The sequence below is a fragment of the Coturnix japonica genome, chromosome 4 (assembly GCF_001577835.2).
Source record: "Coturnix japonica isolate 7356 chromosome 4, Coturnix japonica 2.1, whole genome shotgun sequence".
NCBI classification, from domain to species: domain Eukaryota; kingdom Metazoa; phylum Chordata; class Aves; order Galliformes; family Phasianidae; genus Coturnix; species Coturnix japonica.
Window position 1 is genome coordinate 3,246,869 of NC_029519.1, and position 137,615 is coordinate 3,384,483.

A 137,615-nucleotide genomic window follows, 5' to 3' on the forward strand; every position below is an offset into this window, starting at 1 on the left:
GATGGGCTGTTGTTTTGCTCGTGCCGTTGTCCAAGAGCAGCTCATGACCCAGCCAGGCCCTGCTCACCACCCATCCCTCATGCAGGCCCGTGCTTTGGCAGAGCAGCCCCAGAGCAGGCCTGCTTTGGCAGCACTGCACGTTGGGTTTGTTGCTAGACTGTTAGCATTTCTTTGCACTTGAATATTGGCTTTCCCTGTAGAGGAATTTGTGGTTTCTCAGACTCTAATTGCTTTAGTGTAATAGTTTTTCCTCTGCTTTCATAATGGCTTTGGTGGGTGCCATCTGCTCTTGTGACAGCACTGGGCGGCAGGGCCGGGTCTGCTCCATGCGGTGTGCTTGAACCTCGCTCATCAGAACTAAGACTTCAAAATCTGCTTTTCAGGGCTTAGTGTTTTATCTACTGCCCTGCTGGGACCAGCGGGGGAGCAGGGGCTCCCTCCTGCTCTGCAGCTCTGTTTGCAGAGCCCCGACAGACTGACGGAGATGTCCGTGTTTCCGTGGCAGCAGGCAGAGGCCACACCACATCCTTTCCTCAGCAGTTGCTCTGCTTGCATATGGCTTGACCTACATCCTTTGAGACATTGCTGTGGTTCCCCTCGTGGCCTGTGACAACTGACTCCGTTATGTCACGCAGGGTGCACTGCATGCAGTGTTGTCTTGCACTCGTGCTGCAAAGGGCCATTACACAGCTGAATTCAGAGTGCCCAAAGCCACTGCTTAACACCACGGCAATGCACAGGGCTCTTGGAAAGAATCTAATTCACCCTTAACCTACGGCAGGGTGAGCTGGTGTGAGTTTAAGCAGCTCATGCAGGGTGTGCTGGTGGAATTGCTGTGGGGATGGCAGCAGAGCTGTTGAGATTTAAGGACACCAGACCTTACACCCACAAATGGGAGAGCAGGTTGTGAGCATCCCGATGTCTTAATTCACATTAATGTGCCAGGCTTGGCAAATCCACAGCAGCACGTAGCGTTGTAATGCAATAAGACTGGTGCTTCAGATGATTAACCAAATTCAATTAAGCATTTAAGAAGTGTGAGGCTAACTGAAGAAAAGCTGGATCCCTTCTCCCTATCTTCCTGCTGGGTTTTAGGGACTCCTATTTTTCTGGCAGTCCTTTTCTTCTACGTGAGATCCCTGTGCAACTCAGATCTTGGAGCAGAAGCAGTGTTGGGACTGGCAGCTCTCACATCACAGCATGGGCTCTCTTTGGGGCCACATTGCCCTTCCCCAGCTGTAACCCAGTGGGCTGCTCCCTGTGATGCTGCAGTACTGCTCAGTAGTTTTCTTTTAGGGCTGCATTAGGAGCGAGGCAAAGATTTCCAAAGAGCGATTAAGAGGGAACCGTTTCAACTGAGCAAATCCCTTCTGGATTCCTGCAAGCATGGAAAATAGACATTTGGAATGCAAGAATGCCTGAGGCAGGAGGTGTACTTTCCCCAGTCAAAAGTAAGACATTCTCTGCAGACGGTCAGAAGCGGGGTAAAACAGGTGACGCTGGGACACTGCTCATGTTGGTAACACAGGTTAGATTGCACACAGGCTCCGTGCTGCCCTCCCTCAGCAAGCAGCTGGGATGTCATCTTGCTGCTGGGATGCAGCCCTGAGAAACACGGTATGAGAGGTACCCTCCTTGCATTTCTGAAGTGTTTTGGGGAAAATATTTCACCTCATATTTCACTGGGCATATTATGAGCTTGCCAGGTATGTGCCTGGAATGGAGGAACAGCCAGGGAGCTATGGGAACAGTTCGTCCAAGTGAAAATATTCAGTTAAGTTTGCTGATGATTAAGGAGATTCTGACATTCCTTTTCTAAGAGTGGGCAGCTCCACCTGCAGGGGCATGCTCTGCCATGGGTACCTGCCAGCCTGGCATCACATGTTAGAACCATCCATAGCATGGCCAGGCATCAGCGGACTTTTAGCTGGAATTCAAACAGAGACAAAACTGACGTATTGGAATTTCCTTCCTCTTTTATTGTAACTATACATGTGCATATGGTGTCATGCATTTGATTTTGGTGTACAGAGTAACTTTCACAACTGCAGTGCCTGATTTGTGCTTACAAATGCTGGAGTCTAGGGCTGGAAAGCTGAGATGATGCTTTGGAAGTTGCCACACACCTTTGTGGTGTGTGTGGTTGTTGTTTTTTTTAAAGCTCTGTTTTCTGCTCATGCATCATGAACAGAAGTAATGCAAGAGAAAACGTGCTGGCATTTTCCTAATAGTTTTTATGATAACTCCAGGGATTTTGGAGAAGTTCCTCTTGCTGCCCAGCAATGTAAATAAGAGCAAAGCCAGGCTCTAGAGTTTTCCAGCCATGGGTGTGGTTTATGCAGAGGGCTCTCCTGCATTTCCAGAGGGATCTTCCTTCCACAGAGAGAGATCCCTGTGCTGGAATTGCAGGCGGCTTGCTCCCATCCTGCCAGCAGCACCTTTCCAAAGACTCTCATCAGCTCATCTGTTGAAACCAGCTTTGTGCTGGTGCAGGAGCCCGTGTTGCTGCTGAGCTGTGCTCATACTGGAAGAAGCTGAAGCTTGCAGCTGTTAAAGCTGCGGCCTGTCCAGGAGGATTTCTTGCTCTATTAAGAAATTAGAGATTGTGCGTAGGCAAGAGCAGCGCAGTACTTGCTTTCTTCCTATAGTTTATAACCAGGCCTGAATAACTTAACCCCTTGTTTCCATCACTGCAAAGCATGTGTGCCAGTGTTTCCTTGCATCGTGCGTGCATCCAATTGTTGAGTTAATGGGCAATCCATTGGTAACGTGGTTTGAAGACATCTGACTAAATTATGTACAAGGTGTTGGCTACTAGTTATTTTATATATATTCACTTGTTACTCTCTTCTATTTTTCCTACAGGAAAAAACCAAAGTGGTTGAACCCTTGGACTATGAGAACGTGATCCTCCAACGCAAAGTTCAGATCTACAGTGATCCCCTCCGGGACCTGCTGATATTTCCGATCGAAGATGTGTCTGTGAGTTTGTGCTGGCTGCTTTTCCTCTTTGAGGCTCATTCATCTCCAGTCCTGCTTACCTTGGAAAATTTCCACTCTTGGCCACACGTTGATTTTGGCTGCATTACTGACACATACAAGTGAAATGACCCCCTGGTGATTGAAATGACCCTCTGGGCCCACTGCGTTTATTCAAAACAAGCATCAAACCCTGGTGACCCAGTTTGCACTGAAACCATTTTCCTCTTTTCCCTGCAGCTCTCAGTCATCAGTCGGCAGAGAAGGACTGTCCAGTCTACAGTGCCAGAAGATGCTCTCAAGAAAGCGCAGAGCCTCTTTGTCAAAGAGGTAGGGGCAAAAGTCCACTCAGCTTCTGGCCACAGCACCTTTTCCCTTAGGCAAGATGCTGTAGATGCTGGTCTGTAAGGTTGCAGATTGTTTTTTCCTGCATGGGAAGAGCTGATTGCTGGCAGGGTGTTTGCACTAGCTAGTTCCCACATGCACCACTTGTGCTTTGCTTCTTCACAGCAGGTTTGTACTGAGACAGTGTGTGTAGCTTGAGTTGTGAGGTGCAAGCATGCAGCAGGGCTGGGCTGCACAACATCCTGAGGGCTACAGGTTTGTTCTGCACAATGCTGCTCTCTAGGACCTTTTCCCTCCAGGGGCAGTGGAAATAAGTGCAAAGTGACAGTCAGCCCTGACTGAAAGGCCCTGCAGTTCTGAGGGCAGGAAATCAGCTCTTTCTTGGGAAGCAATCCCCAACCAAATCACTGCTCCTTTTTTAAAGTCTCAGAGCTCTGTAGATTCAAAATCAATAGCTGTGTCCAGCCAAGATGCTGTGTGATTTTTGTCTCCGTGCTGAAAAGTTCTGTAAGTTCTGTGTGGCAGCACAAAATAAGTGAAGCAACCCTGCTTACTTCACCCAGCAGCCCATAACCTTCTGGACTTGTGCATGGTTTTGCTGTGGTTGCTGTAGCTCTCAAAGAGCTCTATTGTTTTCCTTCCAGTGCATTAAAACCTACAGCTCCGACTGGCACGTGGTAAACTACAAATATGAGGAATACTCTGGAGACTTTCGGATGTTGCCATGGTAAGTGTCACGCTCCCTTGGAATACTAATGTGTGGTCACAGGGCCGTGGTTTGATCAGGCTTAGGAGAAACAGTCAAAATAGGTCTGTTCTGAAGAGCCTGCAGGGAAGTGAGGCAGAAAGGGAGCAAAAGTGTTGATCAGATCATATTAAAATTTGCGAACATTCTTGCAGCCTGATCTGGCTTCACTTTTAGTGAGATGGAAGACAGATGAGCCTGCAAATGCAGGTCAGCAAAAACCTCTGCAGAGACAAACAGCTAGAACAGGGAAAGCTAGTTGTGTGGTTTTTGCACCTAGCTTCCACAGGGTGCGCTCAGAAGTTGGCTCTCTCCAGCTGTAAGGAGTGGAGGCCTTCTAGCATCTTCTGCAGAACTTGCTAGTGTAAGTGGCATGGGATAGCTGGTGTAGAGGATCTGTGTTTCCCAGTCATTAACAATTCAAACGTGTTGTGATTTCAGCAAATCCTTCAGGCCAGACAAGATTCCAAGCCATGTGTTTGAAATCGATGAAGACTTTGAAAAAGATGAGGTAAGTCGAAAATGTTTTACATATTCCGCCCTAAGATCTGCTAAAAAGCTGATTTCAGAAGGCAAAGTCAGAACTCACTTCCCAGCAGTGGTGCTTCATACTACAGGTACGGGGCCAGAACTGAGTCACTTATGTAATTGAAAGTGGCACGAGATAATCTGCTGGAGCCAAGAGTCTCCTAAATTAGGTGGAAGATGAGCCATCAAGTTTTTCAAGGCTTTTCCATTTGATTCAGTGCAGTAATGAAAGAGAAGGGAAAAAAAAGAAGCCAAGTGACAAACTAAGTGAAATTCTTCATGGCCATAATTTAAAGCAGACAGTTTGGTTTCCAGCCACATGATGCACATAGATATAACTATATCAGGGTCCTCTTCTTCAAAAGGTTTGTGCTCTGCCTCATCATCTGCAGTTCTTACTTACTGCATATATCACATTTTCTGCAGAAGGAGGGTATCACTTTCCTATGTGAAGTTTAATTCACACACTTGGCATTAAGAATTCTTAGGTTACAGCGTAAGGAGTTTAGTCTGGCTGTTTTAAGATCTGCATGGCACTGAGATGCTGCTAAGGAGCAGATTTAGGAACAGAGAAGTTTCTTTCTTATAGCGCTGTAGTTCTGGAGCATTATTTCAGCGTGCTTTTAGTAAATGTTATGTATGTCCCAGCACATTTCTTGTTAGGGCTGAGATGGCTTTTTCCTAGATGGAAATGTATTGTCAGATCTGGCTTTAATTCTTTAATCTGGCTGTGTTGGTAGTATACTGTTCACTTGAGCTGTTACCTCCTTAATAGTATCCACTTTTGGCTGAAGACAGAGCTGTGTGATATCTTATCAGCATGCCCCTGAGAAAGTAAAGAGACCAAGATATGCTATCCAAATGTGGTGGAGATCTTGGTTTCTTCTGATCAGTGTCCCAAATACACAAACAAATGCAGTTACCGATGTTGGTAATGGAAGAGTTTTCCGAGTACCTTGGCAGATACTTTGGCATTTATGTCTTTTGGCTTGGCTGTATCTAAAGGATTCTGTTACAGTTTCCTGACAGAACATTTATGTGAGGATATGCAATGGAAATTCATGTAAAAGAATTCTCTTAATTCTCTGGATGAAAAAAAAAAAGTTGAAGCATTATGAAAGAGAAACTGTGGGTTGTTTTACCCAGGGAAATAAAGCATTAGAAACTTTTCGTTGGAAGTATGGCAAGAAAAGAGTTGAAAAGCTGCTGTTTTGGATGCAGGAGATGATAATCAAGCAGTGCTTTGATAGCTCATTGGCAGATAGTCCAGGTCCACCTTTGCTGCTGAGTCACTGGAATGGACAGGGCAAGTTTCTTTCATCTCGTTTCCCTCTGTCCCTAGTGGAGGTCATTGCCAGGTGTGGGTGGAGGGCTGCTCTCCCTTTCTGGGAGCACAAGGCAGGACAAAGGTAGAAATCCCAGCCGATGTGCCAAGAACAGTGCAGCTGGGTCACTTGAAACTTTCTGGTTTGACAGACACGAAACAAGTCAGTCACATTTCAGCTAATTGGGTTTCGCGTTCTTTTGCCTCAGTTGGAAATGGAAAGTTGATTTATGCAAAAGGAAATGATGAAATAAATCCAAGGTGCTGCATTTTGCAACTGGCCAAACAGACCATCTAGAAAATGTCCTACTTCCCCAGCTTTTTGAAATACAACATGCATTTCCTCATTGCAAAACCCCTGTGCAGCTCTGTCAGCGTAGATGTATTTTCCCCTTTGAAAGGTGACCCAAACTAGTTTGTTTCTTTGTTGGAAAGAGATGACTCTGAATTTTTTTTGTGATAACACTGTGCTAAGTGTGCATTCTACACTATGGGGTTAACTACGTCGTTGTGGTTAACAATATTGCTTTCCAGTGCAGACATACCCTTGTGTCCCAGGGGGATTTTACATGGGAGGCAATTAAGCTGACCTGCTCTTTTTCTGGTCTTTTGCTCTCTTTCAGGACTCCTCATCACTGTGCTCCCAGAAGGGCGGTGTGATAAAGCAAGGCTGGCTGCACAAAGCAAATGTCAACAGCACAATCACTGTTACCATGAGGGTGAGGCTTATCCTGTTTTAGGTTAATTGTGAACAAGACGCAACCTCTTTTAAGTTCGGATCCCATCTCTAAAGGCAATGGGAGTGCAGGGGTGGTTTCAGGTTTGGGTGTGTCCACCCCTCTTGTAGGGCATCCCAAGATGGGCTGGAAAACACAGTCTGGAAACAGCTTTTGATCCTTCCCTTCTCAGAAATTAAGCCCAATGCACTTCAAATCACAACAGGCAAGCTGAGCAAGAAGAGAAAGTGTGCTCAAGTAAGCCAAGATTGTTTTCACAGTAAGCAGCAGAGGCTAGGAAGAGGAAGGCAATTTAAATAACAAACAGCTGCTCTGCAAAGAAGACTCTGCAAATTGATAGTTTCCTTACTGGTAGGAAATATGTACAGACAGCAGCTTTAAACTGAAATGACAAGTCTTTGCTCTGAAAGCAGGGATGATGTCACTGAGGAGACAGAGCACTACTGACCTCAAAGCAACAGCTGCCTTGTCTCTTGTTCTCCCTTACACATAATCTGGCCTGACATTGCTTTGGTTTTGCAGTGGAAATTTTTAATAGTTCCACCACAGGCTTTTGCCGTGGCGAGAAGCCTGTCTGATGTTCCACCATGCAGCTGCCTTCTTACAGCACAGAGAGAATTCTGTGTAGTTATCCTCAGCTGTGCAGCTGAGGGATGGCTGCAGTGAGGTTCTTTGTTGGTAATTGCAGTCTCTGCAGCAAGCTACTCATCTAAATGATCCCAGAGGATACCATTCAGAGGGGTTGGGCACAGTGCTCCCTTCCAGTTCCATGCAGGTGGTTTTATTGAACATGTGATTGTGTCAGCAGTGATGGGGGAATAGAATTACTGGTAGTCTCCCATCTGGGGTGAAAAATGTTGTGTTCTTTTGTAGCTATTCCATGTATTTAGAACAATGGGAACACTTAGAGCTTTGTGATGCTGCTCACCCTGGGGTGCTTCGTGGTTCTGCTAAGAGTGATATCCAGCCACTGTGAGATGCACCCTGTGCCTCACACTCCTGCCAGCATATGGTGCTGCCTTAACTGCTGCCAAAATGCTCTCCTGAATTATAGTCCATTGCCTATGAGCAGACAAGTGCAAAGGAAGGTGTTCTGAGAGAAAGCTGGAGAGTATGTTGGCTAATGAATTAATTCAGTCTTCATTACAATAACTCAAACATACAAATACCCCTCTCGAACCTACTGAATTTGAGGTGAGAACTGAACACTCTAAGCCAAAGCCAGCTCACGAAAATAGATGTGTTAGAAAAAAATGGCAGCACAAAACCACAATAAATGAAACCACGAGCACTTGCGTGGATTGCAGTGTTCTTTGGCTTGCATTTGAGTGCTAGGAATTTCCTCATATCTCTTCCAAAGTCTTCTGGAGACTTACTTTGTAATTCTGAGGTCTTTATCAAAAAAAAGAAAAAAAAAAAAAAAAAGCTCTAGAAATATCTGCTGGAGGGTGGGATGAAACTGTTGCACTGGTCTGGATTTGCCATGTGCAGGTAACCGAGGCCAGAGCCAGCTGAAAGAGGAGCTGGAAGCCCTGGGGCTTTGCTTTAGCTGGACAAAGTCATAATAACAACAAAGGCATTAAAATTGAAGCATATGACAAAATCTCTCATTACAAAACCAAGTAATTCTCAGAGGGGTGCATCTACAACACTCAAGGGTCATCAGTGCTTCTTGTTAATGATATTTCTTCAATAGCAGGAGGGCAGAAACTGAGGCTGTTGCTTGTGATATCCGTCAGAGTGAGTACTTCCACAAGTGAGACATTGTACTTTTGCAGGTATTCAAGAGGAGATACTTTTACCTGTCACAACTCACAGATGGCTCCTACATTCTTAATTCCTACAAAGATGAGAAAATTTCCAAAGAATCCAAAGGCTGTATTTTCCTGGATGCTTGTAATGACGTTGTCCAGGTAGGTGTGCCTGGAGTTGGGCTATTGCTTTGCGAGCTCAGAGATGGAAACGTTCACTCTGTGACACTGAGAGGTGAAAGAAAGGACTTACCAACTAACCCAAATGTGCAGTCCTTTGGGTGTACCACCCCTATAGTGACTGTAAGGTTTTAGAAGAAGGTATTTGTACTGAGCTTGAACTTGGGTTGAGAGCCAACTGCTGTGTCTTCTGCTGTTCCTGTCAGTGCTGAAGCTCCAAGCACCAAGTGTGGCAGAGCTGGTACACGGCAGCTTGAATTACTTTGGCTGTTTGCTTCAGCACAGATGAGTCAGAGCTGTGCATTTCCATTTATCTTTCTGAATACAGCAAACACAGTAGAGAAGATATCTTGGTGGTGCACAGGATGTACTGCCCAAGCTGCATCAGATTTGCCTGGGTTTCTCATTGGGAAGTGCTGTTTAAAGACAGAGATCAGAAAATTACATTGAACCACTTTCCTCTAAGATAGATTGCTCTAAATGTGCCACATTACTTAATGTGTAGGACAAATCCAGCTCCTGGCTTCTCTGAGTAAATATTAAAGGTCTAATGACGTAGGAGGGAGCTTGCTGCTGTTCCTCAGTGCATTGTCTGTGTTTCATTCTGGCTTAATTCTACTCTCAGAGTAACTCACAGCTGTGGAGCTGTATTGCATGTGATTGCAACCATACAGCCCTGTGTGATTACTGCAGCAGAGGTGTGTGGCGAGGTGATTCTTCTTCCTGTCGTAGTATTTCAGTTCAGGTTGTTTTTTTCAGAGAGGAGCTTTGCAGAAAGTGCTGTGCAGATTTATTGAGGGAGGTGTAACACAAAACTTGCCCTTTCTTCTTTGTTCAGTGTCCCAAAATGCGCCGCTATGCATTTGAACTCAAGACGATAGATAAGTACAGCCACTACCTTGCAGCTGAAACTGAGCAGGAGATGGAAGAGTGGCTGGTGACTCTGAGAAAGATCATTCAGAGCAATACGGAGAGTTTGGTGCAAGAGAAGAAAGATACTGTGGAAGCTGCACAAGGTCAGTTTATAAGTCAATACCTACCTTCAGCCCTCTCTAACATGAAGCAAGCAGGGTGCCTGCAGAAGCATCCATTTTTCTTTCTGGATTAATAGCAAGAATTGTGGCTGACAAAGGATGTTATGCCAAATGGCTTAGTGTAATGCAGACAATATTCTGAAGGATAAAAGTGGAGAGAAACATGACTCTTCCTCTGGATGGGGAATCCAAAGCAATGTTTCCAGGCTCCTGGAAAGTTGGATCTGAGCTGAAGTTCTGCTTTGGAAAAACCTAGCAGGCTGTTAATAGTACATTCTGCTATTAGTAACGTATGGAAAAATCTTACATCCAAGTGGAAAAGTCTCCATAAATTATCTGTAAGCTATTTTTGTGCTATTGTAAGCAAATATTGTGGGATGCTTTCTGGCAGAGGAAAATAGAACGGTGCTCCTGCAGCCGTTTTGAACATCTGCTTTTCGTGTCCTTGCAGATGATGAATCAAGCACGCAGGGAAAATCAGAAAACATCCTGGAAAGCCTGGAGAGAAGCATGCATCCAGAGCTGATGAAGGTATTTTGTTTGCAGGGATCGCTCTCCCAGCCTCATCTCTAGCTCTCTAACCACATCTATCTCCTGCGTGAGCCAGAGTGTAGCTGCCTACTTCCCTCTGCTTTCTCAGTTAGAGCCACATTGCTTTACTTTGAGTGGTGCTGGTGGATACAGCTGGGAAGCCTTGCACCGTCACAAAGGATACCTGAAAAATATTTGTATTATTCCGTTTCCATTCTTTCATTTAATGGATGTGAGCCCGAGCAGTAATATCAATGCTTTTCTTTGTCCTAGTATGGACGGGAAACAGATCAGCTGAACAAACTGAGCAGAAATGATGGAAGACAAAACCTCTTTTCTTTTGACCCAGAAGTCCAGGTAAACATTCTCCTGTTGGCAAATGTGAGGGTTTGCTCCTTTGGCGTCGTGCCTCCCCTATTTCCTTAAGCAACCGCAGCATTTGCCTGCAAATACAGCATGTTTTTTTGGCAGGTTGGAGAATAGGAGTTCAGCCCACATCCCTGTCAATGAGGTCTGAACAAATCAATGCTCACCCGATAGCTCAAATAAAAGGAGCACTCGCAGCGGCCCCACACGTGGCCTCCCCCCAGCTTTTCTGGATTCTGCAATGCCTCTTGTTTCTGCATCTCAAACCCATCACTGGGGCCTCTGGGAGGGTCCCACAGTAGGACAGAAGCAGCAGAAGTGGGATTGCAAGGAGAGCTGCTGTGCTCAGCACATCTGAAGGAGCGAACAGTGACGCTAGAGGCAGACTGCAGAGTTTTCATATGTAGGAAGGTACAAGCAGAAGAAACTCCACACACTGTTCTAATGCCCAAAGCAGGGGATTGTGCACTATTTGGTTTGTTTTCTGCTCAGCTTTGACCTCTGTGCTGAGCTCTCAGCCAAGACCCAGCTGTGGGATTTCAGTGGAATGAGCTGCAATTGTTAACACGGTTGCAGAGAATCATTCCAAGACCTTTCTTAGTTTCTGGTTCCCTTTCTGGCACGTTTTTGCTTGTTCACACCTGTGAAGAAAAACATCCCGGTTTAACAAGGAAACGTAATTAGGCTTTAAAAAGTTTAATTGTACCAAATTAGCTTGTTTCTTGGCACTCCTTTAAGGTATTTGACAGACAGTCCTGAGGCATCCAGGAGAGATATGGATGTTTGTTTGTTTTTTTAAGAGAAGCTGTAAGAAGTTTCCTATCATTTAATCAAATAATAAAAATATCATCATTCAGTGTAGAGCACTAAACTCTATTTTTTTCATTCTGCCTAGATTTTCTGCCCATAGAGCTCTACATCGTGGTGTGGGTCAGTCAGATCTGCTCTAAGACAGGACATCCAAAATCACCTCCCCAGTCAGTGTAGTGTGTGCCTGCTGCTAAGGAAACTGGGAGCAGGAATATATACCCCTGCAATGTACTTTCTTCATAGAAGGGAAATGGAGAAAACAATAGGAAATGTTTCTCAGAATCAGGTTAATGATTGCAGACCGTTTTGCACAAATTACTTGACTGTGAGATCCGTGTCCCACACTGGTAAGCAGGTTCTGCAGAAGTTGAGGGAGAAAAAGCAAATAGAACTGTGCCAGATTGCCACTGAGAGATGTGCTGGTGTTTAAGGGGGTTGGCAGCTGTGTCCCTGGTGCCCAAGTCATTGGGAGTGGTGAAGGTTATGAGTCTTACTCTGGCTGATGGTATTTTGGTCACATATGCACCTGCTTTCTGAGAAGGATGGGCACTGAGGAACTAACTAGCCATGGATGTGCTGGGTTTGGAAGGGTGTGATTATAACCAAAGCTGTTGGGATTTCCCAGACAGCTCTGCAGGCAGCCCTCGTTGCTAAACATGCCTCTTATTGCCGTGCATCTAGATATGCCTTCAGTTCAAGATGTTCATGATCCCAAAAGCATGTGCCTTCTCTCTATTTCAGGCACAGGGACCATCTCTTAAACTAGGCAAATCTTCAAAGTGGAAGATACTTTTCTGAGGGTAACGACGCCTTATATTCCGCTTTCTTCCCCAAGCTCTAAATGGTGTTTTGGGAAGATCCCCAGGGTTACAGCAAAGCAGGAAGGAACTGAAATCATTCTGAGGTTTAGTTTTCTGTGCTTTACAAACCGGATTGCTAAAAACTGATACATCCCCATGAATTCATGCCTTGAACACATTCATGTAACATTACAAAGTGGCACTCATTTGTGAACATCTTGTACTTTTTGCACCGCTTAAGCAAAAATGGTCAAGGTTGTACTGGCTGCAGTGTTACCCCTTAACATTATTTGGGGGTATATTTTCTTTTTTAATGAGATTGGATGTGTTTGTTTGCTGTCTAGAGGCTGGACTTCTCAGGGATGGAGCCGGATGTGAAGCCATTTGAGGAGAAGAGCAGCAGGCGCTTTGTGGTCTGCTGCCAAGATTTGTCCCTCAACCTCCTTGCTCAGCTCAGTGACCAGTCAGAGGAAGGACCCACCAATGTAAGGAGAGCTCTGGCATTTCCTGCTTTGTCTTCTGGCAACAAAAACATATGGTTGATCTGGATGGATAAAGGAGTCCCATCTTGCCATGAGCTATGGTGGGGCCTGGGCAGGTGGTGTCTGTTGGTCCAGGGTCTTTGTGGGGTTTGCCTGCCTTGGTATTCTGGTATATGTCTTGGGATGGAGTTGCCCTAACATACCTTGACCTGCCAGGAACAGGGACTACTAGGAAGCCAGAGGTTCAGATGCACAGGGAACAGGGAATGTGTTCGCAATATTCTGGATCCCCATGAAAGTCCTGTTGGTAAAAAATTAAGCTCCATCTTCAAGCCACCCACTGCTGTGTTTTATCTCATTTCCTCTAATGGCAAGGGATTTCCCTGTTCTGAAATCTCCTGTCTCCCAGACCAAAAGTATTCACAGCCACTTTATTATATGCATTTGTTATTGTGCCATAGCTGTGCCTTAGCCTAAAAAGCTTTCCCTTGTATCTTCCGAGCCTGCAGCTCAGAAAATTGTAGCTAGCAATTATATCTCTCCCCTGCCTTTGGTCTGCCAGACTTGAACAGACCAGTCTCCTCCAGTCTCTTCTCCCAAAACATTCTCCCTGTTACCATGTCCTGCATCGGAGTCAGCCCTTGACACAAGGGTGCCCAGAGCAGCACATAGTATTGCAGGGCTGGGAGGCAGCAGCACCAGCTGACCAGTCTTCACTGATGATATCACTGTCCTGGTGGGGTCAGCCAGCACACCAAATGTGCTCTTCAGTCCCTCCCAGAAGATGAATGCATTACTGATAACAGAGTGATATTATTTGATTGATATTATCAGTCCAGTGATAGACCTAATCAGCATGTTTTTAGTATTGAGGTAATGCCTCCAATTTATGCTGCAACATCTCAGATGTGCTACAGCCTCTCTTCAAGCCTTCACTTTTATCCTTATGTGAACAACACCTACTGGGATCAGTGAACTAAAAACACATGGAATTGTTGCCACTTGCATTGTGCTGTCAAGGTCAATAGCTACAGAGCAAGCTGAGCTTGGTGCAAGACAGTTTTCAGCTGTAAAGCAGCTCCAGAGATGCAGGTTTTGCACATAGAATTCCCAGCCTTGTGCAAGCTCTCCTGGCTGGGAGGTGGTTTGCACCTACTTTGCTTCTGTGCCCCTGTGTGTATCAGCAAGGGAACGTTCTCAGTGTCTGCAGGTGGGTCATCCAGAGCTGATGGACTTTAGGCAATAAGTGGTGTTTTCTAGCATGTAAACATAAACACTCTTCCTGTCTCATTACCAGGGTTAAACGACTCTAACTGATCGATTTGGGTATTTTTTTCTCCAGACTTGTAGTTTATCATTTATAGAAAACCCACCACAGTTTTTCATGAAAGCCTTTTTAAAAATTCATTAGATCAAAATATAAGATATTGAAAGGGGAAAGCGAATTTCTGTATTTAATAAAATAAGCATAAATTGGAAGAATCCTGAAAAATTCTGATAGATAAAACTAATGGAACAAGTAGATACAAGAGGCATGTCTGGCAGGAAGAGCAATGCATGTAAATGACCTTTGGTTGGTACCATGCGCTTTTTGACACACAGATTTCATTTGCAGGTTGAGCCCTTCTTCCTCAGCTTGGCATTGTTTGACCTGAAAAACAACTGCAAGATTTCTGCAGACTTCCACGTGGACCTGAACCCTCCATCTGTCCGTGACATGCTGCTGGATACATCAGCTTCCAAGGTGGAGGACGTGAAGGGGCGTTCGCCAGGCGAGAGCCTGGTGCATGGCATCCCTGAGTCCTGCCTGCGCTACATAAAACGGGTGAAGAACTGACTTTGTCCTCTTGTTCTGTGTCTCTGTGAGGCCATGGCTGTATGTAGCTTCATGTAGCTTCATGTAGCTTCATGTAGCTTCATGTAGCTTCATGTAGCTTCATGTAGCTTCATGTAGCTTCATGTAGCTTCATGTANCATGTAGCTTCATGTAGCTTCATGTAGCTTCATGTAGCTTCATGTAGCTTCATGTAGCTTCATGTAGCTTCATGTAGCTTCATGTAGCTTCATGTTTTAGTCAGTCTCGGGCTGATTGCTACTGTGGGCTCACAGGCACCAGCTAGAGTTCTTCAGGAGCTGACCATTCTCAAGCCTTGAGATTTCCCATGGCCCATCCATGGCAGCTGCCAGAGCAGGGTCTGTGTCCCCTCTGGGAGGGGACAATCATGGCCAAACCCAATGCTACAAGTAGGGTATCCCACTTGCTGACAGCCTCCCTTCTTGTCTGTTGTAGGGTGTTTTCTCTGTGACCGACCCACATGCGGAGATCTTCCTGGTGGCCCGAGTAGAAAAGGTGCTGCAGGGCAGCATTACACACTGTGCAGAGCCATACATGAAAAACTCGGACCCAGGGAAGGTGAGATGGGGCTTTGGGGGGCTCTGCTTAGTGATACTGCATGCTGCTGTGGGCAGTAGCATGGTCTATAACGTGGAATGTTTCTGCTGCTCTTTAGCTGCTTTCTAGCTAAGTCTGCTCTCCATACATTCTGCTGCCTGTGCTGTAATAAATGTGCATGGTGTGAAGTGATAGGTATTTTCTATCAGCTCCTCAGGCCATGCTATGCTGTGTGTATGCAGCGCTGTGAAACGCAGAGCATCTCCTCCCTGGAGAATGCAGTCCTCTCTTTTCCAAGTGCAGCGTGGAAGTAGTGGCACATGCTCACCTTCTCTCTTGTGTTTTGCAGACAGCCCAGAAGGTCCATAAGGTGGCCAAGCAGGTGTGCAGCCGTCTGGGCCAGTACCGGATGCCCTTTGGCTGGGCTGCCAGGTTAGTGGCCTTGGACCGCAGTTTTATTGGGTTGGGAGCTGCTGCTGTCAGTGATCTGGGACAGCATCAGGCTGTGTGGGCTAAGGGCCAAGCTGCTGAAGTCACTGAGGCTGCATGGAAGCAACAGAGGGCAGAATCTGGCCCTGACTTCTCAGGCAGAATGTGGATTGGCCTGAAATACTCTATCTAGAATTAGAAACAAAATATTATGTAGTAAACAGTGCTGGGAAGACTGTAACCTTCCTGCTGACCTGCAGCTACTGACTTAAAGGCAGAACATCCCTGTGGCTGGGTTACCCTGTCCTGTGCTACTGTGAGAACTGGTGCAGAAATTACCCTCTGGCACCACACATTGCCAGGGAGGGGACAAAAGTAGAGACAATCAGCAGAGTTACATCTCTGTCTCTGACTCTGCTTTAATTAATGTTCTTGGGAGCAACTGGACATAGTGACTGTATTCCATTGCTGTTATTTCAGTGTTAACTCCCTTAAAACTTACGTTGAAAGAAGGCCCTGCAGGCAAGTTCAGTTCTCTGCCAGTGCCTCCTGTTGCTAAATTGCCATTTGGTGCTGACACGAGGGGCAGTAATGGCATGGGAACACCAGATGACTGTCTTAGTGGACTGGGATTTGGTGGTGTGCAGCTCACCATGTGTGTTCTGAAGCTTGATCTTCCTGTGCCTGCATCTTTACCATCATTTAGAGAATGTGTCTTTTCTTTTCTGCAGACCCGTGTTCAAAGACTCCCAGGGCACTCTTGATGCGGAAGGAAAATTCTCGCCTTTGTACAAACAAGACAGTAGCAAACTCTCAAATGAAGATATGCTGAAGCTATTAGCAGAGTATAAGAAGTAAGACTGGTGCAGAGGCCTTTTAACATACATTTTTAAGCAGTAGGTGTAAGCATGAGATAACAATTTCTAAAACACTCAGGAGGTAACTAAAAGCCCTGGTGATGGGTTCAGCCCTTGAACTTTCAAGATTCACCCTCTTGTTCCTTTCTTCCTAATGCAGACCAGAGAAGACAAAACTTCAGATCATACCAGCCCAGTTAAATATTGTCATCAAAGACATCCCCCTGGACTTCACAAGTAAGGATCTTGGATCTGAAAACAAATGCTGGTGGTGCTAGCCTCAGGAGTTAGTGCTTGTATGGGGAGCTTTTGTTTCATTAGCAAGAACATATTGGGATTGAAATAAGAAATCAGTAATTCCACACAACCACTGACTTGGTTTTTGGATGGATTCTGTGGAGAGATGGGATCCAAGTGCAGAGGTTTACTTGAGGGTATCACATTCTGCTAGGATGTCACATCCTAAATCTAAAGGAAGCCACCTGTCTGCTTTTGCCATTATTATTACACTGAGCTCAGATAACATTTTTGATCCATAACGTTACATGTTCCGTTTGATTCTCCACACTTGTGGTGTGCTCAGTGTCACATCACAAGCTCTTCCCATATCCTGTCATGGATTCTGTCATCTGCTTCCCTCTTTAAAGGACTTTTTAGCAGGCTGCCTTTCTTCTCCCTTTCTTCCAACATCATCACTTGAGTTAAAAACTGTCTTGATGGAAGCAGAGGGTGGAAAAGTTCTGACACTGTGGGACTTGTGCACTTTGAGAAGTCAGTCTCAAGCTGTCATTTCAGAAGTCCATCTTCTTTGGACATGCGGTATCAGCATGTTTTATAAAGCAGTTACCTTGCTGCCTGGTCACACATGTGGCCTTTGGGCATGGAGAGAACTGAGTTCTTGGGAGCAATGGCAGTTTCAGACCTGCAAATTTCAGGACACGTGAGCTGTGCTTCCCATGGAGCATGTGCTCATCCTTTCCTTCTCTTTCAGACTGTGTGACAGCTTCTTATATTCCTATAAAGCCTTTTGAGAAGAGCTGTGAGAACATTGCTGTTGAAGTGGAGGAGCTCGTCCCAGAAGTTGCAAAATACTGTTATCCCTTCACTGTCTACAAAAACCACCTGTATGTGTACCCTTTGCATTTGAAGTATGAGAACCAGAAGGTGTTTGCAAAGGTGAGTGACTCGGTGGGCTCTGGAGTGATGCTGCTGACCTGTGGATGTGGCTCATCCTCCTCTTTTCTCCTAATTCAGGCGAGGAACATTGCTGTCTGCATTGAGTTCAGGGATTCAGATGAAGCTGATGCCAGGCCATTAAAGGTGGGTACCTTTTATTTCTAGTGACCTGGGGCTGACATTTGTTTGCAGTTCTGTACCATATGCCAACCAGGCTGAGCAGAACAATAAGAAAACAGAGTTTCCATGCTCACTGTTTCCATTCAGTCTTCTAATTCAGGGTGGCAGCAACACTGAATAAAGCTTCTTGTTTGTATTTCCAGTGTATCTATGGCAAGCCTGGAGGCCAGCTCCTGACATCCAATGCATATGCAGCTGTGCTGCATCACAACCAGAGCCCGGAGTTCTATGACGAGGTAAAGCAAAATGGTGGGAAATAAAACCTTCCTGGGTGCTACAGAGCCAAGTAGCTTTTCAGGATTATATCTGTTTCCAGGGATGGGGGAAATACAGGTTAAAAAACAAACATCATCTCTTTGCCCTTCAGTAGAAGAACCCAGCAGAGCCAGAGATTTTATCAATGTTTAATGCCAGTCTGTTTTCTGCTGTCTTTACTGTCACGCTTTGTGCACTCCAATCACACACCACCATTAATAAGTAATGTGCAAATGTGCTGAAAATGTTAGTTGGGAGTTATCTAAGATGGCAGGAGTCTTTCTTGTGTAACTGCATAAAATGTAACATTTGTGAAATAAAATAGTACTTAAAGTATTATTCCATGATTAAAAATACAGCCTTACCCTATCATGATATCATTTTAGATTAAAATTGAGCTTCCAATTCACCTCCATCAAAAGCATCATTTGCTTTTCACCTTCTATCATGTCAGCTGTGAAATTAATACAAAGGCAACATCGAAAAAACAGGACACCGTTGAAACTCAAGGTATGTTCACTGCTTACATTACTTCAGCTGGAGCGTAATATTTGACTACAATACTTATCTATCTATGTTTTCTTTTATGGGAGCATCCTAAGACAAACTGTGGGTTTCAGCTGTGTACAGTGAAGCACAAGTTTTGCTGCTGGTACCAAACATTCATGCATGAATAGGGCAATTGTCAGTCAAGTCAGTAGCAAGCACTTGGCACAAGATCAGGGCCTCAGGGGCCGCTCCTGCCAACCCTGAGCATGCATAGAAGACTGAAGTCCTCCTTGTTAGGACTCCTTCCAGCTGGTTGTAGGGCAACTAAAGGACCTTTGCCACTTTGCTCAAGGCTTACACATCATTTCTTCTCCTCAAACCCATTCCTGATCTCCGTTGTGCTGAATTTTATTCACTGAGTCAGCAGGTAAAATATGTTTTAGCAAGGCTGATGTGATCAGTCCTGGCCTGGTAGGAGCCACTTGCACAACTGTGAGTTGGATTTTTGTCGGGTGAGACACTGCTCTTTTTGAACTTGAGCTAACCATATATCACCGTGTCTCTGCTAACTCAGTCCATTGGTTGTGTCTGCAGTGGGATACGCTTGGGTCCCGTTGCTGAAGGATGGACGGATTGTCACCCTGGAACGTCATTTGCCTGTTTCATCCAACCTTCCACCTGGCTACCTGAGTCTCGGGGACACAGAGTCACGAAGGGTAGGGAAGACATTTAAAATGGGCTTAAACATAAAGGGAAGAGGAAAGCTGAGCTTTTGCTGCCCCTGTATGTTCTGGGCTTGTGCATGGCTGGAAAGATCATCACATCAGTGTAGCCCTCAAAACTGGTGGGTTTTGTGATAGGTTGGACTGGGCTGTTGCACATGGTGCACAGCAGGAGAGTGGACGGGTGTTCTGTGAGTGTGTTCTCATGTGGACAACTCTGCCCAGCTGTGGCTGCACACCAGGGGTCCCCATCCCTCCACCCAAGCTTACCTTTAGAACCACTGTCTGCCTGCACACAGCTACCTTCTTCCCACAATCTGAAGCCAAGTGCCTGAATGTTGTCTGTTCACAGCAGTCCAGCACAGATGCAAAGTGGGTGGATGGAGCAAAGCCACTCTTTAAAATCAGAATCCATTTGGACTCGACCATTTACACCCAGGTAGGCTGAGCATGTCATCCTTGTTGATTACTAACACAAATGCAGAGGAAGCATTTGCTGTATCTCTGCTGCTTCTCTGCTGTTTGCAGAGCAGTGCTGTGATTATTCTCTAAAAGCAAGTCTGGGATTCATTGCTAGAGTTTGCTGCTTTGTCTGGGTTTGATGAGACAGCTGTGTGAGTGAATGAGCACTGGGAGGTGCTGGTGTTATCTTGGCCAGTGGCTCTGTAACTAGCAGGACAAGTGAAATATTTGAGTAAATGAGCTGCTTCAATGTCATGGAAAGGAAAAGAACTGGTGGAAATGAAAGACTTCCTCCAAACATCAGACTCTTCATTGGTATACAAAAAAAGTAGTGTTCTGACTACAGCAGGCACTTTTCACAAGAAAACCAGATTCCTCATTTCCCTCTGAAACCACTTTAGGCTGTTTAACCTAGTCCTAAAGTGTTCTGCTGACTTACAGTGGTGATGGACTTCCCTAAGCTTCACATGACGTGCAGCAAAGATTCCCAGCAGAAGCTCCAGGGCACCGCCTGTCTGCACTGCTCATAGGGAAATGCCCTTGACAGAGCTTGTTGTCCTGTGCTGGATGTGATCAGCTGTATTTATGTTCAACTTGTTTTCAGTATAATCTAAACCTGATTTAAGATCTTACTGATGTTGTACAGCGTGTTATCTCCCCTTCAAAATAAATCAAAATAAATTAATTTTAGCCTGGGAGGAGGAGGAAAAAGAATGGAGAAGCAATGGCAATCGTGAAGAGTTGCAGCAGTGCTGTAGTCCTGGGGGGAGTGTCAGCTGAGGACCAAGAGTGTCAGTGATAATGACAGGGAGCTTGCTATACATAGTCCTAGCTTGCTGCTGTGGGTCTATCAGTGGAGTTTCAGGTGTAAGCTAGAAAGCAGGGACTGACAAAGACTGAGGCTGCTGCACTGAACTTGCTTTTCATCTCTTCCAGGACATGCACTTGCACAAATTCTTCCAGTACTGCCAGCTGGTTCAGGCAGGTGTGAAGGAAGTCCCTGGAGAGCTTGTTAAATACCTGAAGGTGAACAATGCCTGTCTGTGGGCTTTGATTATGTTTTTCTGCATCATCAGTGAATACCCAGAGCCCTGTACTGTAGGAACATGCTAGGATCGGTTGTGCAATATCCTTACCTTTGCTTACTGACATGACCTTCTGCTGTCTGTGTGCTTCCTGCTGTCTTTCCCAGGAGATGAAACAAGTCAGCATCACCCTGCTGACAGCACAGCCTCATCCCAACAAACCTGTATGTCCGTGTCCTCCCCCCCCCCCCCCGCTACATCTGATTGAAACTTCTCGAGCTATAGCACAACTCCTCTCTTTTAGGAATAAATCCATTCAAATCAGGACTTTTTTCAGGCTGAAAAAGATCAATGAGATTGTAGCTTGGTGAAGTTTGACCATAGATGATGGGCTGTAACCCCAGACCCAGCTTTTCAGCACTCACTGCAGCGTGAGTAAGGTCACCCAGCAAGGCTTTTGAAGGGGTTGTGTTCCTTAGTTCTTCAGCATCCTTGCTTCATTCCATAGCTGCCTGTGTTTGAGATTGTTCCACTGGTGGAGATTTATCATCACAGAGTTACTGGGTGTGTTTCACATAGTGTACAAATAACCTAAGCAAAAATAGGCAGGTTTGGAAGCCAAGCACTAAAAGAGCAGTTGCTTTGCCCTCACTGCAGTCTGCAGACAGGGAGACATTTCCATACTGACCACAAGTGGGAGCTTCTTCCTTCTGTGACATCAGTAATTTCAGTAATTTAAATATTTACATACAGATTTAAGATTTAGATTTGCAGTTTAAAAACTGAAAATTAAAGGACATAATCTTTCCTGGACTCATGTTGTAATACTCAGGCAAAAGAGGTCTATGTGATGGGTGAATGGTGCATGCGCCAGATGATCCTGACCTTCACCAGATCACTTAACTTCTCATAGCAAGCTGTGCCCTCTAGAGAAAGGTCTCACTGCAAGCTATAAGGCATCAGATCTTTGCGAAGGTATTTGGGAAAATGGGACTTCATCCATTTGGATGAATGGCAAGAAGAGTCAGCAGCAAAACTTCAGCCTTAAGTTCCGGGTTACTGGGGTCAGCTTATAGCATGTGACCTCCAATTAAGTCACAGCTGCCTTGGCACATCTGAGAGGAAGATTAATACCTGCCAGGAGTGATTCATGCTGCTCCCTGAGGGGAAGCAGCTGGGATCCATCAGTTGGAAGCAGGCAGTGAGCACTGCTCAGGGTCCAAGTCCCCCCGTCCTCTGGCAGGCTGACACCCACACCCAAAAGCATTTTCTAATGCCTGTTGTACTGCCCCAGAAATGTCTGTGGACTATAAATATTTGACATCTGCAAATTGTTGAACTAAAAGTGTCTGTGTTTTGAACATTTGTTTTAGTGTTTGCACGCCATGGAGATCCAAGTAATGATTCAGTTTCTACCTGTAATTCTTATGCAACTATTTAGAGTCCTTACAAATGTGACCCAGGAAGATGAAGTAGCTGTCAACTGCACCATGTGAGTGTCTGGTAAACCATCTGTCTTTGGTTACAAATGCAAAGCCACAAATTACAGTGCAGTGCGGGGTGGTTTCCCAGTACAAGGTGTTAAGTGGCAGTGCTGGCTGTCCACTGCTGCTTGTTGGTGTGGTTGTGCACCAAAGCACTCGCATGGCACATCCAGGTGGCACAGGGCAGAGTAGGGTCTGGGAGCTGCCTGGGGGAAACGTGTGATCTTAAATAAACTGCTGAGAAGGAGTGGTGGGGACAACGAGGAGGTGAGGGCACACACCTGGGAGCAGGGGTTGGATTAATGGATTTATTTATTTGTGGCTCAGAGCCTACATTGCAGAGGTTTCAGGCCTTCCTCCAGCAGGGTTTGCTGTTGGTGTTGTGCAGTGTTGCTCAGCAGTGCCTGCAGCCCCCAGAGGGCAGTGCTGCCTTGTGCCCTGCTGATCCTCCAAGTGGAACTTGAACTGCCAGAGCACCTTTCTGTTCTACTCGTGGTCCCTGTGCCTGTAAACTGGTGGTGCATTAAACACATACAATTTCCTCCTCTGGCACTTCCTCCATACTGCAGTGCAGAGGGGGATGCTGGATGCCGCACTGTGGAGGTTTTGCTCCAACTCCAGGTCATGTGCAGCTAAAAGCATTTCCCTCCAGTGAATCCAAAGGTCAGAGGCTGAGCCCTGGGTCCCCGGGGATGTAGGACACTTTGTAGTCGCAGTCCTGTAGCATGGGCAGTGGTGGCTCCTCCTGCGAGGAACACACTCCCACTCTGCTAAGGACAGAGGACACCTCCTGGCTGATCAGTTCCCGTGTGTCCCAATTTTTTCTGGCTTGATCCTTTCCCATTTGTCATTAGCTCTCTATTAATGACAACTGTTTTCCTATCTGGGATTTCAGAGTGGAATTTCAAATGCCGCCGTATCTGATAAACGGCTTGTAAACTCGCTGTGGTTTGGCCCGCGGGGTCTGTGACAGTGTGCAACAGTTTGTTGTTCTCTCTGACTTGGACTGGAATGTAAATCTCTGATATTGGCTTGGGAAACCAGGCTCTTGCTGCCTTCGTCAGCTACCTGGAGTGCTTCCAGAGGGCTGGCATGTTCTCCAGGGGCTGTGTGTCCCCAGTGAACTGTCAGACAACAGCTTGAAAATAATCCAGAGTGTGTAACTAGGGGCAAGAGAAGATATATATGCTAGTTCAGTAAAAAAAGAGCTTTCAGAAATAGTAAATTTGGGAGTTTAGCAACAGTGTAGAGTTTGGGGATTCAGTATATAACAACCATAGAGATTTTTTCCCCCTTCTCTGCAAAGATTTTGTGGTTGTTTTGTTTTGTTTTGTTTTGTTTATTTGCATCGTGTTTATTATTATTTATTTGATGTAATGCTGCAGCTGTAATAGTCATTCATACCATTATTAGGACGGGGCTCACGATGAGGAGAAACTCAGTGTGCCATGAAGCACAGAGTGTGGATGAATCTGCAGCATGTGCATTAGGCAAAATTGAGTTTGTTCTCCTTGTAGCTACTCTGGAGATGCAGCCACTGTTGGGCAACACCAGCCAAAGAGAACTGGCTGAGAGCAGATGAACTGCATTGTTTTTGTTTTTGACTTACCTAACCCCTCAGTGTTGTTCAGGCGCCCAATGCTCACTGCAATATGGGTGTAAGTAGCTGCAGGCTTTCATGCTGGCATGCATGAAGAATAGGATGTGTCCCCCGCAGGGAATCCTCCACTTCACCTCCTTGTGCAGGGAGCACTGAGCACTGAAGGCAGCAGGGCTGGGTGACACCAAGAGAAGAGGCTTTGAGTGCTCAGTGAGGAGGCTGAGCTATGGCAAGGATGGTGCAGCCACAGGAGCTGTGAGGGACCCTGGCCTGCAAATACTGGCTGAAAGAAAACAAACAGTGTTGAGGCTTTTGGGTGGAGCAGAATAGGTCACACGTGGTTTCTGCTTTTGTGTGTGGGAGGAACTTGCCCTCACGTTGCATGCTGAACACGTTTCTCCCCAGGGTTCTTCTGCACATTGTGTCCAAGTGCCACGAGGAAGGCCTAGACCACTACTTGCGCTCCTTCATTAAGGTCAGTCACGGCTCGCTGCTCCATGCAGCTCCGTGCTGGAGCAGACACACTGCTGACACTGTCCTTCTTGCCTCCCAGTATGTCTTCCGAGCTGAGAAACCCAGTGTGACGCAGGCAAAGATGACCCATGAAATCCTGGTCCTTTCCATGGCCACGATCTTGAAGCAATCAGCAGATTTTCTCGCCATCAATAAACTGCTCAAGGTGAAGTACGGGTAGTGTTTGGTTGCCTGAGGTGGAAGGGAGGAAAAAAGAATCTGTTACAAAGCCAAACATTTCCATCCATCCAATCCCACCACAGGAGCAAAGCTACCAGAACAGCTCCTTGTATCTGTGTCCATGAGGTTCTCCCCTTACAACAAAAAGACAAATTCTGGCAAGGAGCTCGCTGTGTTAAGTCTCATGGCCAGCCATAACCAAGGGCTTTGCCTATTTTACCACTTTTCTTCAAGCCAGACAGGGGAGTAAAACTGAGCTGCTGCCCCTCTGGGCATGGCTGGACCCCAAATAATGCTGGCTCCTTGCAGGGGTGCTGGGGGGTGCTGAGGGGATGGAGCCGTTCCTACCCCAGGTAGCAAAGTGTGCTTCCAGGTGCCTTCCCACGCTGAGCTGGCTGCTGAGCACAGCCACGCTTGCAAAATGCCATCTGAATGCAAACTCTCCCTCCCACACTGCTTTTTCCCCACGTAGCGTGTTTGATCCTGTTGAGAAAAGTAATAGTATTTTTTGTTTGTTCCAGTACTCGTGGTTTTTCTTTGAAGCACTGGCAAAGTCCATGGCAATATATCTACTGGAGGAAAACAAAATCAAGGTAAAAAATGAATCTGTTCAATGCTGCAGTACAGAACCACCATAAACAAACCCTCCTTTTTTACCCAACACTTTTGCTTTCAGCTGCCCAGGGCCCAGCGGTTCCCAGACTCCTACCAGCACGCCCTTCACTCTCTGCTGCTTGCCATCATCCCACATGTGACCATACGCTATAATGAAATCCCCGAAGAATCCCGAAATGCCAATTTTAGCTTGGCCAACTTCCTGAAGGTCGGCAGTTTCTTTCATTCTCCCAGGCTTTAATCGGCATTATACACATATATAGAAATAAGTAGCACACAAGCACATGTGTCCTTACTGTCTCATCCCTTACGTTTCTTTGGTGATAAAAACTTCAGGGAGTTTCTTTCTTCCCTAGAAAAGACACTACCTTTCTGATAGACTCTGGCTCTCTATATGCTATGTAGGGCATTCAGTCCTGCCTAGCAGCTGTTCAAAACCTGAGATGAAATACACATGTTCTCATTTTACATATTTCTGTTGTTTGCTGGAAATTTAAGTGAGGTCATCTAAATAATCTCAGAAAAAAATGGGAGCAAATGGATTTTGGGAAGTCAGCAGCAACCCAGAAGATCAAATCTGGCTGCTGGCGGGGTGGTGGCATGGAGATGATTTAGGGTGATTGCTTTCTCTTTTAATGACTGGTGACTTTCCGCTTTGTCTTCTGCAGCGCTGTTTGACCTTTATGGACAGAGGGTTTGTTTTTAACCTGATCAATGATTACATTTCTGGATTCAGCCCTAAAGACCCCAAGGTGAGCAATACATTTCTTGGAAGTTTGTATGTGTCTGCACCAATCAAAGCTCTGCAGTGATTATTTCATACCATGAAATTCTTGCCATTAATCACAGAGTTGCACTGAATCTGTGCAAGAAACACAACTAGAAGCAAATAAGCAAAGCTGAAAACATATTTTGTGTTTGCTCAGTTTTGTTTCTTTTTCTCAGCTGCTGGTTGAATACAAGTTTGAATTTCTTCAAACCATTTGCAATCATGAGCACTACATTCCTCTGAACTTACCGATGACCTTTTCCAAACCCAAGCTGCAGAGAGCTCAAGGTATGTCTTTTCTCAAGGGACTGGCTAGAAAGCTATGGTGTGTCTTTCTCGATGGCTTCAGAGCAAGCATAACTTGGTTTAGTGTCAAGGCAATGTATGCCCAGGTTAGCCTGACTGACATTAATTTCAGGAGAAGATGCTGTTCTGGCAGTGCTGCCTTAGTCAGCTCCAGAATGGTCTGCAATTGGTCTGTACAGTATTTCCTACATTTAAGTTTGCAAAGGATTAACAACATCCAAAAGAAACTGCCCCTATTTCAGTCTGTACAGATTGTGCAAGTCTAATCCTTTGTACCCACAACTGCCAGCGTCCGAAGGGTGTCCCATCAGCTAGAGTCACAGCAAACAGAGGTACAGGAGAACAGACTGCATTCACTGCTCCGCTCTCAGCTCTTTTTGTGGCTTTCTGCTTTCAGTTTGAGCAGGAGTAGGGCTGTGCTCAAGCCTGGGCTAAACGCAGCCAGCAGAAGTCTTGAGCCTGTGCCAATCCTCAGTGCATACCATGCTTATACAGTGGCACAGTGCACACCCAGCCCGTTCCCACTGTCACACCACACCTCCTCCGCTCCTGGTGTTGTTCTCTGCAGGGCAAATGAGGTTTGCAAAGTGCTTAAACTGAAGTGTCGTGCAAATGTGGATAGCTGCAGCCATGCAACCACCGTGCTGAGTGCAGGACACACCTTAACAGCCTCCTTTGGTTTATATAGACAGACCTTTATGCTCTCTGGGTCCTGGTTTCTCACCTGTGCTAGATAATTAGAATGCAGATTGCCAGCTCTGGGTGCAAGTAGCCTGGCCAAGTACCAGAGAGGAAAGTGAAGTTTGGAATTCCCCATGTGAAAGCCCAGTGGATTTATTTTGGTGGAGGTGAGGAAATGTCTGGGTGTGCCTCCATGTGCAGCCATGCAGACCATGGAGTGGTTCCCTTTGCACCCAGGTAACAGAAGCAGCAATAGCTCTTGAGTTTCCTTAATTCTGGTGTGTCTGATTGCTCTGAGCTTCCTCTGGGCCGGCTGCTGATCTCTTACATCAGTCTGGCTACTTGACTGGCGTAGTTTAACAAAGTGCACTGCTAGAAATGGCTGAGATAGAGAAAAGCACACAGCCATGGTGCCTCCCCTCTGCTTGTTAGCAGCATGTTAACACAAGGGTGCTCTTCTTTGGTTAACATTCACCTTTGTGTTTGCAGTGGTGAAACTGAAAACTGTAGGAGCAGCTCAGCTTTCCTCCTCAGTATTACTGTGACCAGGACCTGCCAGTCAAGGTTTTGTTTTTCAAATATCCTCAGGTATTTGTGCCCTTGTGGTGGTAGCAAAGAACCCATGAGATTGCCAGGAGTTGGAAGTTAAGCAAGTGCCTTGGGAAAAAAAGCATTAAAACATGACACACTGTCCAATTTCTCCATGCCTGGAGAAACTTTACTTACTCCTGCTTACTTTTGCTGTCTTTATATTTGTTCCTTTTCTTTTTACTTGCAAATTAGATATTTTTTCATGTGCTGTGGAGCAGATCACTCCAGTAGGTCGGTCCGATTTGGATCACTGAGTCCTCTAATGTCCAATTAAATTAAATATTCAGTCTCCAGTCAGTCAGCTTGTATCCAGCTAATGAAGTAACCATGATGTGTGACACTTGGGCATTTGCTAACATGACTAACAATGAAAGCTAGATAATACTCCAAATTGCTTTCTCTTTCCTCTGAATCAGATTTTCACAAGCCAGTAAGGGCAATTTATGAATCAGCCAACAATCTGAAAGTATTTTTTGTGTGGAACAGTGCTGTTGGAGCCTTTGGGCCGGGACTTCCAAAGCTGTGTGTGCACCACAGGAAAGCTTTCACACCTGTGGGCTTTTCAAAAACACATCAGAGCTGAGCACACGGGGTTTGTGCCGTCTGGGGGAGGAACACACAGCTTTGAGGTTATCCCTCTGGGAGGCTCAGTGCTGTAATGCAACAGTCAAACAGTGCCTGCTGCGGCTCTGATTAGGCAGATGGGCTGCCTGAAAGAGATAATGGTGTCAGGGCAAGGTCATCCGTAGCAGCCTGAGTGCACATGCAACCCACACTGAAATCTGTGTCTCTGTCGCTTTTCCGCTGCATTATCCGAGCAAGTCAGTGACACTGATGCCTTAACGTGTTGCAGCCACCCCTTTGATCACAGCATAGATACAGCCTGAATCCATGTGAGATGCAGAGTGCGAGTCAGATCATCAGGATGGTTTGGTACTGAGCTGCCTTTCTCCGTGGAGCTGTGCTCAGAGTTTGCTGGCAGGGAGCTAACGGAGCCTCACAGCTCCTGGCACACAGCTCTCTGGAACCCTGCCCTGCTTCCCGAGTCCTACAGTGGGGCTGTGTAAACTACTGGAGGTCACTTGGCACCTCGTCCTTGTTTGCATCCCTCACTTAAGCAGTGTTTGCCTCTGCTCTGCACTCTGACCCTGGTGCTAGCACGGGGTTCTTGTAGCTGTGCTGCCTTTCCCTGTTTCATCCATCTCTGACTTTACAACTGGTCCTCAGAGCACTGAGCTTTGCAAAGCATTGCGCTGCACAAATCCTTCCTTTAGCTGCTGCTGAGATGGTGAGGGCTGGAATTAATGCCTCGCCTGAACTGGGAGATAACACATTCTTTCATATTACTTAGTGGTTGAGAAAGCTGTCATCAGTTCAGGCTTCATTGAAAGATCACTGCACTGTAGAATAGAGTGAGATGGACTGTACCCATGAACTGTTGTGACTTACTTGACCGTTCTGTCTCAGCCTAAACAGATCTTTGGAACAGTTCCCTTAACCATTGCTTTGCTGTTTCTTTCAGATGTAAATCTTGAATACAGTTTAACTGATGAGTATTGCAGGCATCATTTCCTGGTGGGGATGCTTCTCAGAGAAACCTCTGTTGCCTTGCAGGACAACTATGATATCAGATATATGGCCATCACGGTCTTAAAAAATCTCTTGATAAAGCATGCCTTCGACAACAGATACCAGCACAAGGTCAGGCATATTTTCTTGGCTTTTAAATGTAAAAGGTCTCAAATGTTATGGAAAAATTGTCAGTTTTAGATTTTGTATGGTGCACTGAGGGTGCTCTCATTACTGTTCAGGGAGCTGTTTTAAGTTACAGTTAAGGCATTACAGGAATAGCTCTGAGAAATGGTCAGGAATACAAATAATGTGGTGTGATAACTGCAGAGCTCTTATCCATGCTGAGTATTTACATAATAAAGCCCTGAGCCATTAAAGGACCAGAAAGTGCCCTTAGCCAAGAGGCTGTTCAAAGTTAAGCAACGTCAATGGTCTTCTGGACTTGGACTTAAATTAATATCCTGCATTAAAGTACTATAATTAGGAAGCAGGGCTGATCTCTGTTACAAGTCAGCCGCATGTTTTGCCAATTAGTGAGCCAGAAGAGAGGATCTGTGGATTCTCACGAGATGCTGGATTTCCGCTGGGGAGTTTTCAGCTTCCTTTGGTCAGAGGCTCAGCCTGTGGTATTGCTGAGAGCTTGGAGATGGGCTTGTTTTCTTTCTTGATACTGATCCCTGCTGAAACATATGTCCTTGAAAGTGCTGAGCTACCAGCACAGACACTTATGTGTCCTTGCTGTAGGTTGTAAACATGCCTCTGTTTAGAGTTTAGCTCTTAAAATTGCTCCTCATTTACTGCATTCAGTGTTTTACCTTGGAATATGGATAGCATCCAGGACACAAAAGGTGGGAGGCACGACTCAAATGCACGAGGGATTCCTGCCCCTCTGCATGGACTGGAGCCAGCTCCTCTCTTCTTCCTTCTCTGCACCTTCAGCAGCATAACTGGAAGGGCTGAGTGGAAGGTGGTCTTGTTTCTCTCTGCAGCAAGGAGCCTTGCATATAGAAAAGGCCAAACAGACTGCTTTTGATCATTTCAAAGCTTTATAAGCAATCTGCATCAGTTAATTCAAGTTAATCCCTTCCTCCAAACTGTTTTAACTAGAAGTGTTTGCTGTGGAGAATTCCCAACTGGAAGCAATATTCAGCACCTCTCAAGAAGCAAATGTTTTTATTTCATTACTGCTGGGTGTTGCACTTCAAAATGGAGCTGTGAAGTGCCAGTTAAAGAGTTAGGAAATCCGGGATTGTGTGGAATCCTGTATGTTTGGTGGCCCTCCTAGGCAGGGAGGTTGGAACTACATGATCCTTGAGGTCCCTTCCAACCCGGGTCATTCTGTATTTCTGTATTTCTGTGTGTCCAGGCCTGGGGCCCTCAGCACAAGGATGGCATGGAGCTGTTGGAGCGGGTCCAGAGGGAGTCATGATGATGCTCAGAGGGCTGCAGCATCTCTCCTCTGGAGAAAGGCTGAAGGGGCTGGGCTTGCTTAGCCTGGGAGAGAATCCACAGAGACCTCACTGCGGTCTTCCAGCACTGAAAGGGGCTTATGAGCAGAGGGGAACTGACTCTTTACATGGTCTGATAGTGACAGGACAAGGGGGAATGGTTTTAAACTAAAAGAGGGAACATTTAGGTTAGATGTTAGGAGGAAATTTTTCACTCAGAGGGTGGTGAGGCCCTGGCAGTGCCCAGAGCTGTAGGTGCCCCATCCCTAGAGGTGCCCAAGGCCATGGATAGGGCTCTGAGCATCCTGAGCTGGTGCCTGTTTTGGTGAGTGGCAACCAACCCATGCCAGGAGGGTTGAAACTAGATGGTATTTAAGGTCCCAACCAACCTAAGCCATTCTATGATTCATTCTATGATTCTATGATTTGTTTGTCATGCTTCCTGTACAACTGGGAATGTCATTCAGCCCCCAGAAGCCCTCATTTCCCAGAGCTCATTGCCAGAAGGGTAATACCCACTGGTGGCACATGCACACTTTGGCTGAAGAGTTTCCTTTTTTCACTTTGTGGAATCCCTGAGCTCTTACCTCTGTTCCTCCCCCCTTTTGTAGAACCAGCAAGCCAAAATAGTCCAGCTTTACCTGCCACTGCTGGGGCTGCTGCTGGAAAACATCCAGCGTGTGGCCGGCCGTGACGTGCTCATCTCCTGCACAGCTGCCTCCAGCCCTGTGAGTACAGCCCAGCAACCCAAGTGGGCTTCTTTTTTTCCCCCCCATCCAGTAATGTGCTTGTTTATTTCATTTGACCTTTTTCCTGTGTCAGTTCTCTATCTGCTGCATCACTGTTTTCTTTGCTATTGTGTATATATTGCTATGGCACACAACTTGCTGTGCAGAGAGGTAAGTCCCTCCAAGTGTGATGAGCTGGAACAGAACTCAGCTCCCATCTGCCTCCTAGATGGGCTCAGGCTTGCAGATGAGGCTTCCCTGTTTGTTTGGGGCAAAGCAGCAACAGGAGTAAAACAAACAAAAAAAAAAAGTCTGAATAAAAATAACATCAATTCAAGTGATGACAACTGAAAGGGAACAAGCTGCCATCACTTCCTTTAATATGCCTTGATGTGCTACTCCCAAGGGTGTTCGTTTCCTTATTAAGGATGTGAGGAATTATCACCTGCGTTTTAAAAACTGTTCCAATTTTCCTTCTTATTCCATTATTCTCTTCTATAAAAGAACAGGTGTTATCTTCTGTTGGTCACAAAAACCTCGTATTACTTTGCAGGCATCCAGGGATGAATTCATCTGCAATTTCGCATCCCCCTCAAACAGATCCAGCCTGATTGCGGACAAGGATTCAGGTAAATTAAGTCTTCTAAAATTCTACTTTTGCTTTTATTTTCAATGCAACTACCACCAGTCCTTGGCAATGTGATGTGTTGAGTGTGGGTGCAAACTGCATCACTTGGGGTCTGTGCTTTTTTTTTTCAGCAGCACTTCCAAATGGCCATGGGATGAAACGAGAGGACTCAAAAGGATCCCTGAACTCAGAGGGCACAACTGGTTCCCCGGATCAGAGTGAAAATGTAACGTATCCGGGGTTAGAAAGGACAGCGCTCACTGCACCTGCCTGTGGGCTGTGCACAGGCTGTGTTAGATAAGGGGGACAGAAAACGATTGGCAACAATAAAAGAAAGAGCTTGTAAATACCAGGGAGACCTCGCTGTGGCCTTCCAGTATTTGAAAGGAGCATATAAACAGGAGTGGAAACATCTGTTTACAAGGGTGGACAGTGATAGGACAAGGGGGAATGGTTTTAAACTGAGACAGGGGAGGTTTAGGTTGGATCTTAGGAGGAAGTTTTCCACCCAGAGGGTGGTGACGCACTGGAACAGGTTGCCCAAGAAGGCTGTGGATGCCCCATCCCTGCAGGCATTCAAGGCCAGGCCAGGCTGGATGTGGTTGTTCATGGCCCTGCACATAACAGGGAGTTGGAACCAGATGATCATTGTGTTACTTTTTAACTGATGCCATTCTATGATTCATTGTATGATTCTATGAAATACCTCTGTTTGGAAACAAACAGATTAATAGTAGCAGAAGTTAGACTTACTGATCTGGTATGCTTTCCCTCTTCAAAAGCCTCTGAGACAAAAATGTAAGCGTTGGCAAATTATTTATGAATTACAAAATCCACGAGGAAATTCTCTGCTTCCACAGTGCACGTAACCTCACACAGATGTGTTCCTTGTGCTGGGATAGAGCTGAGCCCGGTCAGCACACACTGAGCGGTGCTAGGAACTGGTTTCAACACAGCTGGGAGGCAAAGCACCATGATATGAGACCTGGTGGCTGCTGATGTGAGAGATGAGATACTGGTAGGAAAATCAGCACAGGGTAATACTCACAGTCATAAACTTGCAGAAGGTGACACCACACAGAGGTCTGCCCGCAGTATCCAGATGGTGTGTGCTCTCCTTGTTGGCAGATTGCACGCATGGAAATCAGTATTTGTGCAGACCAGCTCCTGGTTTGCCTTCAGGTGCTCTCCAGATGTGTTGGGTTGGCACAGATCCTTGATGCAGCTTTACAAATATTGGCCCTTCCAACGAGCAAGGCAAAGCAATGCTTATCTGGGCTCCTGCTGGCTGTGTCCTGACACGCTCAGGAGAGGTGGGGCTCCCCCGGCAAGAATCACAAGGCTGCAGAACCAAGCAAAGCCAATCGCCTGAGCATCACACTGCTCACATTCAGCAGAGCTCAGAGCATGTGCTTCCACCCTGCTGGCAGCAACACCTGGCTGGGTTTGCAGGAAGCGTTTGGCTTTCAGCTCACCTTATCCCCACAGCCAGGCACGCTCATCCGTGTCCTTGAAGGTATATTTTTCAGAGTAGTAGAAAATAACTTCTCTGTCAATGCATATCACTTCCTCGAAGCCCTGTAAGAGCAATGCAGCGTGAAGGAGCACAGCTTTAAGGCTCTGTGTGGGAGCAGACATTGTTTATTGCGGTTCTGTTGGAGTGTACGCTGTCTGGACAGTTTGGCATGGTCAGCAGCACAGTTCTCGCCATAGCACTGTATCTCCAGCCCTAATCTGAATGTTTAACTCTGTGTTCTTATGAATCACGTCCATAGCCTGCCCCAGAATAAACAACACATACAATCTGTGGGTCCGTTTCCAAACATGTGAGGCACAGCTTTAAGAGAAGCGTCCTCCTTAGAGCTTAATTGTATCCGTTTGCCAGAGGATATGACTAGGGCAAGCACAGAGAATGCCAAATGACGTGGTACAACTTTCAAAGTCCCCTCTTTCCCATCGCAGAGTGCCCAAGCCTTCCTTTCCCTCAAACACTGACAACAGAAGGCTTTCACTTGTGTTTGCCTAACTCATGAAAGAGGAGGGGGAAAAAGCAAAAGACACTCCCAAAACTCAGGAGGAAAAAACAAAATGGTTCTGAAGAGGGAAGTTCCTGTTTCTTTAGTTACTGACATTTTGGTTTGATGTGTACATATTTAACAAAAAGATTCTTGCTTTAAACCATGAAAACAAATGACTTTTGTTTGGCAAAAGCTGACTTCGGAAATCTCACAGAGCTCAGATGCTGTAGTGAGCTGGAGCAATAGCAAGGCTGTCATGCACTTTGCTGGATAAGGCATCCTTCTCTACCCAGATGTTTGTTTTCTGGGCAAAGAAAGCTTTGGCTGGATTTCCAGACTGCCCATCTTTAGATGGGATGTGTCCAAGGCATCTCCTATGACATGCTGTTGAGGACAGGAGGAGCGCTGGTGCATCTGGCACATGCCAGATTGGTTGTGTCTGTGCTCAGGCACAGCCCAGATGCCCGTGGCCACGGGGCCTCCACGTGACCTTCCTGTCCCATTAGATCCGCAGAAGCTCCACGAGGAGCAGCGTGTCCCACTGCAGCCGCCTGGACCAGTTTGAGATCCGCACACTCCTGATGTGCTACCTCTACATTGTGAAGATGATCTCTGAAGGTTAGTGCCTTTTGCTCCTTATGGGGTGTACCAGAGGGCAGCCAGAAAGACAAGAAGCAGTCATGGGCTGCTTGGGTCTATGAGGTCCCTTTTCTGTTAAAAGAAAAGAATCTCGATGTGTTTCTTTCTCTCTCTCAGATACACTTTTAGCCTACTGGAACAAATTCTCACCCCAAGAACTGATCAACGTCCTTGTGCTTCTGGAGTGAGTATCACAAGGCTGCAGTTCAAACCCTACGCCTCTGTGCTGGCAGCGAGGAAGAAGTGAGTGCAGCTGCTTCTCAGGATGCACAGAGCCCTGCAGAGCACTAGAAGGTCTGGCCAGGGTGCGAGGAGGTGGCACAGCAGCAGATAGCTGGGGAGTCAGCGGTGCACCAGGGAGTTCAGAAGCAAGGGTCTGAGGTCTCGCAGTACATGAATATAGACCCCAAACTCTCACGTGTGGAAGAGTGCGTCCACTGACAAGGATCAGGAAGACTTTAAATGTTCTGATTGTTCCTGAATCTGTAACATTTTTCTTTCTTTCTTTCTTTCTAGAGTGTGTTTATTTCACTTCAGATACGTGGGGAAGAGAAATATCGCCAGGTACAGTGCACTTCAATCTGGGGTTGGGGGCCCTCCCCATGCTCCCTGCTGCAGCTCAGGCAGGAAGGGAGTATTCACACCCACACTGGGCAAACCCTAGCAGGCAGGAAGTCTGTGGGGCCATGCTGGGACTCAGCTCAGTGACATGCAATGAGCAGAGTCCTCTCCTTGTAGCACCCTTTCTCCTTCCCTCCCCTCTAGCTCTTGCACTAGACTCCCAGCCCCAGGCACTCTCAGCTGCCTGCACAGGTTTGCAATGTACCCCACAGCTGGCTGCAGGTGAGACGTGAGGCATGGCTCCATCCTAGCCCTGTGAGCAGCAGCTCTGGTGTTCTTAGCTCTAAGGCAGGTGAGAGTAGCTCAGTCAGTACTGGGATGAGTCACATTAATGCATCAGAAAGAGGACAGGTCTCCAGGCAGGTGCCTCAAGTGTCATAGAATCACAGAATGGCTGAGGTTGGAAGGGGCCTTGAAGATCATTGAGCTACAAACCCTTGCTGTGGGCTGGGTGCCCCCCAGCAGGTCAGGCTGCCCATAGTCCATGGCCTTGTGCACCTCCAAGGATGGGGCACCTACAGCCTTTCTAGGCAACAGTGTCAGTTCTGGTGAGTGTCAGTGCCCTCTGCATAAAAAATTTCTTCCTAACATCTATCCTACGTTTCCCCTCTTTTAGTTTAAAGCCATTTCCCCTTATCACTGTTAGACCATGTAAAAAGTGCTTACAAGCTCTCCTCAAGTACTGAAAGGCCACAGTGAGGTCTCCCTGGAGCCTCCTCTCCTCCAAGCTAGTTCCCTCAACTGTTCTTCATGGGAGAGGTGCTCCAGCCTGCTGAGCACTTTTGTAGCCCTCCTCCAGACCTGCTCCAGCAGCTCCACGTCCTTCCTGTGCTGGGGCCCCCAGGTCTGGAGCAACCCTTGTCCCATCTGACAGCCTTCCTTCCCCTTGCAGGGTGCACGACGCCTGGGTGTCCAAGCATGTGGCAGCCGATAGGAAATCACAGACTATGCCAGCCCTTCGCAGCAGAGCTGGGGGGATGCAGGCACGGCTTCAGCACCTGGGCAGCTTGGACACATCCTTCACACTCAACCACAGTATGTACAGCAGAGCAAGGTGTGCCTGTGTCATATTAGTCTGTTCAAAAGTGCATGTGTCCACTGGTCACTTGCTCCTTGTTGCCCAGGGATGTGGGAAGGGAGAACCTTCTCTGAAACAGCATTTTGATTTTGTGGGAGCAGGAGTGCTGAGCACCACTTCCTCCTGATTCGCTTTCTATTCACAGATGCAGGCACCTCTGAAGCAGATATTGTGCACCAGGCATTGCTGGAGGGCAACATAGCCACCGAAGTGTGCCTGACAGTCCTGGACACCATCTCTTTTTTCACTCAGAGTTTCAAGGTCAGCTTTGAAATCAAAAGTGCCATAGAACAGTGTGCTGTGTGCCTGTTGCTTTCAGTGATCCGTTCCTTTAGACTGACAGATTGTGGAGTTGTTTACAGAAGTAAATCATTTGCAGCTTGTTGCATGGAATGTTTCATGAGCTTGCCAGGCAATTACGCAATATCTCCTAATTCCTTCAAAAAAGCAAGACTGGAGAAAACTATGTAGATGTTATGTCGTGATTGTACACATTAGCAAAATAGGCAAAAAGGAAACCACCATATAGAAAGGAGGGACCAGTGGAAAGGGAAATGAAGGTCTGGTATGCTTTCAACAGTCACTGTTTTCTACCATTAATTGCTTAGATTTAGATTTCTGTATATTGCTGCATGTGGATGTTTCCGGGGCTGAGGCATTCCAGCTGTACTTGACAGTCCAGATAGAACCAGTGCCTCTGGTAGAGGTCTTCCCCTCTATGTAGTGATTCACATTTGTGGCAGTCACTGACATCTGCAAGAATCAGAGCCTCTGTGATGGAGAGAAGCCCAGGCAGGCAATCAAGTACTGGCATACTGGTCTAGAAAAGCTCTTCCTTGAAGGTGGAGGAACTTGTGAGCAGAGATCCTCCAAAGAGCAGTGTGCTTTGCATGGTGTTGCAAGAATAGCTCTGTATTTCAGAATATGCACCACCAAGATTTCATTTTCAGATGTACTTAACAGCACAAAACAAATCATATCCTCTGCTTCTGTTACAGAGCGAAAAGGCCATCCTGGTGCTTCCAACTGCTGCACTGCAGTTTGGTAGCAGCAGAAGGATTTAGATGCAAGAGCTGAAGCGTGTTTTGTTTTCGCAGTTGCCTCTTTTTTAATATAGCTGAACCACAAAACAAAGTGATTTTCAAACCACAGGATAGGCTGCATTCCCTTCTGCTTTAATGGGCTTCTGCTTTGCTTTTACGGACATCCAGTGTCACCACACAGAAGTGTGCTGCAGTAAAAGTGCCGATGCTGTTCTATTGGCAGCATAAATAATTTCAATTAAAACATGTGGATCGTAAATAAAACACTTATTGAGACTCATAAAGCAAAATGGAGAAAACTGTGTGCAGTGTTGGTAACTGCCTGCTTCATTTAAAGCGTATCTGGGCCATTGGTGAACATTGGACAGAACACTGTCCAAACCCTAACTTGCTTTTGGAATAAGTGATGCGGTATTGACAGTGTCGTTTTATTCTCTTCTCTTAAAATCACCTCTGGCCAAATACTGTAAGTTTGTACTGATTGTGACAGCTTCTGGTTAGATTTTTACTGAAGGCTCTGCTCCACATCTGGGTTAAGAATTGATATGATTAATGGTGCAATATTATCTCCATCATTTTCACCTTCGGGCACAATGTTGTTGCAAAGTAAATTCTCTCATTGCTTTCCAGGTCCAGCTCTTAAGCAACGATGGCCACAATCCCCTCATGAAGAAGGTTTTTGATATTCATCTTGCTTTTCTGAAAAATGGGCAGTCGGAAGCAGCTCTTAAGCACGTGTTTGCCTCCCTGAGAGCCTTCATCAGCAAGGTACGTAACACACACCTGTGGGATTTCTGTAGGCATGGCCAAGGAGACCAGTATCTCCCGGCCTTGGCTTCAGGTAGGAGAGGGTAGCATGGCTGAACCAGTCCCTGCACTTTGCTGAGCTCAGAGCCATGGAGCACAGTGAGGCTGTCCAACTCTCTGAGCTCAAAGCCACAGCTAACCACACCAGAGCAGTGTTTGATGCTATTGCTGGCATTTCCTTCCATGTTTGTCACAAGATACCACTTCTCGTAAGTCTGTTTTCGATACCGGAGGTACACGCAAGTTCCATTGCTTCCAAGCTGCATGGTTATAATAAAATGAATGAAAAGCTGTGGAGTCACTGAACGCAACACTTTGTTAATGAGGTAAATTTGTGTGGCTTGAGATTGCAGCCAGGCAGCCCAGCATGTGATGGATATGCAGCAATTATTTCCGAAGGAGGTCTTGCACAACTCAATGAACAAAGTTTGTTATAAGACAGAGACATCTAAAGCTGTTTTTCAAAAATGGAAACAGCCTGTGCTATGAATGTTTTCCTGTAACCATGCAGCAAAGCTAAGAGCTAATATGAATATGTCTAGGACTGATGTTTGGTTTGTCCTGAGCAGATAGACCAAAAGCAGAAAATGCAGAAGTCTCACTAGCTGGCTGGCTCCAGACATTACAGTTTCCTACTTGAGGTTTTCCACAAGGCTCCTTACATCCTCCCACATTGGCAGCTGGCACCAGCAGGAATCACTGCATTTTTCTGCAGGGTCTAATTTGTGATTATTGCCCTGTGTCTGTCAAGTTTTCTGTTTGACCATGGTCTACATAGCCTTAAAATACAGCCTGCTGCAGATCTACACACAGCCCACATGGACACAGTCTACCTGCTCCTCTCTCTCCTTAATTGGCTCAAACTTTGTTTAGCCATTAAAAAAAAAAAAGAAAGAAAGAAAGAAAAAGAAAAAAGAAAAAGAAATTCTGCCTGTAGCAAATAATAGATCTTCCTTGCCTTCTTGGCAAATTCTCTATTTCAGTTTGCAGCCAAATCTACACACCTGTTCCATCTGATATCACCATCAGCCTTCACAGCCTGGAGCTCTGTGAGGGTTACATGATCTCTTTCCAAAAGCAATGGCAGCAGTGCAGGCTGCACTCTGGGCTGCTGCAAGGATGGAGGTCCGGGTGTTTCCTTGGGTTTCTGCCAGCTCAAACCCACAATGAATATGGTATTTAGGGTGGTGACTCACTGGCCTGGGCTGCCCAGAGCTGGGGGTGCCCCATTGCTGGAGGTGCTCAAGGCCAGTTAGGGTGGGGGGCACCCAGCCCACAGCAGGTGTTGGGGTTGGGGTTGGATGGCCTTTATGGAACCTTCCAACACAAACCAGTCTATGATTCTGCCATTCTATGATTTACTGGTCCTGAGATCTGAAAGATTTCTTTCAGTTAATTTCTCACATTTCCCCAATGACAGGACATGGTGTTGCTTCTGTAAAAGCAAGATATGAGCCCAGCAGATGGTATCTATAAGGAAGTGATTTCTTTGCCAACTCCATAACCACATGGGTCCCAAACTTCCTTTTAAGTCCTCTGAAGGGCTTTTCTAAGACACAAAGTGACGATTAAATAACTGGGGGTGAGGGCTGCATTTCACAGCAAGTGCAAGGGTGGTTTGTTTTCCTGCCAGCTTGTTTTGAAACACAAAAATCATGCTGTTTTGTTCGGAGTTGCATATCATGGCTAGCTATAAATTAGTGTTAACTTTGAGAAAGCCAAAATTGTATTATACCTTAGACGCATCTGGAATAGACAATTTCCCTTTTTTTTTTTTTTTTTTTTTTTGGTGGCCTTCTTCAGCCAATAATTACGATGAAAAGAATCCCCCTTTTATCTCGTGTCACGGCAAATGAATGCTGGAGGGAAAAACTGAGAGCTATTTCACTTCCTAATATCTGTCTTAAAAATACCCTTCTTCCTTCACTAAACCTGGTCATTTGCTGAGCAGGAGGCTTTAAAAAAGATATGTCGCAAGAAAGCAAAGAACAAACAAGGTCTATAATTGTTTGCATGTTTGGTTTTGGGTCTAGAATGAATGCTGCTTGCGTGCATGTGTGCTGGGAATTTGGGAAGGGTGCGCTCTCTTTGCTGGCTGTGATAACATGTTGGAGGCATCACCAATTCCAGGCCCTGAAGGAACAGAGCAGCACAGCCTTGCTCTTTTTCTGCAACAGGTGATTGTACCCAACCACATCAAGTCTTGCTTTCTCTCCCTGCTAGTGCAATCTCACAGCAGCAGGCTGGGAATTTCACTGTCTTCTAGGCTGGAAAAGGCAGGAGGGAGCATAAAGCTGTCTGCCCTGCTTTACTGGGGTTTATTATGGCCCCTGGCAGCTGTAACTCAGCAGCTGGCCATAGCTACGGCAAGCGCAAACCCTTCAGGTGCTGCCTGGGTGCCAGGAGTGATAGAATGTGCTCAGGATCAGTCTCCAGCAGGGAGCTGCCTAGGGGTGCAAGCTCACTGTGAACAGGGCACGGGTTCTCCTCTTGGAGAAATGCACAGAGAGAAGACTGGGGCTTGTTCTCCAGCAGGTTCCCAGGCAAAGTTTTTCCCTTTAGCATTGGGTTGGAAGTGTCTGATAAGTCTCTGCAGGCAATCAGTGATTCATGCTGAGAGTCAATGCCTGCCATATTCCCTTGGGTATCCCTGTGCTGCCCATGCACTCCCAATTTCACATCACCTCAGCCAACTCTGGGCTAATCCAAATTCTGAATGTGACCCCATCTCACAATGGGGGAAGGACTGAATTACGACAGGCAGCAGTTACTTAATAGCTCCTTGCTCAAGTGCACACTTGATCCTCTTGGCCCCATTTTATTCACTTCTTTCCTCCCTTTTCTTTTTTCTTTTCTTTTTTTTTTTTTTTTTTCCCTGTAACTATATTCAGCAAGAGGCAGAGATCACCAAGTACTGGAGCAGCGTCTTCACGCTCTTTTAACCTGTGAGGCCCTGTCTAATGGTGGACTGCACCCAATGGAGTACTCTTCCTAGACACAACTCCTTGTTTCCTGCTTTAAAACCTGTTTACCAGCGTGCCATTGTGGTGGCCCCAGAAGTTCAGCTTAGTTTGGAGGGGATCTTTTCTTAATCACATATAGTTAGCATAAAAGATAGAGGGCCAAGGTGACAGCTCCAGACTCTGTCTTGGAGGATGTGAGTGAATACTTTGTCAGTATTTACTGTCATCTCCTATGAGGAGAAGGTGGTAGAACAGAGAATAGTCTTGTAGACCATGCCCAGGATGATATGAACTAAGCAAACCTCTCCCCTGCATGGATAAGACCCGTGGTTATGGCTGTGCTAGGAAATCAGAGTGCCATCCTGCAGTACCCCAGCAGGCTCTGGTGTCACCCCCTGCAGAGGTGCGGAGGCGGCTGCATGTCAGCACCAAACCCTTCCTTCTTCTGCTTCCCTGTGCCCAGCCCAATGAAGTGGGGGTGGAAGGAAGCAGTGTGCAGTGTCCCCTCCCCACCAACCACCACTCCGACCGCAGGTGGATTGGAGCTCCAGCAAGCCCTGCACAAAGGTCTGCAGCTCTAAAATTGGTGTTTGCTTAGGCAACAGTTGTGCTACAAGAGTGTGGGCCATTGGTCTTCCCCTTCCATTGCAAATCCCCAAGCCCTGCTCCCAGCTGAGATGACTCGCACTGCAGTTGGGCTTTGTTCTGCTGCTTCCTGGGGCCAGCTCAGTATGGGGGACCAGGGCATGAGTCACCATGTGTGTTGGGGGCTCTGGGACAAGTGTGTGCCTTGTTTGCATGCTGGAATTCCTGAGAGAAGTCATACTTTTGGGTATTTCTTTCTGGGCTGTGTGGAAGTAGTGCTGCAGGCATCCAAGGATGTGTTTGCCAGCTGGCCCTGTTGGAGGGCTCTGGCAGATATCTCCCACAGCAGTCATTGGTGGGACCTCTCCTCTCTCTCTGACTGCCTATGTTTAAAGCTTTTGTAAGGGCATAAGACAGAATTCTGTCTGTCTGATGTGCTGAGAATCTGCCACTGAACCCAAATGTTGTTTGGGACAGGGATAGATAGACATGCACAAGCACGTCCCCAAAAAGCCTGACAGCTAAGGACGGCAAGGAAATGTGGTTAAAAATGGGCCCTGAATGTATTCCCACAAATCAGTATTGAGCACAGCACTCTGGCAGGAGGTTTTCCAGTGTACCATCCTATGCTCTTGCCCATCTGAGCCCTGTAGTTATAACTTTGTGGTGTATATTTTAATGTTTGCTTGTCTCTTGTGAAGTTTCCCTCAGCGTTTTTCAAGGGAAGGGTGAACATGTGTGCTGCCCTCTGCTACGAGATCCTCAGGTGCTGCACTTCGAAGGTGACCTCCACAAGGAACGAGGCCTCCGCTCTTCTGTATCTGCTGATGAGAAATAACTTTGAGTTCACCAAAAGGAGAACGTTTCTGAGAACGCACCTTCAGGTGAGCAACTGGGGAGAGGAGGGCGGTGGGATGCCTCAGCTGTAGCGTCTATCAATGTAGCTACATCTCAGCTCCTGTCTACAGAGGAGCTTGTCCTTTATTTCTAAAAGGAGAGATCTAATATATGGACAAAAAGCTTCTGGATTTCCTGGCTTTGCCTAATCCCTGTTTTCAGTGATTGGCCCTGAGCCCTTTGAGTGCAATATGGCGCCATTAAGCACTCCATGTTGTTGTTTTTTTGGAATTCCAGCTACAAGACACACCTCTGCTTTGGGTGCTGGCTGGGGTGGGGTGTGAGGGTGGCATAAGAGACACCTTCAGGGCAGGAGGAGGGATTTTGCTGGAGCTGCTTTTGCAGTGTTACTTTTTTGAAGCAAATTTAGGTACCTAGAGGTGCAGATGGACGCTGTCTGGATTGCAGTAAAACAGGGAAGGTGATGATAACTGCAGTACTTACTTCTGCATCAGCATTTGTATTAAGACTGTTAACTCATCAGTTCTGTCAACTTGCTGTTCAGCAAAACATTCTGGCCCTCTGATGAGTGTTTGTGCACAGAAGATCAGACAGTGAAGCCACAACAATGGCCCTTGCTTACACTGTGGGAAAGATACAGTGTTTTATATGAGCTTTTTATGTAACTGTGACAATAAAGCTCTTCTATTGGGCTTGTTTAAATAATGCCCCTTTGCTGTCCCAACAGATAATAATTGCAGTGAGCCAGCTGATAGCAGATGTGGCACTCAGCGGTGGGACGAGGTTTCAGGACTCCTTGCTCATCATTAACAACTTCGCAAACAGTGACAGGCCTATGAAGGTAGGTTGGAGAAGAGAAATCACATCATGTGCTATAGGCCATTAATGCGAGATGGGGGATGCACTCGAGAAAGTCATGTTTAGCGTGAGCTTCATTAGTTCTAACTGTAAAATTTATAAGCCTGCACTGGTAAGTAATATTAATAAAGTCCTCTTTTGTAGACACTGATGGTTGTATTTCTTTGGAAAATAATTGTCTGCCTTTGTGCTGGAATAAACAGCTTCTATCCAATCCGTTGAATAATAAATGATCATTACCATTTGCTCTATTGCACCCAGTATAGCTGCCAATGCTGGATTGAGAAAAGCAGGAGAGGTTTTATCATTCAATGAGCTAAAGGAGTTGGAGCCTCAATTAGGTGCTGAATTGTGATATAACGAAATTCTATTATATATACCTGACAGAACCTCTGTTCCCTTCTGCACACATATGTTGATAGGGGTTTCACTAATCCCCATTTTGCTGATCTTATATTACATCATGCAACCGTTGTTATATCCAGATTATGTTCTTACATAGGGGCAAGAGTACAGGACAGATCTCCCAGTACAGGAGAGATTCCAGGACACTGAAGATGGTGCTGTGCACAGACACAGACATCACTGAGGAGCTGGCATGTGGGCGACGTGAGCCAAGCTCAGCACAGGGAAGAGAAAGATGAGGGGGCATCCAACTGGAGGTTTTAGAGAAGAGGAAGTCAGACTTGTCCCAGAGGTGTAGAGCGACAGGACAAGAGGCAATAGGCACGAGATGCTACAAGGGAAATTCCAACTTTACATAAAGAAAAATGACTTCCCAGAAACATTCCCTTTTTGGAACAGGGACCAAAAAGGATGTTAGATATTTTTCCTTGGAGATTATCAAAACTTGGCTGGACAAGCCTTGATCTAACTCGGTGCTGATCCTGCTCACAGCAGAGGATCAGCTGGAGCCTGTGTTTCTTTAATGCATTCCTGTGGTGAGGATGCCCGTGGGACTTTAGGAATTAAAGAGTGACCACATCAGACACTAACAATCCAGATGGTGAACTCGGTGGAAAATGCTTCAGGAACGGTTTATGGTTCCGTTCTGTGGTGTTTGCATGCAAGGAGCACTTCTGTCCCACCCTCACCCGGATTCTCAGCTTGCAGAAGTACCTGCTGCAGTTCAGCATAGGAATAGCCAATGTCCTGTGCATGCCCAGGTGTAAACACTTCTGATTGCATATTAAATACTGTATGCTGTGTGCGCCCTGAGTTCAACAGGTGAAACTGCAGTCAGTGTTATCTCCTATGCTTTGCTTTTTAGATTGGCAGTAAGTGGAGTTTTGGCTCATGGGTAACAACAGTCACTGAAAAAGCCTGCCACACCTTTTGCCTCTGTGTTTGCTTCTAATTAGATTTGTTTTGTATCAGGCAACTGCTTTTCCTTCGGAAGTCAAAGATTTGACAAAAAGGATCCGTACAGTCCTTATGGCCACTGCCCAAATGAAAGAACATGAAAAGGATCCAGAAATGCTGATAGATCTACAGTACAGCTTAGCTAAATCCTACGCAAGTACCCCAGAGCTACGGAAAACGTGGCTGGACAGTATGGCAAAAATACATGTGAAAAATGGAGACTTCTCGGAGGTAACTCACATAATTAAAAACATGGTGCTTAGCAAGACAGATGTGGAGATGACACTTTAATTTTCCCTTTGTGCTTTGCAGGCAGCCATGTGTTATGTTCACGTAGCAGCCCTTGTTGCAGAGTTTCTGCACAGGAAAAGTAAGTACTTGCTGTTTGAGGCAATGAGGAGATGAATGACAGTTTGATGAATGGTTATTTGTAGGTATCTTCTGAACAAGCTAAAAAGGAAGAAAAAAAACCCTAATGTATTATGGTGTGATGAAGGTATAATATGATGAATATTTTCAAAGAAAGTAATCCGGGTGGTACTGAGATGGTCAGGTCTTCTTAGGTAGTCATGATGGCACTTCACTGAGTAAAATAAGAACCAACACATCACATCTTGGTTTAAATGTTTGGATGTATTTCACACTGGGAAATGTGCTCGTGGGGGAAGCCCATGTTAAAAACCGTCTGCCAGTATGTTCATCAGAAGTGTCACTAGAGTCAATATGGGAAACTATAGGAGAAAGTAGTCAAAATTTAGTCAGAAAATGAGGCGATAGCCTAACTATACAAATGTGTAACCTAACTATACAAATATGTAAAGAGCAACCAGGAAAAAAAAGGGTGTGTTGTGGTTTAATGCAAAACAGGAAGCAGGGACAGACTCACGTGTTCTCAAGTGGCAACACAACAGTTTTGCAGGTTCTATCGTAAATATCAATTCTCCAGTTGATACATTGACCACGTTTCTCATCTCTGTGAGAGGATGTAGTGCTGAAAGGGACTTAGCCTCCCACTGCTTTTAATGTTAGGATGCACAGAAGACAACTGCAGGCATTGCCTTAGCAGGAAGAGTCACTAAGGGCCTTGCTCAGGGGGCTGGAAGTCCCTCCACGTTCTGTACTTTGTGTTGGCTATGTGGGAAGAATCAGAACATGCTTATTTGATACGTATACAAACTTCACATGGCTGCAGAGGGGAAAGTGGTCATTCTTTATGTGTGCACCAGAGGCTGCTGACCACAACCCCCATGTGACACAAACACAAAGGAGAACTTGTTTAAAATAAAAGGAACAAGTCAAAGGGAACATCAAGTGAATACCTTGAATTATTTCTGTCACTGACGCTCTTTACGTATATGTATGTGTAAGGCTGGAATTGGTTCAGTACAGGCTGAACTACTCAAAGCTTTGGGGTGCATCAAGAAGTGTGCATTTTCTGCTAGGGATGCACAACCCAGTCACTTCCTACCCAGCTTTCCAGCATATCATGATCTTCTGTGCAAAAATACACCCTTGTTATTCTCTACTGACTTTCAGTCATTTACAGCCCATTAGGTTGGTCAAAGCTGACTTTGGGTAGCACACTGGAAGATCTGTTGTGCTTGGTGTTAATCACGTATCAGAAAAGACTCCTGTGGCAAATGGCTGGGGAGATTCTGATGTGTTCAGTCCTATTATAGCAAATGAGCAGCAAAAATAGTAGTCAAGTCCTCTGCTCCTTGTAGGACTTCATTATCAATAGACTGCTTCCTTAGCCATTGAAGGAAGATATATTTGAAATAAATTAGTCCATGAATCCGTTTGCCTTTGTCGACTATAGAACTCTTCCCCAGTGGATGCACTGCCTTCAGGAAAATCACTCCTAACATTGACGAAGAAGGTGCAATGAAAGAAGATGGCGGGATGATGGATGTACATTACAGTGAGGTGAGGTCACATAGCACAGAATGCAAGAGTTTTGATAACCAATTAAGATTTAGTTTTAGACTCACATGAGCTGTAACAAATTATAACTGCACACTGAAGTCTGCATAAAAGACTGTTCCGTGGCAGTTTCCCAAGAGAAATCTGCACTGATGGATTTTTTTTGTGTGCAATTCAGATACGTAAATCTGGTATCGCTTTTTGGTTCCTTTGAAAGGCTTTTCTGGCCCTGTGACTGAAAAATCTACACCGCAAACTTTGCTTACCATGTTATGCAAATGCTAACTCTCTCCAGCACAGGACAACACAGCATAGTATTTTCAAGGAGGTACAGAAGGTTAGAAGTCAAGCTCTGCTGAGCAGGAAGTCAACTCAGGTTCCCCTTGAGTTAGGGCTGTGCAGCCATGGCAGCAGAACAGTGAGAAACCAAAGCAGGGCACGGGGGAAGTGAGAAGATCCTCCTGTAAGTAATAAAGACTCACAATTACTTCTGCACCACCCCTGTGCATTGGGTGAGCCATGTGGCTGAGCAAGGTGGCTCTTGAGTGTGCATTCTGCTTGTATGTCCGCTCATCAGTGCTGGGCCTGGGGATCCCCAGCAGCACATCTCACTGCTCTTGTATGTTCCTCAAGTGTGTTTCTTAGACGTGTACCCCCCTGTTCCAACACTGTCACCTCCATATCCTCCCAAAACTTTGACATGTTCTTAGGAGGTACCTAAATAACCAAGGGATACTTGCTTACTATTGTGCAAATGAGTTATTAAGAATTAAGCTTTTTAAAAATAGGGTGGTTTTCTTTTTTTTCCATTCGAAACTTACAGAATACCTTTGAAAAGGCCAGGAACACACAGTGCTCAAACTTCTGTAGCTCTGGCCACAACAGTGGAACTTAGTAAATTATCTGAAGCTCAAACTGATTGATCTTCTTTTCAAATTGATTGATCTTCTTTTTGACATCACCCGTTTGGTTGCTCTTGTAGGAAGTCCTAGTGGAGCTGCTGGAGCAATGTGTGGATGGTCTGTGGAAAGCAGAGCGTTACGAAAGTATTTCTGAAGTTTCCAAACTGATCATTCCTATTTATGAAAAGCGGCGTGAATTTGAGGTATGTGTTTTGAACTCATTGGTGTGTGTCGGGTCATTTCACAGGTTGCTAGGAGCAAAGTGAGGTGCTTGTATTTCTGATGTTGGATTAATGGGATGGTGTCAATGTAGCACACGCTGTGCTTCAGTGCTGGTCATTAAACAAGTTAGTGAAAGATAATGCAGTGAAAGGAGTTAAAGCTTTGCTCCTTCCCAGCACCTGGTGTGATCTGTGCTCTGGTAAGGTTCTGCTGCTGAACAGTGCTTCCCTTTCCCTCCCTCTCCCATGACCTATCCACATCAGGACCGCATCCAAATCTGCAGCTGAAGTTTGGAGAAGTCTTGATCTATTTTTTTTTCATCATAAAACTGGTTTTAATTAGGAAAAAAAAAAAAGAGAAGAAGAGCACTGATGAAAATACTGCAAGCTTCTCTACCCTTAAAGGCTTAGTCAGGGAACGTGCTGAGACTGTATCTCCAGTCTTCTCTCTGGGGACAGCAGTTTTATTACAGCTTGTAGTATTTTTCAGGCCTGAAGCCTGAAATTCTGGTTTGAATCCTCCAGAGGATTGTGTTCAGATATTTCAGTAGCTTCCAACATTAGTTAGAATTTCCTACTTGAAGTTCTGCTTTAAAAACATCAAATTTTGCTTTCCAGAAACTTACTCAACTGTACAGAACACTTCATGGGGCATATGCTAAGATACTGGAGGTGATGCACACAAGGAAGAGGCTTCTTGGAACCTTTTTCAGAGTGGCATTTTATGGACAAGTGAGTATAGGCACAGGCTCACCAGCTACTGCTCACCTGGCGTGCTGCCCCATTCAGCTGCTTCTCAGGCAGGTCTTAAGCTGAAAAGCCTTATAGCACCACAGCATGGGCTGCTGCCTTTAGGGTACCTTCCAACCCAAGCCATTCTGTGATTCTAAGTAGCTGGAAAAACTAAGATCTAATGCTCAGAGTCTCAAGGAGTGTGATCTTGTCACATCTTCTGAGCCTGAAGGCAGTTTTTCCAAAGACTCTAGTGCAGTGTGTTACATCTCATCTCCCACATGTGTTTGGATGTTCTTCTTCAATTTGTGGACCCATAACTCTGGGGGAAATGCTGATCACCTCTCTAAAAAATGCTATGTAAATGGCACTAGCCCTGACTTTCCCCATTCCTTCTTTTAGAGCAATTGATGAGTACCCCTGAAACCATCCTGGGTTTGTACCTTTGAACACCACTGTCACTTGAAACACAATATAGCTGATCACTGAATTCTGCTGCAGCAAACATTTGGCTCCAGACTTTGTACTCTTGATATGTGAAACAGATTAAACTGCTAATTTGGTTTTCTAAAATCTACAGAAATATCTGGGTTAAATTACACAAGCTGGCATCATTCTGACAACCAATACTTGATCAAGTTTTGTGCTTTACACCTTTGCCAGCTTTATTTTATCAGCTGCATGGAGATCCTTTTAGCAGCCTGTCACGACTCCTGACCGAAGCAGCTTGACGAAGCATGAGGCTTTCCCACTGTTTCCGTTACAGGAAGGACTGGTGATGCAAGCACAATCTTTGCTGCAAGTTTTTCTCTACTTACCACAAATATTCAGAGTTCCACTTCCCTGAATACAAGAGAAATCAAAGCAGCGGAAGCACGTTTCTTCATTTATTGCTTGGAGTCCCCATTGGCTTACACAAAACCCTCTTGTTTCCACATTTCACATGGCTCTGCTTTCAGGCCTTAGAAAACTTTGTTTTTCTACTTGTTCTGTATGTTTTGTTTTTGTGCTTTTTGTCCTAGTTGCCTCTTTCCAACCTTTCTCAAAGACAACCTCTGGCCAAACCCCTCTGCCACACTGTTTGGATTTCTTGTTAGTCATACTCAGGCCTTTGTGCTTAATGATGATGTGTTTGTGTTGGTCGAGGATAAAATTTCTTTACACAGTATTTGAAAGAATCTGTTAGACAGACCACACAGAGTCTTTGTGCCAACCGTAGCCTTGTAAGCCTCACTGACATTCTGAACTGTTAGTAGGAGGTTGCTTTCGAACCTGAAATCAAATCTGAAAGAATGTTTTCCAAGCAAAGAAACTCATCTATTCCTCACGACTTGTTTGTGGTTAATGCTAGACGTTCTTTGAAGAAGAAGATGGGAAGGAATATATCTACAAAGAGCCGAAGCTGACAGGCCTTTCCGAGATCTCCTTCAGACTTCTTAAACTTTATGGAGAAAAATTTGGGTCGGAAACTGTAAAAATTATCCAGGATTCTAATAAGGTAAAATTAAACTGCGTAAACAAGCGAGTGAAATGCAGTGAACATCATGGCTGCATAGCAGATGAGTGTGACATAAATATTATTCTCTAGGGTCTGTGATTACGTTGGGCATAGAATATCTACCTGTTCATGCTCACTGCAAAGGGCTGTACACTCCCTTGGGTTGCAACTATGGATTCATCTGTGTTACTAAAGGCGATACTGGAGACCTCAAAGGTTTTGTGCAAGCCTGCAGATTTGCATGCTATAGCACAGTGCTGCACGAGAGGTAGCTCGTGGCCTGGAACCAACATGGTTGTATTAGATAGCCTGAGTAACGTGAATGTTGCTGCATTGATGGATAGCATGACATGGCTGCTCCTTCCAGGTACACCTTTTTCAACACCAGATGAGGTATTTTTCGTGCTGCAGCCTCACAGCCTCTTGTGTCTGCTAGCTCACAGTCTAGCCAACCCTGCTGAGGTCAAAGGGGGTGCTTGATGTGTCATTCACATACATGCAATGGGGCTGGGACAGGAGGGAATCAGTGTGTTCATCAGGTCCCAGGAGATAAATTAAGCAATTGTAATTACTAACCTTTGTTTTCCTAGTGTCTAACTCTCTTGTTTCACAGGTCAACATTAAGGACCTTGACCCCAAGTACGCTCATATTCAAGTGACTTACGTGAAGCCCTATTTTGAAGACAAAGAAATTTCTGAAAGGAAGACTGAATTTGAAAGGAATCATAATATCAACAGATTTGTATTTGAGACTCCTTACACTTTATCTGGAAAAAAGCACGGCAGTGTGGAAGAACAGTGCAAAAAAAGGACCATTCTAACCAGTAAGTTAAAGCATCTGAACATGAGGCAATAGGTACCAGAAACTAATTATAGACTTATTTTAGCTCATAAAAATGTCCTAAGAGAGTCAGAAATTCTCTCCAATGCTTAATCAGAATTGTAGTATAATTATGTGGTTGGGAGGGGGAATTTATCTTACACTTCTATGGGCAAATTTTTATAAATGCATAAATGATGCTGTTAATTTAGAGCTTTGTTTGGGATTTCACTCACACCGAGTAAAACAAGGATCTGTCTGTATGTACTTCTGTTTACTGAACAGCCTTTCAATCCATAAACTTCCTTTGCTGTTTCTGTCAGCTTCGAACTCCTTTCCATACGTAAAGAAGAGAATTCCAGTCAATTACGAGCATCAGGTTAACTTAAAACCAATTGATGTTGCAACTGATGAAATAAAAGACAAGACAGCAGAGCTGCAAAAGCTCTGCTCTGCCGCTGAGGTTGACATGATCCAGCTGCAGCTCAAATTGCAAGGCTGTGTTTCTGTGCAGGTAAGACTTGACAGCTCTCGGGAATTACACTGACAGACACATTTCAGAGAGTCATCTTTTCACAGCGTGACTCATTTGCTTTCCATAAATGATTAACTGCCTAGTTTGCAGCCATCAGCCATCAGCCTGCCACTTACACCAATGAGTAGCTCGAGACAATAAGCATTTTGTCCAGTGGTGTTTGCAGTGCTAAGTTAACTTTACATTACAACATTAACTGGCCTTGGAAGTGTGTTGAAATATACTTGATTCTTTAAGATTGCACTGGTAAATATCAGGCAGAAATAACCTCTCTGTGAACCTGACTTTTTTCCAGCCGGATACATGGCTTTAAGACTCAGACCATACTGCTTGCCAAGCAGAAGTGTGAGGAAAGTATGAGGAAACAGACTCCCTTCCTTCTCTCTATCTCCATTTATCTTTTGGGCTTTCAAAACCTAGATAGAAAAACTAATAGTCAAATTTAGAGACTTCTGCTTGCGCTGGTGATACTAGTAGTGCAGAGCTGGTGGCATTCAAATAACATGATAATGGTTTTCAAGTCTTAAAAAATGGTTCTAACCTTCTGAAATGCCCTTAGTGACTCAAAGCTGTGGCATAAATGACTTTTTACTTCTTTGGTTCCAGGTTAACGCTGGTCCCTTGGCCTATGCCAGGGCTTTCCTAAGTGACAGCCAGTCCAGCAAATATCCTGCTAAGAAGGTGAATGAGTTGAAAGAAATGTTCAGGTAGGATTTCTAATGTATTAAAAAATGCTATTATTTTTCAGGTGTGCTTTTGCATGTCCCCAAAATCAGCAGATGCTGCATGCTCAGGAGTTTCTTACAAAGATCTGTGCGTCACAAGCTGCTCAGACACAGGGAAAAAAGCCAATATAACAATATATGTCAGGTCTTAGGGTTGCGATTTCCATGCTTGAATGCCTTATCCAATTATTTGCATCGGTATCTGAGGTGGTAGTGTGAAGAAAGAGTGTTTGAAAACCAGAGGCCTGGTAGTCGTGTTCAGGGCCCTTTCATATTGTGCATTGTTTTCCCATCTTTCCAAAGGGATTTTTAACTACATAATGATGGAGTGTTTTGAAACAAATCCCTTTCTAGTTTGTGGGGAACCATCATTCTTGATTCTGTCTCTAATTTTGGACAATACACGACTTGCACATGCATTTTTCTATCTCTCTCCAGCCCTTCACAGTAGGTGCTTTGAACATGGCCTTTTACCATTTAATTTACTGCTTGGGGCTGGTGATTCCCATTTTACCCACTGGTAACTTATGAACAGAGCAGCATTTCGGTCAATCCTGTTTACCTTCATCAAGTGACCAAGCAAACCGTGGAATGAATCAGTAAATAATCTCTGCAAATCTGCCATGCATGGCTGCAGAGCAGAGGTAATGTTTTTCTTTACTTTCCAACCCTGCTCTGCAGCCAGAAAGAGAAACCAAACAAAATCTGTTTCTCACACACATACACACACACACACAAAACATCCTGGAAAATCCCAGAAATGCTTGTGTTTTTGTTATAGCCTCAGTTAAAACAATTAATTAATTGATTAAAAGGAGAATTATGCATGTGAAATGAAGAAAATGAGTAACCATGAAATGAGTAGCTGTGAAAACAGTATTAGAGCTCCACGTGATCTGAATTTCTTCCTGGAGGGTGTGCCTGCTGTTAGCAATTTGACCTCAGATGGACCAAACCATGCGCACCTGACCATGGCCTTCCTCTGTTTGTGACCCCACTGGCAGCTGGTTGGGCTCCCCTGGGATCTGCTTGCTGTGTGTGATGCACAGGCTCTGGAGAAGGTCAGAGACCAATGTGTTGGACTGCAGGTGTGTGCCCCATTTAGTGCCTATGTAGATTCCAAGGAGCTCCTTCAGAAAGCACAGTCCTGCGTTGCAGTCCTTCCCCATTCCCTGATCCACTGTGCTCAGGATGGTCCTTGAAAGTGACTTGGAGAAACAGGAAGATGTGGTTGTCTGCTTCAGTAGAGGACTGGAAAATGGTCATGCCTAAAGTTCATTCTTTTCCTCCCCAGGAAGTTTATACAAGCCTGTGGAATTGCTCTGGAGCTCAATGAGAGACTCATTAAGGAGGATCAGGTTGAGTACCACGAGGGACTAAAATCAAACTTTCGGGATATGGTGAAAGAGCTTTCGGACATCATCCATGAACAGGCATGTACTGCATGTCAGGAGCCCACAGAAGTGGTTCTCTGTGCTTGAAAACTAGCTAATGCTGAAAACTCACTGAAAACTAATAGGAAACAGCTCATGTTATCAATGACATGATTGGTTTTCCATTCCATCTTAGCTGCGTGAACAGCAATAAGCAAGGGTAACAGAGCTCTGGAACAGAGGTTATAGAGACTTCTTCTCTGGAGATATTCAAGACCCACCTGGATACTTTCCCATACAACCTGCTCTGGGGAACCTGCTATAGCAGGGGCTTGGACTCAATAATGCCCATTCCAACCCCCACAATCCTCTCATTCTGTGCCAGAAAGTCTCATCCTGGTGCTGGTATGAAGTCTGGAGTCTTCAGTGACTCGTGTCATTGGTTTCCTGGTCGTCAGAATTCTTGTGCCATGTTTGGCTTCATGTTTTCTACGTTGCAGGAAAGCTGTGATAAGTCACAGATTGAAATTCTCTGCCCAAATTTCCATTACCTCAATTCTCTCCTGCTTTCCCTTTGTTATTTTTATTCCCTTTAAAGGATACTTTCTTTGAACACTGACTGAATACCATCCATCTGCACACACTGTGGAGATATTTGTGCTGCCTTCCATCATCTGTTTCAATGTTCTTTTGGGTCTTTCTAGGAAAACACAAATGGAAAGTAGCATCAGAGAGGTGCACACCTTCCTACTATTGTGCTGTGAAATACAATGAGAACTCTCTGAAGTAGCATCTGCTTTCCTATTTTGCCTTCTTTATGACCAAAAGAAAGCTTACGGTAGTCAAATGGCAGCAAGCATGTGAGACGAGCAGTGCTGACTGTGTTGTGATTCATAGGTCTTGAAAGTTAGGAGAGAGTTTCCAAAATCTCCTGCTGATGTAATGTCTTTTGTCTTCTTATGGCTTCGATAATATACAGCTAAACTTCATTTATTTGCCTTTAATGCAACAATCCCGTGTGTGACAGTTAATTAAAACTACAGCAGTCCCTGAAAACAGGTAAATCCCACAGTAATTGGAGCAGTTGTTCAAAGGAACACAAAGAGTAACCAAAGTGCACTGGGCTGCTTTTTCTAAGTGAGACTTATGCACAGTAAAACTATGCTCAAAGGCTTAAAAGTTAAAAAGGACCATACCATTTCAGGGGAACAGAATGTAGAGTGTCATGATGGGGCTGAATTTTATTGTAGAGATATAAAACAGGATGTGTTTGTGAACAGGTGACTGCTGTGTCCCCTCTGTGTTGGATTTCCCTGCTATTCCACTCAGGACCACCTTTCTCTTAGTGGTCACTTCCTTTAGCCCGCTCATTTTTTTTCACATGCATGGCCTCCCTTGTTGACTTCGCTGCTGAATTTTGTTGAGAGCTGTTTGTTATAGGAGTCGCCACCTGCTTACTCGGTGCTGTTTGCAAATGCATTCCTCCAGGACATCTGATTTGCATGCAGCTGCTGGAACTTCTGTGGTTTCTGAATTCTGCAATAGTCAAATGGGAAACAAATCACTCAGTTCTGCGCTGTGGCAGCACTACAGTTAAAATTACCCTGGAACAAAGAAGTACCATTATAGCATGCCCAATGTTTTTTACATATTTACAAATGCAGTCCTGTTCTCTGATTAATGTGCAGAATAGTGCAGCAACTGAAATGTCAAGGTGATTTGCTCATTTGGAAGGGTATATTTTTACTTTCTTCTGTGGGTCTGTAGTATTTTGTGTTAAAATATGGTGATTACAAGCACTGTTCTTAATAGCAGCTCTTACAAGACGTAGATAACCGCTGACCTGAACTTTGTACTGCCATCAAACGAGCTCAATGTCTGACAGTCTAAAACAGCAAAACATGCGTTCCTCTCCTGCAAAGTTAGTCAGTTAAACATGAAGGTACATCATATTCATTGAGGGTTCTCATTACAAACAACAGGTCCTTCCCTAATTGTGTTCAGTGCCACAAAGCACAGGCAGCGCACTTAGTGAAGGTGATGGGGCGGAAGGGTCAGTCTGTGACCATCCTACTGATATTTTAATTAATGGAAACATGAAAACAACTGATAAGCTGCAACCAGATGGGCACAAGAAGCCTCCGAGTGGCTGAACACTGGGTGTCCAGAAGCTGTCGCTGATGGCCCATCATCTTGGTTTGCTGAATGTAAATTCAGACAAACTGTGATGAATCACGGGGTAAAAACACACTCAGCTCTAGGACATCTCTACTGTTGCGCTAAGATTCAATGCTGTAAGGCGTCCTTCAGGTTAGAGAGTGCAGAGTCTTGCCACGTGGCACAGATGTAGTGGTGTTTGCTGCACTTAGCTGCATATATCCCCCATGCTAAGTATTTAGATCTGATTTTTATTGACACTAGACATAATTTAAAAGTTTTGTAGGAGAAAATTGTTTCTTTCCTAGACTGGATAGTCATAACCAAAGGCTATCTGGTAATGTATAGAAGGGTGTATAAATCTGAATGCCACAGAAATCGCTAAATCACTGTTCTTTCTCATTTTTGTTATGCTGCCTTTGTGAAACAGCTCTGAAGACAAGGTTGGATATCTCTTTTCCCATACCTTTTTAAACAACATTCTTACAGTAACAAACTGAAACCTATAGTGAGCTTGTTGCTGTTCTGTTCTGTCTAGATGTACCACGAAGACCCGATGCATTCGCCGTGGATGCACGACTCCTTGCACGTCTTCTGCGCCATCAGCGGCACATCCAGCAATGGAAGCTACTGCTCACTCAGACCCACTGCTGAAATATAAACGTGTTGGTGACATTGTACAGAGCTTTCTCAGGAATATTTGGAACTGTCTAAAGGATTTTTTTAAATCCACCATGAGCAGTGGTTTGGTTTTTTCCTCCCCCTTGAGTTTACCGTGCTTTCAGACAGGGTTCTTGCTGCTTCTGCTGAGCGACATGGAAAGTGCCTGGACATTGCACCACTGTGCTTCTTTTTTACCTCTTCTTTTTTCTTTTAAAGCTAAGTCTATAACCGGACATGGAAAGGCAGTTACCCAAGTATGCATTGAACTGCAGAACAAGGAATTGAAACGATAATGGTACTGTGTAAAGTTGTACAATGGGATATAATAAAATGTAAAACTACTCTGTAAATAGAAGGAGCATAGAGTATATAGACATTAGCACTGTATAATATTTGCTGCTAAAAGCTTTTGGGGGTGGTGGGGAGGGAAGTGGGAAGGAGAAACTGTAGTCACTGTAAGAAATCTTCCCCTTCTAGAAAGGGACCTGGGGCCCAGATGTCCCCAGTTGCACTCTCACAATAAGAGTAAAGTCAACCCTGGTCTGGAATAGCTAAAACTTCATTAAGAAATGATAATTGTTGTGCATCCTCTGGGCAGGTGGTTGTAAAGTAGCCTCCACAATGGCTGGATTTTGTCTATCTGGTTTAAATTCTGGCTAACCTTTTCACATCTACAAAAGGATGGATTGTAGCCACTAAGGACAACCCAAGAGCTTTGTCATTTGATAGTAGTTTATCCTCTTTATCATTCATGGTCTCACACAAATATAAACTCTGAGGACACCTGAAAGTGGGTTGGGAATTACAACATTCCAATAAAATTATTGTTATCTGTGAGATGTGTAGTTTAACAGAGTTCATTGAAATGAAATAGCTCAGACCTGACTGGTGTTAACATCACATGACGTGCATGATCCCTCCCATGGAGCAAACTTCGTTTCTGAAAACATGTTATTTTTGTCCAACAGGTGTTGGACAAAATATATTCACCATCATTCTGTTACTGCTTTTTACCCACCCCACAGCTTTGATACATTGGCTCTGTCTCCGTAGGGAAGGAGAAAACATATTAAGAATTCTTTTATCCAATAACATTTTTGAAGTCTGTGTTTTTCAAAATCCCTTCATCTGTAAATACAGTTGCAGTTGTTCATATGGGAAAATTTTGAATTCTTAATGATATATAACAAAATGCCATAATAAAAGGACTCCAGCCTAGCTATTTTGCTTGGCTACAGTGCTGATAGAATGCTAAGCTTCTCATTTCTGTCACAAAAATTATCTTCAAGTAGTAAAAGGGTCACATTCCAAATGTTTATTGAGTGTGATTCTAAGTATCTGAAATTGTCTTTTGAGAAACAAATGTGATCCATGAATCCACCAGTGAGCTGTTGCAAGCAACACACAGACCTGGCAATGTGACCAACAGACCACATTTCTGCTTGTGTGTGCTCTCATGCCAAGCAGGCTCTGCATTTAGCTTGCAAGAAAGAGGAAGAGATTAGGACATGTGAGTATGGTTTCCTACCTTATTGATATGAATCTTTCAGCAAAGGACATCAAAGGGCAGGGAATTTTCCAGCTTTCTAAAAGGTGATGAAGCTGTTTTAGTAGTGGATGCATTAGAAGGTTTTTTTGTAGCTAGTAATACTCCACATACTGGAACTGAAGACCTGTTTAGAAAATACCAAGAAATAATGAGATTTGGACAGACTAAAACACCTGAGCTGTAGCTCTTAAATAGCGCAGAGAATCTAATTGTTCTCCTGGAGTTGCAGTGAGATCCTTGTTCATGTCTCTGTATGTCTCGGATGTTCCACATTATCATACATGGATGAATTTTCAATTGTTATTCCTTATTTTTGCTGAAATTCCAGCAAAATTCTTGTTCATGTCTCTGGATGTCTCTAAAGTTCCAAGCTGAACTTTTGTCTTCTAATTATGTTGTTGGTCTTGGAGTTGTCATTTCAATGTAATGTTAATGTAGAAAGTTGTAAATCTGCCAAAAAAAAGAGAAGTATTTAATTCAAGTCCAATTAGCACACATAGAACTAATGAATAACAAAAAACACTCATTCCTTAGGGATTTGTCCCCTGTTCTTACAGCTAAATAATCCAACTGGATGGAAAGCAGAAAAATCTCAAAGGAAAAGGTGCATTTTTGACATGGGATATAATGACGCTGTTGACAAACCAGCTTGGCCTTGCTTTGTGTTTGTGCCAATCTGAAAACAATAGGGAGTGATCAGTAGACTGCAGGATGCTGCGTCCGTCATTACTCCTATCTTTGAGCAACCCTGCCCGGAAGGTTCTCCCATTTTCCCTTCCTATCCTTTTCGTAGGTAATCGTTACCATTGAAATAAGCCCTCCGTTGTTTTTTTCTTATTTCTGCTTGCAGTAATTCACAGACAGCCTTTCTAACATCCCTATAGCTGCACGTACATATTCTACAAGTAGAACTAACAACTAATGCTGCACAATTGCTGTTCGACCTGTCAAGTTTCCAGAACAGACGCGTTGGTCATTTTGCAATCACTCTGCTGTTTGCACAAAGGGAGGAGTGAGTAAGGTGCCTGGCAGCGAGGACTGGGAGCACCATTCTCAGCACTGGGACTTTTTTGGATCGTTGTGTGTTAGAGCCAAACAGCTTAAGGCATGTAGAGCTGCCCAGGGTCTGCCAGCACTCTGTACACAAGAACATACCTTAGAGATTTGTTCACCTGCATGAGATGGAGCTGGCAAAGCATCAGTATTTACTGTTGCCTCCGGCACGCGGCTTTTCTCCCTGCGCACAGGTTAGAAAGTGGTATCTTAAGACATCTTTTCAACGTTTCTTTCAAAATATAAAAGCCTGGGACATGGAATTTCTTGCAGCTGAGGATATTTCTGCACCCTTCTTAATGTTCTGAATTTCTTCCAAAAACAGAACTTTCCATGAGATGGGGTAACAGATGGGAAATGGTGGCTCTGAGGATGTCTGTAGTGTGTGATGTGTCCACCTTGCTCGTGTGGAGCCAGTGATGTCAGACGCATAACGTTTCAGTTCTTCTGGATGTAATTTACTCTCTTTGTATGTGATTAACACCTGCTGCTGGCAAGTCGTAGCAGAAGTGCTTTTATGGTATGTGTTGGGTGTCCGTGTGTTATACAGCACCTCCCATTCACCTCTGTTGTGACCCAGAGTAACTTTGGCACTGAGTAATACACAAAGCAACTCCATAGATTCCTGAGATGTTCCTACCTCGCTCTTTTTATCCTTGTCTTGTTCTTGGAGAATCAATAATTTGAGCAAGAAGGGTAAATTCATGTTCAATTCAACCCAAGCTTATTGGACACTTTATTCCAGTGCATTCTCAAAAACTACAAAATGGAAAAATAAGTGTTGCAAACAATATGCCTTGCTTTCTTTTTTTCCCCTTCTCTGATCAACAGAATGGGAGAACTGATGCTGACATAGTTAAGAAGCTGGGGACCAAAACCCTTCAGACGTGCCATTGCATGCACTGTCTCCAAGGTTAAAAAAAGCACCTTCAGATGCGTAAGCGCACAAAGTCTTAGGATTAGACTGAATTATTTATTGGGAAATTGAAGATGTTGACTCAGAAATACCACAGGAGCACAAATGTCACGTGTCCTTCTCCAAGGATCCTAGAAATGTGATTCTTCAGGAAACCAATGACTGAGACATAGGAACATATACAGATTTAGAACAAAGCCTGATTCACCAGTGAGGAAATAAAGTGGCAAATCTGCCTGTTTTCCTACAAAAGTGTTCAGTAAGTTCATGATCAGGGTTTTACTGTGCTGTATAATTCCAATTCTCAGATCAGGACTTGTGCTCTTTGGGAACACATCTCCAGTCGCTCTGCTCCCACTAACTCAGCTGATGGGTAGGTTTAATTGCCAGGATAAAAGAAATATTCCAACCCAGGCAGTTGCAGCAGCTATAATGGGATGTAATGGGAGTCAGTAACAGCACTGCTACCACCCTACTTCTATTATTGCTTCTGCTGCTCTCCCGTGCAGGATTCTTACAAGTCTTGGCAAAACAGCTGCAGAATCAGATTCATTCCCACCTGTTTGGGAACAATGGGAGCTGAAGAAGCCACTCCCTTGCCAAATACATAGGTGAATCAAACAGAGCTTGAGCTGAGCAGAGAAGTTGATCCATGCATTTATAGTACCAATGTTTTGGAGAGGGATACGATTTTTTTTGCACAAGCATGCTTGGTTCCACACCTACCCAAAAGGGCTCTTTGAGGGATTTAGATTTTATTCCACATTATTTCTGGATTCTATAGATGCTAGTAGCAGCTTGCAGACAGCTCACAGAGTTATGAAGCTGTTAGGAGCACATATACTTCGAAACTCTTGGCCTGGCCCAAAGAATACTGAGGTCAAAAAGGGAGAGGCATGCTGAGTCAGAGAGGGTTTTTTTCAGCAGTGTTTTTTTGGATGCCTCTGATCCAACTGCATTCTAATCAACCCGGCTCTTCTTTGAATTGACCCCATCCATCTTTTGAAGAGCCTTTAACAACATCAACTGAGATCTGAAGTATCCACAGAGGCTGCTGCAAGGTCAGACAAGATGAGGGAAGAACTTTGTGATCGACGTGGGGCAACTGAAGATCTCTGCTCTCAGAAAGGACAGTCCCACCCTGCCCAACGCTGCTCATCACTTCTGCTTCTTCTTGCACCCAGTCACCAGGCAGCCACACTATGCCATGCATCTCATTCATCTTTGAACCTGATTTAGAGAATGAGTACAGGGGGGGAAGAGAAAGGAAAAGAAAAAAGCAGCACTGTTGCTCTTTGGAACTTGTCAGCAAAGTCACTGCACAGCCCCACGACTGCATGGCTGGACGTGGCAGGAGCACGCGGCCAAGGGCAGCTCGCCTGTGTGATCGTACACTGATGTAACCAGATGTGATGCCATGTGCCAGGTATTTAATAGAGCCTTTCAGAAATACATCAGGTGTGTCTGCATGAGGTCCAGGCACCATAATGCAGATTCATTAGCTCAGAACATCAGGAAACATGGGGCTTGCAACAGCAAGATGCAGGACGGGACTCACTGAGATTGGGAAACAGGGAGTCTCAGGGAGGTGGTGAGGATCAAAGTGTTCAGCAGGAGCTCCAATTGCACCGAGACATGGACGGGAAAACTCATAGCAGAAAGAGCTGGGGCAGGGAGAAACATTGCTTCTGCCTCCGACTGCAGGCAGGCAGCCAACAGGCTGAGCTGAGCCCCGGCTGAGTGCCTGGTGCCGTGTCCTGGGAGATAGAGTGGACAAAACAGAAAGAGGGAAGGAAAGAAAACATTGAGAAGGAAACTGAAAGCAAGAGAGAGGTCACTGGGTCTGACCGGCCGTGCTGTGCAAAGATCATCCGCAGCAGCCATAGTCCACATCAGCTACAGGCAGCTCTACAGCCTGACAGTATCGTCATGTCCTGCAATGTGAAGTGGTGATTTCCATTTGTTTATAACTGTAGGTCCGTGGATGCTTTCTAGCAGCAGTGAGGAAACTTGCTAAACCAGGACTATTTCCAGGACTATCCAAACAAACAGGCAGAAAAGAAAAATCACAGCAGTGGCACAGGACATTCCGCTCCCGACCGTAAAAAGATCTGCTTCCCTTTTTCTAAATGGAGCTCTGCAAAGCAGATGAACTCTTGCAAAACTCGAATTGCTGAGGGAACACCGAACAGTTGGGATGAGTGGGAACAAACGAGCCTCGCTAATCGGTTTCGGTTTGCCTTGAAATTTAGCCAATGTCTGCTCGCTGTTCCATGCAATTTTCTATCTGTGTCCTGGTGATAACCAGGAGCAGTAATGCTGATCACAGCAACACAGGGTCAGAGGCAAATGCCTTGTCCTGAATGTTTTCTTATCCTGGGATGTAACAAAAGGTCACTACGGGGTATTTCCACCTCTGTGGAAAACTGGGAAAACTACAGCCACGTCACACCAATAAAAGAGAGCAAAAAGCGACCTTAATCTTGATTGCAAAACTTCTGGAGCAAAGGAAGTTTGGGAAAGTTTGCATAAGGAAGAGCTGGCGTAGCGGGTGGGAAAAGGGAGCAACGCACGTTGTTAGTACAGACGGCAGCTACAGCAATGGCACAAAATTGCAGGAGGGATTTGGAAGCGAGGGGTTCTGCTGTGCGGGGAACTGAAGAACTGCGTGTAACATCACGAGAGCTACCAGGGGACTCACTAACATGCTTTATTTCGACGTTAGCATCTTGGGCACGTTTCAATAGAGGTCAGAGCCAAGTTGTGGACAAGCACTTTTACTCCCCCAGCTGCAATCTTTCCGAGCTTACGGCAGCGTTGATGCCTGGAGAGGATCCCTGGGAGGCACAACAGAGGTGCGGGGCTGCCGCAAGGCTCCACACTGCGGGCGCAGGGGGATGAGGTACCAGCGGACAGCAGGCACGACCAGGGGCCGCCCAGGTGGGACCGTGTTGGCCACCACCGCCCTCCGAGGCCGCTCCCCTCGGCTCGGGTTACCTGGGCGGGCCGCGGAGCTGCTCTTCCCGTCTGGCCCGGCCCCCGCGACGGGAAGTGGGAGCGTGCGGCACGGCTCGGACGGACGGGGAGGAGGAGAAATGGAGAGCGGCGGCGGCTCCTTCGGGGCTCCGATGCGGTGTCGGCTGCTGTTCTTCGCCGCGTGTTGGGCGCTGGCAGCGGCGGCTGCAGGTGAGCGGGGCCGGGCCGGGGGGCGGCGGGCAGAGAACCGGGATCGATGCCGGCGGGGAGCGGCTCCCAACCAAGGGCTGCGGGTGGACGGACCGACGGACGGCTGGTTAGCACAGCCCGCTTCGTGTACCGAAATCAAATGCTTTCGTTTCGTGGCTGGATAAGCTTCAGCGGGATCGGCACTTACTCTTACAGAAGCGGAGAAAGGAGATGCTCGGAGTTCTACATCTCTTTCCCTCCAGGGCAGCATCGGATACTGTTGGCAGTTGTCTTTTAAGCCCGGCGGTTCCTGGGGCTGTCGCTGCCGTAACAAACCCGAGCCGAAGTGGTGCGGGCATTGCGGCGGATCCCCGCAAATAGAGCGCGATGTTCGCTGCGCTCCGGGCGGCAGCGGTGCCCCGAGCTGCCCCTCGGCATCTCGGCTTCCTTCACTGTTGGAAGGGCGAGCAGAAAAGCGGTGAGGGTGCGTTTTAAGAAGCGGGGGGTGTTAAGAAGCAGGGGGTGAAGCCCTTTGCTCGCCTTGATGGGCCCGTACGGCTGCAAGCGTTTGGGAATTGCTGCTTTATAACCGGCTGCGATTCGCTTTATAACCGTGAAATGCTTCTTAAGATAATAAAGGAGGACAAGGAGAAGTTGTTGTTCTTTCTGCGATATTTTTACAGTAATTTATACAAAACGTTCGTTGATGTTTCCACCTTCTGGCTCTTCAAACGTGTCGTGAGGTTTTGGTGCTGTTGGTGTAGGATTGTTGCAGCTCTGCCGTTTGCATTACTGTTGTGCTCTACTAGGAGCTGTCACTGCTCTGTTTGGGGTTTTTTTTCTCTTCTCTTTTAAAGATTGAATCTAAATTTATAGAATGGTTTGTGTTGGAAGGGACCTTAAAGATCACCCTCATCCAACCAACCCTCCAAACAGTCACAGTCTTTAATATGTTTTGTGTTTGGCCATTGAGGTGTCCTGCCAAATTGCTTCGCTGATGAGATTTGGATAACAAAGTGTTAGATTGCCTCTATATTATATATAGATGTACATATGTTGGATTGGATGCTCAAATAAAAGCAAATTTTTAGCTGAATGAACCCACACGATTCTTAAGCTTTGGCTTCAATTTAAGGCTTTTTGGATTTAAGTTTCTTACGCAGATGCATTTTGTGTATTTATAAACCCTGAGTGTTCCCAGTTCTCATAGCGGGCAGTCACAGATTCTTGCCAGACCTTTTAAATGGTGGTCACTGAGAAAACTCACGTTTTTTTTTAATGCCTCGTGGCTTTTGTGGGTGATTTTAAAGAAAGCTCGTGAAAGGACATTGCTCAGAGCATGTAGTTGCGTTGAATAAATATTTGGAGGCAGGTTTTGTTTTCTTTGCGTTATCTAAAGGGCCTCCATGAAGCAGCACTTGGCGCTGACAGGCTCAGGCCCTGCTGCTGTTTGCAAGGGTTTTGCTGCGGAAGAGGCAGTAGGGAAATATATTCTGGTGTGGGGCAGGTGATGGGGATGGTGTTCTGGCTCACTGCCTTGGTTTGCTGGTCCAGAACGAGACAGTTGTTTTGTAAGTTTGGTGATTCAGAATTGCTGCGTATTCTGCTTGAAATAATAACAATCCCACAAGCTTTGTCTGCTCGGAAAAGCCAGGAGTGTTTGGGCTAAGGCAGCAAATCCCGGTGATTCTTCTCATTTTTGTTCTGAATGTGAAATGTCACACATATGGATGCACAAATGGTAATGTCTGAGCTCTGCTGCTGCCTTTCCCTTGGCTGTGCAAATTCGAAAAGCCCTGTGGCTGCTGGATGCGTTTTCCTCGAGCTGCAGCAGAAATGGCTCTCAGGACATTTAAGATAATGGTATGGCAGACACTTGCTGCAGAATTCTTCCTGGAGGACCTGTTTTGCTTTTCCATTCACCCCCTTCCTTCTGCTAGCAGAAGCAGATGTGGTTGTGCATTCAACTAGATGGGAGATCTCATACCTATGTCGTTGTTTTCCCCTTCCACGCGCATTGTCCCATATATTGGAGAGGGTTTTGGGACACGTAGCACCAGTTGGTATCAGTTTCAGGTGTTTGTGGAGCTGCTGCGTAGCAGGGACACTCCTTCCACAGCCAGCAGGTAGCAATGAGACCTAAATGCAATCAAGAACCTGTCTCATTTAGCCTCTTATTAACTATCTTTTAGTAACTTGCAGAGGGTTTCTTAGGGAGTTACCAGCTGCTGACTTTCTCTAGAATGCACCACACTTTAGTTTTCCTTGGCAGTTTTCTACTTTCTGTCTTGTTTCCTTCTCCATCTGACCTTCGAGCTCTGACAGGCTGTTAGCAGGCAGTGACTCAGTGCAAGGGTCTGGAAGGTTGGAGGCCCAAATGGGCTCATCCCAGCACCTCTGAGTCACTTTCCTCTACTTTCCTCTGCTTTCCCGTGCTTTGGAGGAGGCAAAAAGCATTTACCACTGAAGCGCAGCCGCGGTAAATTACTACTTCTCCATGCTTAGTTGGCTCACTGTGTGAGAGCTGGGTGTTAACTGTGGGTGATTGAAGAAGTACTGTGGGTTTTTTTCTGTTTGACTAACAGATTAGATTGATTAGATTGGGCTGAACTGTGGCTCTAGCCTATAGTTGTTGCTTACGAGTGGTGACAACTTGTCTCTTTGTCAGGTGCTCTTTCTGAACCTGTACTGATGGCTGCACTGGGGGTAGGATAAAGTATTAATGGCTTCACAGACTCAACATATATTTGTAAAAGGTTTGGTGTTTGTGGTGTGAACTCACTACAGGAAAGAACTGGGAAACACAGGCACTGAGATTCATCTTTCCCTGTAAACATTGGTTTCTTTGCTCCAGGCACCGAATGCTGTGATTTCCTTGGAATTACTTCATAATATTTTGTGTGTTTCTTATAGTAATTTAAGCAATCAGTGGACCTGGTTAATGGGAACGGTTGGAAGTGTTTTGGTGGACAGTAGCTTATCCGGTAGCAATTAGGAAAGAAGGCTCTCTGTCTTCTTTTCAAGAGCTACAATTGTGTCATTGCTAATGGTGAAATGTGGAGCGGTGGGGTTGTTATACCGATAACTTCTCTTTTCTTTTTAGAAGAAAAAGCTCTTTCCCCTCCATCCAACCTCAACTATTCCTTTATCCAAATCTGCACCTTGAACTGGACGTGGAATCCCCCGGAGAACATCAGCAGTAGCTGTGACCTGGAATATTCCAGTGACATCCTGATCGATGAGGTCTCTCAGCACAAAAATGTGAGTTCCTCTGGTCCTGCTGCTCTGCTGTGCTCTGGTGAATGTGTTACTGTGATAAAGCTTTGTCTGTATATGTTGTATTCTCGTGTATGTGTAGACATGTTAAGAAGGGCAGTTGTGATATAACTTCTAATTCTTGTCATGGGGTCAAAACCTCAAAAATGGGTCATGCCAGCATGTGGAATATGCAGACAGAAGAATCTGTCACTCTCTGGTAATGGAAATGCTCCTGATAACACAGAAGTACTGCAGTAATAATGTGAGTGTGTGTGTGTGTGTGTGTGTGTGTGTGTGTGCGCCTGCCCTGCCCCAGTGCCATGCTTGCATTTGCTCGTGGGCACTGTGTTATGAAGACGGCATGAAAGAGATCTTTTTCTCTTGAAAATAATGTTTGTTTGGGTCTTCTGCTTTTCTTTCTGTGCTGGGTGTTTTGCGTCCTCCCAGCTGTGATTCTCGGTGTGTAGATTAGCAACTCTTTGATCACAGTGACAAGAAGTATTTCTGTGACACCGAAGGAGCTGTAGGAGAGCTATCAAGATAATTTTCCATCCATCAGTAGTTCCATACAGTCAGAATTTGAAGTGTGGAGTGCACACCGACCATGGGACCAGCAGGACTGCTGAGCTGGGCATGGTTCAAATGAATGCAACACCCCTGAGGATGAAGTAGTCCGTTGTTGTTGATCCCCGGATGTTGTTCATATTCCTAATGGCCTTTGCACTGTGACTGCTATGTTCTGTCTGAGAGCCCCAGCATGTGCTGGGATTGGAGCAAGGCTGTGGTTTCACAAACAGATGAGCTGATGAGGATGGCTGGATGCTGTTAAAAGGGTTATATGTCATTTCTGACACCCTCTCCTCTAATGATCGCCATCAGACCTTTCTGCGAGTCAGTTGAACTTGCTAACTCAGCAGGAAGATATTTACTTCCTTAATGGTTTTAGTAACTGGAAGCCTGCTTGGATTACAAGTGGAATGGTTTGTGGGAGGGCTTAACAAACATTAAGGACAGCAGCAGTGAAATTGCTGTTAGGTCCATGCAGACGTATTACCGGATTATTTTCCTCTTGTGTTAACTCTTCAATCCCTTACTCCCGCTGTGGTAGTGTTCCTTACTCCTGTTACAACACACGTGAGCAAGCACACAGAATTCTCTTGTGCTGAGTTGTGAGCGTGTCTGATAAGGAAAACAAACATCTGAGTGACATCAGTCCTCCCATGTGCGGTCAGATGTTGGTGTCACTGGGCTTTGAGCTGCTTTTTTTTCCTAATGGACTGAAATGTGTGTTAGTATTACTATTAATATCTGTGTGTTTGAAGCCATATTCCAAATGTTCTGGTTTTCTTTTCCCCCCACCTAAACCTAGGAGTGGAGAAAGAGTCTCTTTCGCGTGACTGATACGGTCTTGAATAAGGAGATGCGTTTCAAAGTGAGAAGTGAATGCAAGAACAGTAATGCCACCAATCACAGCCAGTGGGTGGAGACCTCTGTTCCACCAAAAGGTAACGCAGAACAGCTAGGCCTGAGGCTGGCATGCGTCTCTGGGGTGAGGAGATGGAGCATTATCTGCGCTGTTGGAACAAAGTATCTTAGAGATCAGAGCAAAATATGTCTGAGAGAGATAGCGGGGTAAAGGGGAGGTCAGTTGGCAGAGCTTAACAGAATGGCACACAATGGCATCTTTTGATGCTTAAAGTCTCACGGACAAGTTCTTCACGTTTAAATGTGCTTTCAAGGTATGATCGCCATCATTAATCTTCTACCTGCCATCTTGTGGCTGTGAGATAAGAGGGAACTTAACATTGACTTAAATCTGCTTGTTAGTCACTCACATCTAAGTTTATTTCTATGATTGGATGTTTAGAGGAATCAATGGAAATTGCAACTTATCCCAGCATTGCATTTGTCTGTATTTAGGAACTAAAGGTATTTCTATAATCACAGAATAATTAAGGTTGGAAGAGATCACTAAGATTATCAATTCCAACCATTCAGAATAATGAGAAAGTAATAAAGGTAAATATAATTGACTGTTTTTAAGGTAAGTGTCCATAGTAACGATGATAAAGCTGAGTACTGTGCCTACAACTGTTGTGTAATTTAATTCCTTTTTAAAGTATCTGTAGCACAATAGAAACAAAATATTTTCCTGACTCATCACCTCAGGTAACTGAGTAGTAATTCACATGGGGTGGAAACTTTGAGTATCGCTGTTATAATCAATGACATTCAGGATCTGTCCTGGCAAGATGTCAGTGAACGACTGGAACTGATGATGTGTTGTGCTGGAGCAACACGAGTTGGGATGTTACTTTCCTTTTGCATGTTTTCAGTTACGTAAAAGGGGATGTTTGATTTTTGGAAAGCGGTGAGAAGACTTTGCTGGTAAAATGAAACTTTCAAACTCTCCTTGCAGGTGTTCCAGGTACCGCTGCTGTTGGCTTGAGCTGTGTCTGGCACAACCTGCAGTACATGCTTTGTATGTGGCATCCTGGAGAGAATGCAAGTAGTGATACCAATTACACTTTATTCTACTGGTTCGTATTAACTTTTTATTACCAACCCAAAGCTGCTTTAGCGCTAACCTGTAGCTCTACACTGCTTAATGCATTTTATTTCCTGTTACTCTGAAACATCCTGAAACCACTGTGTACAAGGGTGTCCTGTCCAACAGAAAGCTGCTGCTGGAGGCTGCAGAAGTTGCTACGCAGAGTCCAGGGAATTGACATGTTTATTATGTGAAGGATTTGCTGTTTCTGAAGCCCTTTTACTGCCATTTCTTTGTTTTTCTAATAATGGATTCAAATGAGGAAAAAGAAGAACTGCACTGAAGCTGTGTGTTAGTTCCTCTCCTTGCAGCCCCATAAGCGTGGGCGATTTAAGTCAGAATCTCTCACTGATGCACGTCAGCTCTTAAATCACTGGAAAATGGTATGGAAGCATTAACATTGAGTAGTTCTGTTTGTATCTTATATGTCATAAATAACTGATTCATGCTGCAAGCAATGACGAGCATCTTTTTATCATCATCCATGCTTGCCAGCTGACTGCCATAAACAGACTCTTGTTCCAAAGGGGGGGGGTTGGAGTGTGGTCAGAAACTTGGCTGAAGGGGCTGGTGGGATGCCATGGATATAATGTTAGCTGAGAATAAACAAATTGGGTCAGTGCGCCGCAGTCATTGCTGAAATGGAGGCTTACCAGAGCAGGTTGATGCACCTATATAGCGCTGTCTGCTCTGAATGCTTATCTTCTTTCTAGACCCAAATTAGTGGTAAGAAGAACAGATACAAGAGGGAACCAGAAAATAGGATGGGCAGTACTGCCTTTGGCAGCCCTTCGGTAGGGCAGTGTGAGACAGGGAAGCATCATTCCTAATGTGCTTCTAAACAAAGCCCAGGTTGCTGGTTTGACAACATTCCCTTCATTTACTGTAGAGGGAAAGTTGTTGGAATGTTTTCAGTGGAACTTGGGGACACAAGGAAGAAGGCAGTCATCTCCTCGCTGCTTCTGGAAGGGAATATGTGTTGGAAAGCAGATGCATGCAGTAGGTGAAATGTGTCCATCTCTACCAAGAACGACCCTACTGTGGAAGGAGATTAGTCCTTCCTGCACTGCGGAAGGAGATTAGTCACCTCATCACAAGTGAAACCATTGTCAGGAAATGATCTTGATTTGTTTGCTTTCTAAACAATCTTCTGTTTTTTTTCCCTTGAAATTGTTTTCCTATGGAGAAAACAAGGTCTTGATCTGAAAGCATTCATCAATCTGATGCCTGGCAATAAAAACACTGTGACTTGTCTCTCTTTCAGCTGCTGGACACTCCTTATGAAAATAATACGCTTCCTGAAGCTTGATATGAGGGGAAGGTTCTTACATACAATTAATGCTAAACAAAAATACACTATATCACAACTTAACATCTGCCCTTAGGATTTGCAACAGATGTATAAATAAGCTTGCCCCTTGCTCCCTTCTCTTTAGAACCTATTTTTTTTATTATTATTCCTATAGGTTTGATGGTTTGGAAAGGCATAAGGAGTGCAAAAATTATTCTGTGAGCCAAGGAAGCTTTGAATGTGCCTTCAATTTTACCTTCCCTCGGGCTGCCAATAGGTACCCATCGATCAGTATACTGATTAGAGATGACTCTGAAAATATTATGCCTGTGTGTGTGACTGAAAATCCTACCACCCTTGGTGAGTTGAATGCCACGTAGAGGGGGGTGGGGAAAAAATGGTGGAGGAAAAGAAATTTGCCTGTATGTCAATGTGGTTTGAGAAACAGCATGATTAGATGTTCCCTTCTTCTACTGATCTTTGGTTTAGAAATCATATAGATACGGTTTGGTTCTCAGGAAGAGTTTTCACTCCTTTCTATTCTTACTCTTTCTTTGTTTTGATTCTTTCTTTATTTTTTGTTGGTGCTTTTTCCCCTTTCTGTTGCTAAACTGATATATGTGTAACATTATGCAATGTAGGACTTCTGTTCATGTTTGTAACCATTGCAATACTGTTTGTTTTTAATGAATTCCATTTATCTCTATTTTGTATGTCAGTAAAACCTGCCACACCAACAATAGTTAATCTATCATATGTTAACAATGGAATACATCTGCAGTGGAGTGAATCGGGTACAATTCCAGCAAATTGCCTCAGTTATGAAGTGAGGTATCACAATGGTGATTCGACCACTGCTCAGACAATTCAAGTAAGTTTTCATTGCTTACATCTAACAGTTGTTTGGTATTTTTCCTTGTGCATAGAATCGTAGAATAGTTTAGGTTGGAAAGGACCTTAAAGATTATCCAGCTCCAACCCACTGCCATAGGCAGGAGTGTGCCTTCTATAACTGGTGGTGATGATCATAGTAACTCATCCTTTGTTGTTTAGAAAAGAGTAATGATATGTACTGCACGTGAATGGGTTGGTTGCACTAGCTGAAAGAATTGTGTGGATTTGATAGATTTTTGCCCCATACGGTAGTTTTCCAGTAGCAATATCTATACAACATGATCCATTGTAGTCTTCCAAATCCATGCCATTGTCTATTACTAAGCAATAAATTGTAATAACTCTCTGATAAAGAGCAGTGTATTCAACTAAGTGACAACGCTCACCAGGAAATATACTGCAGTGCATAAACTTTCTTCTCTTTGATCTGGAACTTTGGTCTGGTGACGTTGAGCTTGCCTGCTATTGGCCTTCTCTCTGCCAAGTGACTTGTTTGTCCTTGGATGACATGGCTGAAGTACCGTGAAGCAAAATTAATTGCAGCCAAGAAGACACAACTTTGTACAGAAAGTCATAGGGGATTAAAAGTGACAGCAGAGGGTGGGAGTAGAAAAAGAGTTGTGCAGTCTTAGATATACTGATTTAGACATACATATAAAAACCGTTGACTTCAGTGTCTGGATGTACTCATGCATGAATCTGTGTAGTCAGACTGACTGTGCTGTCTGATCATAATGGTAAACAACAAGATAAATTCATAAGCAAGGTGCCAGTCTCGTCCAGCAGAGCATCTCGTTGTTTGTCCTACAAAAAATTCAGCAAGCTCAAATTATGTTAACAATTCTCAGGGAACTGGCCTCTTCTATCAAAAATATGTGAAGTTCGAGCCCAGCTCTTTACAGAGGCATGGCAGAAGAGTTTTTCATGGTCAAAGTTAAATCAACACTGTTGCCCTGTGGGTCAGGCAGTGCAAATTGTGGATGTTTTGCCAAAAATAAATAAATAAAATGCACCATGCCAGACACTAAGTCTTAGTTGAATCATTTTTTGCCAAATGCTTTATGATAGATACAGCAGTGAGTCAGCTTAAATCTTAGCTTTGGAATCTCTGTTCAGGCACTCTTTGCTGGTTAGATGCTATTGTGTCCTTTTCTATGAAGTTCAATATTCATATGGAAAGATCTTCCATCAAAACATTTGTATTATAATACTGCAAGAAGGAAATTGAGTGGTAGTTGTTGTTGTTTTTCTTAAGAAACAAAACTATATTGGTAATCATACAAAGCAAATTACCTTTCCCTTTTATGCTAGGTTAAGTTTAATTCTACGTCAATTCCTAGTGTTGATCCTAATAGCAAGTACACCTTCCAAGTGAGAGCACAGCCAAGGGTCGAATGCTACAGCAGCAAGTTCTACAGTGAATGGAGCGAAGAAAAGAGCATTGGTGAGAACAGTTCTTCCTTGAATTTGAGTTTATCTGTTAGGAATCTCATACCTTGCCTGATGAGTTAATGGCTGGGTCATCCTCCTACGTAGGTATTTAACTTTGCATGAAGAAAGATCAAGGGAATTCTGTTATTGCTCATGCTTCTGCGTTATGGGTTGCCATCCATCTAGGTGACTGTACGGCTCTTTCAAGTGCTGTCATTTCTTCAGCTCTGAGTCTCTGTTTCTCATTTTCTTGCCAGCTGTATCTACATTACAGTATCACATTTTGAAAAAATGGGTCCTTGCATGTCTAAGTATTATTGTGTTTGAAAAACTCTGTGAGTTAATTAGACTTAATTTATTCATTGTCGTGTTTTTCCAGAAAAGCCTCCCAAAACATCCCTAACCTTCAACTATTTTTGTCTTCCAGGTGAGAATCCAAACTCTGCATTCAATTTTATTTTAATAATCACCATTCCATTAATAGTGACAGTGTCCACAATAATCCTACTTGTTTACCTTAAAAGGTAAATAATTCTGTTTCTTTATTTACGGTCCATTACTTCTGACTGTCTTTGATTTACACTGAAATGCATCCGTCTTACAGTTAATTGCTCATGATGTGACACATTTCAAAAGTAGCATGCATCAAATAGCACAAATAGCAGCACCACTGTGCCTCCTCCATTGGAATTAGATTAGTAGGCCAAATAGGTGCTCTGTTTTCCCTTTGGTTACATTGCTTATGGTTAGATTCTTGTTGTAGGGTTGTCACATCTTCTCTTCTTAAGCTGTGAAGTCCAAATTCAAAAGTAGTACATATGAAGTGTACATACAATGGAATTAAAGAATGGGGCTGCAGTTGTGCAGAAGCTAAATGTGAGCTGGTGGTATCAAAGCTGACCTCACACATTTTCTTCTCTGTACCCAATCATGACTTTGAAATGGTGATTTTTTCTTTTATAAAGAATTCATCTGAAGTTTTTCTTCTTCATTTTTTGAAGGCTTAAGATATTAATTCTTCCACCAATCCCAGACCCTCGGGAAATCCTGAAGCGCATGTTTGGGGAGCAGAATGAGGATCCCCAGGTTGGTACAAAGCTATTTGGTGAGCTTATCTATGGAGCTGGAATCTGTAAGCTTCCACTTTTCTTTTTTGATACCATCTATCTCAAAACCAACTTCATAGAATCAAAGAATCACTAAGGTTGGAAAAGACCTAAAAAATCATCCAGTCCAACCGTTCACCTATTACCAATAGCTCCCACTAAACCATGTCACTCAACGCAACATCCAGTTGTTACTTGATATATGTAAGGCCAAGTAATTGCAATGGAAAGCTGTATGGAAGCAGTTACCCAAAGCTTTATGTTGTGAAACTGGTCTGTTTTCTGGGGGGCTGAAAAAAACAATTCTCACAATGAATGAAAAAAACACTGCTTAAAACATTACTCTTCTCTTCCAGAGCTGTGTGAAGGAGGACAGTATGAATGGTTATGACAAGTTAATCAAGGAAGAAGAAATTCATTCTTTAATTTTAATAGAAGCTCCTGAATCCTCTAATTCTGAAAAAGAACCCCGATAAACTGTTTTCACAGTAGAGGAGAAGGGAAGACTTCCAGAGTTGCTCCTTTAACTCAGGTGACAGTGTGGATGTGAAAAGGCCTGCGGACCATTCACCAACTCCTACATTATGGAGCCCTTCCTGAGCCTTATCTCTTTGATGCTCAAAAGATGCATCACCGATGTTGGCCGTTCTTCCATCTCTGCTAACAAAATTCATCTTGGATCCTTGGAGATGGACGTGTACATAAATTTCTCCTGACTGCATTGCAGCATTTCTTGTTCAGTCTCTAACCTGCTCTGCCCCATTACTTGTCATCTGCACCTGTGTTTGTGCCACGCAGTAGTTTGTAAATGCTGGCTTCTTTTTATCAGGTTCTGTTTGGTTTTGGAACCTCACATGCTGTGAGTTCTCTGAAGTGTTTGGCTTTGTTCCTCAGCAGGTGAGGCAGGGCATGTTTACAGCAGGTGAGTCACTGTTGTGCTGCACACGGAGCTGCCAACAGATGGGATGCAGAGCAGTGACTGTTTGGGTGCCCTGGGCACAGGGTCTCCAGGGGACATCTGTGGACTGATCATCCCTAGCTGTTCTTCAGCCGTGGGTTGAATAAACCCAGCATGATAGTTGCTTTTTTCTTCAGATACATGCGAAACACCTCCTTACCTTCCAGCTGGTATCCAGACTGTTAGCACAGAAGAATCGCTTTGACTTTTTTGTCCATACAAGTGCCTTAGATACAAGGCCTTCATGAACTTTGAGTGTTAAGTAAACTTTTTAAGTGATAATCATTATCTTTACCTCTGTTGTGCAGTGGCTGGTGACTGTCACCAAGCGGTCATCCTGCTCTGGCCATATTGGCCAAATGACTATAGAAGCTGAATCACGGGGAGTTTTTCCAGCAGAATTTCCAAGGTGGATGCATGAGTCCTAAACCACAGAGACTGAAGACAGAGACTTCAAGATTTGCCTGTACTGCTGTGCTGTCGGATTTGGGGAAGGAGATGATGACAGCCTTGGCCTGCTTTCTTGGGGGCCAAACTTTGTTGTTTCAGTAGCGATCATAGGATTGTTAAGGTTAGAAATGACCACTAAGATCATCTGCTTCGACCATACGATGACATTTGGATTCCAGTTGAGACTTTGCAGCTTTTTAAAAGGTGCTTATTTGACTTCAAAGCGAAAATTCATGAATGAAATTTGGAATGAAAAATCATGAATTAATTTGTTCATTTTTTTTTTTCTTCACGTGGTTTTATTTTGAGGTTACTTTACCCCATAAGAGCCCAGCAGAAGTTTTCTGGCACAACTGTGATGTTTCTCTGCACTGAGTTTTTGAGCATTTAGATTGTGAGCTGTGCTTTAAGGCAGCTGATAGCAGTGCATGGTTTGTGCTGGAGGCAGAGAGATGTGGGGAGAAAGGGGCTGTGGAGGGAGCAGGTGGGGGGGGCTGAGGGGCTTCTTGCTCTTCCCTCAGCATCACAGTGTGGGTGTGTGGGTTGTTGAGACCCTTGTAGCTGACTGGGAGGAGATCTCCAGAGGTTTACTAGGAGCTTTTTCAGAAACCACTGATGTTTTAAAATCCAGCCCTATCCTCAAGCTCAATTCTATCAAAATCTTGAAATGAAATACTTTTTTTTTTTTTTTTTTGGATACTATTCTACAAGAAGTAGCACTAACAGGGCTATAAAAGTACATCCTTTACCCTCCCATGTATTTTCTCCCCCTTGGTAGCTCCCAGTCCCCACTGAATCACTCAGATATGCAGTTCCTTTCAACATCTCCTGCCTACCTCCAGCTGCTGGTGGTGGAAAGGGAAGAAGTGCAGCAGAACTTACAGATCTCATACTACCTTAAGTCTTCTACTTACAAGCATGCTAAATATATATATATATATATGTAATTGGTTGATGAGACAATACAAGATGTCTCAGGGATTTCAGTGCGATAGAATGACACTCAGGTTATACGGAGTCAGCTAGCAGCACTGTTTGGTATTCCAGAGGCAAAAGAATAGCATGGGTTGAAAGTTATTAATGTCATTCATCAACTTAATTCCTGCTGCCATGCAATGTTCATGAGATAATGATTTCTCACATCTACCTCATCTCAAATGTTGCTCATTTTAGATCGCTAGACAAACAAATGTATGATTTCAGTATCAGTAATCATAACATAACGTCAAGGTTTGTGGCTTTCGGTATATCAGTCTAGGAAGATAATCCTTGGTACTTTACCCTGAGTTCTTTTGGCTTTGTTCTGATGTTTATAGTAAAATCAAAGTGTGTTTGTTTGGAAAACAAACAGAAATCCCTTAAGGAAAAGGAGGGGGTAAAAACAGACTTGGAAGTTCTAGGCTGAATGAAGAGCTTAAATACAGAGCATGGTTTATATCGACAGAGAAATATTTGGGGTAATCCTTTGTTTTCTGTATGATAGCAACTTTACACACTTCCCAATGGATGGGTGCACTTCCTGAGCTTGTGTTTCAGCATGCAAAGTGTCTGTGTGTGTTGTGGTCTCCAACGCATCTTGTTTACGGTGAAGGTTTTCTCCCCAGTTTTGCTATTGTTTGTGTGCTGTTTGTTGCAGTTACTTGAGCTGTACATTTGTTTAAAAACTGAATAAATACAGTGGAATATTTTTCGATACAGGTGTGTGGCACTTCCTTCTTGGCTTCAGAAAAGCTGGCAGTGGTTTGGTAAGGAAGCATGCTTGAGGCATGCAAAACAGAAGCAAAGCAAAGTGTTGCTTTGCCACCTCTCCTCTCAGTGATCCCAGCCTGTGTCATCAATGGGCAGTGCTAGGACTGCTGGTTTGGGACTAAGATAGTGAGGTGGTGATGGAGCTGTGCGCACAATACACGCTCTTGCCGTGTGCATTCTCATTCCAACGCCATTTTCTTCCATTGGTGTGTTGTTCCATAACAGTGAAGTAATAAAGAACACCTTCTCAAGCAGCAATTTGTCTTGCTTTGCTGTAACCTTAGGAGTAGTCTGAGTATTTTATGTGCCTGTTAGCTGCTGAGGTAATTAACAAATGTCAAGTTGCTAACCTGATGATAGCCATTGCTTGGCTGCTTAGACCCGTGTGTGCACAAGTGCCAAATAAGCACATCAGCAATGGCTTGTTTGAAAGATTCCCTGTAAGTACACGTTGTTCCCTTCAGTTCAGTGGGCAAATCATTCAAATGTAAAGAACAAACTGGGAGGATAAATAGCAGGGCTATTTGGATTTTTGTTTTCCAGTTCTGCAGTTCTCATGGCAGCAATGAGGAATAACAATTTTAAATGCTCCTCAACAGTTGCTCTCTGTTTTTAATACATTGTGCTCAATACAAAATGATTGAAGCTTTCTCTATCTGACATGTCCAGAAAAATCCAACACCTGATTTACTTGTAAATTTTCACTGCTCTCAGTTAAGGTATGATATGACATAGTTGGGTAACTTAAAAGGAATCAGTAGGTGGATACCTCAGTTGTAAGTTAAAGTATTTCAGTGCTTAACAGGTACAACCATTCACAGATGGAAGACTTTCCAGTGAATGGAAATACCCAATAAATTTAGTTTTGAATGAGCACTTGCTATATTCAGAATTTCCACTGGAAGGAAAAGGTTTGATTTTTCTTTTCTTTTGTTAAAAGTCTTTCAGTTTTGGAGGGATTTTCCCCTCACCCCAAGAAAGAGGTGGGTGATTGGGAGCCCAGGTATGGCCACGGTACTGCAGAAACCCCCCAGCACTGTGCTCAGGCAGCTGCTGTATGCCCCAGCTCTGGAGTGGGTGCAGTGGAGGTGGGGAGAGCAGGAGGTCAGCCAGAACTATGGAGAGCTCGTTGAAATGGTGACCAACTACTTTGGTTTTGCTCACTTGGTTTTTGCTGCAAGCATCCAGTCAGAACAACCCCTAGTGAACATGTTGCCAGCTGTAGAAATGTGGCTTCTAGATAAAAGCTAGAATCCAAACGCAAAATCAGATTAAGGTCTTTCAATTTGGACGAGTTTCCTACGAGCTCTGTTGAATCATGGTGAAAGTAGATGACTGAAGATCAAGGTGATGTAACTGAATCCACGCTATCACCACAGCAAAGCGATATGGGTTTGGGTGGGAGGCACAGGGGAGAGAAAAACTTTCTTTCAGGTCCGGAAACGTTGCACTCAGGTTTGCAGCATGAAGATCTTGAAAGCTTATTGATGGCTTCTGGGTCTTCTGTTGTGTTGCTTTTTCTTTTTTACCAGTTAGATTGGTTTAGGTTAATGAAATAATTTCTCTTTGCTGCAAACCTAGCATGCTTATCATTAAGGTATCCTCTCTACAGCTGTGCTATAGTTATTTCCAAGTGGTGCTCTTACAGTAATAACTCAGCAGGGAAAGCTAATGACTGCTGTCACTGCAGAGATGTAACCCAGCCAGTGTATTCTAGTAATTTCTGCTCCTTGCTTTGCTTTTGCCAAGGCACTAAAGTTATTTTGACTCTTGCACAAAGCATCTACAAAGAGATGATGGTTTTCCAGCTAACCAGCCTTTCGAGTAATTATCCTCTTAGCCTCTTGCACTGAAGTTTTGTTGTACTCAGCTTGCCCTAAATGGCTAAAATAGTCTCAACTAAAAGCAAGAGATTAAAAGCAGAGACAGAGGCTTGTTATGCTCAGGCAGTGTCACTTCTTGGAACTCAGACAGATCAAGATGTTAGCAGCATACTGAACCAAAGTTAAATTATTGCCGTGCTTTTAAGAAGATAATAAAGTTGAATGTGTGCTTCATCCTGGAAAACATACTGATTTTTAAAAATTTTTTTTTATCTTTTAGGTTGTGCACTGGGTATCCTTTCCTACCAATCTAATCAAAGATGAGTTAGATTACAGAATGGCACCAGTGAGAAAAAGCTGATAATATGCAAAGTCCACAACATGGAAGTCCAGTGCTTTCCTACTGCACTCAGCATGGTACTGCCCTTTCTCCTCTGTCAACTCTAGCAAGTTGAAGGGAAGGTTTTCTGACGATGACAGTGGGAGCACTGAAATTGGCTCCTAGTCATCATGTTTTGCCTCTTGGAACCTTTCTCCCTCCCACATATCAAAGCCTCTGAGCATCACCTATTTCCTTCCTTTACACAAAACGTCACTGTAGAAACTTAGAAAATACCAACGCGGTACTTCAAAAAGCTATGAAACTGCTCAGCCCTTCAAATGTCAATGTGTCTGCTACAAGGAACATAACTCACAGCGTGGCTACTTAATTTTTAATTTACATTTTATCATAGAATTACCAAGGTTGGAAGAGACCTACAAGATCATCCAGTCCGATCATCCACCAATCACCAATAGTTTTCACTAAGCCATGTCTGTCAACACAACGTCTGAATGTTGTTTGAATACCTCCAAGGTTGGTGACTCCACCATCTCCCTGGGCAGCCCATTCCAGCACCTGACACTCTTCTGGAGAAGCAGTATTTCCTAATGTCCAGCCTGAATCTCCTTAGTGCAACGTGAGGCCATTCCCTGTAGAACTATCACCAGTTACACGAGAGAAGAAGCTGACCCCCAGCTCACTACAACCTCCCTTCAGGTAATTATATCATCTTTCAAGAGACCATTCAAATGTAGGTAAGCTTGCCTAGATTGGCAAATACCAGAGCAGTATCAATAGCTGGTGTTTTTCCAGAGCTGATTGTCATATCCCTTTTAATGCATGAGCAGGGCTTTGTGGCTTGTGTTCCATCACCCATTGGCTGAGGCTTTTTGGAGCTGGAGGGGCTCTCAGGGCACCACTGTGGCTGTTTGCTTGCAAAAGAAATCTCCAGTGAAGGAGGCTCTCCCAGGCTCCTATTCTGCCGTATTTGCCTTAATAAGAAAGCTCCCCTAGTAACTGACCTAAATTGAATTGCTGCAAATTGAGTTGATTACTTGTCCTTCCTGCCATTGCCGGAGTCTGTGGCTGTTCAAGCAGCTGTTCTGCACTCCTGGATGTCGCCCTGACTTCAGTCTGCTTTCTGTCTTCTGCTTTGAAAAGAGCATGGATCCTTCAAACTCACTGCCTCAATCATATTTTCTAAGCAATCTGTCATTCTTCTGATCTGTTATAGTGCCTGTGCTGTGTTCTAAACAAAACTGCATCATCCTTGAAACAGAACACTGTCCTTGTTGGTCCATCAGTCCAACAGCATTTCAGGTGCCCGCAGTACTGAGGTAGTTCTGTGCTTAGGGATTAGCATGGCCCTGCCCACCCAAAGGCATGCACTTTGCTCTCCAGCCTGTTCATCTGGATGTGTCTTTATTTGCCTGCTGAAGCGCTCTTAATACAGATAATATTTTATTTTGCAAGGACTGAAACAAAAGGAAAATGGAATGCGCCAAGCTTCACTGGCTGTTCCAATCCTCCCCATTGGGTCATGCACCTCTATTTCATCTTCTTTTATCTTGCAGGGTACGCACAGGCTCTTTCCCTACCTGCTTCACCCTCTATTACAGGATGCCCTTAGCCTTAGTGCAGAGCAGAGGCAGGGCATGCTCAGAGGGAACGAAAAACATCAGGTCTTCCTGAGATAGCAACCACAAATGACAGCATACACAAAGCAGGCTTCGTTACCACTGCCCTGCCAAGCCAGACTGCTGCTTCTTGCCTTGCAACCTCGTTGCTCTACCAAATATGGCAGGAGGATGAGATCTGGTGCCACCTATTGCTGCACGTATATTAGTCTTCGTTCTGAAAACACATGGAAGTGGATGCAGTGTGGATTTTTGCTCTGTTGCTGTGTTCTCAAAGTAGAATAAGAATGGGAAGTGCACTATAAAAGCAGAATGCTGAGGTTCTGGTCCTCTCTTATAAAATAAGCTGTAATTAACAGGAGGTTTTCTTTGCCAGTACCCACCTTTGTGCTGCTGGTCTTTATATCTTCGTATTTATAGCTGCAACCTTTTATTTTATCTGTATGTTGGGAAGCTGTATAGCATCTTCTTAATGCACGTGGACTTTGCAGTGTTTTTCGTCTCTTTACTTAAGCAAAGCCTTCCAGAGTAGCTAATTCACAGCATGAGTGTGTCCCCTGTGGATTTGTAGATGCCTGTAACAGTGGGATTAGAGTTCATGTCTCTCCTGGGGTGACTGAGGTGTATCTTTCACAATCTGGAATTGACTCAGCACTTGCACAGCTTTTCTTCCTCATGAGGAAATGTAACATCTTGCCTGGGTTGGGAAACGTGACTTTTTTTTAAGCAACTGGGAAGAGGAAGCAGCTGAGAGCTCAGTCCCCAAAGCAGAGCAGACCTTTCAGCTAGTGTCCATCCCACAGCCCCGGGTGGGATGTGATACTGGCAGCTCCCCGAGTGTATGTACACAACCACATACAGTCCTATTCCAGATGGTCTCCAGATGTAAGACTTATTCCATTTTCTTCATCGCAGACATGAGTAAAGGAGATTCTGGATGATTTTGTGAATGTGCTGCAGCTTATCTTGTCCTCCTGTTATCTACCTCCTGATTTGCCAGTGGGTTATCCACTTTTCTTCCCCTCAAGCCCAACACTATGGTTTGGCCTCACAGAAGCTCAGCAGTGCTCACTCTCTTCTCCCACATTGGGATGGGGTGAGATTCAGACATAAAGGCATGGAAAATCCATGGTGAGAGCAAAGCAAGCAGTTTGTTCACTGCTTCCCACTAGCAGCTCAGTCCCTTCCAAGAAAGCAGTGCTCATTGTGCCTAAGCTTCTTGGAAAGATGAACCCTGTCACAATACGTGTCCCCTCCCTTCCTCCTTCCTCCCCCCCAGCCCTGAGTGCTGAGCTTGCTGTCACACAGGATGGGGCAGCCCTTTGGCCAGCCAGCTTCTGGCTGTGCCCCACGTGCTGGCAGAGCAGCATGTGAAGCAGAGAAGTCCTTCACTCAGTGTGAGCGCTGCTCAGCACCAACAAACACTGCTGTGTTATCACTGCTGTTTTTATCAGAAATCCAGAGCACAACTTCTACGGAGGGAATTAACCCCATACGAGCCAACACAACAACATCAGACAAGCAGAATAAGTGATGCAAAGCAGCACTGCCTTCAGCACATGCAGCTCATGGTAGTGAGCAGTGCTGGGAGCAGATTCTCATCTGAAGGCACCTTCCTGGGATAAGTGAGTTACGTGCGGCCTCTACAGGAACAGACACACACTCAGCGCTTTCATTGTATACAGCTGAAGTGCCCTAAAGTGCTTCTGAGTGCTAACAAAGTTAAGGTGGAAAGTTGTTGCTGTGTTTAAGCTAAAGCCGTGTACTTTCTTCAGTATGATTCCTGAATAGTTGGAGTAAAACTTCTCATTTTGCTTTGGGGGGGGGGGGGAAGAAAAGCCTCTATTTTTAAGGCTAAATCCAAATAAAATGGAGAAGTTCAGCGTGTTGTGTCTCCAAGAGCACAGAACCCAAGCTGGCTTACTCGGGTTGATACAACACAGATACAGATGGGTCACATCACACCCATTTTTTTTTTCCCCCTCCCTTGGATTCTTTGCCTTTTTGGTATAATTGAGTCAGCCCCTGGTTCTCCCTTGATTATGAGGGAGGTAAAAGCTTTCTAATGGAAGCTGATGCCATTTGTCTCTGGGACTCCGAGCTGAGAGGAAAATGTCAAACACTGTGAGATCCACGGCAGGCCTTGGTGTTACTTGCTTTGTTGTTACTCATTTACAAACAGTCAGAGGCACTGCTCCTGCCAGCTGCAGCTTGAACATGCCTGGAGTTATTAATGCTGGAGGACAACTCGTTCCTAGGGAGAGCCCGAGCTCCTGCTCCAAATGCTTTTCTTAGCTTGGAGGCACATGGAGGAAGGTACCATACTTCCCATGCCAAGAGAAAGGCTGTGAGCTCTGTGCTGAATGAGGTGTTGATATTTGCAGATTTGTGCCTTGTGCTCCCCCACAGACACATTTTTTTCCCCCCCACACACTTTGCAGACAGGGGATGTGCTGTTTTCTCTCACCTTGGTATTCATTCACAGGTCTCATCCATCTCTTGTCTTACAAGCTGGAAGGCTGAGAGCTGGGGCTGTGCAGCCTGGGGAAGAGAAGGCTCCAGGGGGACCTGATAGCAGCTTGTCAGTATCTAAAAGGGGGTATAGGAAGGGAAGGACTGACTCTATAGCAAGGTCTGTTGTAATAGAATAAAAGGAAGTTGTTTCACACTAAAAGAGGAGTGATATAAAGGATATAAAGGAAAAGTTTTTTACCACAGGGGTACTGAGGCACAGGTTGCCCAGAGAGGTGGTGGTGACGGTCCATCCCTGAAGACACCAAGGTCAGGCTGGATGGGCTCTGAGCAGCTGATGGAGCTGTGGGTGTCCCTGTTCAGTGCAGGGAGTCGAACCAGATGGCCTTTAAGGGTCCCTTCCAACTCCACTGGGAAAGCTGAAAGTGCTCGGAAGTCCAATAGTGACAATGGAGGGGGTGGGAAATGATGATCCCCCCTCTGCACCTCAGAGAAGTCACGCTTGCAAGAGAAATGGAAGTGTAAAATCGGAGTGTAATCCAACATATCGCTACAAGGCGATCAATGAGCAGGAGGGAGCCACAACGGTTGTGTGTGTTCGTTTATTCGTTGATTCGATGTCAAACCCACTTTGTGCACAGCAGCGCAGTCGGAGCGGCGGGGCTGCCCGTACAGCTGGCACTGCCCAGGGCCGACACTGGGGGGCAGGAGTCTCCCACGAACGGGACCGTACTGTGCTGCTCCGTTCTTTCCCAGCGTGGCATCTCCGGGCACTGCATTCCCACCCCCAGGAATGCATGCCGTGCCCCCACCCCGAGCACCCCGAGCACGCCCTGGCACCCTGCACGCCTCGCAGCTGCTAAGGCTGGGTGTGCAGGTGTGCCCCTGGGTATACAGGTGTGCTACCAGACGTGCTGCAGGGCACGGACTGCAGAGGGGCTGGCTCTGATCACAGTGCATTGGAGGTGAATGGAGGCTGTGCATCCCTCCTGCTGTTGGGATAAAACATTAGGGCGTGCATCCTTCCTGTCTGAGAGCAGCTAACAGCTCCTAGGAGACATTCTATATGGGAATGTAGTCGTTCCATGGCATATTTGTGAGTTCCTCATGCTCTTTCCCCTTCTGGGCTTCACAGCCCTCATCCCAACCACTTGGTGGGGAGTGAAAGGTCTTTGTCAAGGTGCAGAACTCAGCCCAGTGGTGAGATGGAGCAGGACAGGTCCTTCGCAGTGTGCAGCTGCTGGGCACTGCCTGCAGTTCCATTCAGCTTCCATTTTCAAGTGAGCAAAGTGGTCGTATTAGCCCAGAGTTACTGTGTGGACAGGGTGTCTCAAGTTCCCTTCAGCAGAGAGGGCTCCTGCAGTTGTCTTTCCTGATACTTTAACAGCCTGAAAGCCTGAATTAGTAAAGTACACCTGGGAAACACCCTAGGGGCACAGCATGGTGCCCAGACCCTGTTCAAAAGCCTGAGATGACAGGGAACGATTACATTTTATTAATAAGCCACTAATGACAGTCTCTCTGGCGTTTCCTGAAAGTGTAATGTGTTGCCTTTGCTTTGCCTTCTGCTCATAGAGCGCTCTGATGTCAGCAGCCAGAAATCCTGCTAAACCGGCCTAACCTGCATATGAATGAAAGTCGGTGTAATCTGCTCTTATCTCTCCTCCGCCCCCAAATCCATCCACTTCAGGCATCAGAGGAGGGTTAATTGACTGCTGAGCTTCCTTTCGGTGCAGACACCTTGGGTGACTTGGCTATTTTCTCTCAATTTTGTTTCCTAAACAAGTCAGTTGAAAGGCAGCGCTGGTGCAGGTGGTAGTGCTTTGTGATAAGTATCTCTGAAATAACTGGGGGAGAAGTCTTGCTTTGCCAAGTACTCGCTGTCGGTAGTTGTGCTGCCTCTCTCAGGTAACAGCAGTGAGAATTAGCACTGGGAGGGATAATGATTGCTGCTTGTCTTCTCTCTCTCCCCTTATCCTTAAAGCAGAGACAAGTGGGGACTTTTGGGTGGAAGGGACTGGTGTGGAGTGGCTTGTCAGGACACATTAATCAAAGTGGGTTGAACTTATTTACTTATACAGGCAGCTCTGGATCACACCTGAGGTGTATGGGTAGAAAGCCACCAGGAGCAGGGATGAGGACTCCCAGCACACAGGTGGGTGCATATCTCCTTGGTGCCATTTGCTGCTGCTGGCCAAGTCCCAGCTTCCTCTGCAGCCCTCCATCACAGAGATTTCCACTCCCTTTGCCCATCACCACAAGGAGAAGTGAAAGAAAAGCACTGCGGATTAAGATGCGGCCCTAGAGCTCTTCCTTCCCGTGCTGTCATGCCAACAGCATGCTGTTCATTAGGTTGGTGCTTTCCAAGGGACAAGTCGGTCAGCAGCCACAATGCATCCATTGGGGCTGCCATAAACCACCACACCACAGCAGAGGGAAATGTGCTGGAGAAGGCATATGGGTAGGCTGGACCTATGTCACCCATGTGTGTCCTTGCAGGGCATGTTTCAGGCCTTGATTCTGTCACTGAACAGTTCACAGTTACAGTAGGGCTATGGCCAGCAACTGAAGTGCAAACATCCAGGCGCTGGGTAAGGCTGGATGAGGGACTTGTCCTTTCTGACCTTATTCCTGCAGATTGGTGACCTGCCTCCTCCTGGAGCTGGTAGGGGAGGAGATCACCCTGCAGGGTTTCCCCTTGGTGGCAGCAGGATGTGGGGCAGGCAGGACATGTGAGGGTGCCTGCTTACCCTGCCTGCCAGCACCAACACCCATCCCTTGTTCCCAGGCATCCCAAGCCAGAGGCACAGAAGCACAAAACATGGGCAGCCAGCAGTGACAGAGATGACAATATTTCTGAAGGCTGGCACTGTGTTTCTTCTTCCTGGCTTGTGCAAACCCTTTCAGGAGGCTGCCTTGTTCCTCTTATCTGTAAGTTGATGTTTAACCAAGTTAAGCATATTTAGCTTTAATATTTCTTCATTGGCACTATTGTCTTTGAGCCTTCCATCTTCTCCCCTGAATTTCTCAGTCTGTAAGCATCGTGCTTGATTTGCCTTGCTATGAACACAGGCTTGCCAAGGTAATGCTGTATTTCATGTTCATTTTGTTTGGTTTGCACAAACTCCCGGATTATTCCTGGTCTTCTGTCCACACTATTGTGATGATGGTTGGACTAGATGACCTTGGCCATTTTCCAACCCTAGTGAACCTGTGATTCTGTAAATAAACAGAAAGAGGAAAGCTCAATAGATAAGTCTCCTAAGTAACTCTATTCTTCGTGTGATTCAGCAACTGCCATCAAAACTGAAGAATGGCATAGGTCAGCTATCCTTTGAGTTCAGAGAGTAGAGGAGAGATGCAGGAAAGGCAGAATGAAAGTAGAAGATGCCATATTGCGCTGTCTGGGAACAATCAGACTGGCATAATGCAAAACTACGGTGTTTCAAATTTTCTTATTTGAAATTGCAAAAACAGAAGGGTTCTGCAAGACACAACTCTACTGTGTTTCCTCCCCAGGGTTACAAAACCTGCTTGTAGGTCCCCATGCAGCTGCAAAGGCAGAGCTGTGCCCTGGTGGGCACTCTCCTAGCAGAAGAGCTTCCAGGGAGCTGGCGATAACCTTGTCAAGGGAAGGTGAGTCCATGTTTTCACTGCATTGTTGTGCACTTTTTCCTATGTGCAATAAATACAGTTTTGATACATAAAATTGGTGAGTGAAATAGAGTTAGTCACAGGACTTCCTGACAAAGCTCAAAAACAAGCTTTCCTCACTTCCTTCTTATGAAAGTTCATCTCTCTTCTGCTGCACTGACTTCTTTGTTCCTCTCTTCTCCCACTTATCCCCTAATTCTGTTTGGTATCTGAGTCAGTCTAGTAACTACTTTGCCTTGCAGCAGCCTTTCCAAACACAGCAGGAGGATGAGGCTTTAGAGTGTGCTCTCAACACATCTCCTGGGGGTCCTTTTGCATTCTCTGTCAGGTGATTCTGCTGTCTTCCTCATTCACACACTGAGAGAGAACCAATGGCCCATGTATTCAGCAGCTCATTAGCAGTGAATGGTAATGGGGTCTGCAATGCTTCCTCTTCCCTATCTCACTCACATCCTCTGTGTACTTGAACCTTTGTAGTGGCAGTTTCCTGAGCTGAATGCACTGCTTGTAGGAGAGGGTACTTACCTAAGTCTCCCTGTTATTTACATCTCATTTAGAAGCATGGCTACCTTCTTGGATGCTGTACTAGCACGCATTGAGGATGCACCAACTGCTGTGAGCTCTATAGATGCAGCTGTCTGTCACCCTCATGCCATTTAGTCTCTCCAGTTAGCCTTGCTGACCTTGATCCACATACTTAAGCCTGACTTCCTCATCAGCACGACAGGTAAACGTATGTAGCACTTGGATAAGATAAAACAGCTCCTAAAGCAGCTGGAGAAGTAACTTCTGAGTCATCTGCTCTTGGTCAGTCGTAGCTGGAAGAAAAACAACTCCCTAAGCACAGGGCTGTACTTGAAATTTCCCTTCCCTCCTTCAGTCTCTACCATTGACCCCACTTAGGCCAGCTCCCAGTGTTGGTGTCTAGGCTTTATCCTTTCACACAGAGAGGCCCTTGCATGGAGTTCTTTATGTTTTACCTATGAGGCTCTGCCCATACAAGAGTGATTGCAGAACAGAGACAGAACTGCCAGCTCTATTGTCACCTTGTTTGCTCTTCAGCCCAGTTCTGGGCTGATTTGCAGCATTGCTTGAGTCAATAATGTAATAGTTAATAGTATAAATGTTAATAGTAAAGGTATACAAGGCAAATATACCACTGGGGTCCACTTGCTGCTGCAGTATTACTGTTCCAACTGTTCAAGCTCACTGTTCCTTTTGGACTCAGCTTGCTGGTGGGTAGCACTTTTCACTGCTAGGAAATAGGAATGCAAAGGCAGACATGGAGAGCAGAGGGCTCTGCATTCAGTGCCCTGTTCTGGCCTTGCAGAGGCTGTAGGCAGAGACAAGGGCAGTGGATCTCTCCCATTTCTAACAGCTCCCTGAGGAGCTGCATGATTCTTTTAACTGAAAGCCACCAAAGCCTCCCTGCTCCTCACACAGGTGCCAGGGACAAGTGCACTTCTACAGCCACATCCCAATGCCTTCTCACTCTTCCTGCTTTGAGGCAATAAGGAAGAAATTGGCTGTGGGTTGGGGTGATACCAGCCCCATGCAAGAACTCATGGTGCTGCAGTCTCTCCCTGTCTGCCAACATCACTGCAGGGGCAGTGAATTTCTAAGCTGTATTCCTCCAAGGAAACCATGAAGTTATTTCCAGTTTTGACCGAAGTTTTCTCTTCTGAGCATCCCCATCTGTGCTCCCCACCAGGCTGTGGCCACTCCGCCAGCCCGTTTTCAGCAGGTACCAATAGCTGTGATGTGCCAGGAGCCATTGGAGGGCTGCCCGTGCATTTTGCAAGCCCCGTTGCCACGATACTGAACACAGAGCAGATGTTTATTTCAACAGAGATGGCTTTGATTCCTCTTCAACTTTTCTCTTGAGCTGCCACCATGTGTGAATGCTTCTTCCCAGGAGCCAAGCGTTGTCAGGCCCAACAGGCAGCCCTTGTCTCTGCAACCAGCATGAAGGGAAGTGGGCTTGCGAGGCATGTGGCAGGGCAGCACCAAGCAAACTGATGGCCCTGGCAGGCTTTAAGCCTCCCAGGAGGGATGAGATGGGCTGAAAATGGGTGTGCTTATGTATGCATGTGTCTGTATGTGTGCACAGCTGTGTGTGTACATACAAGTGCTCACTTGGCTCTGGCAGGATAATGACAGCTTGGCAAGGCAAGGGAAAAGCGGCCTCCTGCTCTCAGCTGGTGCTCCTAGGACTTCATTGTTCTAGCTTCCCATTTTCCTTCATCATATCACTGTTGCCTTGCTGCAGGCCTGGACCAATGTGCATGGGGTGATGAGACCACTCTCTTCTGGATAGCAAGAGAAGCCAGACATCAAAAAGATCAAGGATGCAATAAAAAGGTGAACAGATCCATTTTCTTTTCTTTGACAACAGCAACAAATAAAAACCAAAACAGTAACTGCAAGTGAGAATTGCTGAGACAAGCTACCATTTCTTTCTGAAGCTGTCTTTCCCACTCCTCTTCCCACTCTTCTTCCCACTCCTCTTCCTATTCCTCTTCCTACTCTTCTCCTGTTCCTTCTTAAAAAGTTCCTCTCTCTCTTTTGTCTCACTCCCATAACCATCCCATCCCTCTGTCTCTCCCCACCTCTCAGCTGGATGCTGGCAGAAGGCTGTTTGGGGCTATCAACCTCTGTGGAGCAATTGCTTTTTCGTAAAGAAGTTCTTTCACATCCAGTTTCCTGTTGCTATTTCCTTACATAGAAATGTTTTTATTTCTATAAATACCGTATGTATTTTACTTATATATATATGTCTGAGACAGCTACACAAAGAAGCTCTGCTGATAGTTGGGTTGGCATTTTGTTTGCCCACTGGCAGGGCCTCTCACTCACTTCCTTTACCCCCTCCACTGCTGTGGCCAAAGTATTTTTGGTATTCCAAGTGCGCGAGCTTTGCTGAAATTTTGGTTTCCTGCTATGGGGGGAAATTAGAGCAGAGAAGAGTTATTTAAAAGTATAAAATGTATTTGCAAGCAGGGAGGAGAGCATGTGAGAACATTCCTTCGAGAAGATCTCTGTTCTGTGATGTTAAACTACCGAATTGGATGTAATTACATATGTGTGTGTATAAACACACTGTTTATTTTACAAATGAAAGCATAAGTAAAGTGTATTTGTAATGACAACGTCAGAAACACAACATTTAACACTATCTCACTTCTGCACAGGGCTACCTTACAGAGGACCGGCTTCTTTAAGCCAAACACTACACTGAAACGTGAAGGTCACCAGGACAAGGATCTTTTTATGACAGAGGTGGAAAATTTGCCCTTGAACCTATGGACAGCCCATTTGACTTGTCGTAATCTTTAGCCACACAGTGACTCAGCGTTCACCACACGGGTACAACAAGCATTCACTGTTAGCTCAGCACCTGCGTAAAGACAACTTACTGATATTTTGATTATGTCAAGGAATAACTCCCAGGAAAAAGATGGTGAAACTGAGGTGCAGGATTATTTAGGGCTGTGGGCACCGTGTCTCCCTGTTCTGGCAGGGCAAGCTCTGCCTACAATGGCGGGAGGGTTCTTTCATTCCAGCTGTGTATCATCTGGCCAAAAGTTAACCCTCCAGTTTGAGACTTGAATGCAGGAACAGGCAGATTGTGCCAGACTGAGTACCTGTCTGCCATGGCAGCCTGACTGACTGGAGCCAGTGGCAGCAACTTTGGGAATAGTGTGAGAATGGAGTTAAGCCTGGGCAGTGCTTGCACACACCTCCAGGGTTTTGCAGCTCACATTCTTCCTCAACCAGAGGTGCTGGTTTGATAAATAGTGTTTCCCAATGTTTTGGTTTTTTTTTTTCCTTCTTCCATTACAGTGTCCAGTCACTTCTGGCCTGTAGCAAAGAGTTCCCCAGTGTAACTATACCCTCTGTGAAGAAGTACCTACTTGTTTTGTTTTGAATTTGGCACCTGCTTGTTTGATTTAATGATTGTTAGTCTTCGCATGGAAGGAGATGGTGAACAAGCATCCCTCACCCACCCTTTCCATTCTAGGTGTTTATCTCAGCCTGATTATTTTCCTTAAAACTCCAGGAAGTGGCAATTAAAAAATAGTTCAGCTATTTCTAAGAAGACAGCAGGAAGACGTGCCATTTTGCCCCTCTAAGAAGAAATGCATCCCCTTGCTTTTGTTGGAGGATGCAGAATGTGGTAAAGCAATCATCGCTGTGTCAAGGATGTGCTATTGTGGTCTCAGGGATGAAGTTTGGACACATCATGTGAGAACAGGAATCTCTAGACATTCAGCTGATGCTGGCAGAGGTGGGCAGCTGATCTCTCCCTATAATCCATTTGTGCTGTAGGAGCTCCAAGCACTTACTGCCCAGGGAAACGCAGAGCTGGAGAAGGCTTTTTGTAGCCAGTTGTTCTGGTGGCATCAGGCTGCAGTCACTATGATGGGAACAAGGGGAACCTCTACTTTGTGTCCTGGCACACACCTATGTGCACGTAGGCAGCGGGAGGCTGGAAATAATTACACCAGATCACAGAGGAAATAGAGAAGGGTGGATGCTGCAGGAGCTGGGGAATGGGGGGAGGCAAGGAGCTTGGATGCAGGGTGTGGACAGGGAAGTCAGGGGAAGAAGTGGATGTTTCTAGTCCAATTACAAGGTTTAACAATTTTAAAAGATGAACTGGATGTAGACATATCCAAATTTGGACTGATGAGATCTACATATATCTTCCACACTATGGGCTACCAGCAGTTCCCAGAAGCAGTACTGGAAATTCTGTAGATGCTGAATGACTTGCCTCTATGACAAAGTGACTCCTACTGCCCATGAACCAGAGACTGATTTATGTCAAGGAATGGAGCAATTATATCCTTCTGAAAACATTCTCATTCTTTCCTTTACATCTCTGGTGTTCTCATTAACAAAATAAATACATAGCCTTCTTTCTTTTTTCTGGTCTCATTCAACTTTTGACATCCAAAACGTCTTCAGTGGAGGGTTCCAAATATAAAGACATGAAAGGTATTTTCTTTTATCAGTTTGGGATGCAGTTTTCTGCTTTTATGTGAGAACCCTTTAGCTATGCTGCTTTTATTGTGAGAAAGGTTTGAGGAGTCCCTGGAGCCCACAGCTATAAAACACAATATTTTTCTGCTCACCGGTGTAATTACATTCATTAGGGTTTGGAAGTCTGAGAGAAATCTCTGCTGTGTTTTATGGTAGGTCTAAAGCAGCTGATGTGATACAGGTAATCCCAAAGAGCCTTGTGTTTTTACCAGCTCCTTGCAGTCCTCTGGTGAAGAAGCTGCTTTCACACCAGCAACACCAACATGGCAGTTGAATGCATGGTACAACAGAAGGTCTGATTTGGGCCGCGTTGCTATTGTGAGGCCCTAAGAGTTGTCCTGTGTGGATTATAGACAGAATGTAAGTCTTAGAAAATAGCAGCAACAGGCATTTATGGGGCGGGCTGCGACGGGGCAGGGAAGGCCTTTCATACAGCAGTATCAGCAACTGACCATCTGGCTTTCTTAATAAACAAATTAGATCTTGCTAATTACAGAGTGGCACACACTATTACAACCCTTTTCTTAGATGTTATGGTGCCAGCCTACCTCACTCCTCTGCCTGGCTTGGTGATTCAGTCCTTACGTGCCTGGCTGATTTCTCAAGATTCCCTGGCAGACTTTCCTCCCTGGCTGTGCTCTCTGTATCATCCCAGGGTTTTCTGGGTGTGTGTGTGGCATAAACACTTTGTGCCACGCATCCCAATAGTCCTATTCTTACTCTATTAAATACATCTGTTACAGACCCCTTGTTGTATGTGGTTTTGTGCAAGCCTGAAATGCATAGAAGGCTGAAAGTCTCAGCATATGGCCCTAAAACAGGAAGCATGAATTGGCAATTAGTACTCTCTGATTTAAAGTAAAGAGGTACCTTCAAAACGGAGAAGATAAAATCCAGGCAAGGCTGAGATAACTGCTTAGCAGGATTTTAGGGACAAAAATCAAGGTAACTAATGGATTGAGAAAGAGAAGCAGAGCTTCAGAGCCAGAAGAGGAACAGAAGGAACCAGAACGGTGATGCATCAGCAGCTGGAACAAAACTGCTCTATTTCCTTTGTCAGGATTTTTACAGGAATCATGTTCTAAAGATCAGTACTAAGATGAGAATCTACTTGGGTGTGTTAAATAATCAGGCAGGATTCAGAGTTGTTAGGAGTCGATAGTTATTCATTTATTTACTGATCCGCTGTACACAATTTAATAAGCAGTAGAGATCAGTAGAAATCCTCTTTTGGTCCCAAACATTCGTTAATCAAAATCTTTCTAAATTGAAGTGCACAGTACAAACTTTGAGAAAACAAAATACTCCAGTCATTAAACCTATCTCCTGATGTCCTCTCAGTTAACCTGGGTGTATATAACTTCACTCAGAAGCCTTTTACAGCTATGTGTTTTTTGAAGAGCACAGAGGGGTTGTAATACTTTAATAACGGTGAAGGCTGAACAAAGTGGCAAGTCAGAAAATAAAGTAATACCAGCATGAGCCACAAGTCTGTCCTTAGCTAACATCACTGCGAGTTGTTTTCTGGTTCAAACCACAGGGAGTTAAGGTTGGAAAGGCTGCTGAACGTTGAAATTCCTGGCGCTAGCACAGCCTTACCTTAAACAGAGGTGTTTTGTGCTCCTTGCCACAGTACAGCATTTCTCCATGTTGTAATGGAGAGAGACCTCCTTTGATCACACCCTTTCCGAAGGGAACCACCCTCTGGACGGGGTACGGACAACAGCCTGCTATCTCTACTGACCTTCCCATTGCTTGGCTTTCAGGCCCATGGAGCTGTGAATTTGAGCAAAGTCCTCAAGGATATTTGTATCTGAATATGAGTGTGACCACCGCTCATGATTCCTGTGCGCCTGCTCAGAAGGGGAAGACAGGCGTCATAAAAGATATCATTTTTAGCTTCACTTGAGTAACTGGCAAAACTTCAATGCATAGGAACGTGAATCATGCAACACGGAGAGGTGACTCACATACGAATGGGAAAAACGTCGCCCTAAAACAATGTCATTTTCTCCTGACCCACAGTGGAAGGAGAAGGTGAGGAGAGGCAAAATAAAAAGCCAAGAAAAGACCATAAACGTCCGCCGGATTATTCGCACAGGGGACAGCGATGTACGCGCACTGTGACCATGTTTGTGGGCACTGCGCTCGGTAGGACGGGGCCTGCAGGGGACAAGCATTGCCACAAGGCGCCTGGGGGGGACACAGCGCCGTGACAGCGCCGCAGGGCCCACGGCAGGGCGAGCATCCCCTGCCGAACAACACCGCGCTCACAGCCCCATCGCCACCCGGCCGCTCCTCCCCGCCCAGCCCGTAGGCGGGGGCAGTGACGCCGAGCCCCGTGCGGCGGCGGCGGCTCCGCCCCACGAGGCCGGAGCTGAGACGGAAGAAGCCGCCGCCGCACAGCAGCCTCCTCCTCCTCCTCCTGCTGCCGCCCGGGGCCCGACATGGCGCTGTGAGCCCAGCCCCAGCCGTGCACAGAGCCGTCACCCGGAGGGCACCGAGCAGCCGCCGTCCCCGCTTCGGGAGCGGGCAGGGGGGCATGGGCAGGGCCGCCGCGGGGAGCCCGGCGGGCATGGCACAGCGGCCTTAGGGGAGCCCTTCCCGCCCGCGTCGCGCAGCTCGGCCCCGCGGCCCCAGCGAGGTGAGTCGGCGGCGGGCGGGGCCGCGCGGGGAGGGAACGAGGGAAGGAGGGAGCGCGGCCCGCGCTGAAGCCGCTCCCCGCCGCTTTGTCCTTCCAGGCCCCGCCGCCGCCCAGCAGCAGGGAGGCCGAGAGGAGGGAGCAGCGGGCGGCGCCCGGCCGCCGTAGCCCGGCCATGGCCCACTCGCCCGTGGCGGTGCAAGTGCCCGGCATGCAGGTGAGCTCCGAGCCGCTCCGGTCCCAAAATGGAGGCGGCGGGCAACGCTCCGGCTCCGGAAGCGGCGCCGCGCGGAGGCCGCCGTTGGGTCGTGGGGAGTGCGGGCGGGCGGAGCGGGGCGGCCTGCAAGCGGGGAGGCCTCGCTCGGTATCGGGGGAGAGCGGGCCCGAGCCGTCGCGTTGCGGGAGGGGCTGCGCTGAGGTAGCGGCGGGCCCGGGGAGGAGCCGCGGTGCCGCGTACCTGCGGCCCGCACGGGGCTGAGAGCCCTTCTCCGCTTTGTTCGGGATGGGCCGCGACACGGAGCGTGGAAGAGCTTCTGAAATTGGTGAAAGGCCAAACGAAGTGAATCGGGGAGTGCGCTGCAAGTGACATATCGGCCCCGTGGGGCTGCCCACCGCCGGCGCTTGGGCCTGTAGCACTGAGCCCTGCTGCTCTGCCTGTAATGAGGGCCTGGCGCTCAGGGAAGGGTGCGAGTGGAGGTCCGATGTTTGTGCTGCGTGCCGCTGGGAGCCATCATCTGTCAGAAAATGCCACCTCTCCTTGGCTGGGAGCGAGGCCCGGTGTCCTTCGAGCGTTTGTGAAACTTGTTTAAACAAACAAACAAGCGATATGTAAGTGATTTTTCAGAGGGAGGCTGGGATAGCTGTGACTCTTCCTTCTTATTCTGCTGGACAGCCCCTTGTGAGTTTGGGTGCAGATCTTTATCAAACAAAGAGGAGCTGAGCTCATTTCAGCGCTGTTTTCTACCTGTCAGGCTGGCAGCTCTGTCAGCATTTTTGGCCTTTCTCTCAGCTTTTGGGGTTGGCTCACCTGCCCCATAGCTGAGGGACTGGGGGGTTGCTTTTCCTTTCCTCATTTCCAATAACAGAGAAGTCTTTATGATACATCAAAGTGAGATACACAGCTTGGAGTTCAGGTTTCAGATCAGAAGGTTGAAATTTCTCCTGGTTGGTTATCTTCCATGTTTTTTAGAGTGTAGAAGCGATGTATAAAGACCACTCCTATACTATTCTGCCTTGGATGCAATGCTGAGGTTTGGTTTACCTTTTTCACTTCTAGTAACTTAACGACCTTCTGAAATCAGTAAAATTTGATCGTGCAATTGTTGGTATAAGATGACATAAGCCACACTTTCTATCCTCCATCTTCTGTTAATGTTTTCATATTTGGAAGACTTCCTTTTTCAAGGTGCAAACTTATGAGCTCCTTATTGTCATACCTCCTTGATCCATTGCTGACCTATTTTCCATGGCTGCCTTGTCACCACCAAAGGACCTTGGAAATTATTTGAGGTCCTGTTTTCTGTTGTTAAACCAATAACGTTTATGTAATAGTTCCTTTAGTGCTGTTAGTTTAACCCAGATCTCTGAAGGTATAGACATATGTTTAAAACTCTCTCTGCTTTTTTAACTATTAGATATGTGCAGCTGTAAAGAATTAAGAAATAGCTTCTTTTGATGAAGACTATTACACAAGTCCAGACAATCTTGTAATACAAAGGAATTGGATTTGGTGCAAAATTACTCACCTCGCTGTTCCTTAAGAGGGATTGTAATACAGCTTAAGAAAGCAAACAAAAATCTCTCTTGCAAAGGTTGATAGTCTAAACCTTGCTTTTTCCCCCCTCCTTTTAATACCTATTTGAACTGTTCATTCAAGATCATCCAAGTGATTACGAAAGCATCCCTGCATCAGCTCAGTGTTAAAATAACTCATGGCTACTAAAGAAGGAATGAACAGGTTTGCCTGTGAAGGAGGGAGATCTAATAGCTGTATTAAAACTAGCACCGTGCACAAGTGCATGTCATGTCACGCTCCTTGTTTGCAGCCTGTGTTGAGGGAAGTGTTTTCACCAAATATAACAGATTGAAACAGAATCTGCCAGAGAATGTGTTTCAGGTATGAATCCTTCAGTTTTACTGTAATCCTATGATTTCCATCCCAAACAAACAAATCAGGCTCTAAAAAGACATTACCAGTTTATCACCGAAGCATTACACAAGCTCTTCTGGCTGTTTTAAGATCTCTTAAATGTTTTATAGCTGAAAATACTGCAGGTCCCATAGAGTTGTTTTGGTCAACTCGAACTCTGCCTGTGAGTAGTATGACAACAATGGAAGACCCAGAGGTAGTATTATCTGCTGCCCTTATGAATAGTTCCAGAATGATGTGTTTGTGTAGTGGTTGCATTCTGTTGAACCTGTCTCATGTCCTTGACAAAACCAGATGTTATACCACACAATTCATGCCTGTGCAAACAATTTCCTGAATATGTGGGTTTTTTTTTTCCACTTACTTTGAAAGGCCCAGTTTGCATCAGTTGTATGTTGTGAATGTATAGAACAGTCAGACTTCTAAGTCCGTTTAGTATGGTCAAGGTACTCAATAAATGCATAAGATGAGTCAGGTTGAAGCTCTCATTTAGAGGGTTGTGTTTGTTTGGAGTTAACAGAAAATGTGAAGTATGTCAGTTTGGATTGATGCAGCTTCTCATGGGCTCATGTTATTGACAGCATCTTACACATCACTCCAATATTTGTTAGTACCAATGGTGGCAGTTGGCTTTTCTGAGGTGGGTGGTGAGGAAACGTTGCTCTCAGCATCCTAAATTTTTAGGCTGGTCTGTAGATTTCAGCAGTGGGACTTCACATAAGTTATAAGTTCTTCATTTAAACCGGTGCAATTTTCAACGCTTGAGCTTTTCCTATTCTATTTTGTTGTGCAAAATCCAAGTCTGGAATATTATTAAACTCGTGTTTGTGTTGATTCTGTTCTCACCTGTGTTTCTTGTATTTGTGTTTCTTGAACCTGATTTGTGGCTTTGTATTTCTGTGCCTCTGCTATTCTACTCATCTAAATATTATTAACTTTTTGTTTTTCTGATGGCTTCGTTGGTATATCCTGATCCTTTGTGGCAGTAGTCTTGAGTGCAGCCACAAAGGTTAGTTAGACCTGATCTGCTCTTACTGGCATCCAGACTATCCTGCAATAAAACGCATTACTTCCTCTAAAAGCAGAGCAGCCAGAAGCACGTGACCTGTCAGCCACTGTATTCTGATTCACAATTGAAGGATTGCTTGATTAAATACAAACTTGAATGTAAAGTTGAGCTTTGCTCTCTCTCTGCTGCCTGTGAGCAGACAAGCTGTAAAGTGCTGCTCAGTGCCTGAGCCTGGCTCAGAGCCTCTTCCTGCAGGTTGCTGTGAGGGAGATAAGTTAACATCTAGTTACTGGTTGGGTATAGAGAGATGAAAAGAGAAATCACTTTTAGATTTGGAAGTGATGGGCTGAGATTTAATAAATAAACTGGTGCCGTTGTAGAAAGGTGCTTTTTGTGTGGTGCCTAAAGATAGTCTGGAGGTGTGTCAGGTTTCTAGTAAGCCTTATTAATTGTAGTTTCAGGAGTGTCACTTAGTTAAGAGCAGGCAGTTTATTACTGTCAGATACCTAAATGTTTCGAGGGTGTGCATTGGAGGAACTTGAACCTTTGAGGAAAGATCTGTTGAAATACTACTGCCCTCAGAACTGAATTGCACTCGGATGGTTCCACAGTGAGCTTCTATAGGCTTTACACTTGTGTTATTTAGAAAAATGACTTAACTAGAAGAAACTGGGACATCCAGCTCTTATGGGACATTGTGGGGCTTCCACAGCGCCTACCAAAGAGGGGTTCCTTGTGAATGAGCTAGAATGGACCCTAGAACTTTGGTGATGAAATCAAGGAACTGAAACTGGACTAAGGTATTTGAGCCTTGAGCCGCAGTACAGTTAAGCTGCAGGAAGATAGCATTTTAAAAACATAGGGAGAGCATATTGTTTGCTTCTTCAAGTAGATTCACATGAAAACGCGTGTGGAATTTAACGCTGCAGTTGTTTGCCTTGTTGTGCTTGCTGTACGAGCTGTATCATACCTAATAGCAGCCTGCTAACTCAGCTCAGGCTTCATTAGCTGAGCTTGGTTCTTCCATCTCATGCACTTTGATAAGTTATTCTGATGACAAAGAAAAGCAGAGCTCAGTCATACTTATGTTGGCTTAGTATCATCAAGGGAGGACAGAGCAAGCTTTGGGAAGTTTGCTGCATGGAAGCTGTGTAGGTATAACCAGCTGGCGTTCAGCAGACACTTCTATCAGTCTGAGAAGAAAGCAGTCTTTTACTAGTAATTTTTGGGTGCAGATTTTATAGTTTTCTACACTTGTTAAGTGCACTGACCTGGAATTCAGCAAATCTGCTGAAGCTGCAGGGAATACATGAGCCAAACTTGACTCTTCTCACCTTAATTGCTTTGCTCTTCTGCACCACCTGATACCATCATTTTGAGCAGAGAACAATTTCCCTCAAAAAGCTTTTTTTTTTTTTTTAAATATGCCTAAAACCAGATGTTTAGCTTTAAAAATCCATGTAGTTGTTAACTTGATTCTGTAGAGGTTGTTTTATTGAATTCAGCATTGGAAAGATTCACTCTGAAAATGAAGGCCTGGGACCCTGCAGAACTTATTGCAGTGCCCACTGCTCTCTTAGAGATCTGTAATAAGTTAAGAGCTCATGACTAAATGTGTCTCTGCAGTAGTATTTGTAATGTGAGACCTAGGGGACATGTTAGTAAAGGTGGGCCAGCACCTTATCTTCATTTTCATTGCTTTCAGTGCCCTTAAAATATGGTTTTCAGTCTTGCCCAAAAGCAAAAGGATGAGTTTAAAACCCGTTAGTGATTGTGTTTGACAATTAGCTTCAGATTTAAGAGTGGGTCAAAAACTGAGAAGTGCTAAGAGATGGTTTGTAAGGCTGAAAAACAGAGTTTAATAAATGACAGGCAACTTGATGAATTCACGAATGTTTTTGGTGGGGATTGAGTGGGGGACAAACAGTATAAAGGTAGCTTTCAATCTCTTCTGTAACATCATTTTCTGGTATGCTGCAATTAGTGGCTATATATATGCTCCCTGCAGGAATAAAGTGTTGGTAAAGTGTTTATCGAGTCAGAATCCATTGATGCAAGTCCTGCTGTTTCTTTCCAACGCAGGATAATCATTGGCAATCAAATTCCTTCTCACCTGTCTCACCAGGTTTCTTGATGTTCTGAAACTCTATTTAAAGAGCTGTCGTTTGTTCTTTAAATTCATTCTTTCAGCAGTTCTTCTAGTAATCTGTTCTGCTGATTAGATGAGGATCGCTGAACACGATCCTTAGTTCTGAAGGAGAAACTTAAATCTCGTGAGAAAGGTGCCCATCTGGTGATACTGAAAACCATTCTGCCAGAGGGACTGCTACCTAAATAAATAGGACAGAAAGAACTCCATCAGTGAAGGGGGTAATAAAGGGTCTGATGAGGTAACAGTATCTTGCTGGTCTCGTTCTTCTTTTCATCTTGTGCCTGCGGTTTTGCAGAGATACACTGTATATACTGTGCGTTGTTTAGGTCTGTAGCTGGGGAGGGGATTTCAGCTTAGATCTTTCTTGATTACAGTTCTTCAAAGCTTCCCTTCATGGCAGGGTGTTAGAAGTGTGAAGCAAAGTTTGTCTTGCCAAAACATTTGGATCTGAATGGTCTTGATTGAGGCAGTGTATCTGGAAAAGCCTTGTGCAATTATGTATCTTGGGTCTGCGTGAGTTCTGTATGCGCTGATGAATGAGAACTGTTGGTTCACAATGGGTTTCACACCTGAGCTGTGGGAATGTTGGGAGCCCAGGGTGACAGCTCTGGTTTCATGCACTAGGAATCAAGAACCATCTGTTCCCTCAGTGCTTGTGTTTCCTCACCTCGTCTGCCTTTTGTAGGCTTTGCTTTCAACTGGGTGTATGTCCTGAATATTAGAATGATGTTGGCTTGGAGGGGATGAGGGATTATCAGAGGGTATTTACCATTTATGCTCTGCTGGATGTCAAGCTGTATTACAGCTCAGGCTTCTGCATTGAGAGCTGAATGTAGAATACAGAAAATACCCCTTCACCTTAGAATGACTAATAGAGTTGTAAAGTACAGAGCGAAAAAGGCTGAATTTCCACTGATTGACCTAAAAGCATGGAGGGGCAATGTGATCCACACAGCTCCAGTGCCAGCGCTGGCTGAAAGCTGCTGCTGGGCAGAGGCTGGGTGTGGTGGGGCAGACTGGCAGAGATCACTGCTGTTGATCTCTCACCTAGGAAGGCGTTATCTGGCGCACACACAGCAAGAACGCTTTTACATTCCTGCTCAGCTTTATTCCAGCCTAGTTGGCAAGAAGAATCTGATTTTTAAGGTGTTTCTCTTCCTCCTCTACCCCTTCCCTCTGCGTTTTATGTAACGAGTTGCTTTGCCATGCTGTGAGCGTGCTGCAGAGTGGAAAAAGGAGTTCCCTGAAATGGCCAGGTTGGTTCTTGGTGGGGAAGGTTTCTTCCTTCCTTTGTAGCTCATGTGGGAATTTTATTTCAGTTTGTTTGTTTGTTTTCTCCATTGTGTGCTTCTTGTAGCTTCAGATCCACTGTGACTGATATGATCAGGGGCCAGTATTGAAGAGGAGGCCTTGAAAAGAGGATGAGATTGCAGCATTCTATAAAACTGCTATATTTCTCCAAAGGGTCCCTTCCAGAACTAAAGGAATAGTGCCATATCCCCTTACTGTGTGTTCCCACTTGGGACTTATTGCGGGCAGTGATTAATCCTGGAAAGCTATCTGTGTGAAATAAAGTTATTGGCTTTGCTCCTTACCCCCATGCAGTGTTTTGGAGCTATTCTTTTCCAGCCAGTGGGTTTTTTTCTGTCACATTTTAATTTGTTTAGCCTGTTAACAAGTAGTTATTTTAGTAAAGAGATTTAACAAGGATACTTGTCTGCCTTTAACTTAAGGTTTTGTTGCTGCTTTCTGGTCTATGAACCAGCTGGATTTTGTTGTTTGTTTTGTTCTATCTGGATTATAGCACGAGTCTAATCATATTTACAGGAGGGAAATCTGGATGTCATGTTCTAACTTGCACAGAATGAATGCTGAAATGGCTTCTATGATAGAGCAGCAAGGAGGCCTTTGAAGTTTGTGCAGCAGTTGCAGTTTAGTTGCAGAAGCTAAACCTCCGAGTATTATAAAAATAGTGCAAATGCCAAAATTACATAATTTATTGCTGGTAGAGCCGTGACGTAGTCGTTCCTTTAAATGGGTGTGGCAAAAATGGAAAAAAACTGTTTGTGTACTGATAAGTAGACTGCTGGCTGAAAGGAAGGGCATACGCTGCAAGGAGGCTGCAGCCCATAAATGGTTGTTTCCCTGTGTTCCCTTTAGATGTGGCTTTTGTAATCTCTCTGCAGATTAGGTTTTTCAAAGCAGTTTGTAGAATAGGAAGAGTGCAGATATTCTTTTTCCAGTGAGAAACTGAAGTAGTCTTCTATCTTCTAATTGTGATATACAGGCAGCTCATTTAAGAGGGTTAATTATCCGTTCAGCAGTCATTTGTCTTGCTCTGTTCAACAAAGGAGATTACATTTGTTTGGAAAGAGCGGCTTGGTGAACTCCATAATAAAATACAGAATGGAATTTGAACACTTGGTGATCCAGGAATCTGTTGAATTCTGACCTCTGTTAGCATCAAAGCACACCCAAGCATCCTGGCTATAGATTGTTGTCATTTGGGCCTTTTTATTTCAAATTACAGTGCAGAGCTGGTCACATAATTTTATGGCCCTTGCCAGGCCATGCTTCTCACAGATGGAAACAAATGAAGGACAGGCATTGGTATGCAGTGGTTTGAGGATTTTTGTTTTTAAATAATACTGTGAGCATAAAAGGTATTTGTTTGTAGAATGAAAGTTAATTGGGACTCCGTTAACTGTGCGTTACATAAAACTTCTCTGGCATGAAGACTTCCTTTTTATGTCTTTCCTCTATGCAGGATACGTAAACAATTGGGGTCAGTTTATAATTTCTAGCATCAAAGAGCTCATCTATAGTGGATGTGCTGTTCCTCTTGGTTTTTGCTTATTTACCCTGTTCCTTAAGCTGCTTCATGCTGTGCTACTGAAGTGGGAGAGTAGCTAAGAATATAGGAAGTAAGTCGGGTCATTTCCTTTTTCAGCACAGTGTGCAACTGACAGCATGCATCTGTCACAGGTCAGAGAGAGATGAGAATGAAGATGGTTCTAAAAGTCTGAGACTGGGCAAGGAGGAAAGCTGGTATTTAAAACTGATAGTCACAAGAATTGTCCAGCAGCTGGCCTTATAGCCAGTGTGATGAAAACACAGTGTGAGTTTCTGTTTGTTTTGCTTTTGTTTTACAGTAATGTTTTCAGGTTCTTACTAAACACAGCAGTGAGTCTTGGCCTTGAGTTAAAGGAGGTGCATCATGAAGGGTGGAACAGAGCTTAGGTCCCCATTAAGGACAGCAGAGCTCAAGTCTGGTTCTGTTCCCTGTAGTGTAGAAAAGTTAGGTAGTATAAAGATATGATACTTTGACAGTAAAACAACTTTAAAGTCACTTTGTACTTCATTACTTACCATACGGTTCTGGTAAGCATAATGATGTCTGTTATCTTGATGTTGGAGTCTTGGAAAGGACTGCAGGGAGACATCAGAGCTGAATTCCCTACGTAAGTCACTGAGAAGCCAGAGTGCATACAAGATGGAGGAGAAAGTGTTTGCAGGTTCCACCCTTATAGTGAATGTCTACAGGTTCTTTTTTCCCCCTGATACTTTGTAAGTGATAATGGGTTTGCACCTGTGTTTTCATTGACTTCAAACTATTTTAATATTATATATATATACAAGCCTGTGGCACTGTGTGAATAACTTACATTGCAATATGCATTTAAGGGAAAATATGTGGGTGAAGAAGAGATCTAGGAATTAAATTCTTTCTATGGCTGTTGTGGCTTGGTTTTGTAAAGAAGTAAAATGTTCCCCATGCAGGTGAAATATGGAAATAAAATACGTGGATATAGAGATACATAATACAATGTGTGTGGCTTGTAATTTAGGTAATTCTGAAGCTGCATGGAGGTAATGCATGAAAAGAAATTCAATTAAGATGTTTTGGCATATGTGCTGAGTAAGATGTTACTTCAAAATCCCATAACCTGTTGGTTTCACCAATCCCATTCCCACATGTTTTCAAGTTTCTTTTGCATCTAAATAGAACAGAAACTTTCAGGTAGCTTATTCTTTGAGAATAGATCGTATCTGTGAATAACTTGGTTACCTGTGATTTCAATGTGCTCTGCCCAGACGCAGCGTTTTGTTCGAGTCAGGTAAATGCTGAGAACAGATGAAGTGATTTGGAAGCCCATAACTTGATATTAAAAACCACATGTCTCTTACTCGTTGCATTCTTAAGACAATCGGGTATCTTAGATTTTGCAGTTAATAGTGAAGTATCAGTTAATTTATCTAGCTTATTTTATTGTCAGCTGTAATTCAGATACTGGGACGTAAATGGTGCACTACACACTGGCTTCAGCAGCAAAGCTTACATGTATTCTTGATTTGGCATTTTAATGCTAATATGATTGCAGGGTTTCACAACAGGTAAGAGATATTTTGTTTAAGGTTTTGCCACAACATTCTTCTCCAAAAGCTTTCTGTAAGGTGGCTCTTCCCATTAAATTTCACCCTCGACTTCTAGCAGACTTAGAAATGTCAGACTTTCACTCTAGAAGTTGTCTGAAGTGTTTGAAATTACACAGGTAATTCTAATGACAGCCAAAGATACCACTACGTGTTATGGCCCCAATGAAGGAGACACTTGGAAAAAGTGATGGTAGACACTCTAGTCTTCACTGTTATTAACTCTTCTGAGCTATTTACTTTATCTTTTATGTAATACTTTGTGTTTGAGCAGTGTCTCCCAGTGTGGGTGAGTTGTTCTGTAATACTCCTGCAATTTTAAGGGAACTTCTATTCCAAACAAACAGTGTGAAATGCTTGAGCATCCACATAACGTTATAGCACTTCTGATTCAGGTTTTAGAGATACTTCTGAGATAATAGTGTTTGTTTTCATACTGATGGACTGCTTAGATGGAATCTAATGTGAGTGTGTTGAATTATTTGCTCTGGGACACCTGGAGGATCCTGGATCTGAATTAGTTGGACTGGAACTGAGATAATGGCTTGCATGTAAGATACTTTGCAACTTCTGTTTTTCCTCCAGTTGTAAGAAGATTCATTAAGGAATTTTATTTAAGGCTGAGTACAAGAAGGCTCAGTTCTGTGAATTGTAGGTCTTGAATAAGATGTTATGTGGAGATTATCCTTTTCTACATGTTGTTCATTTGTATTTCAGTATTATAATACAGCTTAATTACTAAATAAATCACCGTAGTTTGATGCATATAATTAGAAGCTTGTATAATCTTGGAAGTCAGATATGCAGCATGGTTTACCTTTTGTTTTAAAGGAAGAAGGCAGAATTGGGAGAGCAGGTATATGAAAGGGTCAGAGATAGATAGGAAGGTGAGTCAGCCAGCCAGTCTTGTAGCTGAATCTAGCCAGGACATTTGCTGCTTTGCTGTGTTTATTAAAAAGAAAATGCTTACATAAGCCATATTGGCAGAGTGCATGATGGCAGCTATTGTGGGTATGCTGGCAGAAGTTGTTGGGCTGTAGAGGTTTTTCTATGGGGACTGTAGCTGCAGGCTGGACAGTGGGGCCTCTTGATGTTCCCCTCCTAGCCAGATTTTGGCATGGTTCTGGGACTGTGTGTATAGATACACTTGCATTTGAACTCGGGCAGTAATGGCATGTAGTTGGAAAGAAGGATAGGAGGGTTTTTGGTAAGCATTAGTATAGGTTGTGTTGTGCTGTGCTGTTGGAATGGTGGACTTCCTGAGCTATGCAGAGGGCTTGTGTTGTCATGCTGATACTGGTGCTGTTACTCATGCTGGCTAGATTGAAGCTGGCATGTGCATATGCCTGAGCTTGTCATATTTGGTGCTGCTTCTGCTTGTGGAAGCAGATGAAGGGATGAGAGGAGCCAAGTCTTACAGATTTGTCCACTTATAGGTGTCACCTTATCAGAGGTGATGGAGTCCATATTCTGTTTATTATATTGATACCATCTGTTGCCCAACAGACCTGACTCTCCATAAAAACCAATTAAAAAAACAACAATAATGCACACAGTTACTCATGGGCAACTTTCAAAGCTTCTAAACCTCTTTCCTATTCAATGTAAGACCGCAGAGTAAGTTTTGCTCAGGACGGTTAGTAGCACATTAATGTTTGGCACATTAGAAGCTTAACTGACAGTTCTACTGCAAAATCTCAGTGGTGGATGTTGCTGGTGTATGTACATGTTTTATTTCCATAAAATATATCTCCATCTATCTGTGTACCAAGGGAGAGAATAGGCATTGCTGCATCATTTTAATTTGGCTTTGATTAAAAAGTAGATTCCTGTATTTTTATATATATATATTTTTAAATGATATGTAGAAGAATATTTTGGAACAGGACCCAGAAAGATAAGGCAATTAAGAAAGGTGAAGGTAAGTCTGTTTCACAGCACAGCTTTGTTCTAAGCCTGTGTCTTAAGTAATGTGAGTGCTCCTAGTTTGAAACCTTTCCAAGGGAAATTACCTCAATACTAGCCATGATTGTTCAGAAATTCTTGCCTTCATCCTGGAGTGTCCTACAAATACTTGGCAGCTCAGGTGAATAACAGAAGCTGTGAAGCTGAATTTTCTGAGCAAATCCTTTTAACGCAAGCATAAAGATCTGCCTTTTTCCTTTAGTAATTCCACACCGTTTGTTCACTTCTGATGTGCTGTTGTTCCACTCTCTCCCATGGGTGTACATAGAGTTCTGTGTGTCAGGATATCCAGCCACGCTTCATCTCTCCCTATACTGCAGCACTCCCGCATGATGGCATTAGGAATTGCTGGAAGTTAAAATAGCCTTAAAAGCTCTGATTCACCTGAGGTAGCTTGGGGGCAAGAGTTGAGACCTGCCTTGTTGTTGACTGTGAAGTTGGTGGATGGGATGTAATGGTGCAGTGTTTCTACTGAGGAGTCCAGAGGAATTCTCTGCTTACATTTTGCTTGGGGATAAACCTTAGGAGCTGCTCTTTGAGTTCATCAGGCTCCTGTGGAGGTTGGATCAGTGACTGTATCTGGGAGCACTTCTCTCTTCATTTACCTATGTGGAAAGTGTTCGACAGGTTTTCTATCAAATCCAGCAGTAGGTACCAGGTGACTTGAATGGGAGCCACAGGCTCTGAGGTATCTCTAAATAAAGCTGGTATTTCTACAGCTGACAGTTTTAGGGTTAACAAAAAGCTTTGCCAATCCTTTCTTTACACTTTCCTGTCATTTTTTTATGTTAATAAAGAACTGCTCTTACTGCAGTCGATGCAGTAGTTCAGGAATACATTGGTTTGCTAACTAAATAATAGTCATGAGGTCTACAGTTTCTTTCCCTTTATGTTTATTATCCTGTAATTATCCCAGATTTCAGGTCAAAATACTTGCTTTGATTGTGCATTTGCTCATCTTTCAAGTCCTTTGGTACATCTAGCAATATGTGGGGAGGAAGGGGGGGATGAGGAATAGAAATCTATGCGTAGCTATTTTTCTGAAGGTGTATTCTTGTGTATTTCTTTGCTCTTTAATACATCAGGGTACTACAGAGCTCTTTGTAGGCAAAGGAGGAATTCCTAGTTCTTGCTTTAATGTACAACCAGGGCTCAGCAGTGTTTCATATATTTGCAAGATTTAACAATTCAACTCCACAGCTCAGCACAAATCTGCCCTACTACTTAATGTTCCCTCCTCTTGTGATAGCACAAATGACAGCTCGGTATATTTGAGCAGCGAATTGGTTCTGCTGAAAATAAACTTGACAAATCATACGGTTAACTGTTAGCTAAATCTGCTCCCTGATTCATCTTACTGTATTGTGGGATAAGATCTGATCCTGATAGAAGGAAGGGAACAGTAGGTGGCCAATAAGGTAGTGAGATTGCTGCTGTATTCCAGTCAAAAAAAGGAGCAATAATTTTGTTTTCCCAGTGATGATTTTTGCACCCGTTTTCAAAATGATGCTGTAAAGATGTTTTGTTTCCCGTTGGTACTAGAGTTGTGTGTTGTGCAGGGTAATCCATGCAGCAGATGCACAATGGCTGCCTTTGCCAAAGCTGTCACTTCTGTCAGGGCAGTTCACTTGATCTGCTGGGTAAGCATGACGTGTAGGGATACAGGAGAGACATCAGAATCAGAGGGCCTTTGGGTTTTCTTGTTCGCGGCAAGTTAGCAGCAGCAAAGTTGCTGCAAGTGTTAGAGGTCCTCTTCTCTCTTCCCTCTGATTCCTTGAATGGAGCTGGGAAGCGTTAAGACCTTTGTATGATGTCAGTGCTGATCATAGAGCAGTTAACCTTCCAAGGAAACCAGATGTCCTCATGAGTGCTGTACTGTCTGGTGCTGTGTTCCTCATCCAAGGCGTGTTTGGGTGATATCAGCTCGTTCTGACCAGTGCTTCAAGTTTAATTTCTGCATCTGTACTCCTTTGAATGTCTCTCAGTGCCTTTTGTTGCCTTACATCTTAGCAGATCTCAAAAGCTCAGTGTGCTTGGGTGGAGGATGCTGCTAATGGGCTCCGGGTGCTGTAGTCCTCTTGCAGCTACCTCTGTGTTTTATTACTTGAAGTGGAGCTTTGTCTGCCCAAGGCTGTTGACCTCATAGGTGAGCCCAGCCTTATTCACATGGGGAATGATGTTAGCACTTCTGTGCCAGTAATTGCATTCTGTAGACTTCTGAATTACCACACAGACAGGATCAGTATTAAGAACAGCTCTATTCTTTCCTTTAAAAGCATTATGTGGGAAATGAGATTTGTACCTGTTGCTTTCGATGGTGAAATTCACTTACCTTTGACATAATTGTATAATATACATTTTGTAACTAATAGCTGAATTAGAAGTGAGTGTATAGGAAATAAATTCATCTGATACGAGCACTCTAATAATGATAAATCTGGGTGATGTGTTTCATGGGCATTAATGAGGGCTAATAACTTGGAAGTAAATGAAGATAGCTCATCTTTTATTTATTTATTTATTTTAACTTTTTCTCTAGAACCATAGAGCAGACCCAGAAGAATTATTCACAAAACTGGAACGCATTGGGAAAGGCTCCTTTGGTGAAGTCTTTAAAGGAATTGATAATCGGACGCAGCAAGTGGTTGCTATAAAAATCATAGACCTCGAGGAAGCAGAAGATGAAATAGAAGATATACAGCAAGAGATAACTGTTTTAAGTCAGTGTGATAGTCCTTATGTAACGAAATACTATGGATCATATTTAAAGGTAATGTATCTTACTGCACAAACATTTACTAGCAATGTGTCAGCCCATTTTGAATGATGCACAGGGAAGTTCCTATAACTGAGAAAGTGTTATCACATCAACTTGACTTTCTGTTTTTCCCTTTGAATGGAGTTGCCTTTGTTCTGCATCTTTTGCTGCATGTTCCTTAAAGCTCAGATCTTCACAAAATGGCTACAAAAGGAGCGGAGTTGACAGAAGATTCCTATTGCTATTGAGCTTATAAAATTACATGGAGGAAGAGGTTTTCTCTTCTTTCTTCCCTCACAACTTCCAGTGAAATTTTGAGCCTTTTTGGAGGGGGAAAAATATGTTTTCATAGCTAGACTAACAAAAAAGAGAAACCCTCCTTTGATATGGAAGGAAACGCTGCACCGTGTGGAGATGTTTGTAGTTGTGTGTTATAGTAGGCCTGAAACAAAGTAGAACTGACAACAGTACAAAGTGGTTATGTAACTCTCGTGTTATCTAAGGCTTAAATTAAGAAACAAGCTTTAAAAAAAGGAAACATCAACACACACAACAATGCTCAGCCCTACAGAGATAAAAATTGGAAGTATATGAATGTATAGCACTGACAGAATAGTTGGATGTAACTTCCAGCTCCTGGTCTGGGTTTTCTGCTCTTTAAAAATTCCTGGCAAGCGCAGGAGTGTGTTAATTCTGCATTACTTTCCTTGTTTGGGTTCTTTCCATTTTTTAATGCATTCTGAAAGATTAATGCTGGTCCCCTGGTTTTTCTTGTCTACTATTTTGGGGGAAACATTTTTGGGTGATGTTTGTAGAGTTGTTTGTGAAATTTTGTTTATTTTCCCTTAAGAAACTTCCCTTAAAAAAATAAATCACAGGATTGTTTTTAATCCCATACTAGCATGGCAGTTAATTTTATTGCTTGCTCTTCCCTGCCTTAGACTAGATTCATCCTTGTTTGCTAGTACTGGTTCTTTCAGCTTGAGATTTCTCAGGTGGGAGAGTGTATTGGCTTTGGTAGAAGTGTCCAAATAATCTTTTATGCTGACTCTAATTTTGGTACTGACAAGCATTTCGAGAGTACTATCTGTCTATTCTTAAAAGTAAAAACTAAGGTTGCTGTAGCTTCTAACTTTCTATTAGCTGTAGTTCTGAGGATGGCTGTCAGCCTTAGTATGAAGCTGTTCAGTATTTTGTTCTGCATATTCTGTAGACTTCTTCTGGAAATGAAGTATGTACAGTTTTGTACAAAATGACTTAATAATTAAAGGTTAAAGAATGTTGAGGCTAGATCCTGAAACTTAAGGTCTGTTATTTCATAGAAAGCAGAGTCTTAGGCTGCTGAGTGCAATAGCAGTTCTTAGTGGATATGACTGGCACCAAGATTACATCAGGAGTGATCAAATAGGCTTGTTGGTTTTATACATAAAGATTATTGAAAATAGCTCCTAGAAATACTTTTCAAAGGTAGTGGCAAAAAGAGCATAAGTGTATTTCAGTATTTAAGAAGTAACCAACTTTATTGAACTTCAAATAAGCAGATGGTTACTGCCATCAAGTACCAGTCAGCTTCAGCTCTTCTCCTTTGTAAGAAAACACATTTGATAATTGAATGTTATGATGAAAACTTTAAACAACGTATGTTAACTGCAAGGATTCTGTAACTGTTCAGCCTTTCAGATGAGGTTGTTTTTCCCTCTGTATACAATTTATTTTAAATATTCTGGAGCTTTACATGGTTCTTAGTTTCTTGCATGTCAGGATGCAGAGCCAGTGTTGTTACTAACAGGAATGGAGCGGCCCAGTCCCAGTGGCCCTGTGACTTACCAGCAGCACTCAGGATCTTCCCAGTGATCCTCCTGCTAAGCAGAAACTGAACAGGAGGAGGAAAGAGTGTCTTTATCTCAATTACTTGACTTACTAATTTGTAACCTAGTCAGCTCAACTGATGCCATATGAGATACTCTTATATTCTGCAGCCTAGCTGCTCTTTAGCTACAGCTTGCATCTTTGACTTGTAAATGTGATTTTAAGAAATACAGACAGCCCCTAAGCATTTTTACTTAACAATGTAGTGTTATTTGTCTGTTAGTAGATATTTTAAAAACGTTATTGAGATAAGTTAGGGTCATCTTCCTTACCACTGAGATAAGACTGGTGCTAATTTTCCATTATCGTGACACAAAAAGGTGCAAAATTCCCAAATCACAAAGACATGGGGTACCTTTGTATCTTGAACTTTGGAGCTCAAATGGGAATTTACTGTTGAATAAATCTTAAAACTCAGCTAGTCTTAATAATTTTCTCCCTTAAATTTGGCTGTCTTGCAAGGCCCAAGCATTGGTAGGTGATGTATAAACATGTAGTCAAAGAATGTACCATTATGAATGTGTTTGTGTTGGGTAGTAAAGGTTTTGCCTTTTATTTAGTGTCTTTCACTGTTCTGTGTGGAGTTGTGCAAGTTTATACAGCTGTTCTGATGAGCTTGTGTAGATGCAAGATAACTTTAATCCTGATATAGATGTTTGTAGACATTCCTGTCTGTGGTAGGTGAGCATCTAAATTTGAGTTGTCACCCAGGATTGCACTTTGATTGCAGTGAACGTCATATCTCACAAAATAAAACATAGATTGTGGAAAGTACCCTTCAAAATGATACTGCATAGCAGTGTAAGGTATGCTAGAGTGCTAAAGTGTTGTCCTCAACTCTGTTGTGTCAGAATGTCAGTATTACTGCCTTATTAGCTTATCCAACAGAAAGATTAAAGTTACTGAGAGTTACTCCAGCTCTGGTATGTTCTGGTTATGCCAGTTTGTGAAGCTCAATCAAATATGTAAGCTTTATTTTATCTGATCCCATAGAGAGTGATCATCTCTGGGTGACTAAAACATGTGGATTGTTTTCCTTATTTGTGCCATGTAGCCTTTGGGTTAGGGAGTTAATTATCTACTCTGTAACTTGTAACTACTGAACCCACCTGGGCTGCTTTTATTTCTTGATTTTGCCTTTAAAACAAGCTTGACATTATTCTCAGTTTTTCAGATTTTTAGCATGGAAAATTCCTATAGTAACATCCAGTGTATTCCAGCAAGACTGTACAGCACTTAGTGCAGCGAAGCTTTGAGGCCATCTGAAGATATTGTTTGTTCTACTTTGTCTATTTATACATGGTTGACCTAAAATAGCTAGGAAAAAGGTTGTACATGCCTGGTTAGAAAATATCCCCACCCGATTACACTGGATTGCAGCAGTTTCTTTGAGACATTATTTCAGAAACACAGAACTTATTCATTTCCACCTTATACTGTTTTCAAGTAATGGTAAAATGCTCCAAACACGTCTTGTAACCACAATGTTTGCCTTAAACTGGAGCTCTGTGCGGGTCTTCTCAACTGACAAAGTTGGGCTTTATAAAAACTGCTAAAATTAGCCAACCCTTCCCTGCTGATCTCATAATATTGGAATAGACTCTCATAAATGACATGTTTCTTAAATTTAGTATAAACCTAACAGAGTGTGCCTTGTTAACGTAATTGGATGTGGTACTTCCAGAAACTGCACCTTTATTTGCTTGTTGTTTCCTTTAGATTTCTATCACTAGTCAGGAAATAGGGTAGGTCAGAGTACAATGTAGAATGCAAGAGGCTTTAAACAGGACTTCTGCTATAAGCATGTGCTTTGCAGTAAGGAAGTAGTGCCAGTAAATACTTCCTACTTAGAAAGTGTGCGTGGTACTTGGGCTATATTAGTATTTCTGATAGCTGTGGTTTTCAAGTAAGTTTTTACTCCAGTAATTTCATAAGCATTAACCTATGGGTTACTGTTCTAGGTTTCTGTTTCTGAACTGTGAGGGGATTTTGGTGAGCAAATGGGAGAAGTTCCCAGTTTTTAAACATGCTCTATGTATCTTGTACCAGATCTTTCTGTTTATGTCAATCAGGCACTTCTTGCAGTTGCTCACTAAGGACAAAAGCAGCATCTAGAAAACCCTTGTTGGGAGAACTTGAATTCTAGTGGTGTAGCTGAGATATCTTAATAAAGGAAGCGCTCTCAGGAGTAAAGAATCAAGTAGTGTGGAATGAAGAACAGAAAGGAACACATGGACTTTGAAGTATTGCTTAAAGTTAAAAATGAAACAAAGAAAAACATTGTGAAATCTAAGATAATTTAATAAAAAGTATAACTTCAGGGATATATGTTGTTCTTATCATTGACCTTTTAGTGATTGGCTTGGAATGTTTGATGTAAAGATGTCAGAAACACGAGCATTCTTGTAGGGTTGGGGTGTTGCCTGGGAGCTGTAACTTGGTGATTCGTGGGGTTCTGTTTGTGTTCTCCTAACAGCTGGCTGGTCCTCCACTGAAGTACCCTGGGATTTCTAACATCTCCTATTTCTTCTGTAGGGCACAAAACTATGGATAATAATGGAATACTTGGGTGGAGGGTCAGCTTTGGATCTTGTAAGTATATGATTGTTTGCATTCTAAGTTCTAGTAAAGCCTGTGTGGTTGTATGTATCTCTTGGTAACAGAGACCGGATTTCACTGTTACATGAGCACTACGTTGTAATGCTCCAGGAAGTGTTAATTTGTGTAATAGTTCTGTTACATCTTCGTGCATTGAGTGGATGCTGATTTTCTTGCCTATTTGTTGTTCCTAATGGTTGTTTCTAAGTGTGTGGGAACTTTCATTCTCAGTCAAATGCAAGGTGGTAGTTTTCTTTCTTAGTATAGAAGTACAGTTTGCAGTATATGATGAGGAGGAACTTGGGGGGTGGGGGTATTTCTGTGAGCCCCACCACCAGTTTATTCATTACACTCGCATACAAAATATTTCTGTTAGGACTGGATCTCAGGAATGAACGTTGTATGTCACCACAGGGTGCAGTTAAAATTAACTGGTTCAGTGGGGTTTAGTTTTCCACTTTCAGGAACCTTGGTTGAACGTGAAAGTGCCTTTTATTTCAGATAGTGGAGCATTCATGAAGGATGTATTTTAGACAGTGCAAGAGCACATTTTGCTGTACGTGGATGTGGTTTCCCCATATTTTCAGTATGGCTGTACCTCAGCTGTAAAGCTTTGAGACCCACCCTTTCCTGCAAGATAATATAACGCCTTCTTTGTGTGATCTGAAGGAGAAGCATCATGTCTTCAGTATTATAGAATGGTGTTAATTGTACATTTGGTACCAGCAGTTCTGTCTGCAAAGGTCTGTGTATGTGCTTAGCCTCACAAGTCAATTTCAACTTCATGAAATTACATCATATCAGCTTTACTCTAGGGATGCAAAAACATAGGAATTATGAGTAGCATGTAATAGATTGTGGCTTTGGAATTTGATCTTCTTGAGAAAGAATCTGAGAGTATTTGTTCTGTAACACTTCTACGTAGTTCATTGTCTCTTTTGGACTGTCAGATAATAATGAAGTTGTGTGGGGATTTTTAGTAGGGTTCAGTGGTTTTAGGTTTTAGTGTTCTAAAGGGCAACTTAATTTTTATTTCCTTTACTTAACCTCAATTTTGTCATGATTTTTTTCTCCATTTCACTGCTGTGAGGTTTTTTTGTGTGTGTTTTTTAAATAGTACAATCACACATCTTAATTATTCTGCTTTATGTATGTAGTTTTCTGATGTGCAAAGCTTTGACATCAGTGTGTTATGTTCTTAATGCAAAAGCAAGCAGAGAATCAAAAATATTGCAACAACTTTAAAAAAAAGTCTTATTGAAATAGTTTCTTAAAGCACTCATTTTAAATGCAGTATTGGGTCTGCTGGGTTTGATAAGAGCATAAAACTTATTGGGAATTTCTAGCTTTTCTTATGTGCTGCATGCTGAGGGGAGCGTGTACTGTATAGCAAAGTAATGGAATTTGTAATGTATTATCCGTAGAGGAGGTGTGAAGATGGTTATTCTAATGACATCTTTTTCCTGATAGGATATTAAGCTACTTAATTGAATCTTCACATTATGGATTCTGTAATATCTTTAAATTTAAACTCTTTCAAGTTTAAGATTTATTTAAATCAATAATAAGGCCAGAAATTAGATATGACTAGAATTATTTTCCTGTGTGTTTTCTCTAAAGCTTCGTGCTGGCCCTTTCGATGAGTTCCAGATAGCTACTATGCTAAAGGAAATCCTGAAAGGTCTTGACTACCTGCACTCAGAGAAGAAGATTCACAGGGATATAAAAGGTTCACTTCAAATGCATCTCTTTTTTTTTTTTTTAAAGTCCTTAAAAGTAAGAACAGCATTCTGACTTAACGTTGTGTTATTGCCCCTTGGCAGCTGCCAACGTCTTGTTATCAGAGCAAGGTGACGTTAAGCTTGCTGATTTTGGAGTTGCTGGGCAGTTGACAGACACACAAATTAAGAGGAATACCTTTGTTGGAACTCCGTTTTGGATGGCCCCTGAAGTTATTCAGCAGTCAGCATACGATTCCAAAGTAAGTATGAATGTAGAGGATCTCTCTATCTGCTGATCTAACATAAATGGCTTTGTTTTTTGTCTTTCTAATTCTATAAAAAAAATAAAATTGATTTTAAATTACAAAAATCTACTGCTTATAACTATAGTAGAAAACACCACCCCTGTTCCCTTGCTTTGTTTTTTCTGAGAGTTTAGAGCTGCTGATTAAAAAGTGATGATAAGGAGGGAGTAGTCCCTTTTCTCTTGTGTGTATGCCCACCGGGTACTATAGAGCATAGGGTGAGTGAAATGACAGTGTATTTTAGTGCTGGCATTAGATTTTCCACACTTTACATGCATCCAGAAAGCTAAACTTCTTGGCACATACGAAGTACCTTTTGTACTGTTTTTCTTAGATAGTAAGTCTGTAACTATACTTAATAAAAAAAAAACCTGCTCAGTATCTGAGATGTTTTAAAGATCCACAGAGGTCTTTCCCAGAGCCAGATCAGGGATGATAGTAAGGAGTTTGTACATTCAGCTGTAGTTTTCATGTGTAGGGTTTCAGCATTACAACTGGAATTCTCATTCTGTGGCATTTTGGGAAAGCATTCTACCTTGTTTTAAAAGTATGTTCTCCAATCCAAGTTTAAATAATTCATCTCCAGGTTTTCCTGTGTCAGCTGTACCACCCATTCATTTACATTCTGCAGCAACCTTGTCTTCCTTGTCTCTTCAATGTTGTTGCACGAGCTGTACCCTTTCCCCTTTCTTTCTAAGCCTTTGGGTACAACAGATGAAGGTATTAGGACAGAATACACTGATTTCTAGTCTACAGTTGTTAGTTATGCTATTTCAGTAACAAACAATGAGGTAGTTTAAGTCTTCAGTATTTATAGATTTATAGTTATTTTAGTTCTTCTTGTAAAGAGGAAAGGAATATTGTAGAGATGCAACTTGTAACACTTTATTACGTGGGCAGCTTTGGGTTAAAGCTTTGCCAAGTGTAGTTAAATCATTCTTAGGCAGTTTTTAATGAGAAATGCTCAGAGTGATTTTTAATAGCACTCGTAACTCATCTAAAAATAGTGCAAAGAATGTATGTTTCACTTGGGAGAAGTCTTTACACTGAAAGATTTCATAGCTTGTAAGACATTAATAAAATTCATCTTTTAGGTAGAATCAGTATCACTTCATGATTCTTTAGGAACTTGTGCTTCCAACTTGATGTTTCAGGTCTAATTGGAGTTGCTGGTCATTTCCTAGCTTTCTTCCCTAACAACCTTATGAATTTAGCAACAACATGATGCTGTATTCATTAGTCAAAGTTATTAAAGACTGATTAAATCACTTATGTGCCTTCAGGAGTAATAGCCTTGGGGTATAAAAACAGTCCTTGTGTGTTTATCTACTGGTACTAAAACTGATTCTATTATATTGATGCAGATTTCGGTTACTAAATACAGTGTTGTGATGGCATTCAGCTTTGTACTGAAAGTATTTTTTCTGTTTCTCAGGCTGACATCTGGTCATTGGGAATCACTGCTATTGAATTAGCCAAGGGGGAGCCACCCAACTCCGATATGCATCCAATGAGAGTTCTGTTTCTCATTCCAAAAAACAATCCTCCAACTTTATTAGGAGAATTCAGTAAACCTTTTAAAGAATTCATCGATGCGTGTCTGAATAAGGATCCAACGTTTGTGAGTAGATAAGTGTGTGTGTATGTTTGTAATGTGTGTAGAGATGCTCACGTCTCTATTTTTAATGCATGCTTGTGAAGTCTTTTGCTGATGTAGTGCATCAGAGTTGACTAAAATAATTTTAGAGGCTAATTTTGACTGCAAATAGCAACAGTGCTTTTTAGTAGTTCTCTCCACCCAAGCCTCTTTTGTTTAAAGTAATGGAAGGAGGAGGAATAACAAAGGAAGTGATGGCAGAGGCAGCTCCCAGAAATGGATGCAAAGCTAGGATAATGTCAGAAGAGAAACCTCACAGAGGAATCCTCGATCTCTTCCCTGGTAGAACTTTTGTTTTCTGTCTGAATGCTGCTTACAAGGAAATGCATTGGAGAAACTTGATTAGTCATTTTCCTGGGTGTGTACTTTCTAGCATAGGAGAGTAAGCAATATAGTCTGTGTGACTTGATCATATTTTTAGAGTGCTTGTAAATGTGGATTACTGGCTTTTTTTGACTTCCTGTTTCTACTAATTTCCTGATGCTGTATAAGTTAGGACCGAGAGTCTGTTGTTGTGCCGCATCTTCCCCACTAACATTTATAGTCACAAAATGCTAGCGTAACATTAAATATTCCAGTGGTTTGGGTTTTTTTCCACAGCGCCCTACAGCAAAAGAACTCCTGAAGCACAAATTCATTATGAAAAATGCCAAGAAGACTTCATACCTGACAGAACTAATTGATAGGTTCAAGAGATGGAAAGCAGAGGGACATAGTAGTGACGAAAGCGATTCCGATGGTTCTGATTCGTAAGTTAATTTTCACAATTTAATCTCTCCATCTAGCTTTGTTCTCTGTGTTTTGCATTGGCTTCTTTAAAGAAAACTGTTTGAAGCTAAAGGTTAATGCTTAAGTCAGGCTATGTGCTGGTTCTCTAAACTTTTTTTAACCTCTGAACTCATTTTCAGTTCTGCTTAAGTGCTGTGTGTTTCCTACTCTGAGGCTAGCGGTTATACAAAAAGTAGTGAATCACAACTGGAAATACTGTTCGCACAGTTTGGGTAGCATAACATTTCTTCTGCAAGTCTTTGGTTTTTCTGGATATCAGATAACTGTTTTCAGTGAGATGCCTGCCATTGGAGATGGAAGGTCCTATAGGTAGAGGCAGCATCTTCTGTTTGCTTTGGTAATAATTCAGCTTGGTCTCTGAGGTATTGTTTACTAAGATTTAAATACATGCTTTTTTCTTATTTTAAGACTTACAGAAATAATCCTTAGAGATGTGTTATGTATTTGGGTTACCTCTGGCTGCTTAGCATTGGGTTGTGACTGGTGTTGTATACGTTGTATCCTTTTCCTTCAGGGAGTCAAGTAACAAAGAAAACAACTCTCATCCTGAGTGGAGCTTTACTACAGTTCGGAAGAAACCAGATGCAAAGAAGCTGCAGAATGGGACGGTATGTAGTCCGAGTTCTTCTAAGGAATGCTTTTGTAGCCATGGGGAGAAAAGTAGTATTAAAACTTCGTAGCTATATGGTTTTTCATAAGAATTGACAGCCTTTTTGTACCTCAATAGATAATGCTTGTTACTGATATATCCTTTAACTTTGTCAGCCTTAACTTCAAAAGATATCACGTACTAATAGATCAGTATCTATTCATGGAGATATGATTGGTTTTGAGCTCTGATGTAATATTAGAGAAGGAAAATTGAGCTGTCAACATATTGCATGCTATCAGCATCTCTTTACGTATCACATAATGCTTGATGTCCTGTAGCCTATTTTAAGATGTACTTTAAGGGCTGTGTTTAATTCATAGAAGTTCTAAAATCATGTGGTGTGTTAAATGCAGCTTATATACTGCACAGGAACATACTGATAGGTTTTCTTGTTAATTTTAGGATCAAGATCTTGTTAAAACCTTGAGCTGTTTAACTATGATAATCACTCCTGTCTTTGCTGAGGTAAGTTTTCCTTGCAAATTAGCTTCTAAATTATTGTCTGAGCGTTCATCAATTCTGTAAGCTTTATCTCATTTGCTTTACTGCTCAGCTCAAACAGCAGGACACAAATAATGCTAGCAGAAAGAAAGCAATTGAGGAACTTGAAAAAAGCATCAATATGGCAGAAGCAACGTGTCCAGGGATCACAGATAAGATGGTGAAGAAACTTATGGAGAAATTTCAGAAGTAAGTTGATGCCGTGGGGGGAAGCACTTCCATTTGGGGAAAGCTGGTTGATTTTGAGCACTTTGTGTGTTAGGGAGATATGAGTACAGCCCTGTTATGCATAGGGCTCAGCTTTTAGCTCCACTAGTCATACAGGAGCTTCTGGGTATTAAAACAAAAACTAATGGTAACAGTAACCTTTTCTGCTTGGTCTTTTAGCCCTGCAATGTTATTGTAGCTGTCATACTTTGTTTCCTTTAGTTTATCCTGCAGTTGTAACTTAAGCTTGTTTATAGCAAGTAAGTCAAGGAGTCTCCTTTGCTATTATCTTTTTAGGGAATGTTTGGGGTTTTTTTGAGTGTCTTCTGGTGTGTGGTTCCTTTTTTTCCTTTGAGCTGTTAGGATGAGGTGAAGGCACATACCAGTTCAATGATGCACAGGTGGTTACTTGCTGTTTGCCACACCGAAATATAGTGATTAATGCTCTTCCTTGCATTTTTATATCTGTAGGTTTTCTGTTAATGACTCATCCTAAGAAACTTCACATAATTGACTGCTGTTTCGTACGGACCCAGTGAGACCCACCAAAACTACTTCAAGCTTGGCAGTGCTTAGCTCATGAGCTCCTTGTGCCTTTTGGATCTTTGCAACATATTGATGGTGATTTGAGGATTTGAAAGAACCTACTCAACTATTTTGTGGCAGTGCACATGGTTTTATATTTTCAGGAAATTATTTTGTAAAGAACAACTTTTAATATTGTAGTTTCACCTGTTTAATCTGATACAAGTTGAGGTGCAGTTTTGCTTTTAGAAATAACCATTACTTTAGTTAATAGGAAGTGCGAGTACAGTATGTTTTGATGCTATTTCGTTCCTGTACACAGGGATGTACAGGTCTTTTGTATTCATGAGTTGAACTTTTGTAAATCACTAACGAGCTTCAGAGAAAGTAGCTTTTTCACGAGCGTATTCAAAACGTAGTGGCAAGGTTATTGCTGTAGCACCTGCTTCGACCAGCATATAGTTATCGTGCCCTGGAAAATAAACCTGCAACAGTATCTACTACGATTCTAAATTGGTACAGTATTTTAGGCAGCTCTATGATTAAATATATTTGAGAGCAATATGTCAATAGTTTGCAGGTGATATGTAGCAACAGGTATATCCTGATGTACAGTATATATGTATTACCTTTTAGAACAAGTAGTAACTCAATCTTACATCATCGTGGAAGGAAAATTAAAGCAATACAGTTGAGGGGGTGGGGCTTTTGGCAATAATGGACGAAACCTGAAGTCCAATTTAATTTAATGTTTCTCCTCTGACTATTATATATACCTGGATGGAAGGGAGCCAGAGAAGCCGAGCTCGCATGATACATACCTCACAAGCAGGTATAAGCGTAACACCAGCGTTCTTTGTGGTGGTGTTGTTTCTCCTGTAAGATATTTATACACGTTTTTTTTTTGTTGTTGTTCTTAAATACATGAAATACAGTACATCAACATAATTTGTTTATAATTTTCTGGAAGTGTATTTTAAATATGTATTTACCAGTTAATATGCAAAGAGCTGAGTTATAGATATTCTTTCACAAACAGGTAGTACCGTGCAGTACGGAGTGATTTTTTTTCATAAGAAGTAGGTAAGACTATAAAGTTGCTTTCAGTTACATATTTATGGTACTGCTAGATGGGTAATCTCTTCTGTTTTGTTTTGGTTTTGTTCTTCTTTTCCTTTCTTTTTCAACCCAGTATGTATATTATGCTGAAGTTTTGAACTGGGATTGTTTTTCAGTACTTAGCTGTGGAACTGTTGGTGTAAATTTCTGTTTTGATAAAGGCTGGGTGTGTTTATTTTATGGTTCAGACCTGCACATTTTTGTTTTTGCACAAAAGTCATTTTAAAGAATCTGAAATATATCTGCCAAATATGGAAAAAGTAATGGTGTGCAAGTAAATACTGCATTCTTAGTCAAATGTTGCCATTACATCGTTTTTATATAAAGGACACTTGTGAGAGATGGTGGTTAGATATGCCAAGGACAATTATTTTCAATGGTGCCTACACTGTATAAAAGAAAAAAAAAGAAAAAAAAAAAAAAGAAATTACTTTTAATTCCTTGTTTTAATTTTAAGAAAGTGTTTCTGTTTAAACCTTTCATCTGCTATATAACTGAGATCCGATTAGAATTTATATCTGAGAAACAAAGTCTGGAAATAGTTTTTGAAAACAATAATGTTATGGATTAAATAAATATTTTTATAAATGTAAAAGCAGCAGAAGTTGTAAATACAGTTGATCTGAAGCTTTACAGAATAACTGCATCACAGAAACAAATTGTAGTGCTCCTCTAGCTTCCGTAGTTGTTAGTCTTGTAAATCTGTTTATAGATGAAGCTTATTTCAATGTTTCGGGGGGTTTTAAATGGTTTAAAAATAAATATTTAAGTTCTGTAAACTTTCACAAGCCGCTTCTGTGGTGCGTTTTGTTCTGGATTTCTAAGAGATGTGCAGAGGTGGGGATGCACTTGGTGGAGTCTGTTGCTTTTCAGCAGAGGCACACGGAGCTGTGTGGTCATTCTTAGGGTTTGGGGTCCCTCCCACCCCCGTGCTGTTCTTACCCACAGAACACCTAGAAGCTGTTGTGCAACTAGAAAGGCAGATCAGCTCTGGTGGTCAGCTTGGTTTCAGTCCCATAGAGGCATCTCCAGGATCAGACAAGCATTCATGCCCTGTGACAGCCATGTGCAGATGTGGGAATGCTGGCTTGATGAACTGGGTGTTGTGGAGTGGAGGTACAAAAGGCCTGTGCTACAGTGACCTCAGCTTCTATCTACTTCACCTGTCTCATCCTAAATCTCGTTTGAAAGACCTGCATGCTAATTTCTCATAAGTAAAATCATGTTCTTACTTCTGTGCCACTTCCTTTTAAGGTGCTTTTCTTTTTTTAATGAGACCAAGTGGAGAGGTGGTGGGGAGTTTTTCTCCAGTGTTGTAAGTGGTGGCTCTAGCCTGTTGACACGGGGTCTTTTAATCTATGCAACTCTATAAGCAATCCTGGGAAGCTAAGGGTAGTGAATTAAGGGGAGAAAGGAGCATCTCATATCACAAGGAGGATGTGTTGCTAAGTTACAGTGCACCCTAAGAAATGGGTGGATATATACCTACCTCAATGGACAGTGGGTGGAGAGGGGGGAATAATCCATGTTGTCATTCTCTTACATCAGTCCCTTTAAAACTTTATTTTGTACCTAAGATCTCTGCTTCATAGGACAGTAACTTTAAGAATGGGCATCTGTATTACTGGTTTCCAGAGGACTTTTTCCCCATTACATATTAGTTACTGTTAACTCTATAACTTAACTCTATTCTGTTGCTAGCAGATAACCAATGGGGAAAGATACCAAAATATTCAGTCAAGAGCCTTCTTGCTTGGTTAGTTTCTTAGTTGTCCCACTGTAGGTGGAGAAGAATTGATATTGAAGCATATATATCTCTTGAAATGCCAGTCTGATTCCTCTGATGCTCTTCTGTATGGTAAGCACGTGGTATTGTGAAAGCCTGTTCTTGCATTCAATTGGATGTCTGTAGTTGGATAGGAGAGTATATAGATTTTTAATGTGTTTGCACAAAGCTCAGTATCTGTTAAAAGTCTGATTTTTATCACACTGTTTCATGACTTAACGCTGGAATAAAATGTTCTTTGCTAAGTAGTCATGGTATGTATGCTGGCTTGCCTTATTTCACATTGTTCCAAGCAGCAAAGCTTGTTCTTCCTATACTGTGTGTGTTTTGATGTTTTATACCCTAATACATACACACACATGTAATGCGGCTTACTTGCTTAATGAGTACATACATCTGCCTTTTCCTATGTACTGATGTCCTCCACCATCAGCACTTCAAATCCTTCTGTGTCATCCCTTCCTACTCTAGTTTTTGTTGTGCTTTGTTTTCCTTTCACTAGTAAGGTGTGCTCAGTTGATATTCTTTCCTTTGTGAACAGGGCTAAGAAGAGACACGGTACAGGTCCCATGGTTAAGGATTTTCTTGGTTATCTCTTTGCATATGTGCCACTGCTTACTGTGATTGTTCACTGCTATGCATGTGAACTGTCACATCTAAATGCTATTTCTGATATGCAATGCAGGGAAAGGGAAGAAATGGGTCTTCAGGTTTACCTTTTCTCTCTCTAATAGAGCGGTCCCAAAGCAGCATGTAGGGTCCAGGTAGTTCACAGCTTCAGCCTGGAATAATTTAGAGCAAAAGCAAACTGTGTTCCACTATTGATCTAACACGTTTCTTTGGGCAGCTGACCAAGAATGTGGCTGTTTTCAGCAGCATTCATTGAGTCTTAGCAGTAGCTGAGACGATGAAGGCGCAGAGGGAACTCAGCCCAGCAGCTCCGTGGAGCAGTGAGGGCTACCACAGAGCTCTGAGGTGCAGGGGAAGGTGGGTCACAGTGCAGATAAGGCAGGAAGGAAAGCAAACTTCAGCTCTGAACAACTGTTTTTCATTGTCCAGCTTCTAAAACAAAACGACACAGTGTGTGGCAGTAACCATCAATGTACTTCTTTGTACCTTTGAACTTGTTTGGTCCTTGCTTCAGCTCCTGTGTTCCTGAAATCCATTCTAGCATCTCTCATACTGTCCCTGTTGTAGTCATGGCCTACAGTCTTAGGGAGTTGTTATTAAAGGCTGAAGACAAAGTAGAAAGATCTCCTAATATCTTACGGAGGTAGCATCACCGTCCTGTAGGCAGAGAAGGTGACCTGTAGTTGTGAGGTCTTTTTATTACCACAGAATAAAAAAGCAAGACATTTCTAAGAAGTACCTTTATTCCTTTTCTGGAAGCAGTGGATAAATCGGGGATCTCCCTCCTCCCACCCTCAGGCTGCTGGGAAGCTCCCTCCTTTATTTTTACCAGAGCTGGTATTCAAGTAGCAAACAAGAAAGTTTGGCTTCTTCAACCCAAGGGTGAGCATCAGCTGCCCCTTCCTAAGGTTTTTAACCCCACTTTGCTTGACTGTGGCCTGTGGGTAGACCAGGGGCTTCCATTACATATGTCTCCCCTGTATTTGATCAAGGCAGTGATGGGCCTGGGTGTCAGAGCTGCTACCAGAAACTCATAAACCTAAATAAAAGAGACCTAAAAAAGGTGAGGCCATACGATGTAATTCATTACCCTGCTTTCAGGAGCTCACTGTGGGAAGCTACCTAAATGATTTATGAGTCTCTCCATGATGTTTCTTAGGGAATGATAATGTGCATGGCTCAGAGCATTATGAGAAGCATCTTATGTGTGCAGCTGCTCTCAAGGGCTGGGAGCATCAGTGTAAGGTGGGGTAGCAGACAAGCTCTTTGCTACGGCATTAGCAGCTCCCTGACTTTGCTTTCCTGGGGCTGGGAAAACAAGATGCTTATGAACTTCCATGGGCTGCCTTTTCCTTCTCTCACAGTGTACTGATAACAGCAGCAGTGGCTGAGCTCCGAACCAGCCTTGCTAGGACTGGAGATGGTGGCTGTGAGGCTTAAAGAGAGCCCTTCTGCTGGGCATGGGATCTGCTTGATGACAGCGATGTGGCGGCTTCCTCACGTGCCACAGGGGATGGGTACTTCTGGATGCCCTCAGCTATCTGTTAACACATCCTCTACAGCTAACATCACTCACACAACACAAGCAGACCACCTTGTTTCACAAACAGCAAGCAGGCCTGTGATCCTTCAGCCAAGCCTCTCCTTTTGGCAGGCAGGAGGCACCTATGTGAAATACCTGGAAGTCCTCTCTTCAGCAGCACTAGTAGCCAAGGACACCTCTTCATCCTCCTCCTCCTCCAGCTGCAGGCTGCCCGAGGACAGCCGCACACGGGCCCTGGGTGCCCGCAGCACTCTGCCATACAGGGAGCAGTAGTCGGCAGCCAGCAGGTCAGAATCGGAGTCGCTGGACTCGGTGCTGCTGCCCACATAGCGCTCATTGGCACGCCGCAGCCCTGGCACTGCACTGTGCTGGGCCAGCACGTGCTGCAGCATGCCGGCCTTCCTGCTGCTCAGGGCTGGGCACGGACCCAGGGGCCTGAACTCAGAGCTGTAGGGGAAGCGGATGGCCTTCATGTCCGACTGACTCCAGGAGCGCTTGGGCGGCTGCTCCTGAAGGCTGTAGTCGAAGGAACGAGCCGGCTGCCTTCTCTCCCCTTCTGGGCCCACCCCGGTGCCCACAGCCTCGTGCTGCAGTTCCCCCATCCAGGTGCTGCTGGGGCCCCACTTGCCCGTTTTGGTGGCTGTGGGGATGCACCCACCGGCCGCTCCCCCCCCCTCCTCGCTGGGCACATGGCACAGGGGCTCTGGTGGCCTGTCCACATAGAAGAGGAGCTGCGGAGCCGGGGCGGGTGGCAGCGGAGGGCACGGCACGTCTGTGTACACCAGCGGCCTGGCGCTGACCTCACGCATGTTGCCCACCGAGGGGCTCCTGCTGCTCCCACTGAACTTGTGGTGGGGCCGGAAGGACGTCAAGGGGCTCCTGCTGCTAAAGGGGTCTGTGGGCTCCCATGCCCGCTCCAGCTCCAGCTGGGCGTAGAGCAAGGGGAAGGCAGAGCTGCTCTTGGAGTGAGGCAGGAAGGTGGGGGCCACTTCAGGCTTGAAGCGCTCCAGCTCGGCAGCGAACATCATGGCGGTGGCAGACCCGCTGTGGCGGCTGTCCAATGTGGGCTCCGAGGTGTGCACCCCGCTGGCAGTGCGGAAGGAGCCGCAGCTGCCATAGGCCAAGCGCAGCTCCTCCACCTGTGGGACCAGGGGTGTGTGGGTGCCCAGGGGCAGAGCAGGGCCAGCTCTGGATGTAGAGCCAGGTGCTGGCTCGGCTTCCAGCTGCCCCACGCCCACCCCATTGGGTCATACCTGCTTGGACACATCTGTCAGGAGGTCCGGGGAGGAGCGGCACTGCCTCTCATCATAGTGCGATGTGTAGTGCTTCCTGCAAGGCCAAGAGCATGGATGGGTGCGTGGCCTCCATCTTGGCCCTGCCACCCCCCCCCCTCGCCTCCCAGTACCCCAGTACCTCTCGAAGGGTAAGCTTTTCATCTTTGCCTTCCTCCCATGCTCCAGCAGCTGCCTCTGTGTCCTCCCACTACAGCAGTGAGGATGGAAAGGTGTGAGCAGTGCCCTCAGCCCAGCCCTGGGCAGCTTCACACCAGGGTTTTCCCCTGGGCCCTTACCTGTAGCGGAAACTCGAGCCCTTGCTGCACAGAAGGGCTTTGGGCTTTGACTTGGGCTCCTCGGACAGCCGGAAGAAGGCATGGTACTCCACACACGTCTTCCAGAAAGCCTTGCAGGCATCCCTGCTCGCCATGGTGAATTCCAACGTGTCCTTGCACAGAGCCTACATGACACGGGACAAGCACACAGGCTGCAGGGCTCTGTTCGGCTGCCCACCCTCCCAGCCCTGAACCCCAGCACAGCACTTACAGCAATGTTTGCATGGAGCTTGATGAGAAAATGCTTCCTCTTGAAACTCAGTTTGCGAATTTTGGACCAGTTGAATGTGTTAATCTTTGTATTGCCCTGCAAGGAATGACAGAGCATTACTGTGGGACGGGGCAAGCAAAGAATGCAGAAATGCAACTGGGCAAGAGTTGAGCTTGTGGGCTCCACACTGCCACTGCAGCTCTCAGTGCCCCTCCCTGGCTGTAGTAAAGAGGCTCTGGGGGTTCTGGTGTTTGGTTCTGATCGATCAATTGGTTCCAAGAGTGGGAAGTGAGAAACACTGCCTACTAAAGCTGAAACTATAGGAGTTTGAGAGAAAACTCACAGAGGTCACAGCAGCATCCCACCCTTCCCAGCCCACAGGGCAGGCGAGTTAATGCAGAATCTGCTCCTGAAGGAAGAACTCAGCTTACCTCCATGCCCTTAATGCCCCCTGCAAGCACACCTTACTTTTATTACCATTACACATTGATTTGGTCACAGCCACGCAGCAGGAGCAGATCAAATGGTGCCACTCCACGCTACAGCGCTGATTCCCCTCTTGGCTTCCAGGGAGAGCCCAGGCTGCCATGAGCTCACAGATGCTCCAATCATGCCTGCACACAGGGGGTGTTTACGGCTCTCCATAAATCACCGGGTCTGGCAGCACTAATTGCCAACTGCAGACCCACAGTTAGGATTTCTTTCTATGCTGGCACCATGTCCCCAGGTTGAAGTTAGCCGGTGTGGGAGGCGAGTGCTGTTTCACGCCGGCTGCGAGGAAGTCTGTATTTATTCTGCAGCTACACTGTGATTACGGCATTATGTAATTGCACAGACGTTAGAGGGCTATTTTTGCTGGAAGATTACACAGTGAGCGTGCGTGACGCAGCCGTGTAACCTGTGGTGCTTACACAGCCGTGCATGCTCTGACAAGGGCTCTGCATGGGCACGGATGGCAGCGTGCAGCCTGAGCTGGCAAAGCACAGAGGCTGAGCCTGGGGCTGTGCCCAGAGCTGCACCAAGGTCTGCTGGGGTGCACCAGCTGTGTGGGACTGGGGAGGACTTGGAGCTGGCACGGGGAGAGGTGAGGATAGGAGGATAGGATAGGAGGATAGAAGGATGGGAGGACAGGAGGATAGGAGGATAGAGGGATAGGAGGATAGGAGGATAGGGGGCTAGGGGGATAGGAGAATAGGAGGATAGAAGGATAGAGGTGGTGCTCACCCGCAGGACCAGCACCCCCATGTGTGTCACCGCCAGGTTGATCTGTGTCCCCTCGCCGTCGCTGGCAGGGTGTGGGCGAATCCCATACATCTCCAGCTTCCTGGCCACATCCAGCAGCTGGGCATCCGACTCAGCCGGTGTCTTCCCCCTGGAGTCCCAAATACAGCGGGAAGTGGCAGGAATTATTAAGAGGTTTTTGGATGCAGCTGTGCCAGGGTACTGAGAAGCTGTGGCACAGATGGAGCAGCAGAGCAGCCCTCACCTGTGCCGCCGATGGTAGTGCATGATCTTGTTGTCCAGGTACTCCTGGTTGGGCAGGTACCTGTGCGTGGCCAGGTGCTGCTGGTCCGTCTCCTCATGGAAGTCACCCAGCTCAGCTGTAGGGGGACACAGGAAGAGCAGGGTTGGGGGCATCGTGTGCTGCATGGCTTAGACAGTGCCCTGCAGCCCTGGTGCCCTTACACTGCAGCAGGTGGGAGACGAGCAGAGCAGCACTCTTGTCACTGCAGGGCAGTCTCGCCAGCGCCAGGTCCTTCTTGATCTGCAGGGTGAAGAGGTACCTGCAGAGGGGACAGGAGGTGCTCTGAGCATGGATCCTTCTATGGGACACAGAGCCAGGTGTCCCCGTGCCCCTCGTGGTGTTCACCTGCATCCCTGCCCAAAGGATGGATGGCCAGAGGGGGGAGTGTGGGTGGGGACCCCAAGGAGGATCCAGCTGGGCACACCCTGAGCTCATCCTGCCATTAGTAGGTTTCAGAGCTAACATTCCTTTATGCTTCAGAGGGCATTCATGTCTCTCGGGGCTAATGTTCTGCAGAAGCACTGCACTGGTTTTATTCTTAGTTCCTGTTTGCAGTGCTTTCTGTGAAACATAAGAGCTCGCCCTGTCAATTTCAAAGATGAAATTGAGGTTCTTCTTTCAGAACACGGCTCCAGGCAAGAGCCAGCCGACTCAGAGCTCAGCTGCTCACACGTTTGGCAGAGAGCACATTGCATGGCCATTGAGTGGATTTTGTATACAAACAGAGCATCAAGAAAGAGATACGCATTGGGGTTTGGTTTTGTCCAGCACGGGGCTCTGTCAGTACTTGGGATTAATGCTGCTAACAGACAGGTTGGGTTGGGTGATGGTAAGGAAATAAACACGTGCATAGAGACTGCAGAAACAAGGGGACAGGGCAGTAAAGGGAGCACAGAACAAACACGGTACCTCGTCAGCTCCTCTCGCAGGTGTCCGGGGTCCACTGGGAAAAATTTCACCATAAATTTGAAAAGAACCTCCTTAGGATCTTAAAACACAACACCTTCATAAGTTTTCTTTCACGTGGCTCTGGAGAACATTCACAACTCTCTTCACACACCCCTCTCCATACAGAGCGTGTTACTCTGCCCCTTACAGGCCTGGAGCAGAAGCCCTCTGAGTATTAGGGCTTCCATCCTGCCCAAACCCCACCACCACCAACAGAAATAAACAGGGAGCTGAACTCCTCAATAGCATTACAGAAAACATGACCCAGCAATACTTTAAATTGTTAAGGGTCAGGAAAGGGATTTCTGCACAGGTTCTTATGGGAGCAATGCTCTGGGTGTTACTCTGGGGTGGTGCAGCTGCCATTGGGGCAGTATATTAAACCCTCAGCAAAATCTATGGGCTTTCCCTGGCCCTTTGAGCACTTGGGATTGCAACAGCTTCAATGGAATCAATCCAGGCAGAGATGTTTTGTGAGACAAGCGAGAGCAAGCAGCCAAACCCAAGGCAAAGCACGTGGGAGATAGGAAGCCAGTGCTAAGGGAATCACTGCATGACAGCTCCAGGACTCCCTATAGAAAAACAGGGTCATGCATGGCCCTATGCTTTGGACCACCTCCTAGCCATCGCATATTTGTGACAAAAATCATTTGGTTCATTGTGGGGGGAGGAACAGGCTGAAGGAGGGGCTGTGTTAGCACTGCTCGTGCATTCAGGTCAGGCTGCATAGCATCACCGTGCCCCAGTGGGGCCTTGGGTCTGGGATGGAGTGGGGTCACTGCGTGTTGAATGCCTTACAGCTGGGCAGCTGGGCTGCAAATGGGAAAGGAGGGCATTCAGAAAGATTCCCACTGCTCTGCCAGCTCAGCAATGCACACACAGCCAGCCCTGCTCCTGTATCGAACTGCTGGGATATGAGCAGCTCAAACCTAAAACATGCAGCTAGCAGTTTGCAGAAGCATTTCTGCAAGGACTCACATATCTTTGCAAACAACCCTGCCCAGCCTCACCCCATTGAGGGAGGGCAGCTAAATGCCAGAAAGCAGAGCTCCCACCCCATAGCACAAGGAAGGACAGCAGCATACAGCACTGTCTGCCCCCGCAGTGCTTGAGAAGAACCTCATTCTGGCAATACTTACTTTTAATTTGCTTTGTTATGGGCTTTAGAGGCTCCAACCAGACCTGAAACAAGGCAGCAAAGAGCTGTGTCAGCAAACAGCACGAGGGCAGTGGGAATGAAAGCAGCAGCACCATGGTGGGATGCCATAAAGGAGCGCTGGCCAGTGTGGGGCTACCCTGCATTGCCACAGGTTGCTATGGATAAACCCCATGAGCAAGCCGTGGTTGTCCCCAGGGCTTTGTCACCCTGGCTTTGGCCTGCAGCTCCCATTTTCAAGGTATTCCCATCTCCATTTTCCACCCAGTGCCCCACTGCAGGACGCTGCTGCCAGGCCATGGGCACAGAGCATGCACTCACATGGTTCCCAGCCTGGCTGCAGAACTCCAGCCCGAAATATTCCTTCTCCGCCAGGTTGAGGTGGCTGCAGGTGAGGTTGAACAGCCCCTTCCCGCAGGACTTTTGCTGGTGAGCAAATACATGCAGAAACGACAGGTTAGCAGTGCTGAGAGCAGCGGGGAGGGGGTTTCAGGCAGGTAGGGAAGAAGTTCATCCCCTTCCCTTCCTCTGAAATGGGGTGTGGGTTGCTTTGTTACCATGCCACAGCAAAACCTTACTCAGTAAATGTCTTTGTTATGTGGGGTGGGACAATTGCGGCTTTATGCCACTTATCTCGGCTCGTGGATGTCACTTCTCACCTTTAGGAGCTTGATAAACCAGGAGAGAAGTCTCAGTCTCAGGACACCTGTTGCAGACACCGCCATTGGGATTGGAGCTGCAGACAGACACTACCTGGGTGCCCCACGGCTGGGCTGAACGAGCTGCAATTAGTGGTAATTAACAGCACCAGACCCTGCAGAGATCCTGCACCCTGGGTCAGCACAGTGCTAACGAAGTAGCTCCATCCTCTGACACAGGAGGCAAGAAAGCACCAAAACCGAACGGGGCAGAGAACAAAAGCCAGCAAAAACTCCATTCCTAAGTCATTAACTGACTTGGGCAGAGCCACCCAGGAACACAGGCAGGTCGGTGCCTGCAGGGGCAGCTCAGAATCCGGGGGGGGGGTGTTGTGGGTGGCTGAGGGCTCAGTAATGAGCACCTGTCACAGCTCGGCACTGTCAGCCTGCTGCAAAGTGAGAGCCTAATAACAGCATTGGCTCCGCAGCACGCCCGGTTCTCCTCGAAATTACAAGATCACAAGGGTAATTAAAAGCAATTATAATGGTTGATTTCTAAGCTAGAATTTTCCAGCATGAAAGGCCTTGGCCCTCGTCAGGCTTGTGGGGAAGACGGGCACGTCCCAGCGGGTTGTTCCCCACCTGTGTGTGGGCAGCGAGCTGCTGGCTGGGCTGGGTGCACTCAGCTGCTGCATGGGGCTGCACCCCACATCCCTAAATGTGCCCTCAGTGCTGCCTGTGGGGCTGCTGCAGGGCCCAGTGGTGGGGGTGGGAGAAAGGAGAGGCTGTGCTCGCCCTCCCTCACCACACTGCAAGCAGCAGAGCAGCCCAGTGCCCTCCCAGTGCCACGCACCCGCTCACTGCTGCCTTCCCCTGCCCCAGAGCACTGTGTTATGCTGATTTCTAACCAGCCCTGCCGTGTTTTGTCTCTGCTGTCCTTCTCCTCCCATTATACTCAAGTGCTTTCCATTGAAAAAAAAGCTTTCCAAACTGGGGAAGGGCTTCGGATGAGTCTCTTGAAATGTGTGCTCAAGACTTAGCCCAAAGCAGTCCATTTCTAATGGAGAAATCTCTAATTCAGCTCTCATTTATCTGAACCACACAGCGTGAAACACTCCGTGCCCCAAAGGGATTTCCAGGACCCTTCCACACTAAAAAAGGAAACGACTCTGAGTCCCTCTAATGGAACCTATTTGCTGCACTATAGCGTGCAGAGGCACAGGGCTGTGTTTTGATCAAAGGAGAGAGCAGAGATGGATAAAACACAGCAATATTGTAACAGTAGCATCTTTTCCAATGGTCTCTCGCTGTGCCCCGATCTAATCAATACGAATCCCCTGCAAACATCTGTAAATGATCACTTTTTATGCAAACTCAAGTCTAAAATGCATCAAAGAAACCGAATCAGGCGACCTCCGTGTTGTTCCAAATGATGGAATTACTTTGCAACCCTCTTTGTGCAGAACTGCTGTCATAAAGCAGCTGAACAGAACATCAAGAGCGAGCGGTGGGCTATGAAGAGAACAGAAGTGCCTCAGATCCACAATGGAACATTAAAGAAATGAATTTCGTATTAAACGCAGCAGTCCCATAATAGACGCAGGGAAAGGTTAGAACAGATTCACTTGGATTCTCTCATCAATCAGCTGCTGTGGTTAATAAAGCCCAACCAACAGCTCAGTGCCACTTCCAGCCCACAGACACTACATCGGGCACAGCTGCTTCCAGTCACCCATATGCACACACACACACACACACACACCAATCTAACACCTCTGATATCAATGTCAGACATTTAAATCATATCCTACCAGTCAGTATTCAGAGCTGGTATTCATTACATGTGAATTATCAGTGACAGCGTGCTCTGGGACACTGCCATGTAAAAACAAGAGACAGTCAGCTTGTTGCTCTGCTGCTCCCCAAAGCACACACATTCCTTTTTCACCCCTATGCCCAAGGAGAGATGCACACAGATGTTTCTCACCACGGGTCGTGTGGTTTGAGCTGCTGTTTTCATGCTGTTCTCAGACTTATTTTCGCCTGTTGGATGCTAACACAGCAGCCAGACAAACAAGAGCACCCCACCCCTGCCCACAGCATCACCTCGCCTTCCCCAGTATCCAAAGGATAACACCAGACAAGCAAAAGCCATTCCTCTTTCTCTATAAGATGCCCACTTACGTCCACTACAAAGATCTTCTGGGAGTCATCCAGGAACTGGACCTTCAGATGCAGCATCCTGGAGCTGGGCGGGCACAGAGCCCTATTGCTGCGAGCGGCGTGCAGGGCAGAGAGCCCCCTCTGCTCGCTCACAATGCATCCTCCCCACAGCTGGGTGCAGGGCTGCACACACAGATGGGCAGGGGAAGCTGCAGCATGGACTGCCTGAGAGTGGGCTGAACGGCATCACTGTGCTGCAGGATGCTTCCCCCTGTGAACTGTGCTTCTCTGCTATGGGAGAAGGCTGAGCACTGACGCTGTGCGGTGTGCGCTGATGGGGCTGGCACAGAGGTTGATTTTACAGATACTGGTGAGAAAAGGGAGGGTGAAGGGAGGGCAGGAATCACACAGCGGGGTCAGGAGAAAGGGCAGAGTGGTTCTGCTGCAAAGGTGGCTCAGCAGCACTGTGCTGTGCTCTGCTGCACTGCAAGGAACCAGCTGGCCATGGAGGGGTTCATCCGAACCCCAACATGCTTTGTGCTGAACCAAACCCTGTGGGAGCCCTTCTTGGGGATGCAAAGCAGAGCTTGGGGCTTATCCCTGATACCATCTGAAAGCTCTGAGTTGTGTCCCAGGCACATGTGACCCTATAACTGTGAGGCAGGGAAATATCTGGGGCAGGAGGTCTGGTCCCCTCCTGCTGCTGCATGCGAGCACAGCCAACTCCTGCCAGCAAGGACCTTCCCAGCTCCAGGGAAGGATTCTTAGACTGCCAGTTCCTGGATTGCTGCTGGTGGCAGCTGGGGACCCATGTGGGCAGGGGAAGAAAGAGGAAGCAAAAGGAAAGGCTTTCCTCCGGGCTAACTAACTCAGCAGGCGGCTGCCAGCGAGTGCTGTTATGCATAAACACCTCATCAATTTGCTGTTGAGAAAAGCTGGTACAGTCGTTTGACAGGGCTGAAAAGCACCAGCGACTGGCCCTGACTAAGAGAAGCTCCTCAACTCTTTAACAAGGACAAGCATTTCTCATTGATCCCACAAGTCCTTTTGGTTTGAGCACATCTCAATCGACTCAGCCAAAAGTTCTGCCCTTCCTGAAGCTTCTGACCCAGAACCACCCCATTCACTGAATACAATAATGATGCGCTTGCGTTTCCATCACACTTTGCCTGCTCAGCATCAGCAAAACAGCTTGATATCAGTGAGCTCATTACTCAGAATCATTGCTGGGAAATCCAAGCAGTCACATCATTAGTTCTGTGCTTCGGGTGCAGGATCTGTCACCTACAATCCCAGATGGCTGATGCAGAAGTTAACTGCAAACACAAAACGCTCTGGGAGCGCATACATTACACTTACATTACACATATACAGTGCAACCGCCCCACCAAAGTCCTGAAATACCGATTGCTGCCCGTTTATCTTCTGTTCTCTATCCCTACAGAGCCGTGCTTGCAGCCGGGCTCCCTCTCGTGGCTGTGACCGACAAGAAGATGGTGAAGGTGGCAATAAGGCTTAAATAGAGTCAATGGAGTTGGAAGGGACCCTTTAAAGGCCATCTGGTCCAACTCCCTGCACTGAGCAGGGGCACCCACAGCTCCATGCAGATGATGTCTAAGCAACGTAAATAGCCCAACTCTTCTATTATTCAGAATATGACATTATCTCATGTTTAATATGATGGTTGTGCTCCGTGATGTTTAATTCTGACAGATCACTTCCAAGGCACAAGAAAGCAGTTTATACAGAAAAAGCAAAGGCTCGTGAATCTCTCAAGCCAAAGGAGCACAGATACCCCTATAGGCATTCAGTCATTTCTATAGGGGGATGCAGCTCCCTACATCTTAGTAACAGCAGAAAAACCCCAGGACTTGGCTGGACTGTCCTCAGTTTGTATCAAGCATGAACTCTTCCAGGCCCACCCACACAGCCCCACCCCAACAAGGCAAAGCAGTGCAGGTTTACCTGTACTCAGTACTCATGTGAGGTCACGGTGCTCAGGCTCTGTCCTCGTTAGTGCTGTCAGATGAACCCATCGATCCCTTCCATCCGGCTCTCCAAGCCACATGCAGAGCTTTCCCACCTTCTGCTCCAAGGCAAAAAACATCAGACCCCAGCCCGGAGCTCATATTGGTTTCACCATACAGGTACTACACTGCAGAATGGCAGCTGGGCAGTGCCTGCTCTCTGCTCTGGCAGTAGAGTTATGAGATCGTAAGCAGCAGCAAGTGATCAGCGGGGAATTAAAGGCCAGAATTAAAGCCTCTGTTGAGCATCGTCAAGAACGATCCTAAGGCTGATGCTGAGGAAGCCATCAAATTGATTCTCTGGAAGAAGAGAATGAGTGCTAGAAAAGAAGATGGACTTCTAAGGAACTATATTGCTTCCTTTCATGACAGATGTGGTTTCCCTCTAAGCTTGAGACAACCACCTCTGGTTGAGTAAGGCTTGATTACATCTAGGTGAAGAAACACACATGTCGTCAAGGAGCCTCCAGGCTAAGGGATCAGACCCACCTCATCACACAGACCTCGACCCTGCGTTTTGGTAATGCCTTCCTCCCTGCTATCCTCTCATCTACTGCTCCCTTCCTTTTAAAGACCCTTATTAGCTTTATCAAGGCCCGCCAGATTCCAAGTATACAGCTCAATTCAGAGCTGAAGTTCAAGTCATTCTTTACAGCAGGAAGGAGAAGACAGCAGAGCAGTGTCCACCTGAAGCTGGGAGCTTGCTGCTTTTGTAGCAATCCAAAGAGCCACTCAAAGCCGGACTGCAAGGTGCTTCCAAACACAGCCTGACCACAGGGAAAAACCCTGAAGCTAAAATCTTTATTCAAACCTATTTTAAAGCTACGTTTGCATTTCTGAGCTTAAACACAGTGCATTTGGTACGTCCCTGCTAATTGCTGGGACATCCAATGGAAACCAGTGCCAGGATGAGGAAGGTGACTGAGGTCGTAGGAACCCTCAGATATATCACATTAAAAGCATGCACATCCCTTCAGTGAGGATTAGTTCAGGTTCCTGCAACACAAGAGCCCCTTCCCCACCAATTATTGCAGTTAGCACCGGATTTTTGCAGAGATGGAACTTTGAGAGAGAACCAGAGGCAATTTTCCAACGTTGATTCCATACTAAACTACAGGCTCTGAGAAGAGCAATGCACATCGCCCTCTGCAATCCCGTAATTAAACTGCATCATCGCTGCCAGCAAAGCTATTATAAGCTCAACGCTGCCCTCAACAGAGCCAACAAATAACTGCAGTTGGATTCGACCTCTGAATCGAGCGCTGCTGTTGCTGATACGCAGCTGAAAGTTCACCTCCTCTGCTCCTCGCAGTGATACGGACCAGGAAGAGCTAAAAACGGCTGCTTAGAAATAACAGTAAGTTCTACAAAGCCGATGATTTCGCTTTCACAGCCCTTGCAGCACACGGCCATGCCCCCTGCCTCCTCCTGCCTCCTCAGCTGTGACCCAATGCATAACCTAAGTGCCCACCTCTGCACCTCAGCACCGCTGGCTGGGCAGCAGAGAGAACTCAAGCTGCTCAACGTCCATTGTTTTAGAAGCCTCATCTCATTGTAATGAAGCCCAGACACTCGCACCTGGCTCGGAGCTGTAATTACAGCACAGCTGATGGGGGCAGATAACAGCTCGCAGTCGCACCCCACCCACGCGGGGATCTGTGGCACTTCCTCCTGGGGCTGCAGCTTCGCAGCGGGCTCAAGGCCGGCCCTGCCCTCGTTAGCAGCTCATTGATGTGTCACAGCGCTGTGCAGGACGGCGATGAATTGTCCTCCAGGTCTGCGGGGGCCAAAGCTGTGCGAGAAGCAGGACAGGGGCAGCGTTCTGCACGTGGACTTTGGGAGCAGGAAGTGTTAAACCGAAGACAAAGCTGCCAATGAAGCCCCAGCCCTGTGCCCTGGAACCCGGGCTTACAGCAGCACAAAGCTGGCACGCCTGTTTTGCAAGACACCACCCGACACCTCGTACAGCAGCAGCTGAGCTGACTCTCAGCACCGACACCTTGGAAATAGAATGGCTTTACACAGCGATCTTACCTGGCTCCTTAAAGCCCCCAGCCCTGATGACTGTAGAAACCAGAGAGCTGAGGGCACCCAGAGTGCAGGAACAGGAGCAGCTCTGTGCCACAAGGAGCAGGAATATGATTGTTCAATGATTTATTGATTCCTTTTAACAGACAACGAGCAACCAACTACATCTCAAAGCACGGCTGCCTTTGTCAGCCCATGCACTCACTGAGAAAGCACTCATTTGCTGCAAGCTGAGCGGGGTGGGGAGGCTGCCCTTCCTCTCTGCCATCCTCCTTTGAGATGGAAACAATCTCCCCATCTCAGAGGGGAAGTGGCAGCCTACCAACGAGACGAGGCTCACGTTGTTCTACCAGGAGGAGGGGCATTAAGTCTGGGAGGCGACACCTCCTGCCTACCCAACCAGAAGAGCTGCAAAGGCTGTTTGTAACGTTTCAAACCCATTTCACGGTAATACACATCTTTGGTTACAAAAGCAACACAAAAGGTCAAGTACCAAGACAGTAAGTGCTGAGGAAGACGCAGTTCTTGTTACAGCGCCCAGATGACTCAATCACTGACTTCACGAACCTTTTAGCGAGCATTTAAGCTAACAGCCAGAGAACAGCACCCTCAGCTGAAAGGTTTCCTAGAGAAATCTGCGTCTCTAAAGCTGAGCTCCAAGAGTTGCTCATCAGTGAGTGTGGGGGAGGCAAGGCAGGGTTATGGAGAGGACCAGCAGCTACAAGGACACGGTGAGGGCAGGAGCTGCACCCACTGCCACCTACAATATAGAAATCACACAGAATCACACACAGAATCACAGAATGACCCGGGTTGGAAGGGACCTCAAGGATCATGTAGTTCCAACCCCCCTGCCTGGCAGGGCCACCAAACATACACC

General features: G+C 44.9%; 4 protein-coding genes and 1 long non-coding RNA gene across 11 annotated transcripts in view; 4 read left to right on the forward strand and 1 right to left on the reverse strand.

Moving 5' to 3' along the window:
- The window catches only part of DOCK11 (dedicator of cytokinesis 11), a 67,039-nt gene extending 10,107 nt beyond the window's left edge, over positions 1–56,932 (forward strand). The window contains exons 2-54 of one of the 4 annotated variants that reach the window (XM_015860404.2): positions 2,866–2,982; positions 3,220–3,309; positions 3,969–4,051; positions 4,511–4,580; positions 6,545–6,640; positions 8,437–8,571; positions 9,428–9,605; positions 10,075–10,154; positions 10,428–10,511; positions 12,475–12,615; positions 14,228–14,437; positions 14,903–15,025; positions 15,354–15,436; positions 16,165–16,287; positions 16,451–16,527; positions 17,282–17,466; positions 17,545–17,610; positions 17,790–17,882; positions 18,288–18,411; positions 18,985–19,106; positions 19,465–19,551; positions 20,511–20,600; positions 21,973–22,091; positions 24,089–24,158; positions 24,237–24,362; positions 24,898–24,969; positions 25,053–25,199; positions 25,660–25,743; positions 25,937–26,048; positions 28,861–29,039; positions 30,970–31,086; positions 31,640–31,715; positions 31,846–31,940; positions 34,239–34,350; positions 34,489–34,555; positions 34,888–34,935; positions 35,885–36,027; positions 36,216–36,331; positions 37,744–37,881; positions 42,170–42,352; positions 43,054–43,167; positions 44,562–44,777; positions 44,859–44,916; positions 46,366–46,472; positions 47,452–47,574; positions 48,211–48,324; positions 49,676–49,822; positions 50,436–50,646; positions 50,966–51,156; positions 51,784–51,884; positions 53,197–53,335; positions 55,863–55,875; positions 55,971–56,932. In XM_015860404.2, coding sequence (XP_015715890.1) covers positions 2,866–2,982; positions 3,220–3,309; positions 3,969–4,051; positions 4,511–4,580; positions 6,545–6,640; positions 8,437–8,571; positions 9,428–9,605; positions 10,075–10,154; positions 10,428–10,511; positions 12,475–12,615; positions 14,228–14,437; positions 14,903–15,025; positions 15,354–15,436; positions 16,165–16,287; positions 16,451–16,527; positions 17,282–17,466; positions 17,545–17,610; positions 17,790–17,882; positions 18,288–18,411; positions 18,985–19,106; positions 19,465–19,551; positions 20,511–20,600; positions 21,973–22,091; positions 24,089–24,158; positions 24,237–24,362; positions 24,898–24,969; positions 25,053–25,199; positions 25,660–25,743; positions 25,937–26,048; positions 28,861–29,039; positions 30,970–31,086; positions 31,640–31,715; positions 31,846–31,940; positions 34,239–34,350; positions 34,489–34,555; positions 34,888–34,935; positions 35,885–36,027; positions 36,216–36,331; positions 37,744–37,881; positions 42,170–42,352; positions 43,054–43,167; positions 44,562–44,777; positions 44,859–44,916; positions 46,366–46,472; positions 47,452–47,574; positions 48,211–48,324; positions 49,676–49,822; positions 50,436–50,646; positions 50,966–51,156; positions 51,784–51,884; positions 53,197–53,335; positions 55,863–55,868 — 5,988 coding nt within the window. In that variant the 3' untranslated portion in view covers positions 55,869–55,875; positions 55,971–56,932. The remainder of the gene's footprint in view (positions 1–2,865; positions 2,983–3,219; positions 3,310–3,968; positions 4,052–4,510; positions 4,581–6,544; positions 6,641–8,436; positions 8,572–9,427; positions 9,606–10,074; positions 10,155–10,427; positions 10,512–12,474; positions 12,616–14,227; positions 14,438–14,902; positions 15,026–15,353; positions 15,437–16,164; positions 16,288–16,450; positions 16,528–17,281; positions 17,467–17,544; positions 17,611–17,789; positions 17,883–18,287; positions 18,412–18,984; positions 19,107–19,464; positions 19,552–20,510; positions 20,601–21,972; positions 22,092–24,088; positions 24,159–24,236; positions 24,363–24,897; positions 24,970–25,052; positions 25,200–25,659; positions 25,744–25,936; positions 26,049–28,860; positions 29,040–30,969; positions 31,087–31,639; positions 31,716–31,845; positions 31,941–34,238; positions 34,351–34,488; positions 34,556–34,887; positions 34,936–35,884; positions 36,028–36,215; positions 36,332–37,743; positions 37,882–42,169; positions 42,353–43,053; positions 43,168–44,561; positions 44,778–44,858; positions 44,917–46,365; positions 46,473–47,451; positions 47,575–48,210; positions 48,325–49,675; positions 49,823–50,435; positions 50,647–50,965; positions 51,157–51,783; positions 51,885–53,196; positions 53,336–55,862; positions 55,876–55,970) is intronic. The other 3 variants (XM_015860400.2, XM_015860401.2, XM_015860402.2) reach the window with 3 other exon arrangements.
- A 3,975-nt stretch (positions 56,933–60,907) lies between these two features.
- IL13RA1 (interleukin 13 receptor subunit alpha 1) lies at positions 60,908–76,412 on the forward strand. 2 transcript variants are annotated; one of them, XR_001554594.2, is made up of 10 exons: positions 60,908–62,799; positions 65,882–66,039; positions 67,406–67,541; positions 68,456–68,576; positions 70,054–70,238; positions 70,598–70,749; positions 72,084–72,216; positions 72,583–72,630; positions 73,205–73,289; positions 73,666–73,781. XR_001554594.2 is itself a non-coding variant. In XM_015860421.2 (10 exons), the coding sequence occupies exons 1-10, from the start codon at positions 62,511–62,513 to the stop codon at positions 73,783–73,785; spliced, it is 1,476 nt and encodes a 491-aa protein (XP_015715907.1). In that variant the 5' UTR covers positions 61,886–62,510; the 3' UTR covers positions 73,786–76,412. The 2 variants fall into 2 exon arrangements, 1 of the variants encoding a protein (XP_015715907.1); XM_015860421.2 differs by lacking the exon at positions 72,583–72,630 and adding an exon at positions 72,631–72,727 and having other exon boundaries at positions 61,886–62,799; positions 73,666–76,412.
- An 8,033-nt stretch (positions 76,413–84,445) lies between these two features.
- Positions 84,446–91,299, forward strand: LOC107312658. 2 transcript variants are annotated; one of them, XR_001554533.2, is made up of 5 exons: positions 84,446–84,628; positions 84,802–84,875; positions 86,240–86,356; positions 88,644–88,735; positions 89,566–91,299. It is a non-coding gene; the product is annotated as an uncharacterized LOC107312658 (long non-coding RNA). The 2 variants fall into 2 exon arrangements; XR_004307181.1 differs by lacking the exons at positions 84,446–84,628; positions 84,802–84,875 and adding an exon at positions 85,514–85,651.
- Positions 91,300–93,784: 2,485 nt separating this feature from the next.
- STK26 (serine/threonine kinase 26) lies at positions 93,785–121,256 on the forward strand. Of its 2 annotated transcripts, XM_015860394.2 has the most exons (12): positions 93,785–94,064; positions 94,162–94,278; positions 108,310–108,540; positions 112,933–112,989; positions 114,616–114,724; positions 114,819–114,976; positions 116,457–116,642; positions 117,279–117,427; positions 117,982–118,075; positions 118,522–118,584; positions 118,673–118,809; positions 119,299–121,256. In XM_015860394.2, exons 2-12 carry the CDS (start codon positions 94,237–94,239, stop codon positions 119,321–119,323), a joined length of 1,251 nt encoding a protein of 416 aa, XP_015715880.1. In that variant the 5' UTR covers positions 93,785–94,064; positions 94,162–94,236; the 3' UTR covers positions 119,324–121,256. The 2 variants fall into 2 exon arrangements, with proteins under 2 accessions (XP_015715880.1, XP_015715881.1); XM_015860395.2 differs by lacking the exon at positions 93,785–94,064 and having other exon boundaries at positions 94,119–94,278.
- Positions 121,257–123,612: 2,356 nt separating this feature from the next.
- On the reverse strand, positions 123,613–133,940 carry FRMD7 (FERM domain containing 7). Its single transcript, XM_015860278.2, has 12 exons — positions 132,702–133,940; positions 130,201–130,305; positions 129,863–129,905; positions 128,685–128,763; positions 127,937–128,034; positions 127,737–127,851; positions 127,475–127,622; positions 126,251–126,346; positions 126,001–126,164; positions 125,844–125,912; positions 125,684–125,759; positions 123,613–125,569 (listed from the first exon to the last, which is right to left on the reverse strand). The coding sequence occupies exons 1-12, from the start codon at positions 132,756–132,758 to the stop codon at positions 124,553–124,555; spliced, it is 2,067 nt and encodes a 688-aa protein (XP_015715764.1). The 5' UTR covers positions 132,759–133,940; the 3' UTR covers positions 123,613–124,552.
- Between the last annotated feature and the right edge of the window lie 3,675 nt (positions 133,941–137,615).

Excerpts from the sequence above, each read along its gene's own strand:
- IL13RA1 (XM_015860421.2), top strand. The coding sequence starts at position 62,511 with ATGAGGTACCAGCGGACAGCAGGCACGACCAGGGGCCGCCCAGGTGGG. Across the intron at positions 66,040-67,405 it reads AGGTCTCTCAGCACAAAAAT|GAGTGGAGAAAGAGTCTCTT; the intron begins GTGAGTTCCTCT and ends ACCTAAACCTAG. Across the intron at positions 67,542-68,455 it reads GACCTCTGTTCCACCAAAAG|GTGTTCCAGGTACCGCTGCT; the intron begins GTAACGCAGAAC and ends CTCTCCTTGCAG.
- STK26 (XM_015860394.2), top strand. The coding sequence starts at position 94,237 with ATGGCCCACTCGCCCGTGGCGGTGCAAGTGCCCGGCATGCAG. Across the intron at positions 114,725-114,818 it reads GATTCACAGGGATATAAAAG|CTGCCAACGTCTTGTTATCA; the intron begins GTTCACTTCAAA and ends GCCCCTTGGCAG. Across the intron at positions 117,428-117,981 it reads GATTCCGATGGTTCTGATTC|GGAGTCAAGTAACAAAGAAA; the intron begins GTAAGTTAATTT and ends CTTTTCCTTCAG.
- FRMD7 (XM_015860278.2), bottom strand. The coding sequence starts at position 132,758 with ATGCTGCATCTGAAGGTCCAGTTCCTGGATGACTCCCAGAAGATCTTT. Across the intron at positions 128,035-128,684 it reads CTGCGAGAGGAGCTGACGAG|GTACCTCTTCACCCTGCAGA; the intron begins GTACCGTGTTTG and ends TCCCCTCTGCAG. Across the intron at positions 125,913-126,000 it reads GGCTCGAGTTTCCGCTACAG|TGGGAGGACACAGAGGCAGC; the intron begins GTAAGGGCCCAG and ends TCACTGCTGTAG.